This window comes from Schistocerca americana, chromosome 5, assembly GCF_021461395.2.
Source record: "Schistocerca americana isolate TAMUIC-IGC-003095 chromosome 5, iqSchAmer2.1, whole genome shotgun sequence".
NCBI lineage: Eukaryota > Metazoa > Arthropoda > Insecta > Orthoptera > Acrididae > Schistocerca > Schistocerca americana.
Window position 1 is genome coordinate 642329282 of NC_060123.1, and position 124882 is coordinate 642454163.

At 39.4% G+C, this 124882-nt stretch overlaps 2 protein-coding genes and 1 non-coding gene across 4 annotated transcripts; 2 read left to right on the forward strand and 1 right to left on the reverse strand.

Moving 5' to 3' along the window:
• Positions 1 to 10285: 10285 nt before the first annotated feature.
• LOC124615792 lies at positions 10286 to 40235 on the reverse strand. Of its 2 annotated transcripts, XM_047143914.1 has the most exons (4): positions 39868 to 40235; positions 15775 to 15926; positions 12211 to 12471; positions 10286 to 10849 (listed from the first exon to the last, which is right to left on the reverse strand). In XM_047143914.1, exons 1-4 carry the CDS (start codon positions 40182 to 40184, stop codon positions 10668 to 10670), a joined length of 912 nt encoding a protein of 303 aa, XP_046999870.1. In that variant the 5' UTR covers positions 40185 to 40235; the 3' UTR covers positions 10286 to 10667. The 2 variants fall into 2 exon arrangements, with proteins under 2 accessions (XP_046999870.1, XP_046999871.1); XM_047143915.1 differs by lacking the exon at positions 15775 to 15926 and having other exon boundaries at positions 10289 to 10849; positions 39872 to 40235.
• Trnat-ugu lies at positions 36086 to 36160 on the forward strand. Its single transcript has one exon. It is a non-coding gene; the product is annotated as a tRNA-Thr (tRNA).
• A 224-nt stretch (positions 40236 to 40459) lies between the features above and the next one.
• Positions 40460 to 113446, forward strand: LOC124615692 (DNA methyltransferase 1-associated protein 1). The gene is made up of 9 exons (XM_047143725.1): positions 40460 to 40602; positions 53566 to 53792; positions 56575 to 56738; positions 89002 to 89220; positions 89319 to 89426; positions 96140 to 96331; positions 96412 to 96553; positions 103925 to 104079; positions 113095 to 113446. Exons 2-9 carry the CDS (start codon positions 53588 to 53590, stop codon positions 113239 to 113241), a joined length of 1332 nt encoding a protein of 443 aa, XP_046999681.1. The 5' UTR covers positions 40460 to 40602; positions 53566 to 53587; the 3' UTR covers positions 113242 to 113446.
• Positions 113447 to 124882: the final 11436 nt, after the last annotated feature.

Here is a 124882-nt window from a genome sequence, read left to right on the forward strand (position 1 = left end):
CATACTTTTCAACAATTGTTAACATTTGATGAACCCCTGAAAAACACAAGACTGGGTAAGTTCTACCAGATTAATTTATTGAATTAACCAGTTGTCATCTGGCAAGGCCATCATCAGACTTTAACTGACTATTGCCGTCAAAGAGGATTCAATACATTTAAACAACATTGGAAAATATGTTACTCACCTAGAGTGAGGCACAAACACACAAAAATATCATCTTTGACAGTGGAGTGGTAATGCAATTAAAATGTTTAAAGTTGAATAGCAAATAAAAGTAAAGGGAGCAAACTAGAAAAAAAATATTAACACTAAACTCAAAAAACACTGGTATGTAATGATTTAATTTAAAATTAACAATATTATGAAAATGATAGTTGTTACTCAGTAATATAGTGGAGATTCTGAGTTGTAGATAGGCACAACAAAAAGACTGTCAAACAAAGCTCTCAGCAAGACAGACCCATATGTTCACTGTTTTTGGCAGTCCGTTTATTCTACACTCCTGGAAATTGAAATAAGAACACCGTGAATTCATTGTCCCAGGAAGGGGAAACTTTATTGACACATTCCTGGGGTCAGATACATCACATGATCACACTGACAGAACCACAGGCACATAGACACAGGCAACAGAGCATGCACAATGTCGGCACTAGTACAGTGTATATCCACCTTTCGCAGCAATGCAGGCTGCTATTCTCCCATGGAGACGATCGTAGAGATGCTGGATGTAGTCCTGTGGAACGGCTTGCCATGCCATTTCCACCTGGCACCTCAGTTGGACCAGCGTTCGTGCTGGACGTGCAGACCGCGTGAGACGACGCTTCATCCAGTCCCAAACATGCTCAATGGGGGACAGATCCGGAGATCTTGCTGGCCAGGGTAGTTGACTTACACCTTCTAGAGCACGTTGGGTGGCACGGGATACATGCGGACATGCATTGTCCTGTTGGAACAGCAAGTTCCCTTGCCGGTCTAGGAATGGTAGAACGATGGGTTCGATGACGGTTTGGATGTACCGTGCACTATTCAGTGTCCCCTCGACGATCACCAGTGGTGTACGGCCAGTGTAGGAGATCGCTCCCCACACCATGATGCCGGGTGTTGGCCCTGTGTGCCTCGGTTGTATGCAGTCCTGATTGTGGCGCTCACCTGCACGGCGCCAAACACGCGTATGACCATCATTGGCACCAAGGCAGAAGCGACTCTCATCGCTGAAGACGACACGTCTCCATTCGTCCCTCCATTCACACTTGTCGCGACACCACTGGAGGCGGGCTGCACGATGTTGGGGCGTGAGCGGAAGACGGCCTAACGGTGTGCGGGACCGTAGCCCAGCTTCATGGAAACGGTTGCGAATGGTCCTCGCCGATACCCCAGGAGCAACAGTGTCCCTAATTTGCTGGGAAGTGGCGGTGCGGTCCCCTACGGCACTGCGTAGGATCCTACGGTCTTGGCGTGCATCCGTGCGTCGCTGCGGTCCAGTCCCAGGTCGACGGGCACGTGCACCTTCCGCCGACCACTGGCGACAACATCGATGTACTGTGGAGACCTCACGCCCCACATGTTGAGCAATTCGGCGGTACGTCCACCCGGCCTCCCGCATGCCCACTATACGCCCTCGCTCAAAGTCCGTCAACTGCACATACGGTTCACATCCACGCTGTCGCGGCATGCTACCAGTGTTAAAGACTGCGATGGAGCTCCCTATGCCACGGCAAACTGGCTGACACTGACGGCGGCGGTGCACAAATGCTGCGCAGCTAGCGCCATTCGACGGCCAACACCGCGGTTCCTGGTGTGTCCGCTGTGCCGTGCGTGTGATCATTGCTTGTACAGCCCTCTCGCAGTGTCCGGAGCAAGTATAGTGGGTCTGACACACCGGTGTCAATGTGTTCTTTTTTCCATTTCCAGGAGTGTATATTTGTGCCTCACTCTAGATGAGTAACATCTTTTCCGATGTCGTTTAAAAACATTGTAACTTCACTGATGATGATAGTTAAGGTTTGATGGTGGCCTTGTGAGTCAACAACTTGTTAATTCAATAAATTAATCTTGTAGAACATAAACAATATTATGATTTTCATTTCTACCAAGAAAAGATGGAAGAATCAGCTAGCTGCCATTTTATTTTCTGCCCACTAAATGGCACAGAAGCTCTTTTGTACACAACAGCAATTAGATAAATAGCTGTTGGCATGCTACAATAATAATTTTTCTGCATACATTCAAAGCAATGGAGGTATGCAGCCCTATCACCTCCTAGATAAAAGGATTCAAGTAAGCTGCAAACTTCCCTAAAAGACATATCTTTCTCATCACACTGTGTTAGAAAAAAAAGTAATACATCTGAACAGATGTAAGTGTGAAACCACATCAAATACTCCTCACAGCTCTTTGCTGGTTCATATCACTTCACAAACACAGCAAAACAACAAATCGTGGAAGCGTGGTCAGGCTGCAGGAGAGGCATGCAAACCGTTCTACACCACCAACAACAACAAACGTCTGCACAGCTCAGCTCACACTGACTGGCTGTTGCATTTACCTGAGTGAGGGGAGGGAGGGAGGACACTGCAAAACTGATGGCAGGCAGTTCCACAGCACCAAGAAGAGGATGAACAGTGAGCCTAACAATGTATCAAGCTAAGCAGAAAGCAAGCACATGTCTCTGCCCACAAGCAAGTTGGGTACCATGTTTTCTCCAGAGTTTTTAGGCAAAATGCAACAATTCACCGAGCTTTACCAGTTTTTTCAAAATGCTGGACACTGTTACTTTCTCTTTAAATTGCTGTTAATATATTAATATGATTAACATTTACTACATGTTGTTTTACAAACAAAGCTTCCACACTGCAGACAACAAGATGGAATACTTGTCACACAGATACATGTACTGGTGAATATATGATTGGCTGTACCTGTAGTCTTGAGCACAGTGGAAACACGACATACCTCCACTACTACTTGTTAGCCTGGAACTGAAATAGATATGAATTTACTTACAGCATTAAAAGTAATTTCAATACGTTATCCACATTTCTTATATTGGAATGCATGACCCTAAGTGTACCCATATGTAAAATAAGTGTTGACATTTTTTCAAGGCAAACTCTATGAACAGGTTACTGAAATTCAAAATGTCATAACGACTATGGTCAGTAATTAAAAGGTAAATAGTCCTCTGAAAAATAGCGATTTGAGGCTATAAGAATTGAAATTGTCACTTTCTTTAAACAGTTTCCTCAATATCGCACCACGCAGTGCACAGAAGAAAATGCCATCTGCGATGAAGCGGAGACAGGAAACATTGCACTGCCATGGCACCAACAGGTGGACAACTGCATCGGTGGGGACTGCTCCGTTAGACACCACGTGTCATGAAGCTGTAAGTGTGTTTTTAAATGCTGAGGCAGTCAAGACATGGTTTCTATTATGTAAGCATGGGCCAGTGACATGTTCCTTAAATCACACCAAAAAGCACATTCTAATGCAAATGGGAGAAGTCAAAAGTGATTAGGCACACCACAAAGTAAAAATCAGTAGACCATACTGCCCATGCAGAGAAATAGTTCTCATGTCACTGAGTGCCAACAGAGATAAACAGTTTATATTTTTTGCATTATACACCACTCTCCTTCATGGGATATATCAAACATGATGAATGGATGAATGATTAAAAGATTCTAACAGTCACACAACCAGTTATAAGAACAGTGTGGCACAGTGATTGCTCTGTGCACTTGGTTGGGCTGTAAGGAGGATGCCACCATGTTGGTTGGTTCGCCAGTAAATCGGTACTTGTGTAAGGCCCATTGGTTTGGTGGGATGTTGGACTCCCCCTTCCAAAGAAACCATTCTGACATTCATCTTAAGCAATTTAGGGAAATAATGGAAAACACAAATCTCGGTGACTGCACGTGGATTGCAACCATCATCTTCCTTAACGTAAATACAATGTGCTAAACACTGTTCTGCTACAAACAGTGCAGGGCCACTTGTGAAAGCAGTCAGGTCATTTATCAACTCTGCTGTAACTTCTGCACAGTCTTTTATGCAGACATGACCACCCACAGCCAGCCACCTGAATTAATGGGCACCATAAAATTGTTGACCAAACAGTGACAAGAGCAAGCCACTGAGCTTAATATTCTCACATTCTCAAGTACAGTGGCTGCTTCACAGTCTATGCCTTACAGATTGGCTGTGTCCCACCACATTCAGCTCTCTAAATTGCATAAATGAGAACTGTTACTACAGCGTGTCATTCAACCATCCAGTCCTCCTTGCCTCAGTCTCCATTAGCCCCTGTCTCACACTCATCTCCACCTAATCCCTTATTCCATTTCTCATGCCCCTCAACAACTTCACTCTAGCATAATCCATATATCTGTTAGTTTATACCACACTGTTCTGTTCTCTTATTCTTTCAGCCTTGTTATCTTTTGTCCTCATTCCCCTTCCCAAAGCTAATTCCCACTTCCTCTGCCTGAGTCCGGGAGAGCTTGCCAGTGTTACATTTATTTCTAATTCCCTTTCCGCTTCTCATTCCACAGCAATCACCCTTCTTACCCTTCAAACTTGCGTTTTAGTTTTAAGGACGGACATTGTCCGAAAGTTTAGAGATGATTTCAGTCTTGTTTATGGATGTATCAACTACTTACTGCTCAACTATACACTGACCAGTTACCTTTATTCTTTGCATTGTTTGTATACCACCCAGCACTCTCCAGAATTATATACAGAGATAAACATGTGGTATAAAGACACGTTTATGAAATCATATAAGGGAATTCTCTCGAGGTAGAATATTTATGATTTACTTAAAATATTGCAATGACAATGGGATGTTTTGATGCAAGTGAGTATGGGTGTGAAGATCCTCCTAATCTGGCTAGTACTACTAGTGCATGACAGAAGATTCTAAATATGCAGTCTCATAACAATGCATCATCACTTGCTAAGTTAACTAATTTGTTTACGAGATTTGATCCTGTCTGATTACCAAGCATTGTGCTCATTATTAAGCTAATGTGGTATATAAATTCATTACTGAAAATATTCTGTGATTTTTAAGTCTTTTGACTCTCAACTTGTGATTACTCTCTACAAAATAACTTCCAGATTTAGTACAAACAACTTCCATACTGTGATCATACAAAACTAGCTTGTAATGCTTGTTGTTGTTGTTGTGGTCTTCAGTCCAGAGACTGGTTTGATGCAGCTCTCCATACTCTATCCTGTGCAAGCTTCTTCATGTTCGAGTACCTACTGCAACCTACATCCTTCTGAATCTGTTTAGTGTGTTCATTTCTTGCTGTCCCTCTGCGATTTTTACCCTCCACGCTGCCCTCCAATACTAAATTGGTGATCCCTTGATGCGTCAGAATATGATCTACCAACCGATCCCTGCTTCTAGTCAAGTTGTGCCACAAATGTCTCTTCTCTCCAATTCTATTCAATACCTCCTCATTAGTTATATGATCTACCCATCTAATCTTCAGCATTCTTCTGTAGCACCACATTTTGAAAGCTTCTATTCTCTTCTTGTCCAAACTATTTATTGACCATGTTTCACTCCCATACATGGCTACACTCCATACAAAGTGCTTATTAACAATAAAATAATACTGTAAATTCTGTCATAGCCCATAAGCTTGAATTCTGTCATAGTCCATAAACATGCGGCACAACTGAAATGTAGCCACAATGCCATATAAAAGATGGTGAAAACTTAGGGTATTGGATGATCTGTGTGAAATAGATACTTTGGTCATTGACAGTGAAAATGAGGGACACAAAGAGGGATCTGAAGCACTCAAAGCCATTAAAAACAGGTTTTTTCCCAATGCGGTGGAAGATTCAATGCAGTCATTTCTTTAAAAAGAACATCAGTGGCCAAATAAAAATCCTTGAGGTACAATTCAGGGCATAAATCAGCAGCAATTTAAAATTAATATTAGGTTGGTGCATAAGTAGGTAGCATTCTTGTCTCGAAGGTCCATATTCCGGTTGCCGTGTGTTTATTTATCAACTATCATTTTTTATTTATGGTTCACTGTTTGTATCTGAGTTTACATATTGTCATTTGGAGATACTGAGTGAAGCTGTGGATGTTAGAAAACGGAGTGCAAAGCGGAGAAATTAGAACATTTCAACATATTCTTCCGTGTGAGTTCAATAGAGGGGTGATAGCAGTGTATGCAGCCAGAAATATTCACGGCATTTATGAGAATAAATAGTTTTCTCATTTTAAGGAGAATCGTTTTGACATTAATGACACTCTATGTTCAGGAAGACCTTCGGTTGTTGATGAAGATCATTTAAACACATTAATCCACAATAATTCATGTCAAAGTACTCAAGAAATGGCAAATGTGATGAACTGTGATCATTCCACTGTGCAACATTTCTACGCAGTGGGAAAGTTTCAAAAATCAGTGTATAGGTTACCACAAGCTCTAACTTAAAATTATAAAAATCACAGGGTGGCCATATGTGCATCTCTGCTTGCTTGTCATCAACTGGCTTATGAACAATACCAACAATTCCTATCTTGTATAGTTACTGGTGACAAGAAATGGTGTCTTCATACTAACATAATGACAAGAAAGGAATGGTCGACCCCAAACAAAGCAGTAACTCCCATGCAAAGACCTGCGTGCATCCACAAAATATAATGTTATGCATCTGGTGGAACAGCAACGGTATGGTGTACCACGAATTGCTTCCCTAAGATGTAGCCATCACTGCTGACATTTATTGTTGATAACTGAGACGTCTTGCAGACAGAATTTAAGAAGAACGAGCAGGAAGACTGTGTGAACTACTGCAACTCTATGATAATGCCCACATGCTTTCTACTAGACTAACAAAAAACACTATACAAGAGTTGGGTTGGGAAGTCATTCTGCACTGAACTTATTCACATGATCTTGCACCTTCAAGTTTCCACCTTTTCTGCTCTCTATAAAACAACTTTCAAGGAACTTCCTTTCCAGATGAAAATACGGAATTGAAAAGTTACTCCAGCATTGGCAGACAGTTGTAAACAGTGAAGAAGAATATATTATTGATGACTGAAATCTCTATTCTATGTATCTGTTATGTTTATTTAACTTACGGAAAAACATTAGAAACTTATGCAGCAACCTAATATATGAGCAGGAACTGTAGGTGACTGAACTATCCGGTAGGTGCATACATTCTCCCAGCTGAGCTTACACGTGCTGTTTACAGTTTGCTACAGTATCTGTCACTGTAATAAGAGGAAGATGTGGTTTATGCATGATGACCTCTGAATACATTTCAGTAGCACTGTTTGAGATGCACTGAATGACATCTACCATGTCAGATAGAAAGTAGGGGAGGACAGTTGCATGGTCCTGTCTGTTCCCCTGATCTCAACCTTTTGAATTATTAACTATGAGGCATGAGACAACTTTTTCATGCACAGATATTCCTGTGATTTTTACAAGCCACTGTAGAACTGCAAGTAACATGCAAATAAGTGAATTTCCAGACCTGCTGCAAATCTAATTACTTGACAGTAGAGTTGAAATGGGAAAGTAGAAATGGAGAATTTTATACTGTGTACTCAGGTAATATTTTTAACACATTACACGATAAAGTATTTTCCTGACACACACGTATGATTCTTCATTCCCAGCCAAACTCTGGTTTGATCATATACATGTGTCAAAGTTTCCAATGATGAATTCATATAGCCTATTTAAGTTCACACACATGCATTTGATATGTGTTTAAAGCAAGAGTTTCAGCCTATACTGATATTAATTGCCATGAAGAAAAATAACCCTAATCCTACTCCTAATGATCCAGCTCCCCAAGACACTATCCAAATTGAACCCTGCCTGGAACAGTTCCGTCCTCCGTCACAGTGGGACCCACCTCCTCTTCCTCAAAATCACCCTCTCCAAACCTTCCAGGAATTTCTCACTTCCAGCCTTGCCTCTCAATCTTTCTTGAAAAACCTTAATTCTACTCCCAACGTCACCACAGCTGAAGCCCAGGCTATCCTTGTAACCATTGATGCCACTTCCTTATACACAAATATCCCGCATGTCCAGGGCCTCGCTGCGATGGAGCACTTCCTTTCGCGCCGATCACCTACTACCATACCTAAAACCTCTTTCCTCATTACCTTAGCCAGCTTTATCCTAACTCACAACTTCTTCACTTTTGAAGGCTAGGCATACCAACAATTAAAGGGAACAGCCAAGAGTACCAGGATGGCCTCCTCGTACGCCAACCTATTTATGGGTCACTTAGAGGAAGCCTTCTTGGTTACCCAGGCCTGCCAACCCAAAATTTGGTACAGATTTATTGATGACATCTTCATGATCTGGACTCACAGTGAAGAAGAATTCCAGAATTTCCTCTCCAACCTCAACTCCTTTGGTTTCATCAGATTCACCTGGTCCTACTCTAAATCCCATGCCACTTTCCTTGACGTTGACCTCCATCTGTCCAATGGCCAGCTTCACACATCCGTCCGCATCAAACCCACAAACAAGCAACAGTACCTCCATTATGACAGCTGCCACCCATTCCATACCAAACGGTCCCTTCCCTACAGCTTAGGTCTTTGTGGCAAACGAATCTGCTCCAGTCCTGAATCCCTGAACCATTACACCAATAACCTGAAAACACCTTTCGCATCCTGCAACTACCCTCCCAACCTGGTACAGAAGCAAATAACCAGAGCCACTTCCTCATCCCCTCAAACCCAGAACCTCCCACAGAAGAACCCCAAAAGTGCCCCACTTGTGACAGGATACTTTCCGGAACTGGATCAGACTCTGAATGTGGCTCTCCAGCAGGGATACGACTTCCTCAAATCCTGCACTGAAATGAGATCCATCCTTCATGAAATCCTCCCCACTCCACCAAGAGTGTCTTTCCGCCGTCCACCTAACCTTCGTAACCTCTTGGTTCATCCCTATGAAATCCCCAAACCACCTTCCCTACCCTCTGGCTCCTACCCTTGTAACCGCCCCCGATATAAAACCTGTCCCATGCACCCTCCCACCACCATCTACTCCAGTCCTGTAACCCAGAAGGTGTACCCGATCAAAGGCAGAGCTACGTGTGAAAGCACCCACGTGATTTACCAACTGACCTGCCTACACTGTGAAATGTGGAATGACCAGCAACAAACTGTCCATTTGCATGAACGGACACAGGCAGACAGTGTTTGTTGGTAATGAGGATCACCCTGTGGCTCAACATGCTTTGGTGCACGGCCAGCACATCTTGGCACAGTGTTACACCATCCAAGTTATCTGGATACTTCCCACTGACACCAACCTATCAGAACTCCGAAGATGGGAACTTGCCCTTCAATATATCCTCTCTTCCCGTTACCCACCAGGCCTCAACCTCCGCTAATTTCAAGTTGCCGCTGCTCATACCTTACCTGTCATTTAACAACATATTTGCCTCTGTACTTCCGCCTCGACTGACATCTCTGCCCATACTCTTTGCCCTTACATATGTCTGCTTGTGTCTGTATATGTGCGGATGGATATGTGTGTGTGCGAGGGTGTACCTGTCCTTTTTTCCCCCTAAGGTAAGTCTTTCTGCTCCATTGGAATGACTCCTTACCCTCTCCCTTAAAACCCACATCCTTTCGTCCTTCCCTCTTTCCTGATGAAGCAACCGTGGGTTGCGAAAGCTTGAATTTTGTGTGTTTGTTTGTGTTTCTATCAACATACCAACGCTTTCGTTTGGCAAGTTACATCATCTACACATAAAATTCAAGCTTTCGCAACCCACGGTTGTTTCATCAGGAAAGAGGGAAGGAGAGGGAAAGACGAAAGGATGTGGGTTTTAAGGGAGGGGGTAAGGTGTCATTCCAATCCCGGGAGCAGAAAGACTTACCTTAGGGGGAAAAGGGAAAGGTATACACTCGCACACACACACACACACACATATCTATCCGCACATATACAGACACAAGCAGACATTATATATATATTGAGGTGGCAGTGTGCAATGGAAACGTGGAAACGGAGAACATTATATTACATACTCTGATAATATTTTCAAGTCCTTAAAATATAATAATGAGTTTTTCTGTTACATGCTTATAATTTTATAATTGTTCAGTATGTGAAAGGCTGTTTGGGTCATAGACAGGTGTCAAATTTTACAATAATCAGTCCACACAATGAAGATTATTCACTTGCATTTGAGAATAAAGCAGAAGTTTTAGTGAATGCTGAAATTAATTATGACACACTCTGATTGTTATAAAAATATATTTATATAATATATACTTAAAAGCAAACAATCCTAATTCATTAACATACAATAAATTAAACACAAGTATTTCAGTTTGAATGTACAATTCTTGATAAAATATGATTTCCTGATTCAGTTAAGTTCCTTGGTTTCACTTTTCAGAAACAATTTGATGGTTGCTCAGCTTCTTCTGGAACTAAAGTGATTGTGTCTTGACTTCAATTGGTTACTGTTTCTGGCAGTGATTATATCAGAGATCACTGCTCACAGCACCTATAGACAATTCACGCAGTCAAAATATTATGTAACAGACTATTTGACAATGCTGCTGGAACCTAGGACACAGTGTTTACACAATGAACTACAATTCAAGGCACAAAACATCTTTCTGCTTTATGTTAACCTTTGGTTTCTGAAGGCTTTATGTCTCCTAAAAATACAGAATGCTGCAAGAGTAATTCCACCACTGGATCATCTTTCTTGTTACTAAGTCTGTCATATTCAGCTCCAACAGACCATAATGATTCCAGGTCATAAGTCAGTCTTGCAGTTTTGGAAAAAATGTGCAATGCAATATTACCTGAAATAAAGGAACTGCTTCAGATTAATGATGATTATATATAAACATTACTGGAACAACACAGGCATCCTGGCCCAATAACTGTATCCACAACCACAAATCAATCAATAAAGTACATAAATTTTTATTATTAACTGTATGCTTCCCATTTCTGTTTGTCAAACAGTCTCAACAGGAAGGAAATTGTCAAATAAAAACATAGCCCAGAACAATCATTACACAAAGCAAGAAAATTTCAAAGAGCTAGGGATCTTACCACATTTTTACTTTGTTTGAATGTCTGCCCTACTCTAGTAATTTTTGTTTTTGAGATGCTATTCCACCAAAAATACTGTCATTATTGCCACTTATTGCCATTATCTTGTTACACAGACACGTTTCCTGTCAGCATCATTACTTTTATCTGTGATGTTGTTGTATCCTGGGGCTGATACCCCACACAGTACAGCCCAGGCTGCCTACTCGGCTGATGTCAATAGCATAATAACATGTTTACAGTTAGGCTTGTGGAAGTTTCCACTCAGCCAGATTGCACCATAGGCAGTGCCAAAGTCAGCAAGCTATTTCCTTATGCCAGTCACACACGCAAAAAGAGAGTGTGCAAGTAGTCTTTCACTTGGCCAATATTTAGGAGGCCACACATCCAAACCAGCAATGTACCAGTTCCAGTGGAATTGTACTCCAGTGAAGTGAAATGATTAGCAGCTACGTCTGCATTCTACAAGTGTTTATCCACGAGTTGCTTAGCCATGGTCATCAAGTAATCTTTGAGTGAGTTTCCAGATTTCTACTCTAATTTACAAATATTTACAGACTACACTGTGTCCAAAAAGCTTGTCTCAATTGGACTCTGATTCAGGATTGCATAGCTCATCCAGTTTGGATTTTGCTTCTAAGTGAGCTTTAAAGGACTTGTGTAATTTATCCAGAGTCTCTTCATATGACTCAGACTACATATACTGCATCTTGAATAAATGTAGTGACTTATTAACACTGTCATTTGTAGTTCTGTAGATATGTTGGAGAAACTGGCATTTATTTAGAGTGCACTACAGCACTCTTTCAGTGCCATTCCAGCCAGTGTACTCAACTAAATTAGCTTACAAAATTGCTACTTAACACTGATTTGTACATTTTATAAATACACTGTTAAAAATTTGATTCAGTTTTTAGCAAATACCAACTCCCAAGATACTGTAGGATTCAGAATTTAACTAAAGATACAAACAACTTGCGCAAAGATAATTATGTGAATCTCTCATTCCTTATGCTGTATCAATGTTGTCTCAACGTTTCCAAAATTATCTATCAAAACTGCACAAAAATAAGATACACAACTAAGATACAAAACTGTACTGTACCTAGATCCATGGCAATCCAATCCTTTGAGTCTTTACCTTCTATCTCTGGTATTCTATCATGTGGGTGTCGTTTCTTTTTGAAAACTCTTCTTACAAATTCTGCCGTTGCATACATATGCCTTGGTGATTTTCCAGTGACTATTACCATGTAATTCACATACTTAATTTCAGGAGGTACCGACACAACAAAAATATCTAACATATTCTCTCTCCTGAGGATACTCACAAGTTCCTCTATTTCAAAAACACCAGTCACTCCTCCTGCAAATGAGACAGTGATACTATAAGAATTTTTAATATTGGTTATAGAATTTATATCATTTTCTACTATTGAAAAGTAATGAAAGAAGTGTTTGGAACAGGTAAAAATATGTATACTGATTTCAAGCAACACACACAACAGTAAAACGAGCATAAAATAATTAAAACATTGACCTGAAAATAAGTTTTAAATAGGTATTTAGTGCGTCAATTAGCTTATTTTATATAATAAAATGTGCTAAAATCAAGGGTGTGTTTTAGTGACAATCAATCAATGAATACGTGTAAAATGAAAATGGAAAAATGACATGAATTTAGTGTTTCATTATAAGATTTGAAAACTTTCACATGAGATTCATGCCATTATAGTAAAGAAAGTTAAGACAGACTGTAATTTCACACAAGCAGCTTAACAGCTCATGCATCCAAGCTGCTGATAAGAATACCATACAGAAGAATGGAAAATTAAATTGAGGACATGCTGTATGACAATGAGTTTGGCTTCAGGAAAAGTAAAGGCACCAGAGAGGCAGTCTGATGTTGTGATTGATAATGGAAGCAAAACTAGAAAAAGCATTCCACAATGTAAAATGGCGTACAATGTTTAAAATTCTGGGAAAAATAGGAGTAAGCTGTAGGGAATAAGGCTGGAAAGACCAAGAACGAAATGTTCGGGTTAAAAAGGGTGTAAGACAGGGATGCAATCTTTCATCCCTACTGTTCAATCTGTACAGAGAAGAAGCAGTGAAGGAAACAAAAGAATGGTTCAACTCCATATAGTGAAGAAAACATGTGAAGAGTAAAGGAACTTCATGCAAGGGAGCAACACCTGATAATTTGAATCTGAGTTCGCAGTATGTACAAAATTTAAGTACTGTACAATGAGAGAGAACAAAACAACAAACAACACAAAGAGATAAAAGAGTTATTTCATACAAAATAGGTATTAGAGGTACATATTAAGTTGTCTGTCTGCTCAAAACAAGCAGGAGAATAAGATTAAGGTTTAAAATCTTGATGATGAGGTCATTAGAGATGGAGTACATTCATAAATGGGGTAAGGTTGGGGAATGAAGTTGGCTGAGTCCTTTTCAAGCTTAAAGAAAACATGGAAGACCTATATCTGGCTCGATGGACTAGTATTTGAACTGTTGCCACTCCAAATATGAATCCCCTGTATTACCACTGTGCCACTTGCTTGGTAAGATGCAGATGATGGTAAACACAAAAATTAAGAGGAAGCTGCTTAAAGCATGACACCATCATACAAACTTATGATAGTTACATGGTGGAAAGGAAAGAGCCTTCCAGGAAACAGCTTTAATTTAAAATGTAAACAAATCCAAAAAATACTTGAAACATCTTAAACATGAAAGCTCAGCATAATAGCAAACTTTGGAGATAAAATGTCAAAAAGTGAACTATTTTAACAACTTCAATCTAAATGTAAAACATCCAACACGTCAGCAGTTCCCAACCTTTTAGATGTGTGGACCATACGCTTGTGGCAATGGTTCAAATTAGTCCAGCCAGCTGGCTATAGGTTTTCCATGGTTTCTGTACCCACAAGAGAATCAATACCTGTATTAAAACTGGTTAATTTTAGCCTCAAATCATATCTACAGTCATTCTATTTCTGTACTTATTTTAAAAAAAAGTAAAACTGAAAAGGCTCATTCACATAGATAGTTTCTCGAAAAGCCCACCAAGTGTCTCAGTAAATAGTAATTTAACAATATCTCCAGAGAGACTGAGTGAAATGGCATAATAACTAACGCCCTCAATTCACATGCAAGAGATACGCGTTCAGTTCCCAGGTCAGCTATCCACATATCGGTTTTCTGCAGTCACCCATGTCACTCTGTGCAAATGCCAGGATGGTTGTTCAAAAGGGCCATGGTCACTTCCCTCCCCTCTGGTAGTAAGAAATTTAAGCAATGCTAATCTCTCATAATCTTAGCTGTGGACAGGATGTAAAACACCAATTGCCCTTCCTTCTTCTTGTGTCAGGATATTAAATGAACAAAATTCAAGCGAGTCATTCTTGTGAACACTTGTGTCCAAGAAAACACCAACTTGAAAATTATGATCAGATTGGTTTGTTTGGGGGAAGAGACCAAACAGCAAGGTCATCGGTCTCATCGGATTAGGGAAGGACACCGGAGGAAGTCGGCCGTGCCCTTTCAGAGGAACCATCCCAGCATTTGCCTGGAGCGATTTAGAGAAATCACGGAAAACCTAAATCAGGATGGTTGGACACGGGATTGAACTGTCGTCCTCCCGAATGCGAGTCCAGTGTGCTAAGGACTGCGCCACATTGCTCGGTCTATGATCAGATTGTGGCACATTATGTGTTTACTCCATGAGCAGCCAGCCAAAGCTGTGTATCGTACATGCGAGGAATGACTGCTTAAATGCTTCTGTAACTGTTGTAATTAGTCTAATTTTATCCCCATGGGCCACACAGGGATGACATCTAGGGGGGCAAAAATATCTCTAGATTCTTCACTTAAGACTGGTCCCGAAATTTTGTGAGTATGCTCTGGTGGGATAACTGGCGCCTTTCTTCAAGTGTCTGACAGTTTTGATTTTTCAGGATGTTCTTGACACACTCATGTGGATCAAACAAACATGTCACCATTTGTACTGCCCATCTTTGAACACATTCAGTATCCCCTGTTAGATCTCTCTGGTTTAAGTACCATACAACTGCGCAATATTTTAGGATGGGTTGCACAGTGTTTTGTGAACAAACTCATTGCAGTTCCCCCATATCCTACCAATCAACTGAAGACTACCACCTACTTTTCCTATGATTTAGCCTATACAATCATTCCATTTCATATCAGCACAAATTGTAATACCCAAGTATTTGTATAAGTTGACATTCCAACTATGACTTATTGATACTGCAGTCATGGACACGATTCTTTTGTGTTTTGTGAAGTTCATAATTTCACATTTCTGAACATCTAAAATAAGTTGACATTCTGTCTGAATATTAGTGCAGCTTTTTACAAATAACACTTCATTATATATAAATGCACTATCTGCAAAAAGTCTGCCAGGTTATTAATATGCAGTGGGAACAGTAAGGGTAGCAAAATGCTTCCTGAGAACATGCCTGAAGTTACTTCCATGTCTGTCAATGACTCTCCATCCATAACATGTTGCATCCTACCTACCAAGAAACCCTCAATCCAGTAATTTGACACTTCATACAAACATTCTTTTGATAATAAGAGTAAGTGTAGTGCAGAGTCGAATGCTTTTTGAAAGGGATGAAATACTGCATCTAGCTACCTGGTTGCCTTGATCCATGGCTTCTAGGAGGTTGAAAAGCACAAGTTTGTTTCTCAAGACCGGTGTTACCAGAGTACTTGCCAGTTGGCATGGAGATATCATTCTGTTCAAGGTGCATCATTATGTTTGAGCTCAGAATCTGTTCTAAAATCCTACAACAGATAGATGGCAGGGATACTGAATGGTAGTTTGTGGATCACTTACACTACCCTTCTCATATCAGTGTCATGCACGTTGCTAAAATTGGGAGATGGGGATATACTAGACATGACCTATACTGGAATAGGAAAGGGCAACAACAGTTGGCTGAGCTTCTTGCAGACAATGTACAGAGGGGGGGTGGGGTAGGGGGTGGGGGGCACCATCACACACAGCAAGATCCCTGTAGTTACTGGTGTCAGACATGCACCTTTATACAGTTAGAATCAGGATACAGGCACGCTGCTTTAAAAGAAATGAAAGTAATAGAAGAGCCTCACAAAATGCTTAAGAATGCACAACAAAGTAAGGTTAGCTTATTTCATCAAAATATTACAGGTCTGAGTAATAAGGGAGGAGAGCTTCTTGTCTATTTGGAAAACTTACAGAGCTCTGAAAAGATAGACATCCTGTGCCTGTCTGAGCACTACATAACCACAGAGGTAGATAAGTTACATATAAAAGAATACACTATAGCAGCTTACTCATGTGGAACTAATATGGGAAAAGAAGTTCTTAAGTACATTAAGACAGAAGACAAGTTCAAAAACAATAAGACAAGTAGATTTTGTAGTGATCAGCACAAAGAAGTATGCTTCTAAATTAATATTGAAAAATAGTTCACTTTTAATTTTAACTGTATATAGACGACAGCAGGGAAATTTTGGACTGTTTATGAGGACATCTTCAACTTTTGTAGTCCTGTCTTCCTCAGTTGCACGTAATATTACGGTATATTGATAATTTTTACTTATGGGCCGTCTGACAGCAACTGAATAAAACACAATTTTAGTGCCATACACGTTTCACTTTTATTTTCTGCAAGGCATCATCAGTGGCAGGTTGCGTGGACAATTTCTTACATATTACGCTCCTGTTGCATTTTTGGTGTTGTTCTTCTTCTTATGAATGCCAATTTACGGTTTTTTTTCCCACACTCCACAGCACTATGAACTGAATGCTTGTTTCAATGCAATGTTTATGAGGAACCTGGATTCCTTACTGTGCTATCTGTCAGATGGTAGCAAGTAGTTGTTAATATTCTGTGGCGACTTCAATGTACACCTTCTATGGGATTCTGATAGTAGAAATGACCTGGAAACCTTATTTGAATTCTACAATTTGATCACAATAATTATTTTCCAACGCAGGTGGATAAAGACAGTAGGATTCTAATTGATAATGCGTTCTTTGGTGAAGCTCACAGCAAGAAAATAACTGTTTACCCAATAACAAATGCTCTCTCTGTTCATGATGCACAGTTAGTTAGGATAAATAACATCGTGCCCTACAGTTTGGATACTCCTCAGTGGAAATCAGTACGAATAATTAATGGCTCCAGGACAAATGTTTTTAAGAATAATTTACAGGAGATGACTTGGGATGAAATTTATAATGAATTAAATGCTAACATAAAACGTAATCTATTCCATAATAAATTCATATTATTATTTGAAAATAACTTTCCTTCATAAGTAAATCAGGAAGGTCACTAAACAGCCGTGTAAAATCCATGGACTATTAGAAGGATTAAAGAATCCTGTGAAAGGAAAAAGGAAATGTATCTTTTGGCAGGAACAAATAGGGATCCTGCAGTAGTTACACACTACAAAAACTGCTCAAAATTAGTAAGGAAAGTTATTAAAAATCAACGAGTATGCACATAATTTCAGAAATCAGTAATTTCAACAACAGACTTAAGATATTACAGAATGTAGTGAAACATGAGACAGGACAGCCAGCCACAGAAGAAGACAACGTCACTATTCAACTGAATGGAAGTGCTATAAATGATGAGTCATGGGTAGCAAATATATTTAATAATCACTTCTTAAATACTGTAGAAAGCATAGGGACAAACATTTCAAGAGAAAAAACACAACAGTATGTTGAAAAAGTGACTACCATAAAATTCAGTCATGTGAATGTATCACGAACATCATCTGAAATTAAGAAAATTATACATTCTCCCAAAAATAAAATCTCATCTGGTTTTGATAGTGTTTCCAATACAGTACTAAAGATTTGTTCCTGCAAAATAAGCTTAGTCTCATTTGAAATATGTAATGCCTCACTAACTCAAGGCATTTTTCTAGAGAGACAGAAATATGACATTGTTAAACCCTTCTTAAAGAAAGTTGATAAGTGACATATCAATAACTACCAACCTGTTTCACTGCTGACATCATCTTCTAAAATTTTTGAGGTGCTGAAATATTTCAGAATAATATCTCACCTTAGTAACAATAAGATCCATAGCAAATCACAGTCTGGGTTTCAGAAGTGTTGCTCTACTGAGAATGTCTTTTACATGTTCACTCACCAGATTTTACAGACATCAAATAATAAAATAGCACCAGTTGGTGTTTTCTGCAACCTACCTAAGACATTTGACTGTATCAATAACAGTATTCTCCTAGATAAATTGAAGTTTTATTGGGACTGATGGAATGGTCAACCAATGGATAATGTCATATCGAATCAAAAGAACGCTGAAAGTTGTACTTAGTAATTCAATCAATACATTCAGGGACATAACTCTGACTGGGATGAAGTCACATATGGGATTCCTCAAGGCTCAATCTTAGGTCCACTACTGTTCCTGATATATGAAAATGATCCTCTGTCTAATATACAACAAGCAGAATTAGCTCTTTTTGAAGATGAGACTAATATTGTAATCACTCCAAGCATACATGCACAAACAGAAGAAATGGTAAACAAAGTTCTTAAAAGTATCATTGACTGGTTTTCTGTGAATAGTCTCACCCTCAATTTTAAAAAGACACAACATACCCAGTTCTGCACATCTAGGGGTACTATACCAATGGTAAGTGTAATACACAGTGAGGAAATAATAAATAGGGTGGAAGCTTCAGAATTCTTAGGTATCCATATTGATGAGAGCTGAAATCGGAAAAAGCAAATTTTGTAACTCCTAAAATAATTTAGTTCAGCCTTGTTTGCACTTAGAATCATCGCAAATCCTGGGGAGAGACAAATCAGTAAGTTGACATATTTTGCATATTTTCATTCATTAATGTCATATGGAGTAATGTTCTGGTTTAACTGATCTTTAAGAAAGAAAGTATTCATTGTGCAAAAAAATGCTGTAAGAATAATATGTGGTGATCACCGACAATCCTCTGGTAGACATCTGTTTGAAGAGTTGGGCATTCTGACTACTGCTCCACAGTATATCTATTCCCTCATGAAGTTTGTTGTAAATAATCCACTACAGTTCAAAAGGAACAAGGATGTATATACTTACAATACCAGAAGGAAAAATGACATTTATTACTCCACATAACGTAGTATTTAGCACAAAATTTATGCACAATGCTGCAACAAAAATTTTTAATCACTTACCCAGTGATATAAAATGTCTGACAGACAGCAAAGTACAACTTCAAAACAAACAGAGAAAGTTCCTCATTGAGAACTTCTTCTATTCTACAAAAGAATTTCTGTTACTGTAAAGTGTAAAAGGTGGTGGGTAGGAATTACTAATTCACATCTGTATATCTTCTTCTTAATATACTTTTATATTTAAAAAGCTTAGAAATGTTCAGAATGTAACCACATGTACAAATTAATTTGCACTGTGAATGTAAAATGTTTTGTTCCACATCATTACGATCTGGTGCGCAAAATGATCCATGGAACATGTAACTAACTTGTAGATGAGTGTGTCCTGTGTTTCCTTCCAACTACTGAGTACAGTCTGTGGTCTATTACAATTACAAGAGGGGCTAACTCACTTACGGAAAGTGATATGGATTCCATCAGGCCCTTGGGGCTTGTCTAATTTTACCTATTTCAGCTGTTTCTCAATCCCACTGGTGCTAATATCTGCGTCCCTCATCACTGCATCAGCGCAACAATTAACCAGGAGCTGCACTCCTGTAACTTCCTTTGTAAAGAAACAGTTGAAAATGAAGCTCAATATATAGGGTTTTGCTTTGCTACCATTAACTTCAGTTCATGTGTCATCCGTAAGTATCTGAACACTAAGTTTAGTGCCTGTAGCCAGTACACATAAATGGAATTTCTTTAGGTTTTGTGAGATATTTTCAACAAGATTCTACTACGGCAGTCATTTAATGGTTCATACTCTGCCCCTCTGACAATAAAATGTGTTTAAGTCAGCACCTCTCCATCTATACTGTATACAAAAAGGCGACAGCTCTTGTCTCAGCAGCGCCACAGGAGAGAACATCATTCATTTGTGAATTATTTGCATGAGTTTCAAGAGAGGCAACTTATTTTCATTTACCTGGGTGTTTAGTAGTTTAATTTGTAAATTTCTTGCATGTTTGTGTGCTTAGCAGGTGCAGTCTAGCATTTTAATTACTATGAGTGTACAGTCCTGCCATCTCCAGTAAGGGTAGGGACTGGAATTTCTGTGTTCAGATACACGCTGAGTTGGTGAGCCTTCACACACAGCTCCAGGTGGTGCCGGATTCGGTCACACAACTTGAGTCTGTTGCCAACAGGCACCACTGTGGGGAGCTGGATGTGGAGATCCAGGGAATGTCCAGCATGTTCCATGTCCCCCCCCCCCCCCCATTAACCACTACTGTGGTAACCCCGGTTACTGCCTGCAACTGAAGTTTCCTCACCCATGGTCGAGTGGGAACCCGTTCTGAGGTGTGACAGGCAGCAAGACTTTCTGGCAGGCTGATTGAATGGCCTCCACAGTGTGTCTGATAGACAGATTTCAGGGGCCAGCTGTGGCTGATAAAGATCCTGAGCCAGATGCAGTCTTATATCCTGTTTCATAAGAAGTCTCTTGACTTGAAAGCCATGCGGCTTTTCGCGGATGATGCTGTAGTGTACAGAGAAGTTGCTGCATTAGAAAATTGTAGCGAAATACGGGAAGATCTGCAGCGGATAGGCACTTAGTGCAGGGAGTGGCAACTGACCCTTAACATAGACAAATGTAATGTATTGCGAATACATAGAAAGAAGGATCCTTTATTGTATGATTATATGATAGCGGAACAAACACTGGTAGCAGTTACTTCTGTAAAATATCTGGGAGTATGCGTACGGAACGATTTGAAGTGGAATGATCATATAAAACTAATTGTTGGTAAGGCGGGTACCAGGTTGAGATTCATTGGGAGAGTGCTTAGAAAATGTAGTCCATCAACAAAGGAGGTGGCTTACAAAACACTCGTTCGACCTATACTTGAGTATTGCTCATCAGTGTGGGATCCGTACCAGGTCGGGTTGACGGAGGAGATAGAGAAGATCCAAAGAAGAGCGGCGCGTTTCGTCACTGGGTTATTTGGTAACCGTGATAGCGTTACGGAGATGTTTGATAAACTCAAGTGGCAGACTCTGCAAGAGAGGCGCTCTGCATCGCGGTGTAGCTTGCTCGCCAGGTTTCGAGAGGGTGCGTTTCTGGATGAGGTATCGAATATATTGCTTCCCCCTACTTATACTTCCCGAGGAGATCACGAATGTAAAATTAGAGAGATTAGAGCGCGCACGGAGGCTTTCAGACAGTCGTTCTTCCCGCGAACCATACGCGACTGGAACAGGAAAGGGAGGTAATGACAGTGGCACGTAAAGTGCCCTCCGCCACACACCGTTGGGTGGCTTGCGGAGTATCAATGTAGATGTAGATGTAGACCTGCAAGATCTGTGCATTCACAGAGGGTGGGATGACTGGTAATTGGGAGCTCCAATGTTAGGCACATAATGGAACATCTTAGGGATATGGCTCCCAAGGAGTGGAAGAAATCTGCTGTGCACTCTGTGTGCATACAGGGGAAAGTTATCCTAGATGTGTCATGAAGAGCACAGGGTGCAGCCAACTGCAGGTAGTGGCTGATTTTGGTACTAGTGGCGTGTATTGCTTTGGATCAGAAGAGATTCTCTCTGGTTTTGTGTGTGTAACTGAAGATATAAAAACTACCAGTCTCGCTTGCAAAAGGCAGAGCTCCCCACCTGTAGCATCGTTGACAGGACCAATTGCAGACTTTTGATATAGAGAGTAGAGCCACGTGGAGGGGCTGAATCAGAGGCTCACACAGTCCTGTGACCACAAAGGCTGCAGATTCCTTGACTTGCACCTCTGGTTGTAGGGACATTGGGTTTTGCTTAATAGGTCAAGGGTCCATTACACACAGGAGGCAGCTACATGGGTAGCAGGGGTAGTTTTTGGAATGTACTGGGTGATTCTTTACATTTGAGGGTGTCAGGAAAGAACAAAAAGGGCTTCAGTCTAGGTCACTCACAGATGAGGGCAGACCTAATAACCATAGGTATTATGGTAGTAAACCGTTGTAGCTGTGTTGGGAAAGAATCAGAGCTCCAAGCCCTAATAGAAACCACTGAAGCTCAAACCATTACAGATACTGAAAGCTGGTGAAAGCCTGAGATAAGTTCAGCCAAAATTTAAAAAAAAGGGCCTAATGGTGTTTAATAATGATAAATTAAATACAAATGGTGGTGGTGTGTTTTTGGCTGTTTGAAATAGTTTATCTCGTAGCGAAATTGAAGTAGATAGTTCCTGTGAGTTAGTATGGGAAGAAATTAATATTAATATTAATAATGACAATAATAATTAATAATTGCTTTCTTTTACTTACATAGATGATTTAGAAGACAATCTGAGCAACTCTCTTAGATTACAGATGATACTGTTTCTTCATCTACTCTACTAATCATTTAAATCTTTCAACTTGTTATACTTGCTTTTAGTACTTTACTAATCATTATTGCTGCAGCTTCTTCATGGCAACTGATACTAGATTCAACATGTATATCCTCAAATGGATTAAGTCCATTTGTTGCCTTTACATCTAACACATCTCCACCATGAGTGGATTTTTGAACTATGTGTTCTCTGTAGTTTCCAGACAAAGTATTAATTATTTTTTCACATGATATCTTGTTACACCTACTACTTACAAAATTGGAACTCTCCCAATCAGTTGTTGGGTAATTAAAGTCTCTGGAGTCCACTTTCAGAGCTTTTGAAGACAGATCTCTCGGCAACAGGGCAGATTGACAACAATTTCATAAAGCTTGTTTCTTTATTAAATTCAATGCCGACATTCAACTACAGTTTAAAAAACAACAGTGATATTCACAAACAAAATGAAAAATGATACTCATCATCCATTCATTAGCTTAAGCATGGTACAGAAAGAAGTGGAGTATGTAGCAATTACACAACAATACAAACCCAAAATATTGGATGTCATGGTGATGAAACTTAAGCAAAATGAAGACAAACAACAAACAAAAAAGGTGTATTAGTTTGCTACAGCACAAGTAACTTCAAAATAGACTGTGATCACAAAACAGAACATGCAGGAATGTTTCTTGCTTTTAATGGTCTCTATGAGCTCCATGAGAAATGAGTGTCATTCTTCTTAGAAAGTTGATCACGCTGCAAATAGATTCTTTACCATATCCTATTGGATTCAGATAAGAAGATAGAGCTGGTCACTCCATCATTCTTCATCACATAAGAGTTTAACAACTCACCAGTGAGAAGCTCATTAGAGAAAGATCCATCATAGTATGTAACATAAATTCTACACAACAAAGTTCACTATTTTGGCTGTCTTCTCTTGCTCTTACAATATTAACTGCTGTATTACTCACATAAATGCAACTGTCTGCCATATACAGAAGATACAAGCATACTACTGTGTTAATTTAGTGCATCATTACTGTTGCAACAACATACGTAACTTTCACATCAATCTCTTTGCTTCCTCAACTAACTGTAATTTTTACATTTTTTTGTTTCAGTTCATGGAAAACAGTGTCTCTGCCTGAAAATTATTTCCGATTCTTAGGTCCTACTACAGTTTAGGCCTTTTTGGTGAAAAGCTTACTTGTTTGACAGTCTTTCTGCTGTGCCTATATGGGACTTAGCATCTCTGCTGTGTGGTGACTAGTAATCTATTTTTTTTTCATAATACTGTTATTATTCCATCCTGGATTTTTGACTGTTAGAATTAAATTCAATGTATCATAAACACAGGATAAATTAAAACAAGTATAGCTTTGCAAATGTCCAGTGTTATACATAGAAGGACTTCGCAGACGTACAGGTTGTAGAAACCTTGTAAGTAATTAATGTCTCTGAATTCTCATTTACATATCCACTGACTAAGAAAATACTAACTATCTAACACAAAATAATACAAAGTGGCATTGTATGTTGCAAGATATGAGACACGATTTAGTTGCGTCAAAAAGTATTAGCCTATTTAGTTGGTCCCGTTTATCTTTCCTTTGTGAGCTGAAAATATATGTTGAGTATGGAACAATATGATTACTCTATCAACATGTGGTGTTTGTTTTGTTTATGATAGCAAGAGAGGCAGACACAAGAAACCAGGTACCAGCACTCTCAAACAGCACTAGAATGCTCAAATTAATGCTGATTTGATGAACATATTGCCATTAACTATATCTTTAGACAAACATGGTAAGACACAGCACATATATTTAGAACATAACCAAGGATACTTGTATGAATATTGATCATCTGAACAATATTTCACCCCACCCACTGACTCTATGTCAGTTGCTATGAACTTTGACCTTTCAGAGAGGAAATAACAAATCCAGGTACACAGCTGAGTTGATACTCCACAGGCATGCAGTTTAATTAGAAGTTGCTTGTGGGGAATGGTATCAAAAGCCTTATGGAAATCTAGAAATTTGGAATCAATTTGAGATCCGCTGTTGATAGCAGTCGTTACTTCATGAGAATAAAGAGCTAGTTGTGTTGCACAAGCAAGATATTTCCTGGATCCATGCTCATCGTTATCTCTGAGGCAATTCATAATGTTTGAACATAGCATATGTTCCAAAATTCTACAGCAAACTGACATCAGTGATTTTTGTCTGCAGTTCATCAGATTACGCCTCTTCCCTTTCTTGGGTGTTGGAATGACCTGTGCAACTTTCCAGTCTTTAGACATTGATCTTTTTTGTTTTCTCAAATGAGCAGCTATATATGGTTGCTAGTAGGGAGATATTGTATCAGCATCCTCTGAGAGGAATGTAATTGGTATACAGTGTGGAGTGGAAGTGACCTGAGTTGCTTCGCTACACCAGGGATACCTACTTCTAAGTCACTCATGTTAACAGCAGTTCTTGATTTGAATTTTGGAATACTTACTTCACCTTCTTTGGGGAAGGAATTTCGAAAAACCTTATTTAGTAACTCTACCTTAGTGGCATTGTCACTGGAGACATTAACATCACTACTGTGCAGTGAAGGTATTGATTGTGCCTTGCAGTTTGTGTACTTTACATATGACCAGAATTGCTATGGATTTTCTTTCGGGTTTTGGGACAGAATTGTTTTGAGACAACTATCAAAAGCATCTTGCATTGAAATCCATACTAAATTTTGAGCTTCTGTAAAACTTCATCAATCTTGGGAGTTTTGCGTTATATTAATTTTGGCATGCTTTTTTTGTTGCATCTGCAACAGTGTCCTGACCTATTTTGTGTAATATGGGGGGGATTAGTCCTGTCTCTTAGTAATTTATATATAGTATAAATTATCTGTCATGGTACTCCTCAATTGCTCAGGATTATTTGCTGCTTGCTAAGAGGTCAAGTAAGTTTTGCAACCGTTTACAATTTGAGTGGGTTTCTAAACTAATTAAATAATTTTTGTAGGAAGCATTTAATACAATTTCGAATGTTGTTTTATGCCTACTATCAGCTCTGAACATGTAGCTTCCCGAGCATTTTGAGGGTAGATTGATATTGTGGTGTGCGTACTGTAAGACCTTCGGTACACACACCATCAGATTATTTGACTTGTCGCTCTAACGAAGTAGGCGAGTGTCAGCAATATGTCTCATGGTCTTATCGTGGCATGCTTATCTTCTGTCGTTAGGTCAGACAATAGAAATGCCACTTGCACACTTAGAGTAGCAGATTGATGGTGACGAACTTTAAACAGAACTTGATTAATTTTCACACACATTTATTAAAATAATAACATGCATAAACATTACGTAACTTGATTCTGGATGCTATTTACAATTGACAATCTGAAGTTCCTTTGGTCTTGGTATGTTAATCTTATTCTCACATATCTCTGATACTTGACAAAGTGTCTATACATTTATCTTCATGGCTATGTACAGGAGTATGATAATCTTCTTAGGCGCAGACTGAAACTTGACTATAGACTGGTACAGACTAATGCAGACTGGTGCAGACAAATGCAGATTCACTAATCGGAGGTCTGTACACTCGTTATAATACCTCGCGCATTCAGGTATCACTGCGCGAGTGTGATCCGCGAGGAGAAAAGGTTCTACGTTAGCGGCAATCTCATTGGCTGCGTTACATATTAATATGCGGATCGGCGGAAGCAGAATTTGGTCCGTCTCTAAGGCAGCGCCATCTTGTAGTGCGGAGGTGGACGAGCGCTGCGCCTGTGCTGTTGTGCTTAGCGGGGCGCGCTCTAGCGGGAAAGTTGTGTACGCGCTGACTACGCGGAACACAACAGATATCACCATTAACTATAATTCTATGAGTGGGGTACATTTCTGAGATGATACTCAAGTTTTCTTTGAACATTTCAACAACTATATCATCTGGGTTAGGAACCAACTGTTGCCTGTTGCCCCAACTAGAAGTACTTGATCCTCTTCATTCTAAATCCGACTCAGTGACTGAAAGTAATTTATTACTTGGTCAAGACTAGCACTCAATTTCACAATAACTGTGATGTAGACGCCTGGTCCTAATGTTTCTTGCTGTAATTAAGGCTACTGTTGTTTTATAGTAATTCAATTACGCAACGAAGCACACACGTATGTCATGAATGAAACAATTTGTCGCATAGAAACTCTGTACTGAACTGGGACTCAAACCTGGAGCTCTCTCTCTCTTTTTTTTCTTTTCATTTTTTTTGTGAGAACTGGCCTTACTGACTGAAATATCAAGGTACAACACATCTTCACTCAAAATTTCGTATCTGCCAGAACCTCCATCGCACTTTCTAAAACTTCACAGAAGCTCTCCTGCATACCTTGCTGGACTATAGTTGTAGTCAGAAACAATGATAGTCGAGTTTAAGCTTGTTCTGTTTACCTACATCACACATTCTCTAATAGCCAATGAGTGTTCAGTAGTGTTCTGAGACCTCTACTGTAAATGTCGTAGCCAATGTGAGCATTAAACGTGATCGTAGAGGGTTGAACGTGAATTTCTACTCCATTTGTTGCAAGTTGTCATCGCCGATGGCAGTGGTAAGTGACAAAATCTACATAAGCAAGCGAGAGACATAATTTGCAGTATACACACTTTCTTCAAAAGTGCAAAACATGTGTATGTGTGTACCACAACTCGTGCTTGGAACCAGCAACACAGCAATACTCGTCTGTGCCTTTATCTAATCAAAGCATAATCATTCATGACTCAGACTATAGCACAACTGAAAGAAAATATACTGCAGAGAAAAGGCATGGCCACAGCACACAGTTCATCATGAAGTGAAAGATTCATGACGGAATACCATCAATATTATAATGTCATAGCACATGACAAGGCATTGTGTCTGATCAATACAGATTTCCTCTTTTATCATTCAAACTTCCTGTCATTTCAACACAGAAAACTAAACAGTTGCTGGAAGCCAGCAGGGTATAACATTGGTTACCCCAAAAGTGGTTTTACCAATAACAGGAGAAAGCTGTGCTGGGAGTGTGTATAGGATATGTTTTACCACACAAGTAGTCACAGGATATGATGCATAAGGCATGAAAATGGGTTGAGGAGGGGATAAGATTTGCCAACAATGTTGCAAAGTTTCAAAAGATAACAAAAAGCTGATCTGAGTGGCTTGGAGAAATAGTAGCTCTGGCGCACCTAATTTCAGGAAATCATAGTCTCAATGGAGACTTTGAATGACAAATTCAAGGTGCACTATTTGCTTGTAATAAGTGGCCTGGCAGACATCCACTGTTTTTATAATGAAAATATGTAGTATCATATTAGAAGGGAGAAAGTGTCCTCACATAACCCACTCACGAAGTTGTTGGAAAATGTTCTGCTCTAAGCACTATCATAGTAATAATTGTTTGGGTTTGAAGCTTTAGCATTAATGGAAATTCAGGTATTCCTATAATGCATCCAACTGTTCTTCTTAAATGCCCAAACATGTTTCATATCCTTGTTCCATCACCAATGGGTATCTTTATACAGTTCTGTTTTAGGTAATAATTATTCTAATGAAATAAGGCCTGAAAACAGTGTCTGAAGAGATTATTACCTTATTTTCTAGAATGTTGGTTTATTGGGGAACATCTCTACTATTTGCCAGTAACTTGCCATCTGCAGCTAAATGATTTTACTGTGAATTTGGTTGGTCATGTAACAGATCACTTTATCAATATGTGCAATTTTGCTGTACAAAAATATTTCACTGTAAGTAGCAGCATTACTTACAGCAAAATATAATTATGAAATATTTTTGTACAACCAGCTTAAGTTTACAGATGAATTAATGTGTTACATCACCAACCAAATCACAATAACATCATTCAGTTGCAAATGGCAAGCTATCCATATCCAATAAAGTAAAGAGGGTCCCTCAAAAACAACATCCTAGAACAGAAGGTAATAATTTTGTCAGACAAACCGTTTTTAGGTCTACTTTCTTACAAATAATTATTACCTAAAACAAGTGTGCATTTTCCAAATTGTATAAATACTGTCCGAGAATGGCACAAAGGTGTTGTGTGTTTGGACATTTAAAAAAACAGTTGTTTGCACAATAGGTGGTCCTAAATTCCATAATAGTATCAAAAGTCTTTCTTAAAATTGAGGATGACTCCTACAATGTGTTGTTTGTGGAGGATGACTCCTGATATTGGCAGGGTGGTGTTATCAAATGTCGAGTAGTGTCTCCTAAACCCACACTGGGAGCAGCTAAATAGCTTCCTGGACTCTAGGAGCAACAGAAGAACACAACTGGCAAGTCAGTTCGGGCTTTGTCATGTGAGATGTCAAGGAAATGTTACAACAGCTGCCAAGGAGAGTACTGTCCTCCTCCAGTTGTAGGAGGTGTAATAGAACTACCACCCTCCACATGTTGAGTAGTGGCCATCAGTCAAAACTGCATTAAATAAAACATAGGAAGCTATTTTTTGTTGCAGTCTGAGATTCTGCAGCATACTCTAGTGAATCTTGTTTAGTCCAAATGAAATAGTGTGCTGACAGAGCTGGTTCCACGTCACACATTGTGACAAATCAGTTGTACAACTCTGTACATTCAAGGTAAAATTCAGGCTGTTCCTTATCACAGTTTCACGACACTAGCAAAACATGTAGGACTCTGGTTGAGCTGTTAATTTTGTAGAAATTTTTCACTATTTCTTGGGCTACAACCTCTGTTGCAGAGGCAAGGGAGGTATTTTTCACTACATTAATGAGTGGATATAATTGTTCTCTTCCAGAAGTCTTTGTGTACTCCCATACTTTGGTTGATGATACACAACAGTTTATTCAGAAAAACAGCTTATGCCGTGACCCATTCTTGCTCTTCCCAATGTTGATAGGTACAGTGATTTGTTACCTTTCCGACAAAACTCACAATAACCTATGTACTCCGACACCTATTAGTCGACATTACCGGTAATATGGAGTGTGGCGACCCTTTGAGTTTATGATTCCTTGAACTCTGCTGGAGACACTTTCAATAAGGTGTCTAAATGTCTATGGAAGAATGGAAACCCATTCTTCCTCAAAAGTCAAAACCAGAGAAGATAGTGTTGATGAACGCTGTGTTCTGGAGCGAATTCGACATTCTAACTAGCCCCAAAGGAGTTTCCTAGGGTGCAGGTCAGAACTCTGGGCAAGCCAGTCCACTTCAGCAATGTTATTGTCCACACTGCTTTACGGCAGGGGCACTGTCATGCTAGTACAAACAATCATTCTCTCCGAATCGTTCCTGTACTGTATGCAGCACACAACTCACTTAGCAGTTTTTGAAGTGCAATAAGGGAACCACAATCTAACCATGACAAACACCTCCATACCGTAACAACAGCCCCTCCGTACTTCACTGTAGGCACTACACATGATAGCAGGTAACATTCTCCAGGCATTTGCCAAGGCCAAACCCTTCCATCAGATTGATGCAGGGCATAACATCATTCATTACTCCAAATCGCTCATTTCCATCCGTCCACAGTCCAGTTGCATCATCCTTTACATCATCTCAAGCACTGGTTACGACTGACTACAGGCATGTGTGGCTTATGAGGAGCTGCTTGACCACTGTGCCCCATTCTTTAATTCCATATGCACAGTTATTGTGTTGGTCGGACTGCTGATAGCAGTTTGGAACTCACGAGTAATTCCCTACACTGATTTCATGTGAGAATTTAGATCCACCCTCTGCAATGCACAGTGGTCGCTGTCCTTCTGTAAATGAGGTCCACCTGGTCTCAGTTTAGATGTCTTCATTACTTTGTGTTTGCAGTTCATAATTACATCACCAACAGTCGACTAGTGGAGCTTGAAAAGATTTGAAATGACCCTGATGAATCTGATAGTCAAGTGACACCCAATGACAAGACCACATTTGAAGTCACAGAGTGCTCCTGACTAGCCTCTACTGCTGTTACTGCTTCTCTACTAATAACACAATACTCCCCACATCCTTTTATGATGGTGGATCCACCTCACATGACATATAGTGGTTAATTTCACATTACATAGGGTTTCTGGATACTTCAGATAGTGTGTGTGTGTGTGTGTGTGTGTGTGTGTGTGTGTGTGTGTAGCTCTTTCTGACTCAACCAGTGCTACATTTTCTGTACACAAAATGATTCTGAACCTCCACAGTGAAATCTGCCGATCCCTCAATGCAGTCGGATAATCATGGCTCTGTCTAGGAACAGTCTGTCTCCTACAACAATCAGCAAATTTTTGATGTGGATGGATCAATAGCTTTTTGGATGACCTCTTCAATCATGTGGTCCACCCACTCCTGGCAGCTATTGTAAAATTTTATCACGATCAGTAGGCAGTATAAAATCCAGGTCACCATGCTAAGTATTCATTTTACACGTCTTCTTTCAGATAATGTTGTCCCAGTCAACTTGATTAAAATACGATGTGTTCAGTGAACACATTGACAGTTTCACATAATCAAACCTCTGCAAAAGCGGAGAGATCTATGGCAGAGAACAACCACACAGAAGTGGTAAATGGCCTCATTTTACATGTGTTTAGAAGACACAGTTCTTCTGGGAGAAAGCAAATCCTCAATATCTCTTCCCCAAGAACAAATGTCTTAGGAAATCAATAACACACAAAGTATGTTAACATCTCCAATTAATAATAATAATAATAATAATAATAAAAGGTGGGAAGAGCTGTTGAATGGCGCCTGTGAGATTTGACTACTGATATGTTTGTGATCATGTAAATCGAAATTGCACACTGTTGTTGCTCAAGCAATGTGCACCAATACATTTATTGCTTGTAGTTGAGTGACTCCACACTTCATCCTTTCACCACTGAGGGTCATCATTCCTATGGAGTTTGTAATCTCTACAGACAGGCTGCATTTCAGATGTATCTCTTTCCCCTTTTCTCTTTGGCGTGGAGGTGACACTGTATGAGAGGGGATGGAGCAGAAAGGGTAGATGGTTCTGTTACTAATATGTCCATAAACTATTCCAGTAGTTGGTACATCGGTCGGATTTGCAGATGCATCATAAAATCAGCTGACATGACATTTTGGCATTCCAACTGGCTGCCAATTGCAAACACCACTAAGACATCAGAATCATCACCCCTAAACAGGGCAAAAAATACCTATAGTATGTGGGCCAAAAACTTTAGTAAAGTGTACAAGCACAGGCACACTATGACTTATTACGCTGGGAAAGCCTACACTTCTCCACAAGTTATTGGTGTATTCTGTTCTTATGGTTTGGTATCCATTTCCTTGTCTTTTATGTACAGGACACTTAGCCAGTCTGGGTTACTGGAAGTAATCAATTAATATTTTATTGACCATCTAAATTTACTTTCACATTTGGAGCTTCGACAAAGCTACCAATATTTGTTCCTGTGGTGTCACCGCCAGACACCACACTTGCTAGGTGGTAGCCTTTAAATCGGCCGCGGTCCGTTAGTATACGTCGGACCCGCGTGTCGCCACTGTCAGTGATTGCAGACCGAGCGCCACCACACGGCAGGTCTAGAGAGACTTCCTAGCACTCGCCCCAGTTGTATAGCTGACTTTGCTAGCGATGGTTCACTGACAAATTACGCTCTCATTTGCCGAGACAATAGTTAGCATAGCCTTCAGCTACGTCATTTGCTACGACCTAGCAAGGCGCCATTATCAATTGCTATTTATCTTGTGATGCATGTACCGTCAGACCGATGTTCACCAATTATGGATTAAAGTTAAGTATTCCAGAAATCACGTACTATTTTTGCTACTATAAGACCTTGACCTGTTCCAGACCTCACGCCAGCCTGCGTGAGCTAAATGCGTGCCTTTCGGCTACCCGTCACTGTGGATTGGCTGTCTTGCCAGTCCACAACAGTTCCAACAGTGGCATATTACCAAGCCACCCTGTCTTTCAGGACACAAGCAGCAAGGGTTGCTGACAGGACACACTTCCCAGTATTCTGCTGAATAAACTGGTGCCACATGCCATCCAGATGACCAACAGGGACATGTGACAAAGGAGTCACATTGTGGTTGCTGACCTCATCCTGGGGAGTAGCAGACCACAAAGACGCTCTCTTGTGATCCAGCTTTCAGACCGAGCAAATGGTTTCCCACTGAACACATCTGTCTCTGCACTCCATGACTGGCCACCAGTGAAACTTGACATGAACAATCTTCTCTGTCCTCCCTATTCCTGTATTTTACCTTCACCCAACAGGCAGACACCTCACTGTTCAGCCTGGACAAGCCCTTATGTGACCTATAATTTCAAAATATAATAAAAATTCAGTTTCTCTCTCTCTTTCATTTCGAACCTCCCATCCAATACCCTCCCTCTCCCATCTCTGGCCAGACTACCACTTCTTGTGCCTGCATATTTCTTCATTTTTGGGTGCAGCATACTCCTTCTTTTGCAAGAGAGACCCAACATTTAGCTGCGAAAATATTATCTAAATTCATACCTTTTTTGGCCATTACTGATTAATGGACTTCTTTGGTTGCCAGAATCGGGTGTGAATCAACTATCAAGTTCTTATTTGTGGATTTGCATCTGTAGGTGATATTCCAGCATTCTTTGTTCCTGCTCTTATTTGAAGCATTGGTCTTTTCATTTGGTTTATAGGAGTACAGATACAAAAAAAATGTGCTATAGCTGGTTGCCTTAAAAACCTTCCGGATTCAGCATACAATATGTGTCTTATTAGTAACATTTTTGTTTCCTTCTTCATTAAACTTTGGAAATTCCTGACCCCAGATTGGACATGTACCTGTGCTGTTAACACAGTATGGGAATCTCTGGTTCACAGGCTGGGGAGGGAGGGAGGGGGAGGGGGAGGGGGAGGGGGAGGGGGAGGGGGAGGGGGAGGGGGAGAGGGAGAGGGAGAGAGAGAGAGAGAGAGAGAGAGAGAGAGAGAGAATGAATTCTGCAGGGCACAATTTTGATACTATAGCATCGCAACAAGCAGGGTCAATGCTTCTTGCAAATGAAGCCAGTGTTGTAACTAATGATTTTAGATTGACAGCACCATGAATAACGTTTCTGAAAGAATTATTGGGCAGGTCTTGACTATATTGAGTGCAACAAAATAAATTGCATAATAAGCACATGAACAGGAATTAGTGGAGAGAGTACAATTTTCTTAGAAAATGTAAGAAACATGTTATGAATTTCTCAAGCAGCTAAGTTCAACAACTTTAATAAGACCTTTTCATTAATTTTAAGCCACTGTACCATTTGATAATGTGTAAAATACCAGCATGCAAACACACACACAAATCAATTGTGTACATGGTAAGTCATTAAGTTTTAATTATACTTTGAAAGACTAATATTACATAATTATTTGTTGTTTGCAGGTAAATGTCTGTAGTTCTGAGACACATGAAAAGCCCTGTGCCACAGTACCATAGCACCCCAGTACAGGAGCAAAAAAATTATTGACATCCAACAGTCATAGAATCTTAGATCATGTTCTGAGCCCAAACATAATGAGGTATCTCAAGCAGGAAAATGTCCTTCATGCTATCCAGTATGGACTTCGAAAATATCATTTATTCAAAACACAACTTATGTTTTTCTCAGAAGACATCCTGAGTGCCATGGGTCAAAGCAGTCAGATAGATGCAGCAGTTTTGACTACTGATAAGCATTTGACTCAGTATCTCATCAATGCTTTTTAACAAAACTATGATCATATGGAAGTATACTGTAAATATGATCTTATGGACTACCAAACAAAATTTGTGATGATTTCTTGGTAGGGAGATGAAGCATATTATCTCAGTTGGAACGAAGTAACTTCAAGATTGTTTCAGAAAAGTGTATGGGTACTCTTTCTGTTCACAGTGTAGCTTATATTATAGGTCCAGCAGCCAATATTAATAGTAGCCTTAGTCTTCTCGCAGACAATGCAGCTATCTGTAATTAAGTACTTCTTGAAAATATCTACAGAAATACTGTCTGATCTCGGTAAGATTTCAAAGTCGTGCTGACATTGGAAGTTTGCTTTTGTTGTTCAGATATGTAAAATTGTGCACTTCACAAAAAAAGGCAGTATTGTATGACTATGATGGCCATGATTCACAAGTGGAATAAGTCACATCACACAATTTGTGGGGATGTGAAATAGAATGATCACATACAGTCAGTCGTAGGTGAAGTAGGTGACAGACTTCGGCTCATCGGCAGGATTCTGGTAAAATACAATCATTCCATGAATGACACTGCTTGCAAAGCACTTGTGCACTAGTGCAACCCATTCTACAATATTTATGAAGTATGAAATTACAATGAAATCCAAACCATTAGCTGCTTACAGGCATTGATAAATATGAATGGGGAAGTTTTTAAGTTTTTTTGTATGTCAGCGCACTTGCTTAATAAATGTTTTTGTAACACGGTATTAGCATAATGTCTGTGCATGAAAATGTGTGCCCCGACTGGGACTTGAACTGGGGATCTCCTGCTTACATGGCAGATGCTCTATCTGATTGAGCCACTGAGGATACAGAAGATAGTGCGACTGCATGGACTTATCTCTGGTATGCTCCCCATGAGACCCACATTTCCAACTTACTGTCCACACACTACATTTGTAGTGCCCCTGCCCACTATACTCATTACTTGCGGAAGTCAATCTACCAATTCTTGTAAGAGTTTGAGCAAATGTGAGTGCACCCGCACTGAAGAAGATCTTTGGCTGGTAAGCTTTATTTATATATGAAGATGGTATTTGTTCTTTTGGACATATCCAAACAGACACCATCTTCATACATAAATAAGGCTTACTGACCAATGATCTTCTACAGTGCAGATGCACTTACATTTGCTCAAACTCTTACGGGAATCAGTAGACTGACTTCCGCAAGTAATGAGTATAGTGGGCAGGGGCACTACAAATGTAGTGTGTGGACAGTAAATTGGAAATTTGGGTCTCACGGGGAGTATACCACAGATAAGTCCATGCGGTCGCACTATCCTCTGTATCCTCAGTGGCTCAATCAGATTGAGCCTCTACCATGTAAGCAGGAGATCCCGGGTTCGAGTCCTAGTCAGGACACACATTTTCAAGTGTCCCTGTTGATATTTATCAATGTCTGTAAGCAGCTAATGGTTTGGATTTCATTATAATTTCATTCTTCTAGAGCTGCATTCTTTCGGACATGTATGAAAGAAAAGATAACATATTCATATATAAATAAGGTTTACTGGCCAATGATCTTCTACAGTGCAGATGCACTCACATTTGCTCAAACTCTTACGGGAGTCGGTAGATTGACTTCTGCGAGTAATGAGTATAGTGGGTAGGGGCACTACAAATGTAGTGTGTGGACTGCAAGTTGGAAGTGTGGCTCTCACAAGGAGCATACCAGAGGTAAGTCCCTGGAGTCCCACTATCTTCTGTGGCCTCGGTGGCTCAGTCAGATAGAGCATCTGCCATGTAAGCAGGAGATCCCGGGTTCGAGTCCCGGTCGGGGGCACACATTTTCAACTGTCCCCGTTGATATTTATAAATGCCTGTAAGCAGATCATGGTCTGGATTTCACTGTAATTTCATTCTTCGAGAGCTGCATTCTGTTGGACATGTCCGAAAGAACATATACCATCTCCATATATTTATGAAGTATGCCTCAGATTATGTGTAGCAGGAGATATTGAATGTACACACAGAAGAATGGCATGAATGGTAACAGGGATATCTGACTGAGTCTACTCAACCGTCAATGTATCCTGTCAAGTGCAACATCATGTTAAGTACTTGGCGATCACAATGTTTTTGGTTGTATGTTCTAGTTTTAATGTTGTTTGTGTTCAGTTATTGTGGATGGCAGCTTGCACTGGTTGTTCACTAGACCTATATAGGTCTAGAGCAGATGACGAGTTTACTGAAGATCTCAGTACTGTTGATCTGTTCTGCTTTTTTAACTCTACTTCAACATTTATACCTTCCAAACCACTGTGAAGTGCACAACAAGCAGTATGTCTCATTTTACTAGCCTCATATAACTTGCTATGTTATCCCTACCATTAAATCCCCAATCAAGTCACAAATTTCACTTGATACCCCATACGATTGTACTTTCAATAATAAGCATAGATGTGGTACTAAGTCACTTAAATTTTGGAAGCCAAGAAATACTGCATCTACCTGGATGTCTTGCTTCATATCTTTCAATATGTCATGACACATAGGTTTCACTTGATCATAGTTTTTGGAATCCACACAACTTCACATATGAGGTCACTCTGTTTGAGGTACCTCATTATGTTTGAGTTCAGAATATCTTCTACAACAAATAGATGTCAAGGGTATTGGGTGGCAGTTTTGTGGAACATTTCTGCTATCCTTCTGGTAGATGGGTGTGACTTTTGCTTTCTTCCAACTATTACAGATTTTTGTTCAAGGGATCTATGGTTGATTATAGTTAAAGGAAGGGTTGACTTGGCTGCAAATTAAGAATAGAATCTGATAGGGACATGACCATCAGACCCTGGACCTATGTTCTGTTTTGACAATTTCAACTGTTTCTCAAGACCATTGGTTTACCTGGATCAGTAATGCAAATACTGTGATGGTTACCTAATGAAGGCCATGACTGACCACCTGTCCTATCCTCACACACTACCTGTCCTATCCTCATAGCGCATGTTACTGTGCTGTGTGTTGTATATTTTGGCCTACTGATTTGCACTCTATTACCTTAACAAAGCCCATATCATTGTAAGACGATCCTTGGATGAATAAAAGATAAATAAATAAATAAATCTTTATAGAGTTGAGGTCTAGTTTTTGTCATTAGATCTAATATATTTCCAGCATGAGATTGTTCTAAGTAGTTTTCAGAGAAGGCATTACATACATAATGTTTCACAGGATGCCTCATCAAGTCCACAACTAACAAAATTGTAATCATCCCTGAGGTTTCCTCGATAGTTTTTTGAGGCAAGTCTGGTGGTCACCAGAAAGATCCAATTACAATTTTATGCTCACTCCTGATACTGAGCCTTGCCCAAACAATCTAAGCTGCAGCTTCAATTCCTATCTCAGTACACTTGAGTTTCTTGTCTACTATGACAAATACACCACCTTCATTTCCTATTGGCCTACCAAGCGAAGTGACGCAATGGTCGGCACAATGGACTCCACTACGGGGACGACAATTCAAACCCCGTCTAGCCATCCTGATTCTGGTTTTCCATGGTTTCCCCAAATTGCTCCAGGCAATTGCCAAGATAGTTCCTTTGAAAAGGGCATGGCTGGTTTTCTTCCTCATCCTTTTGTGATCTGTGCTTGTGTTCTGTCTCTAATGACTGCAGGATGACAAGGCATTAAACTCTAATCTTCCTTTGCATTAGCCTATCCTTTCTATATAATAGTTAAATCTACCCCAAAACTCTCACTGCTGCCAGCTGTGGGTTTTAACCAGCTTTCTGTATCTAGTATTATGTAGGCTTTTTAGGGCCGCTTGAATCTCTGGCACTCCACAGTGAATGCTTCATCAGTGAACCCCTAGAGGAGGGGTGCATTTCTTTGGATTTACACTAATTCTTCCAGGTCTTCTACAGCTATCACTATCTGGATTGGATGTTGATGTGCCTAATCCAAAAACAAAGATCCTTGTGTGGACCCCACACACAATCAGCTACCTGGTTTCCAGCTGATGGCAGCAGCTGTGTTGTTAGACTTATATGTAGCACAGACTGAGGTCTTTTTGTTCTAGGTTGGAAGGTGACAGAGCAGTTGTGAGTTGATGAAGCCGAGGAATGTGGTACATACAGTTCGGTACATAGTTATTTAACTATTCATTGTTCCAGCACATCATATCCGAATGGAACAAGAAGAAACTTTAACATGTGGTACAATGGGAAGCCCCTCTGACATGCACATGGATGTATTTTTAACATTACATTTACAAAATGAGGTCATCACAGCCAGAGCTTAATTTAGATTGGGGAAAAATGGGAAATGAAATCAGGCAAGGTCATTCTAAATAACTACCCAGATAGTCACTTTGAGATTTAGCCAAAGGATAAAACAAAAACTTGCATCTGGATGACTGGACAGGAATTTCAATCACCTTCCTTACAAATACAAAAAAAGAGGGAGATTAGATTCTAGTTTAACCTCCAACTGATGACTGTCCACAAGCTTGAGTAGGAGAGAAGCAAAGGGTGGGGTGGGATGGGGGGTTATGACTTGGATTGCACATGGATGTGGAGGGAAGTGATTTACAGAAATCAAATAAGACCTAAATCCAAATGTCTATGAGAGAAAATTTGCCATTATGAGACATTGTACTAGACACAGTAGAATGGTGCAGCAAGCTAAGAGTTGACAGGCGTACTACTAATAAATGAAAATACAAAAGTGGTTTTCTATTTGACCTACCAGGTACATTGCTATTCTACGGTTATAAATTTGCCAATTTTTTACTTTGGTAACGAATGAAATACTAGCAAATATGTACATATCCGTTACTAACCGACATCCTACAAAATCAAAAGCCTATCAGAGATCAAAAGTCGTCAGTCAATGGATAATCTAGGCTTTTCTTACGGCATCAGAACATAACTTCGAAGTCAGAAACTCTAAACTCAAACAAAAAAATCAAGAGACTGCGCCAGAATGAGGGCAGAAATATAACATTCTGGACAGTTTAAAATGAGTGGCATGGGCGGGCATTGAAAGGGTAGACAAAAATATTGTTTTATGAAATGAAGTGATATAATATCGTCATATGACATCGTAAGAGATAACTGAAAATGCGTCTACGTAAAGATACAAAATGTATCCAGAATGAGAATTTCACTCTGCAGCGGAGTGTGCGCTGATATGAAACTTCCTGGCAGATTAAAACTGTGTGCCCGACCGAGACTCGAACTCGGGACCTTTGCCTTTCGCGGGCAAGTGCTCTACCATCTGAGCTACCGAAGCACGACTCACGCCCGGTACTCACAGCTTTACTTCCGAGTTCGAGTCTCGGTCGGGCACACAGTTTTAATCTGCCAGGAAGTTTCATACAAAATGTAGTTCTCCTGATGTACAGTATTCGCCGTATATGGCATAAGTTGGTCAATTCAAATACATAGTGTAGTTTTCCTTCATGTATGGTTCTTAAACGATGTTCTAATTTTTTTACAGTTATTTTGTAAGTGCCTCTCAACAATAACTTAAAAAATAAATCACCTACGAGCAAGAGATAATCCATAGAATTCGTCGAAGTCTTCGTGTGTTTCAATATCTTGGGCAACGCCATCACTAATAAGTCTCTCTTCTTGAACATCTAGAATTATAGGCGAATCCTCATCCCTAAATATGCGGTATTTGCCCGCAAAAGCCCCCGAAATCTGAGTCTCTTCATTTTGTTTCTTTGAGTCTTCAACAGAATTATTCCGGTGTTCACAGAAATATCTGCAGATTTTATATGATGAAGGTGCGAAGTTAACTACAGGTTCAAGTGCAAATAAACGTCTAGTTTGAGAAACAAGTCGGCGCAGCATCATCTCATAACAACACTAAAAACATAAACAAACAATTCAACGCACCACAGTAAATCAAAGATCGTAGTAGTACGCAAACACACCGTAAACGTTACAACACTAAATGAGATCGCTACTTATTAGTATGAAGGAATAATTTATTAGAATTTGTCCATCTCTAAACTTCATAAAGTGCTAGGTTTGCTTGGAACTGTAGCTCTTCTGACGTTATAGTTATGCTAAAGATGTTACTGTTAAACTACATGTGCATAACGTGCCGAGTAAGTTGGCGTTAACAGTTGAACGAGTCAAGGTGTATGTTATTCAAACGTTGGTATTTGTGTAATGTTTACGATTGTGTATGGTTTATGTGGTTGTCAGAGGAATTGTACAGTAGAAATTATTACCCAGTCACAAATCAGATATTTTGATTTGAAATAAGGTAATGTTTTTTACTGCAGATAACGACCACTTGCTGTTCACATCTTAAATTTAAGAAATTACGCAAATTTTCGTCATTTTAAATTTTTCTTGTGTTTAATGTTTCGAAATTAGCCGGTCTAGACCCTATCACAGCGACGTTGTTTCATATTTCTCTTTAATTAATTTGCTAATAATTCACAATTCTTTGATGTAGTTAATCGAATTCATCCATGGTTACCCACTGTCCACTCTAAAACCACACTTCAGTTCACGAGTTCCTTTCAGAATTGGGGTTCCCTTTCTTTTGTCCTCTTTTAAACGGTACAGTGATATGTGCGAATGGTAAAATTCATTGCACGAGATATAAAAAGTGTATTTGAGGATTACTGAGGTCACAAAGAGCAATCTTATCACACTACCAAACCATCTAGAATATCAGTCTTTTTCTGAAAAGGACGTTTTCTTCCTGCTCGTAAGGTCACATTTACTATTGGTTCAAAATGTTTCCCTGTGTGACAAGGTATAAAGCATTATGTTCGGCATGCCAATAAGAAAGGAGTCATTTATTAACTGTGGGTCTCTTGCCCTGTTTTATATTTCACACAGACCCACATCATGAAATAAATCAGTGGGGTTCAAGATATGTGATTCAGCATTGTTAAAATGTCATTTTAAAGAATAAGGAGAGTTTAGCAAAAATTATATCAATAAACGAGAAAAGAGATCATGTCAGAAGTATAGGCTTGATAACTCAGAATGATTCAGGTAACTTAAGCCACAGACAGATATGTTTCACACTTTTGAAGGTGCATGCAAATAATAAAAATTAAGTTTCTACAGGGAATCGTATAACTCTTGGCATATGCCTTTCCGAGATTGCTGTCTGAAATACTCCTTTGTGATACAGACAAGGGGCAGATTGAGACAATAATTAAATCACTGAAGTCTAAGGACTCTCACAGATATGATGGAGTGCCTAGCAGAATATTAATGTACTGTGCTGCACACGTTAGCTCTGTATTTAATCATATTTGTAATTTTTCCTTTAGGAATGGTCAGTTTCTTGAACGGTTAAAGTACTCAGTAGTAAAAGTCACTTTATGAAAAGGGAGAAAGGGATAATGTAGACATTTTTGATGTATTTGTATGCTATCAGTGTTTGCTAAAGTTATTGAAAAGGCTGTGTATGTAAGGATAATTGAAAATACTGTATTCTCTTTTCTCTTTGAAGTACTGGGTGGGTTAAACAAAAGGTTTCGAACACTAGACATATTTTTTGATTTAACTAAGGCATTTGATTGTGTTGATCACAAAATATTGCTCCAGAAGTTGGACCTTTGCGGAATATGGGGAGTAGCTCACAATTGGTTCACCTCTTATGATAGCAAAAGACAGCAAAAGGTCATGAGGAGCCCTGCAGCCAGGCGACTAGCACAAATTTTGATGTTCTCGTAAAGATAAGTCATTTTAGGTTATAAAAACATATAGTTTAGTACTGATTGCATGGTAAATAGGTGTATTAGTGTGCCTTTTAAGTGTACCATTAAAGGTTTCATTTTTCTTTATGTAATGTAGCAGAAAACGTGAAAAGACCGTACAGTCGTATTTTCTGTTTACTTTTTGCTGCAGCAAATCAATAGAATTTTTTTCCCCCCCTCCAGCAATTTAACAGTAGTGTACCTCTTCCTTATTTAACTCACATTTCCGGAAAGTAGTGTAAAGATTAAGTTGTTGTTTCAGAAACTTTGCGCTGTTGTTTTTGTTTACGCACAGTCAAATTTGTGGAACTATATTTTCATGTTTATCTATAATTTAACTGACTTATTCTTAATAAAGTATTACATTTATCATGTGAGTGTAAAGTGCTTGACTTGCTGTAGAATTGTTAGGTTGGGGCTTTGGTGTGACGGGTGCTGTAGTTTTTTCCATGTGGGTGATTGTAGTGGTATGGGAACAGGGGAAGTAAATGAGACTCATCAGTGGTTTTGTAGAATATGTGGTAGAGATAGGAAGATACTAGAACAGGAGGGGAAAATTGCCGCCCTTCAGGCTGAGTTAGATAAGGCCAGGGGAGATCTTGACAGGTTAAGGAGGGAGAAGGGTAAAGAGAGGTGGGAAGTGGCAACAGGCAACAGGAGGAACAGGCCTAGAGCTTTGTCTGACAGCTTTGTGGTGAATGTGGAACATGGATTTGACCTGTTGCTTCAGTTAGAAACTGGTGAGCCTCAACCAGTTGCAGGTGTAGACAGGGCACAACAAACTTTCAACAGCAAATTAAAAAGTAAGAATGTAGGGAAATCAGTAAAGAGAAAGAAAGTGTTGTTGTTAAGTAGTTCTCATGGAAGAGGTGTTGGCCAACTTTTGCAGGATGAACTAGGATCAGAATACCAGGTCACCAATTTTTTTAAACCTAGTGCTGGTCTGGAGCAGGTGACAGAGAATTTAGGATCACTATGCAAAGATTTCACTAAGGAAGACACCGTGGTAATAGTGGATGGGGCAGGTAGACCTAATAGTATTGACTAAGATCCTGGGTACAGTATAGAGTGTGACCTGGCAAAGATTGCATCAGCATCAAAGCATACTAGTGTTGAGTTTGTATCTGTGCTTGAGCGCCATGACTGGCCTCGTTTGAACTCTTCTGTCAGGAGAGTTAATTTGGAGTTGGAATGGCTGCTTATGTCAGATGCAGGGTCACATATTGGTGTAGTTCCTGTTGATTCTCTCAGTAGGTGGGATTATACTAGGCATGGCCTTCACCTTATCAGGATAGGGAAGGGTAAACTGGCTGGGAAAATAGCAGGAAAGTTAAAGGGGGGAGGCACTGCCATGAGCGATAAAATACCATTGGTTATAGGGTTCAGAAAAGACCGTTTTTAAGGGTAGGGAGCACAGAAAGAAACTAAATTTTAAGAGAGGTTAGGACTGAGACAGACCTTCAGTTGCAGGTGTAGACAGGGCACAACAAACTTTCAACAGCAAATTAAAAAGTAAGAATGTAGGGAAATCAGTAAAGAGAAAGAAAGTGTTGTTGTTAAGTAGTTCTCATGGAAGAGGTGTTGGCCAACTTTTGCAGGATGAACTAGGATCAGAATACCAGGTCACCAATTTTTTTAAACCTAGTGCTGGTCTGGAGCAGGTGACAGAGAATTTAGGATCACTTTGCAAAGATTTCACTAAGGAAGACACCGTGGTAATAGTGGATGGGGCAGGTGGACCTAATAGTATTGACTAAGATCCTGGGTACAGTATAGAGTGTGACCTGGCAAAGATTGCATCAGCATCAAAGCATACTAGTGTTGAGTTTGTATCTGTGCTTGAGCGCCATGACTGGCCTCGTTTGAACTCTTCTGTCAGGAGAGTTAATTTGGAGTTGGAATGGCTGCTTATGTCAGATGCAGGGTCACATATTGGTGTAGTTCCTGTTGATTCTCTCAGTAGGTGGTATTATACTAGGCATGGCCTTCACCTTATCAGGATAGGGAAGGGTAAACTGGCTGGGAAAATAGCAGGAAAGTTAAAGGGGGGAGGCACTGCCATGAGCGATAAAATACCATTGGTTATAGGGTTCAGAAAAGACCGTTTTTAAGGGTAGGGAGCACAGAAAGAAACTAAATTTTAAGAGAGGTTAGGACTGAGACAGACCTTCAGTTTGAGAAAGAAACCAAAAAACATAATTCTATCTTATTACATCAGCATAAACAGGTATTGGTTAAGAATTTTCAACAGTCAGCAGATATTTTAACTTTACCCAATTTTAACTCAGTCAATGTGAAATCTCAGCTATCCTTATTGCATCAAAATATTCGAGGATTGAGAAATAAAATTAATGAATTAATTATCTACATAGATGAATTAGAGTCCTCAAACCCAGCTGACATAATCTGCCTCCCTGAACATCTTGTGACCACTGGTATAGAACTTTTAAGTGTTACAGGGTTTAGGTTAGCATCTCACTTTTGTAGAGGAGAAATGGAGGAAGGTTGAGTTGCCACGTTCATCAGGATCTGTCATAAATTTAAGAACATAGAGATTCTTAAATTTTGCCTAGAACAGCACATGGAAGCATGTGCAACAGAAACAGAATTTCATAAAAAATCCATCATAATATTAAGTGTATATCGAGCACCTGCAGGTAACTTTAATCTGTTCATAAACCACCTTCAAGCTGTACATGCCCATTTAACAACCAAAAACAAAGAAATAGTGGTTGCTGGTGATTTCAATGTAGATTTCCTTAAAGACTCTCCCAATAAGAACTTATTTGAGTTGGTAACACTATCATTCAACTTAATTCCCACTGTAAAGTTCCCCACTAGGGTAGCCAATTGTTCACAAACAGCCATTGATAATATCTTTATAGAAAAGTCCAATGAACAAAACTATATGACAAAACCAATTGTCAATGGCCTCTCAGACCAAGAAATGTAGTTCCTTCTGTTAAATGTTAATACTAAACAGGGTATAAAATCTGTTAAATCTTAGCTCAAAAGGGTAATCAATAAACCAAAAATTGATTATTTTAGGACACTCATCAGAGACATTCACTGGACTGATGTTCACAGTGCTCATGGCATGAATGAAAAATATAACACTTTTTCTAATAAAGTGCTTACCTTATTTGAACACTGTTTTCCCCCAAAACTAACCAAGGTTAGAGCAAAGTCTACAAAGAAGCCATGGATTACTCAAGGAGTAGGGGTATCTTGTAAAACAAAAAGAAAACTGTATCTGTCAATCCGAAACAGTTCTGATGTTGATGCTATAGCACATTACAAGAAATACTGCTAAATATTCAAGAGTGTAATACAGACATCAAAGCAAATATATTACAAAGAAAAGATAGTCATATCAGATAACAAAATACAGACGATATGAGAAATAGTGAAGGAGGAGACAGGTAGACCCAGACATGAAGAGGGACAAATAGCGTTAAGAGTAAGTGATACATTGGTGTGTATAGTGTTGCAGAACATTTTAACAAACATTTTATAACTGTTTCTGAAAAGATGGGGTTGTCAGGTTCTGTAGATGCTGCTATGGAGTACCTCAGACCAGACATTTCAAGTAACTTCCATAATATGAATTTGACCCTCATTACCCCAGCAGAAATAATGTCCATTATAAAATCTTTAAAATCAAAAACATCTAGTGGGTATGATGAAATATCAACAATGTTAATTAAAAATGTGATTCTGAATTAAGCTAACTGTGTAACCAGTCGTTTATCAGTGGAATATTTCCTGAATGGTTGAAATATGTTGAAGTTAAGCCACTGTTTAAGAAGGGAGGTAAAGAAATTGCATCAAATTTCCATCCAATTTCACTTTTGTCAGCATTCTCAAAAATTTTAGAAAAAGTAATGTACAATCGGCTTTACAACCATCTTATCTCAAAGTCGCAGTTTGGATTTCTAAAGGGTTCTGATATTGAGAAGGCTATCTACACTTACAGTGAAAATATGCTTAATTCATTAGACAAAAAATTGCAGGCAACTGGTATATTTTGTGATCTGTCAAAGGCATTTGACTGTGTAAATCACAATATCCTTTTAAGTAAATTAGAATATTGTGGTGTAACAGGAAATGCTGCAAAATGGTCCAAATCTTATCTCTGGCAGGAAACAAAGGTTGTTATTAGGAAAGAGACATGCATTAAGCTATCAGGCATCATCCAACTGGGATCTAATTACATGTGGGGTCCCACAAGGTTCCATTTTTGCGCCCTTACTTTTTGTTGTGTATATCAATGACCTTTCATCAGTAACATTACCAGATGCCAAGTTCGTTTTGTTTGCTGATGATACAAACATTGCAAAAAATAGCAAATCAAGTCTAGTCTTAGAAAAATCGGCTAATAAAATATTTGTGGACATTAACCACTGGTTCCTAGCCAATTCATTGTCACTAAACTTTGAAAAAACACACTACATGCAGTTCAGAACTTGTAAGGTGTGTGCCACGAGTATATGCCTAACATACGACGACAAGCAGATAGAAGAAGTGGACAGTGTTAAGTTCTTGGGATTACAGCTTGATAATAAATTCAACTGGGAAGAGCACACCACAGAACTGCTGAAGCGTCTTAACAAATCTCTATTTGCAATGCGAATTGTGTCAGACATTGGAGATATAAAAATGAAAATGCTGGCATACTATGCTTACTTTCATTCCATAATGTCATATGGGATAATATTTTTTGGTAATTCATCAAGCAGGGCTAAAGTTTTCCGGGCACAAAAATGTGCAGTACGAGTTATATGTGGTGTGAACTCAAGAACATCCTGGAGAAGCCTGTTTAGGATACTACCTACTGCTTACCAATATATTTATTCCTCAATGAAATTTGTCATTAAAAATATATCACTTTTTAAAACCAACAGCTCAATTCATGGAATCAATACTAGAAATAAGAATAATCTTCACAAGGATTTAAAGTGACTTACTCTTGTACAAAAAGGTGTGCATTATTCAGGAACACACATTTTGGAATTTCTCAGTAGAACCAACTGATTTGTGTGTGTGTATATATAAGTGTAATATAACTTCTGCACAATTTCAGTGCAATAATGTGTTCAATGTAAATAAGTATTGTAGTAGTTCTATTACATGTTTATTACCTTATAAATAAAAAAAAACTTTTTTTATTTTAAATTTAGTGCATTAGTGTCTGTAAAATGATTTTTGATATAGCGTTCATTTAAAAAAATGATGATCATTCCACTTGGGACCTGTGGAAGGTACATTCGTTTATTTGTTTCAGTTGTAAATATTTCTCATGTGTTATTGTTTTTCTGACATGTTCTACATCCTGGAGGACCTCCTCACTATGGAACAATTGGAATGAAAGTAAATCTAATCTAATCATTATTCACTGTGTTGAGAATGGCTGTGATGTGGGGTCTGAGTGGGATACGGTCAAGTGGGGGGTGCCCCAGGGATCAGTGTTGGGACCACTCCTGTTCCTTATTTATATAAATGATATGCCCTCTTGTATTATGGGTGACTAAAATATTTCTGTTTGCTGATGACACTAGCTTGGTAGTAAAGGATGTTGTGTGCAACATTGGCATGGTTTCAAATAGTGGAGTTCATGAAGTAAGTTCATGGCTTGCAGGAAATAAACTAATGCTAAATCACAGTAAGCCTCAGTTTTTACAATTTCTAACACACAATTCAACAAAACCAGACCTTTTACTTTCACAGAGTGGGCATATGATTAGTGAAACTGAACAGTTCAAATTTCTAGGTGTTCAGATAGATAGTAAACTGTCGTAGAAAACCCACGTTCAGGATCTTGTTCAAAGACTTAATGCTGCCATTTTTGCTATTTGAATGGTACCTGAAGTGATATGGAAATTAGTCTACTTTGCCTATTTTCATTCGCTTATGTTGTAGGGTATTATATTTTGGGGTAACTCTTCCCATTCTAAAAGGATATTTTTGGCTCAGAAACGGCAGTTCGGGCAGTAAGTGGTGTAAGTTCACGAATCTCTTGTTGACTCCTTTTCATGAGTCTGGGTATTTTGACATTGGCCTCTAATGTTTATATTCCTTACTGTCATTCCCAAGAATAAGCAGCTTTCACTCGGATAATACTTGGAGAAATCAAACCTGCATTTTGATTGGATTTCCTTAACTCTTGTGCAGAAAGGTGTACAATTTACTGCTGCATCCATTTTCAATAACCTACTACTAGAATTCAAAAATCTTAGCAATAATCTTTGCACTTTCAAAGCAGAACCGAAGAGTTTCCTCGTGGGTACTCCTGTTCTGTCAAGGAGTTCCTTGAAAAATTAAGCTGATTCTTGTTGCATTGTTGATTGTGTATACTTGAATTTATAGACTGACTTTTTTTGGGTTCATAAACATTTAATTTTTATCTGTTATTACTTTTATGTTGTAATTTCATGTGGTGACATGTTCCATGATCTTGGTTTTGCTCCTCAATTTGGTCCTATGGAACTTGACTTGTAAATAAATAAATGATTGATTTTAATAGCGTGGAAGTATTTTTGCTGCTTGGCATTTCCATGTCTATATCCATACTACTATATAAAGACAGAATGTTGTTTAGCATTATTACCAAAAACCTTGAGAACTTTGTGGCTGATTTACTTCAGATTTTTACATGATGCTCTAATAAACATCCAGGCAGGTCTAGGCTATACAATTTTTGATATATGTAGTATAGAAAGGGAAAGAGCTGTTTCCAAAAAACTTGAGAATTTCACGACCTATTTACTTCAAATTTTTGTGGTTAACTGTAATAAACATAGGCTGAATATTTTTAATATAAATCACATAGAAATATTAGTAAGTGGTGGAAACATTGTTGGCAACAGTCTTGAAAAGTTCTTGAATGATTTACTTCAAATTTTCCTACAATACTCTAGGCAATTTCAAGAGTAATTGAATGACAGTCAGTGAATATTTTTTTCCACTTTAAGCTTAAAAATATCCAGAATCACTGTTAAGGACAAATTTTGTTACTGTATTTTCTACATAAACAAAGAAATATAATTTTTTAGTGCAACAGTTTGTTTCATTCATAACTAGACATCACGCTATGAACAACTCGTCTGTTGCCTGTATAAATTCACAAATATTCTATTATAGAGAGAATAAATGGGAAACAAAATGGTGTAGAAGATAAATGCATTGAACAAATATTGTACTAATGAAATTTTTAAAAAATCCCTGATAATGCAATGATACTTTATAGTAACTGAATGACACTTTCACTTGAAAATTACTCATTTCATTTGCATTGTTGATTGGGTGGGAAAAATGGCACTTATTAGTCAGCTTTACTTTAGGTGCAGCCAGTTTCTCTACACACACACACACACACACACACACACACTGGCAAACATTTATCTTCCTTTGACGGAAATATTAGTATCTTTCCATTTGAATCATTTTTTCTATGAAATGAAATTCCATAACCATCTAAAACATAAATCAACTACCCACAAAAAGTTTTGACCCTTTTTTATGAGCACAGGCTGCCAGAGGAAAATCCTCTTGAAGCAAGGCATTGCGATTAATCATCCTGCGAATGTGCTTCGGTTGGCAGGTCATTCCACATCAAAACACGCAACAATTGAAGGATTTGTAATCCTCTCTCTCAGATTTTCACAAAACTTTGCAAATTTGCATATACTTATAACACAGGAACTTCTGCAAAATCGTTTTGGTCTCAGACTGCAACTGTATTTTACATCGAGTTCTAAATGTAGTGATATTCTGATAACAGGGCTCTGAAAGAATGTCAATGCAAAATGGTTCTATATACATAAATGCCCATAACTTAAGTGTTTATGAAGCTTTTGATTTGGAATTTTTTTAAGAAGTTAAGTACGACACGTAATTAACAGATATCCAGTTTTCAAGCAGTAAAGTTACAAAGAAATGTTTTTAAAAAATATTAATGTATGTCAATTTTCGATTTCAGAAAAATTGTGGGCATGTGTTTATATAACATTTCTTCAACCCGCCGGGAACCCTATTTTGGTCATAAATAATCCCACAGATTGTAAACTTTCTAGTAAAATAAAAATTTGAATGGGTCTTCTGCTAATTGACACACACGTGTGAAATCAAAATACATTTTACTGTGGTGGATAAGGGTCATAAGTAAGTTCATCCACTCACTGTCTCACTCCCCCAGATGCAGGGGTATCAAATTAGCATATTTAAGTGTAACTCGTTCTAGTCAGGCAAATTAACCTCAAGGGTGAAATTTTATTTCCTTTCATTTGACTAATTCAGTAATGTTTTAAAGACTATAATATATTATTTATGTGTTCAGCCAATCATCTGCTCACAGTGATTATAAAAGGTGTTCCTAGAGAGGCAGAAGCTCATTTGAAACCTTTATAGGCATGAAAACAATGCAACAATTGCCAAAATTTGTTGTTGAGAATAGCTGGCATGCTACAATTAGTCTACTTGGCCCCAGTTGCTCATTGTGTTTCTGTGAGACAGGCCATATCTGTTTGTGGTGTGGACCTATATTTTCACTTGTATAAAGTATGTTTTAAGTACATTAGTGCTCAGTGAATTGCAATGGAAAATGTGAATTCATGCACTGTTAGAAAATTATTAAAAACAACATGTCGGTTGACAACTTGCCCCTCAGTAGAAACGCCCAAAAAAAAAAAAAAAAAATAAAAATAAAAAAAAAATAATAATAATAATAATTTAGAAGAACTGAATGAAGACCAACGAGATTTGATATTGCTGTGATCCAGTATAAGCTTTCTACAAGACCAATAAAATGCTACTAGATGTGGATATCACAGATACTGTTACTTAACGTTTCGAAACTGGTCATCAAAGAGCTTGTTGCGATCCTTACAAAAACCACAAACAGTTGAAAAATCTTTGAGCTCAGTTTGCTTGTCTTTGTCTAAAGCATTAAGTATTAAAAGAATATATGTAAAACCAGGCCAAAAACTGTGCACAACATGTCATAAAACGTGTGAACAGAAAACTACCATCAGTGATATCATAGAAATGAAAGTGACACAGATGACCCGGAGGTGACATGTCATGAATCAGTACTAAGAAGCCAAAGTATTGAGGATGTGAATAACACTTTACATTATTTGGGGTGCTCTCCCCTAAAACTTCACTCCATTCCAATTCACAGCGAAGCTTCATATGACAAGAAGCAGTTAGAAAAAGTGAGGGATGTTTTGGGAAAAAAAGTGTTCAGGCATTATATTGCAGTATTGAAGATTCTGACTGTAGAGAAGAACAGTTTGATAATGAAATTGTAAAGAAAGCCAAAGATTATGATGTCATGATATTGTTAATGAAAGAAAAAGTGGCTAGCGTAAGAGTACCTGAAAAAATTCAAATTTAACTTTAGCTCCGCCCTCTTAGGCACAAGAAAACATAGTGTCAGAATTCAGTGTTAGTGAGTATGTGGTTCGACAAGCAAGGAAACTGAAAACAGAAATGGGTAACTTGTCAATTCCTAAACCAAAAAGGGAGAAGATATTGCTGATGAAGTGGTAAAAATTGTCACAATTTCTACCAAAATGATGAATAAACGCGAGTGTCACCAGGAGCAAAAGAAAAAGTTAGCATTCAGGAGAATGTATATATATAAAAAAAAAAATCCTTTGCAACTTAAGAGAACTGTACTCTTGTTTTAAATGGGAGAATCGAAACATTACCGAGCGAGGTGGCGCAGTGGTTAGACACTGGACTCGCATTCAGGAGGACGACGGTTCAATCCCGCGTCCGGCCATCCTGATTTAGGTTTTCCGCGATTTCCCTAAATCGCTCCAGGCAAATACCGGGATGGTTCCTTCAAAGGGCACAGCCGACTTCCTTCCCTAATCCGATGAGACGGATGACCTCGCTGTCTGGTCTCCTTCCCCAAACCAACCAACCAACCAATCCAAACATTAATATTGGTATTTTTAAATTTTATTCGCCAAGACCGAAGTTGTGTACTTTAGCTGGTGCTGGTAGCACTCATTCAGTGTGTGTGTGTGTGTGTGTGTGTGTGTGTGTGTGTGTTGTATCTACCAGAATATAAAACTGGTTTTAGATGTGGAACACATTGAAGAAACATACAAAGAACTTATATAATTTCTCGTGTGTGACTCTGAAAACGACGACTGCATGGTTAATCACTATGATAATTGTCCCAGTGATGACAGACTGTCAGAATTATTAAACAGAAATTAGCTTACAATGATGCTGATGATGAAATTGGGTTTAGCCAGTGGATAAATACAGACCATCAAGCAGAATTTGTAAAGCAGTCTGCAACTGTTGGTGAATACATAGACTTGTTGGTAACAAAATTACAGGCATTTAACCACACTTACTTATATATTTCAGTCACAGTCATTGAAAAAATTGAAAAAATCTAACCCCAGAAAAAGCAATTCGGTTAATAGACTTTGCTGAAAACTACAGTTTTGTTATTCAGAATGAAATTCAGAGTTGCCACCAGACAAGGAGCAGCTGTACAATCCATCCCATGTGTGTTTATGTGATTAATGAAGAAAGTAAATTGGTAATAGTGAACCACTGCTTTATAAGTTATGATAGGAAATATGATGGAGGATTTGTAAATGCTGTCCAGGAAGAAATGGTTAAGTGGCTGGCAGAGCATTACTCACAAGCGAAGAAAGTGCGTTGTTTCGCCGATGGATCGAAAAAGCTTTAAAAAATTGCGTGAGCACAAAAACGATTTTTCTATTGATGCTGAGCAGTCCTCTTTTGCTACTAGCCACAGTAAATCTTTGTACAATGGTTCGGGAGGAACTATAAAATGTATATCGAGAAGAGCTGGTCTTCAACTAGCGGATGATGCACAAATAACAACTGTATATAGTGTTTATGATTTCTGCAAAGCTAATATTGAGGAATGTTTTTTTCACATCTTAGAGAAAGTCAATGTAGATTTCCTACGCAAGAAGCTCGAGAAGAGATTTTTGACAACCCCCACAATAACTGGTGTCAGGAATTTTCACCATTACAAACCACTTCTGTGGAGAGCAGAAGAGTAACTTCTTCTGAAAAGCCTTCCTTGATTTTTTCATTCAATGAAAATGCCCGTCAGTTGACATGAATTGCAAAAACAGACATAATGTCTAATAGGATAGCAGCAATCAGTGAATTTTACAATGTTACTTATAATCCATCTTGATTGCAAAATTTTTATTCATATGACCGGTTTCGGTTCATCCAGAACCATCTTCAGATCTGTAACAATAATGATACTAATTTACTATTTCACGAATGCAAATCTTTTTCATCCTATCTAATCAACATCAGACGTACCAGAACGTACCTGATATTTTGGTTACAGGAGTACCCCGTCCCAATCCCGCAACTTCCACATGCTGCATCACATAAAATTGGTTGGCGGAATGCACGTCATTTATATTAATTGTATTTTATTATAAAGTGTGTTCATGTGTAATCTTTTTAAAATATTTTTTTTCTTTTAGGTGCAGTTAACTGTTTTCAGTGATGGCTGACGTCAGAGACATATTGGAGCTTGAAAGGCCTCCAACCCCTGAAATAACAAAAGAGGCTATTTTGGGACCTGAGAAGGTAAAGAGAAAGCCATTCACTCCAAAGGTCTCAAAACGGCCAGAAGGAATGCATCGTGAAGTATTCGCTCTACTTTATACTGACAATAAGGATGCTCCTCCAGTCTTCCCAACAGACATGGGTATGTCTTAACACTTTTCCTTACATGATATTTGTCATTTTGATCTCTCTTCATTATATGAAATTTTGAATGCTTTAACGTTGGGAATAAAAAGAGCGTTGGGAATAAATATAGCTAAAAAATGTGGTTATTGTACAACGGTATTGAAACTGGGAAGGAAGTAAAAAATGTCTCCCTGTGTATAGTGAAGTTTACATTATTTATCAGTATTATTATTTGTCATATAATGAGATGGATGGGGGAAGAACTGTTGGTCTTCCTCCACATCCTGTATGTGATCCCGGAACACAGTAATTTTACTGTCATGGTCATTACGTGAGATGTATTTGGCCCCTGAACATCATGTGACCACTGGTACACGTATGTTAATGGTGCATGAGGTAGGTTAGCATCTTACTTCTGAATAGTAGATATAGAGAGAGAACAAACTGCCACATTAGAATGACCAGAATTTCAAGGAATGGAATCTCCAAGTTGGAATATCAACAATATAAGGAAAAGATAAGTTGCTACTTACCATAAAAGTGACACATTAAGTTGCGGATAGACACAACAAAAAGACACTTTCACATTATCTTTGAGGCAAAGCCTTAGCCACAAAAGGGCGCGCGCACACACACACACACACACACACACACACACACACACACACACACACACACACACACACACACACACCTGTCTGAACTGCCAGAGGTGACCGTCATGTGTGCATAAGGTGTGCTTGCTTGTATGAATGAATGTGTGTGTGTGTGTTTCTTTTTTTGACAAAGGTTTTGACTGCAAGCTAATGTGTAAGTGGCTTTTCGTTGTGCCTGTCTGAAACTTAATGTGTCATGTTTACAGTAAGTAGCAATATATCTTTTCCTTATATTGCAAAATTTCAACCACATTGATGTCAATAAATTTTATTTAGAGCAACATCTAGAAGCGTATGTGACAGAAGAATAATTTAATAAGAAATCCTTTGTAAAGTTATCTGTGTATTGAGAATCTCTAGAAAACTTTAATGTTCTCATAAATCATCTTGAAGTTCTTTTGATTTATTTAGTATTTTAAATTAGAAAAACAAGGCAGGAACAGTGGCCACTGGTGAGTGTGATATAGCTTTTCTGATGACTCTCCCGGTAAACATTTATTAGAATCAGAAACATGGTCATTCAGTTGAGTTCTTACTTGGATAGCTAAATGTTTTAAAAAGACACTGGTAATATCTTTAGATACAGATCTAATAAACTTAACTTGCAGCAGGCAAAGTTCGTAATACTGCTAACAGACCCATATTAAAGTACAAGAAAATATCCTAGCTTTTGGGACTAATATTTCTTTTCTTGGGAAGGAAAGAGGGATAGGTTGTGGGAAGAACAGGAAGGAAAGGAAGTTGCTTTAAAACACAGAGTGGGAGGAACCCACTCGTAGTGAGGATGATGGAAGACAAAGGTATTGTACTTGTGTGTGTGTCTGTTGACAGTACTAAGAATTTTGCCTGCTGATGGTAAGTATAGGCCAGCATTTAAGTCTCATAATTATGAAGTTTCTCATGTGAGTTTTCCTTTGGATACAGATTTAATGAACTTGTAAAACTAGGCATGTTGTTCTTCTTGTTGACTCATAATACTGATCAAGATACGAAATTTATTGTCTGATTATGGGTGGGTAGTTAATAAACCAAAAATTAATAATGTAAAGGGACTGCTCATACATGTGAACTGGAGAGATTTCTATAGTGCTCATGATGTGAATGACAAAACAATTTTATTAATACAGATATCATCTTGTTGAACATCTGTTTTCACCTAGATGAGTGGAATAACAATATCAAATCTATAATGACCACAAGAGATTCACAGGATACTCCAGTACCCTAATAACGTACTTGAGTTACGTGTACTTAAGGTTTTTAATACTTTATTCTCTCTTTCGACTGTTCTTAACATGACACCGTAATCCTCTGGAGTGTAAGTACTTATTGAAGTATAGCAAACAGATGCAGTGTGACTGAAAACACCCACTAAACTACATTGTATCTTCCCAAAATTTACATTGCCATTCTCTTTTTTCGTTACTACAAATTTTGTGTCAAATTTCTGCTTCAAAAACTCTGAAAGATCCATCGTTGTACAATTAAAGCAGAAATGTCACATAAAATTAGTGTATATTACAGTCAAAATAACAGTAATCGTCAATTGAAATGTTGCTTTAGTGCTGCAGTGCTCTCTATGCGAGGGCTTGTTGGAGGCAATATGCCTTTCCAGCATGTGTACGTGCATATACCAGTGGTCACATGATGTTCGGGGGGGGGGGGGGGGGGGGGCAAATACATCTCACGTAATGACTATGACAGTAAAATTAGTGTATTCCAGATTCACAGACAGGATGTGGAGGTAAACTAACAGTTCTTCCCACACTCATTTAATAATACAATAGGAGGACAAATAATAATACTGGTAAATGATGTAAACTTTGCCATATACAGGGAGACATTTTTTACTTCCTTTACAATTTCAGTACTGTTGTACAATAACCACATGGCAAGCTCAGCCAATTACTGTCTTTCAGTTAAATGTAGAATTCGCATCAAGTGCACTTTGTATTTTGCATTCACAAAATATTGCCAGATATAGAAATCATAATTCTCCAAAAATCCCCAGGATTGCACAGACCTCAGACTCTGGACCTCTGGCTTCCTAGCACAACACTTGAGCAACATGCTATCAAATTTTATCCAAACATTTTTGTAGCCTTACTACTGCTAAAGAAAGCTGTCTGATATCTGTTTTAGGACAGGGCTACAAACAAATGAAAGCTAAACTTGGAATGCGGAAAGTACGTCCATGGAAGTGGATGCCTTTCACAAACCCTGCACGCACTGACGGAGCAGTGTTTCATCACTGGCGTCGAACTGTTGATGAAGGAAAGGATTACCCATTTGCCAAGTTTAATAAGGTAAGTGTTTGTGTTTTGTTTCAGTCATTGTACTATGTGATAATATTGAAGCTGCTAATAGTTGTCACTAATCCCTATAAAGTGTTATAGTATTCCTGTAAGAACTCACTATAGCATCATTTTTCTACAGTATTATCACATAGAATCCAGAATCACATTATAGTTTATAGAGCATGGTCGCCAACAAGAACCAATAGTTCAATTTGAAAGCACGTTTACTGGACACATATGAAGCACTTGCAGAGCTGAACCAACTGCCTAAGCATAGTGTGCTCCTTCTTATACACATAAGTAATGTTCTAGCAAATTACAAAATTTCACAAATAAGCAAGTCTCACAAATCAGAAGCATCAACTGATAAGTATTCACTGGAGGCAAGTATTGTACGGGTGGCCTGCACGTCACCAGCCAGAGACTATGGTTGCTTCACCAAAGTGGATATGCACAGCACGTGGCATTTCTCCCCTTCCGCACAAACAGCAGCATGCTAATTCAGACTGAAATGCAGATTCCAGGTTCTGGATCTAACCAGTCATCCTTAGTATGGCAGCGCTGATGGATATTTGCATTCTCATTGAATTGTTATGTCCTTGTGGTCACTGCAAAGAGTAAATACAGTTGCTTCCATTGTGGCATCATGATTGTTGGACAGATTTATGTTTCTTGTATGGGAAGCCCCTGCTGTTGAAATGCTCCTCAGCACTATGATGGGGCTTAATGCAGAGGACATAGACAGTGTCTCTGCACTTTTATCGCCACACTGTTGGATCGCCATCTGTGACTTAAGGGGTTAGGATCCAATACAGGTCAAAGCTGCACTGTAATTTTTATTATTATTATTCTTGCTTTTGCAGTTCTGGTGATGAGTGTTTTATTATAATCATCATGAGCATAATTGGGTTGAAATGGAAACAAAGTTATTTCAACCTCGCAGCAGCAAATCAGGAAAAATGGTGAGGAGCTTGTAAAGCCCTGTTGTGCCTTGTTTTATATGAATAGTCATGACAGACAGTATTGTCTCTCTACCTTTCTGTTTGACATCGATGTAATTTGATGTAATATCTGCCAGCATACTATTAAAATGTCTTGTCATGTCATTTGTCATTAGGTGGTAGGCTTTTCTCATTCTGTGGACCACATTGCATAGCAAAACCGATTCGACACGAGTCTCGATTGAAACACTTTTTTACAATCAGAGATCATTCGCATGGTGCTTCATGCTTCAAGATTATGTCTTCTCCAATGTACCTGGTGATTCCTGGAGCTTCAGCAGTGGGCACAGCTCTGGTGATAGTGTAGTGGGTGGGGTAGTCAGTGTATGCTATCATGCATTTATTCTCATTTGTTGACTTGAGAAACCTCTCCAAGGGGTCAAATTCTGATCATGTGAAATGAAGGAATTGGTGCCAGGCACAAGTTTTCATCTTTGGCATGCTCTACGGTGGCTTACAAAATGTCTGACAATTTGGTAGACCACTAGCTAATGACATCTGATTCTCATTCTGTCAAGGGTCTTCATAAATTCCAGGTGACCTGATGTTGGAGCATCATGAAAATACTCTAGAACGAATAGATGGAAATGGGCTGGGAGCACAAGCAACCATTTTTGTCCTGTTGGATCGTAATTCCTTTTATGAAATATTCCATCTACATCTATCTGATTACCCTGCAATTCACAATTAAGTGCTTAGCAGACGGTTCACTCACCCACCTTCAAGCTATTTCTCTACTGTTCCACCCATGAGTTGCGCATAGAAAAAATGAGCACTTAAATCTTTCTGTGTGACCTCTGATGTCTCTTATTTTATTATGATTATCGTGTCTCCCTATGAAGGTGGGTACCAACAGAATATTGGTGATTGAACTTTCACGAAACTCTCTCCCCTATTTCGCAATAAAACAAAATGAGCTGCTGCTCTTTGAAGTTTTTTTATGTTCTCCGTCAGTCGCATCTGATGGGGCTCCCACACCACACAGCAATAGTCCAGAAGAGGATGGTCATATGTGGTGTAAGCAGTCTCGTTAGTAGATCTGTGGCACTCCCTAAGTGTTCTGCCAATAAATTACAGTCTTTGGTTTGCTTTCCCCATGATATTACCTTTGTATTCATACCAATTTATGTTATGCGTAATTGTAATCTCTAAATGTTTAGATGAATTTATAGCCTTTAGATTTGTGTGACTTATCATTTACCAGAAATGTGGTACTTATGTGAATGACTTCATACTTTTCAGTATTTTGAATTAATTATCACCTTTTGCACCATACAGGTGTGTTGTCTAAATAATTTTACAATTGGTTTAGATCATATGATGACTTTACAAGACAATTAATGACAGAATCATCTGCAAATAGTCTGAGAGGGCTGCTCAGACTGTCCCCAATGTCATTTATGTAGATAACACTTTCTTGGAGAATGCCATCTATGGCTTCTGTGTTACTCGAGACTTTCCGTCAGTTACTTCAAGCTGTGACCTTTCTGACAGTAACTCACAAATCTAGTCACACAGTTGAGGCGGTACTCCATAGGCATGCTATGTGATTAGAAGTCGCTTGTGAGGAATGGTGTCGAAAGTATCCTGGAAATTAAAAAAATTGCGATCAATTTGACATCCCCTATTGATAGCACTCATTACTTTATGAGATAGCACTCATTACTTTATGAGATAGCACTCATTACTTTATGAGAATAAAGAACTAGTTTTGTTTCACAAGAAAAATTTTTGGGGTGGGGATCTTTGCAGACTGTTTGTTAGTAAATCATTTTCTTTGAGGTAATTCATGACGTTAGAACACAGTATATCGATCGTAGCCAGTGAAAGCCACGTAACTGCATTTTGTTAAATTTTACAGGAGAAGTAAAAATGGTGTCTTAAAGAATAATATGAAGTGATACAGAAAGTTGCTACATGTGTAGTTATATAGTAGAATCATAGCTATTGACAGATTAGAGAAATCCATGCACTTTCAAATCTCCCTTTGGTCACATAGTTATTGGTTGCTGTAATTATGAGGTTTTCACAGACAGATTGAGTTATGAGGGTTTCAGTGCCTAACATCGATATGTTTCAAAATCCTACTGCAGATTGACTTTAGTGATATGGGTCTGTAATTCAGCATATTACTCCTATTTACTTTCTTGGGTATTGGTGTGACTTTGTCTAAATTGTCCTTTGCCTGCTGGTTCAAGGGTCAGAATCGACCGGAGTTATTCCTGCCTGTCATAAGAGGTGACTAAAAGGAGTCTCCTACTTTCCAGCCTGAAGTATTATGGTTGCCTATTAGGGTTTGACCTCCACATTTTCCAAATTTTTCAGAAGTGTGGGCCATGTGGGGAAGGTCACTTTATGTGATGCATCATGTATCCATTGTGCGCCTAATATTCTCATGCCTCTGTAACTCCACTCGTAATCCAGCCGTTGGGCAAGGACACCTTACAGGGTGCGTAATCTACATACCTTGTGCATTGCCATCTTCTGCACCCATGATAATAATGAATCTTTTCACACCCAATGTCCAGTGCAGTAGCCAGTCCGTTGTCAAGGGGCCATCATGTACCCTCTTACTTGTAGCCCCCTGACAACACAGGAATCACACTGCTGCTGTCTAAGCAGCAAACTCCCCACATATGCCAAGCAGTAGATGCCCAGCTTCATGGGGCATCAGCACTCCTGACAACAGTCATCGTGCCAGGTGGCCGTTGTTGAAGCTGGATGGCACCTGTGGGGAGTCCCTGGTCAGAGTGGGTGGCCTCAGAACAGATGACCCGCAGTGAGGCGGACCAAGTCATCTTTTGCTGATGGCTGAATAGCCCCAGCAGTCTCTAAGAAAGGAATGTTATACTTCAGTGTTGAGAAGTATGATCCTAAATTGTTCTCTTCCCTGGCTACACCGTGGGGGAAACATAGGGCTATAGAAGAAACAAAAGGTTTCGAACACTTGGCATATTTTTTCATTTAACTAAGGCATTTGAGTGTGTTGATCACAAAATATTGCTCGAGAAGTTGGACCATTATGGAATATGGAGAATAGCTCACAATTGGTTCACCTCTTACTTTAGCAATGGACAGCAAAATGTCATTATTCACGATGTTGAGAATGGCTGTGATGTGGGGTCTGAGTGGTATTACGGGTAACTCTAAAATATTTCTATTTGGTAGTGAAGGGTGTTGTGTGAAACATTGGCTCGGTTTCAAATAGTGCAGTTCTTGACCTAGTTCATGACTTGTAGAAAATAAACTAACACTAAATCACAGTAAGCCTCAGTTCAATTCAACAAAACCTGAAGTTTTAATTTCACAGAATGGGCATATGATTAATGAAACTGAACAGTTCAAATTTCTAGGTGTTCAGATAGATAGTAAGATGTTGTGGAAAGCCTACATTCAGGATCTTGTTCAAAGACTTAATACTGCCATTTTTACTATTCGAACAGTATCTTAAGTGAGTTATCATTCGACACAAAAATTAGTCTACTTTGCATATTTTCATTCTCTTATGTCATATGGTATTATATTTTGGGGTAATTCTTCCCATTCTAAAAGGTATTTTTGAGTCAGAAACAGGTGGTTCAAGCAAGAAGAGGTGTAAGTTCACGAACCTCTTGTCGACCCTGTGCATGAGCCTGGGTATTTTGACATTGACCACTCAGTATATATACTCCTCACTGTCATTTCTTGTTCCCAAGAATAAGCAGCTTTCACTCAGTTAATACTCGGCAGAAATCAAACCTGCATTTTGATCGGACTTCCTTAACTCTTGTGTCGGGAAGGTGTGCTCCATCCATTTTCAATGAGCTACCACTACAATTCAAAAATCTTAGCAATAATCTACGCACTTTCAAATCGAAACTGAAGAGTTTCCTCATGGATCACTCCTATTTTGTCGAGGAGCTCCTTGAAAAATTAAGCTGATTCTTGTTGCATTGTTGATTGCGTTCTCGTTTCAGCGACTCCCTATAAAAGGCTAAATGTGGTCCAGAGGATTATTTTTCATTGAGACCTCCCATTTGCAGTCCGACAACAAACTACACACCAATGTAGTACAACAGGGTGTTCACTTCATCCGACGCATTTATAGGGGACCAGAACATAATAGGGTTCCTTCCGGTGCCTTCATCTTGACTTTTGAGGATAATTCGTTACTCCCCCTCTGTGGTGCTCTGAGTGCTGAAAGTATGGGCACATGTCTTCCTGGTGCAGTTCCTTCACCACATTTAGAGACTGAGAATGCCCATTGCATCCAAATACTCCATGTGCCCCCCTCCCACCCGTGTCAACTGTAGAGAACACCACTATGCCTGCTCATTGGACTGTATGGTTCTTCAAAAGGAGAGGAAAATGATGGAATACAAGAGCCCAGACAGGCTGACTTACCAAGAGGCTAAAAAGAAATGTGACTAGTTGGACCCCATTCGGTTGACCTCCTCCTGTGCTGCAGCTACAAAGACATTGACCTTGCCAGTGACGATAGTCCCTTTGTCTCTGCCTCCAACAACTGGCCCTCAGTGTTGTTCCCATAGCACCTACTTTGAGAGCTATGTCCCCCCAAACACTGAGGACATCATCAGTCCCCCCCAGCCAGAGAAGCAACAGCCTCCTCCACCCCCTCTCACATGGAAAGGGTCCCCAAGGTCTCACCCCATGCAAAAGTGGACACTAGCCAGTGGCTGAAGAAGCCACAAGCTGCTGGTGAAAGGGCTTCACACTCTTCATCTGCACCTGACGCTACTTCAGAGAAGCCCTCCCAGCAAGCCCCTAAAGAGAAGTGAGATCTGGTAAGAAACAAGAAACTCCAGTGACCCCCATACCACCACTTGCTGCCAGTTCCGCATCTGAGGATGAGGCGGAGATTCTAGCATCCCCCGAGGACCTAGATCTCGCTGATGCTTCAGCAGCAATGGTAATAAATACAAGCACTCAACTGGTGGCTGCAGATGACCCTGAGGCATAAACTGCCTCCTCGGTCCCTTCATGCCTTCCCAGATTACAGAGAGCATCATCCTCCTGTGGAATGGCGGTAGTTTATTCCCTCGTCTGGCTGCGCTATAACAACTCTTAAGCATTACACCTGCTTTCTGCATTGCTCTTCAGGAAAACCTAGTTTCCGGAAGCACTGACCCCCAACCTTTGTGGCTGTCGGGGGGGGGGGGGGGGGGGTATTACAAAAATCGCAATGACTGTGACAGTGTGTCAGGTGGAATGTGTACATATGTTCTTACCTTTGTCTACAGCAAACCTGTGCCGCTTCAAGTAACTTCAGAAGTCGTGGTTGTCAGGGTGAGGACAGCGAAGTAGATTACCATTTGCAACATCTACCTTCCTCCAGTTGGTGAAGTATCATACAATGTATTGGCTGCACCAATTTCTTAAATTCCTCCACCTTTCCTACTTTTGGGTGATTTCAATGCCCACAGCCTTCTTGGGGTGAAACCAAGGCTACTGGCAGTGGCAAAGATGTTGAGAATATAGACACCCCACTCATTTCAATATGGCACGTGCTCGGCCATTGATCTCTTAGTTTGCAGTTCTGGTCTTCTACCATCTATACACTGAAGAGTTCATGATGACTTGTGTGATAGTGACCACTTTCCACTCTTCCTGTACGTCCTCCAGCACCACTCACCTGGATGCTTGCCCAGATGGGCTCTTATCAGTGCTGACTTGGGTGCTTTCATGTCTACTACCACCGTTTGATCTCCATCACATGGCATTATCAATGTGGTGATCCGGAATATTACTACAACCATTGTTCCTGCAGAATCATCAGCATTCCCTTGTTCCTCAGGTTGCTCACGGCAGAAGACAGTACCTTGTTGGTTGCTGGAAATTGCTGTGGCCATTAGAGATCATAGGCGGGCCCTACAACATCATAAGTGGCACCCTTCAATGTATGGCTCTATACCCAGGTCCATCAACTAATCAGAAGACAGAAGCAGGAGTGTTGGGAATGGTACATCTCCACCATTGGAACACGAATCTCTCCTGTCCAAGTTTGGATTGAGACCAGGTGCCTTTATGGATATTAGACCCCTGCAGGTATACCTGTGATTTCCATGAATGGAGCTATCAATACTGACCCAGATGCAATCACAGATCGTTTTGCTGAGCATTATGCATGAACCTCTACTTCTGAGAATTATCAGAACAAAAGCACTTATCTTTTGCTGCACACCAAATTGAGCCATATCATGCTCTGTTCAGTTAGTGGGAATTTCTCAGTGCCCTTGCACATTGTTATCCCAACACAACCGCGGTCCAGACAGCATCCATCCCCAAATGATTAAACATCTATCAGCAGATTACCATGCCACATCCTTGCCATCTTCAGCTGCATCTTGAGTGATGGCGAATTCCTGTCACAATGGCAAGAAAGCATTATCGTTCCAGTGCTAAAACCTGGTAAGACCCTGATAGATATGGATAGCCTCACCAACTTTCTGTGCAAGCTGCTTGAATGTATGGTGAACCGGCAGTCCTTGAGCCTTGAGGCCGTCTGGCTCCATCCCAGGGCAGTTTTCGCCAAGGTCACTCCACCACTGTCAACTTGGTATACCTGGAGTCTTTCATCGGAACAGTCTTTTCCTGCCGTCATCACATTACTGTCATCTTTTTTGACCTGACAAAAGCCTGTACACACACCTGTGCACTGACATTGTGCTGGTGGAAAGTGGTCGAGGGTGCAGTGCGGATTGTGTCGGATGAGGTGGGTAGAGGGAGAGAGAGGTAGGGGGCAGCAAGAGGATTGAGGGTGTGTTCAGAGGGAATTAGCATGTTTGCTGCCTAGGAATGGGGGAGTGCAAGGTGGGGGGGGGGGAGGGGTGGCATTTACACAGGCTAGGCATGTGATGCATAGATACCGGAATTAGTGTGGGTGTGGCACACAAAGGAGACGTGGATTGGGAGGGTGTGAAATGACAGAAGAATGGGAAATAGAGTGGAAAATGTCTGGACAGTGGGTTAAGAGAGACAGTCTAAGAGGACTGCGGGAGTGAAGGATGTGTTGCAGGGATAACTCCCATCTGTGTATGCCAGAAAGGTTGGTGGTGGAGAGAAGAATCCAGAACAGAAGGGGTGGGTTGTGAAGCTGCCACTGCAATGGAGCATGTTGTGGTCAGCTTTGTTCTTGGTCATAGTTTGACAGGGGTCATCCATTCTGGTGAACAGCTTGTTGTTTGTCATACTGGAAATAAAATGATGACTGGAAATAAAATGAGTGTATGGTGCCATTGGCCGTGAGGCCCCATACGGGGCAGGTCTGGCCGCCTTGGTGCAGGTCTTATTACATTCGACGCCACATTGGGCGACCTGCACACCTAATTGGGGATGAAATGATGATGAAGACAACACAACACCCAGTCCCTGAGCAGAGAAAATCCCCGACCCAGCCGGGAATCAAACCCGGACCCCTTAGGACGGGACTCCGTCACACTGACCTTTCAGCTATCGGGGCAGACGTACTGACAACAAAGCTGTGCAGTAATTGGAGCAGAATTGGTATACAGCATGGCTGTTTTCACATGTGGCTCTGCCTCTTGTGGGGTAGGGTAATGTGAGAGTACAAGATTTCCCAGATGTATTTTGATCATAGTTTTTTGAAATTAAATCATTTCATTGATTGAGGGGAAATATCACGCCAATTTTGAATGTAAATGAGCAATTGTTATTAGCAGAAGGTCTGTTTATTTGTTCATCTATTATTTTTCTTGAGGTATTCTGCATGAGTTTAGAGGCCATCTCAGGAACATTAAAATGGTGACTGTTGTCATGACATATGGACTGATCGGTGGCGGCAAAGAATATTCTGCACAAAGCATGACGTGGAATACCAATGACCAGAATATTAATAATGTAAATGCTGATGTATATACTCTTGCTTTTTGCTTTCTAAGCTTAGAGTTGGTTCATAGGAAATGTACATAACTGATTAAGTTCAGATCACACTTGTAATAGAAGACATAATAAAAGCTTTCATACAAATCAGAGTTATTGAGTTCTGGTTTTGGGTATGAATAGAGTTCTTCAACAGCCATAAGACAAGTTTAACAACGAGTCAGGTGTCCACAGACTGCTCAAAGCTGAAGATCAGTAACTGTGTAGTTTAAAAACTAACTGAATACCCGTATGTGGCAACCCTGGTGAAAAATGAACTGGAAGACGATTAAGCAATACCGGTACATCAAACTGAATAAGTAGATTCAAGATCAATGAGGAAAATTTTGGTATGAAAGAAACAGTGCTCTTACAACAAACCATTATTAACCAGACAAGACTGTTGTAGTGGAGTTATATATTCTGCTTTCAGTAGTAACGCTGTTAAAGCAGTAACTGACAGTACTGATGTTACTATTCAGTGTCCAAGATAAATGATTGTACGATGCTGAAATACTAAGAAGCGGTACAGCCAAAAGCACAAAAAGTTAAATGCAACAGATTTTAATAATATGTGCTTTTAAGCTGACAGATTCATATATTGCAATTTCTGTTCAGAGTAAATCTGCTTATAGCAACATGATTTGACTTCAGTTGTTAAGCAGTTCTCTTGTGGAATTATGAGAATACTTCATACAGTCTGGGTCCGTTTACGAAAAGTGAAGGCGGAATTTGAACCACAGTGCGTAATACCTGTTCGGAGTGGTTATTTCATCCAAGTAATCCTGTGAACACTGAAGAATTTCAGCTACAGCTACCGAGATATGGACAGCTGAAGCACTAATGATGAGTGGCTGTGCATGTCATCCAAGGCATAGAAGGTCGGCAGCTGTCTGTGAGGTGTTGCAGTTTGACGAACCAGTGCCAGGCAGCATGCAGTACCAGCAGCAACAACCAGTGCCAAACAGCAAACACTGTTGTGGCCATACGTGATGAGGCACAAAATGCCATAATTTGGTGGACTTGGATTGTTTTTTCCTTCTTTGTAAAGCCTAGTGGTGTGAACATATGAATACGGTGATTAAAGTGAAGTATTTATTACGACGATGACTTGTGAATATAGTTGGTTTTTATCACGTCATTGTGTCACTTATACATTCTGTTGTTACAACAAGTGCTGTTACATTCAGTAAATTCCAACCAGGTAATTACAACAAATATACATACACCCATTCCACTTTTACATCAACTTAAGTTGGATATAGTTCACTACAGATACTTTATTACAATATATAGGTATAAATTTGTTTTAGTTTGACCATGCCATCAGTCATGCAATAGCTGGCTCACTTAAATAGAACAGTTATGCATATGGATGACAAGTTTACCCAAGTGAAAACAGACTGCTGCAAATTGACACCAAACTCATGAATTTAGAAACATGGAAATGAATTTACTACCCAACGTAATGGCAGAATAGATATATTGGAAACAAGATTGAACATGGACTTCGATCATATTTCTGAAATAGACAGGCAGTTGGAGATAGTGGAAACTAAACAAGACAGTACTGTAGAGCATGTACATTTTATCAAGGCAGAAATGCCAAATTAGTGTGAAGAATTGAGATGTTAGAGAAAGAACTGATGGATACCAAAACAGTGTTATATACTTATACTCACAAGAATATTGATGTTCTATCAGTAATATTTAATGAATTGGAACTGAGATTATAAAAACTTGAATTAACTAAGGATGTGCATTGTACAGCAGTACGTGCTAAAACTACAGAACTAGGAGACAACAAATATACACCTACAATGTTTACATGTGCATTGTCAGGAACACCAACAGTTCATAGCAATGATAGTTTTAGTACAGACATAAATGCAATGATATCAAATAACGCTTTGAGGTTAGTAGAGACAAAGAAAAATTAGGAAAAGAAGTAGAAGCCCAGTTATTAAAGAATGTGATAATACCTAATAACTATGATGACTACTGTAACACTGAGCAAAGGATTAAATAAGTGATTTCTTAAGTTTTCACCTTAAGGCAATATTCGCCCAGTTTTATATTTGAGGGCATGTTATCCAATTCCTGGTCAGATACTAATAAGATACAATTTGTAATAATCCACTTGACAGACCTGCACAGTGGGGTATGTTACAGGTAGAAGAATTCACATCGTTGATTTCGAGACAGCATTTAAGTCTAAGTATTGGAGTGAGGGGGCCTAAAAGAAACTGAGATTAGAACTTTCAGGATCAAAACCTTACAATAATGGTTCATTGAACAGATATAGAGATTTTTAGAGATTTTATGGAGTGGCATTTCAACAAAACGAAATATCTATATGATCTTATGAGAGAGAAACATTTATTGAAGGTTGTCACTAGCTGATTACCATGGTGAGTAAGGGACAGATTGTTAGCAAAGGATTGGGGAAAAGTGAACAACTTACTGGAATATTTAGAACACGTAGATACAGTGGAGAGGCAAGCTGAAAGATGGGACACAGGCAGCACAACCAATTATAATAACCAATACAGTAGTGTGAACAGAGGATTCTCACCTCACTAAAGAGGATGCTACAAATTGAGGAAACAGGGTATGCAATGGACATGATTATAATCATTCTGGAAATAGATACAGAAATGCAACAGCAAAAATTATCACAAAAACGCATTTAATGGTGCTACTACCATGAAGAGGGAAAACTAATACACTTCCAAGAAGAGGCTTGGTCCTCTGAAGCAATACCAAGGGAGCCACAACAAATCGTTTCAAGCTTAATGAAGTATGATTATGATCACAGTTTAACGTATGTTTTATTATATGAAGATGACACACAAATAAAAGAATATATGAAAACAAAATTAACATCAATTGTAAGTAATGTAACTGTGAAAGTTATTTTAGATTCTGGTGGCGACATATGAGTGGTAGGTTCATTTGTTGGATGCTTTCCCTCAGTTACCAGTCATAAGAATAAAGATAACAGACACGACAGGCAAACCAGTATATGCAGGATTGTTCATTGTGTGAATCATAGTATACTCCTAGATAAATTGAAGTTTTATGGGATTGATGGTATAGCCAACCAATGGATCATGTCATATCTAACCAAAAGAATGCAGAAAGTTGTACTTCACAGTAATTCAACCAACAAAATCCAGGGACATAATTCTGACTGGGGAGAAATTATATATGGGCTTCCCCAAGGCTCAATCTTAGGTCCACTACTGTTTCTCATATACGTAAATGATGTACTGCGTAATGTACAACAAGCAGAATTAGTTCTTTTGCAGATGACACCAGTATCGTAATCACTCCTGGTATACGTTCAGAAATGGGAGATATGGTGAACAAAGTTCTCAAAAGTATCATTGACTGGTTTTCTGTGAATGGCCTCATCCTGAATTTCACAAAGACAAAAAGAAGAGAAATTTGTTAACATCGAGTATAGATTTAAGTGTCAGGAAGTCGTTTCTGAAAGTATTTGTATGGAGTGTAGCCATGTATGGAAGTGAAACATGGACAATAACTAGTTTGGACAAGAAGAGAGTAGAAGCTTTCGAAGTGTGGTGCTACAGAAGAATGCTGAAGATAAGGTGGGTAGATCATGTAACTAATGAGGAGGTATTGAATAGGATTGGGGAGAAGAGAAGTTTGTGGCACAACTTGACTAGAAGAAGGGATCAGTTGGTAGGACATGTTCTGAGGCATCAAGGGATCACCAATTTAGTATTGGAGGGCAGCGTGGAGGGTAAAAATCGTAGAGGGAGACCGAGAGATGAATACACTAAACAGATTCAGAAGGATGTAGGGAAGCTTGCACAGGATAGAGTAGCATGGAGAGCTGCATCAAACCAGTCTCAGGACTGAAGACCACAACAACAACACATCATATTCAGTTCTGCACCTCTAGGGGTACTGCACCAGTGATAAATGTAACACATGGTGATGAAATAATACATTGTGTAGAAACTTCAAAATTCTTGTGTGTCCATATTGATGAGAATTTAAATTGGAAAAAAACACATTTTGGAACTTGCTCGAATGAAAAACAGCCCACAGTTGCACTAAATTATGTTTATTTTAAACCTTGACCATGGTTTCTCCTATAATAATATAGCCTTCTTTAAAAGTCATACGCACTAATAAATGAAAAATGTCTTCGCCCAGCGTCTGCGTCAAGACCAGCCGCTGGGCTAAGACAATTTTTATTTATTAGTGTGTGTGACTTCTGAAGAAGGCTATATTATTATAGCATAAACCATGGTCAAGGTTTAAAATAATCATAATTTAGCACAACTGTGGGCTGTTTTTCATTCGAGACAATTTCTTAACGGTTGCTGTTGTCACTGCCACGATGAAAATAATGACATTTTGGAACTCCTAAAAAAACTTAGTTCAGCCAGTAAATAGCAAATTTTGGGGAGAGAGAAATCAGTAAGTTGACATATTTTACTTTGTTTTCATTCGGTAATGTCATATGGAATAATGTTCTGGGGTAACTCATCTTTAAGAAAGACGGTCTTCATTGTCCAAAAACGTGCTGTAAGAATAATATGTGTTGCTCACCTGTGATCATCTTGTAGACATCTGCTTAAGGAGTTGGGCATTCTGACTACTGCTTCACAGTTTATTTATTCCCTCATGAAGTTTGTTGTAAATAACCCACTACAGTTCACTGCTTCACAGTTTATTTATTCCCTCATGAAGTTTGTTGTAAATAACCCACTACAGTTCAGAAGGAACAATGAGGTACATAATTACAATACTAGAAGAAAAAAAGATTCCAGAATGAAATTTTCTGCAGAGGCGTGTGCGCTGATATGAAACTTCCTGGCAGATTAAAATGGTGTGCCGGACCGAGACTCGAACTCGGGACCTTTGCCTTTCGCGGGCAAGTGGTGCACTTACCTGCGAAAGGCAAAGGTCCCGAGTTCGAGTCTCGGTCCGGCACACCGTTTTAATCTGCCAGGAAATTTCATACCAGAAAAAATGATGTTTATTACTCAACATTATGGTTGTCTTTAGCACAGAAAGGGGGGAAACAATGCTACAACAAAAATTTTTGACCACTTCCTCAGTGATATAATATGTCTGACAGAGAGCAAGGTAAAATGTGAAAATAAATTGAAAAAGTTTCTCCTTGACAACCCCTCCTATGCCGTTGAAGAATTTCTATGTTTATAATGTGTAAAAGGTGGTGGGTAGGAATCGCTAACACTATCTGTATATCTTGTTTTCATTTTGTGGGAGAAATTATAATAATAATAATAATAATAATAATAATAATAATAATAATTATTATTATTATTATTATTATTATTATTATTATTATATGGTCATGTTTAGAGTACAAAGAGATGTACAAATTAATTTGCAATATCAATGTAAAATGAGTCTTTCCACATCATGACAATTTATCGTGCAAAATGATCCATGGGACATGAAAGTAACTAACTAACTTAAGTTTACATTAAACAAATACACATTTCAACAAGCTGTGCTTGTTGTGAAAGGTTTAAATGTACCTATGATTTTGAGTATAGATTGAATGTCAGACAATAATGTATTGTTAAACTTCCAAAATGAGACAGCAACATTCATATATGGACATGAAGAGGATTTAGCTGCCATTCATTTTGAGCAAAGCAACACATCCAGATTAGGACTCACTTTAATGACAGGAAGTACACTATAACAGGATGACAGGCACCAGTTAGTTGTAGATGTGAACAAGTGAATGAAGCAGATATAGTTGATAACATTAACAGATCAAAGAACCTGTATATTCATGAAAAGAAGGATATGATTTCTTTATTACATGACATATAAATGTATTTTCAACATGCCCAGGCATTATTAAAGACTTTATTTTTGGGTTGAGGATTAAACCACACAATCCATTTTATGGCACTCCCCTTCTCCATACCAGTATTGAGGAAGCCATTAGTACAAAAATAAATTGAAAAAATGTTACAATGGAACATTACATAAATGTCCAATAGTTGTTACAATAATCCATTAGTATTTGTTAAAAAATCAGATGGCAATTATTACAATAATCCATTAGTAGTTGTTAAAAAATCAGGCTATTTGTATGGAGTGTAGCCACGTATGGAAGTGAAACGTGGACGATAAATAGCTTAGACAAGAAGAGACTAGAAGCTTTCGAAATGTGGTGCTACAGAAGAATGCTGAAGATTAGATGGGTAGATCACATAACTAATGAGGAGGTGTTGAATAGGATTGGGCAGAAGAGAAGTTTGTGGCACAACTTGACTAGAAGAAGGGATCGGTTGGTAGGACATGTTTTGAGGCATCAAGGGATCACCAATTTAGTATTGGAGGGCAGCGTGGAGGGTAAAAATCATAGAGGGAGACCAAGAGATGAATACACCAAGCAGGTTCAGAAGGATGTAGGTTGCAGTAGGTACTGGGAGATGAAGAAGCTTGCACAGGATAGAGTAGCATGGAGAGCTGCATCAAACCAGTCTCAGGACTGAAGACCACAACAACAACAACAAAAAATCAGATGGTATTTTGCTAATAGTGGTGCGTGCATGAACTGTAAATAGAACAATAGTACCAGAGAGGGATAGGCCACCTGTAATAGAGGAACTGTTAGCCAAGTATGAAGAAGTGAAATGTATCTGTACACTGGACCTGACAGAACTGTTAGCCAAGTATGAAGAAGTGAAGTGTATCTGCACAGTGGACCTGATGGGAGGTTACTGCCAGATTGCCTTACGCAGTGATCCACGGAAGTATACGGCACTCCTGTTTGAAAGAAGGTTGTATCAGTTCCAAGTGCTACCATTCAGCCTAACAATTCAGTTTCTGTTTTCGTAAGAGCTTTGGATAAAGCAAGATGCAGTGAGTTATGAAATAAAGTGTTGCTATATGACAACAATATAGTAGTAATATCCACAACATGGGGAGAACACTTGCAAACACTGGATGAATTTTTCACGAGATTAAGTTCCCTGTGTGTCACCGTGAAATTGTCAAAATCTCAATCTGGGAGAAGCAGTGTTAAGTAATTGAGACATATTGTAAATAATAAGGACATTAAGCCTGAGTCACACAAATTGGGTGCAATGAGACTGTGTCCAGAAAAAACTAACAAAAAACCAGCTACAATAATTTTTTGGGATGTTGAGTTTCTACAGAAAATTCCTTGCCGATTCAGAGCTTAATGCATCAAGTCTGATGAAGTTATTAAAACAGAACACAATATGGAGATGGGATATAAACTGCCATGAAGAATTTTCAAAAATAAAATAAGCATTGGCAGCAAGCCAACTACTGGTTTACTTGAATTTCACTCTTCATTTTCATATGGCAGTGGAAATATCGGATTATGGGCTGGGCTGTCACATATTCCAGGAATATGTGACTGATCACACATTAGAGAAAAAAACCAATAGCTTTTGCTAGTAGAATGCTCACTCAACATGAACATAATTACAGCATTACAGAAAAGGAAACATTATCAGTAGTGTGGACATTCAAGAAATTTAAATACCTACAAGCGGGAAATGCAATACGTACAGCAATACATAAAGACTATAGCATGTTGATATTTCTATTAAAGAGCAAACTACAACACAGTAGGCTAATATGCTGTGCTCTCTTTCTACAGAAATTTCATTTAACTATTCAATATATAAATGGGATAGATAACATAATACCCGACGCACTGTCTTGACTACCTGTAGGTCTCCAGTCAAACCAAAATGTAAAAAAAGGGCAAAATTGCTGTTTATTTTCTGAAAGTAAATGCATACAAGACAAAAAAATTTTTGCAAAAACTTAGAAAGTGAACAAGAAGAAAATAGTCACTTACATTTACAAATTAATGCCTTGCACTAAAGTCACACTGATGCTTCTGACAATTGGAAATTGTACAAAGAAATATTGTTTCATAGTAAAAGCAACACACAGATACGGTTACTATGCATCCCACAAAATAGCATTAATTTAATGACTTGGTATGTATGTATAGGATATGCTCATTTCAGACCAAAAAAGTGAATCATGCACATGAACAAATTTTACTACTTTACGAATAGGAATCATCTAATTAGAAAAATTCTGTGATCCTGTGAGATGTGTTAGGAAGTTAAAGTACAAACTATTAGTGTGCACACTACATCATACCACATCATTACATTCAATTTGTGGGATTTATCAGCCGTGGGCTTCTATGGTCCTCTGCCTAGGGGCAGCAGAGAAATGATGTATGTATTTGTGGTATTTGAATGCTGGGACAATCTAGTAAAATTATACTTGTTAAGAAAGGCTGCATCTCATAATGTTGTAATGATATTAATAAAACATTTTTAAAATGTGGGTAAGTCAAAAAATTTGCTTTTGGATAATGGAACTCAGTTTCCAACCAAACAGTTTAAAGAATTTGTGGCATGGGAAGGCATGAACCATATCTTAATTTCTAAATTTCACTCTCAAAGTAATGCAGCAAAATGGGTCATGTGTGAATTACGTGGTTAGACTTTCAAAATGGACCGACATGGTGATGGAATTTTTGAAAATGTTAAATGAGGTGCAATATTCAGTTACAAATATTGCCCCAATGGAATAATAGGAAAGCGGATAGAAGGAGACTAACCCGTGAAGTGAATTAAATGTTTTGAAAGGAGGCCCTGGAAAAGAGGTGGTATGTTGTTGATGCTTAAGATATTAAAGGTGTCATTATGGATCTTTCATGTTATATTGTTTTCGGAAGTGAACTAATTAAGATTATTTTAAAGTTTGGTGTAAAAAGCTTAGTGTGCTCGAAAAGTAATGGTCCGCAGCTCATGGTCTCGCGGTCGCGTTCTCGCTTCCCGAGCACGGGGTCCCAGGTTCGATTCCCAGCGGGGTCAGGGATTTTCACCTGCCTCTAGATGACTGGGTGTTTGTGTTGTCCTCATGATCTCATCATCATTCATGCAAGTGGCAAGATTTGGACTGAGAAAAAGGTGGGAATTTGTACGGACGCTGATGACCGCACAGTTGAGCACCCCACAATCCAGACATCATCATCATCATCATCATCACCATTGTCACCGAAAAGTAATGATTGAGTGTAAGTGGAAATGCACTTGCAGACAGCTACTATTGGAAGAGAGGCTGTCCTTGGTGTTGAAAATGATTGAACCTAGCATGAAGAATACTAAAGGTGTGAGTAGTAAGGTTAAATGTAAATGTTGATAGTAAAGGACCTGGTAACATGGAATACCAGAGCTGTCGTAAGAACTGTGTGCAATGAAAATGGATAAAACCTTAACCTTTCCATGGTCTCTTATCTATGGAGGTTGTGAAGTGGCCATGTAATCTAGAATATTAGGCTAAACCTACTGATGAGTCATCAGGAAAGATAAATTTTTGTGTCACTTTCAAGTCTGTAAAATTTTGTAATTTATGAATAGTTGTCTCACTTCTTCTCGAACGCTGGGAAATGGTTAGTATCTTTTCTACGGGAAGCTAATTTTAATTTGAATACGCTTTGCAAGGGAATGGTATGAGTGAAACTTTCAGTACCAAATTAGGTAACATGTCTTCCAATATATTGTGGAACTACTACTGTACAGTGGACAAAAAGGACTACTTGTTTCTAATCGTTGCATTGATGATTTACCTGATTCATTTGGTGATGCCACTTATGGTTATACATGATTTTGTATATACTGCATTACAGACTTTTGATTAGTCTAAAAAGGAAGAGGAAAGACAATGGCCAGAGTGAAATTTATAGCGTATAACATGATTAATTAAAAGTTACTTTCACATTGGATTACTGTAGGTGGAAACTGGTAAGTAGTCAGACGCTTGTTCATTTGTAAGGGGGCGGCAGGTGTTAGGGTACGAGATTATATGAGATTTACCAGACGTTTTGTGGCCAAAGTGTTCGAAATTAAATAATTTTGTTGATTGCAGAGGATATGTAAAGGAACAAATATTTTTAACAAAAGATCTGTTCATCTAGAAAAATTGTACAGAGGTTAAAAATTTAATTATTTTGTGGGAAGATTCAGGAAGGAGAAGGTCTTCCAGAAGATAATAATGTAATTGCTGATGTATATACTCTTGTTTTTCTTGCTTTGTAAGCTTGGAGTTGTTTCATAGGAGATGTACCTAACTGATGTTCAGGTTGTGATAAAAGTCACAATAAAAGCCTTCATACAAATCAGAATTGTTGTTGTTCTGGTTTTGGATACAAGTTGAATTCTTTGACTGACATAAGTAGAGTTTAACGAGTCGGTGGTTCACAGACTTCTTGGAGTTTAAGACCGGTGACAAGGTAATAAAAAAACTAGCTGAACCCTCACAATAACCCTATGACAGGATCGGGATAGGAAGTGCTGAGTGGGTGGATTGGGCAGGTCTTGCACCTGGTCTTCCACAGGTATATGTTTCCTATGGCAAGCAATTGGGAGTGGGAGAAGCCGAGGGATGGACCATGATATCATTTAGGTTGGAGGGATAGAAAAAGTCTTGGATAAAGTTCCCTCCTCCGTCTTTTGTGTGGGCCTGTCAATAACTCAGTGCTTCTTCTATTCGGTGAGTGGCCACCTTTACTCCTAAATTATATACCTTCTACCACAACTTACCTGCTATATATCTGTATATGTGTTTGACAAGGGAGTAGGGCTCTGGGTAGTCTGTCACCATATTGAATCTCAGCAACTTGACACCTTTGCATCTAAGAAGGAAGTTTTTCATACATCTCCTTCTCTGTACTGAAATGAATCTGCCAGTTTATACTCTTTCTTTGTTGTAATAGATGTCAGGCATCAGCATCATAAAACTCACTAGCTGCTCTTCATTTGTAGTACAAGGGTTTGATTTTTTAAAGTTTCCATCTACAAGATGGCAGCCACAGATTGTGGCATCACATATCAATACCACCTCACGGCATGTCAATTTGATACTAGAGCGGCAAGTTTCTATCTGACATCAATAGCGGTTGTGCGGGATCTGGTGGACCCAGTGGTGTGCATCTGCTGAGCCAACCTCCAGCAGCTCTCTCCTATAACCATCCTCTGCCACCACAATATAGGACAACCAGCAGCAGCCATTCGACCTACTTGCACTTGGAACCACTATGCAACAACACCTTTGTTTGTGTTTATCCTTGGTGACACTGAGATAGCTGGACGGTGATTCTTGCTGTAATATTTATGTTGAGTCTTTGGATGCCTAGAGAAATAAAAGTTAAGTAAATCTCCTGTTTCTTCTGACAAAAGTTGCTATATTACACTGTAGCCCAGCTCTCTTACTGTTGTGTACGAAGTTGTACACAACAGGAACTACTATACCCTCAATCCTAAATGCCATAGTAATATTAGGCTTATACTAACATGCAAGACTGTGCTTGCTTGGATCACTTAATTCTTCTCTTGAGTATTTGTGGGACCAGCTGTTTGACTGTACCAAAAGTAAAGTAAATTTGTATGGCATTATTAGGTGGGAGTCCCTTAATTGGACGCCATTTCAGTTACTTGTGTGCCCTTAACCGACCCCTGTAATGTTACTAGAGAAAGGGGACCTAACAGTTTAATGAGGAATCTGAACACCATGTCATTCCTGGCATATCTTCACATCAATGAGAACCAATTAACCATGATATACAGGGTCTTCAAAAATCAACAGTAATTTTAGTAAACCTGTATCATTGTATTCACAAAATACACAATTTGACAATCATTTGCTACAGGGTAAAATTTAATTATTTAATAAGAATAAATATGTCAATAATAAAAATGTTAATAATTTGTAACAGATCCTCCATTTTACATTATGTACCAATTCAGTATTAGCTCTAATTAGCTCAAGAAAAGGTTAACAGAAACTGCTGTCAGACAGCTAATCTTGAAGTTATAGTTCTCAGTTGGCATCTTCAGCTTAATGAACACTGAAAACTTTGAAACCTTGGAATTGAGTAGTTTAAATACTAGTATGAAAACTTAAGAAATAGTGTTGGTGTATTCTGAAAACTCTTGTGTAAAATAGTCACAGAACCTTCACACTCTTATTTAACCAGCAGCACAGCTTTTCCAGCTAGTGTACATTGTTCATATTCAGTTGGTGCACTCTGTGATGACCATTATTGTCCAGATGATTGTTTGCTTTCCATGAAATAGAGTTTGTTATCGGTATTCTACTTGCCGCATCGCTTTCTGTCTGTCAATTTATTGCCATTACAACAAAACAAAATGCTAAAGTTCATGGAAGCAGTTGCCTCCAAATTATTCATATAGGTAGCAAAAGCCTCGCTTCAATTTGTGGATGTCCAAAATAACAGTTTTACACAGCACTCAATATGCACTATACCAGTTGCACAAAATTTTTGCAAATTCTAAGTCTGATCACTCAGAACCAACATCCAAAACACAGAGACAAAAGACACATTTGTCACCTCAGCTCACAACCACAGATGGACTTACTGACTGACTACTCTGTATCCAAATCTTCAATGACTTCACTGTTACTTGAGTGATGGCCTGTGTCAACTTTATAGTAGCATCATTCTTTCAAGCACATCAGTCAGTGCTAAGCATTCACAGCATACAATATTATACTCTCATACAGTGGGCTGAAGGAGAGCAACCTAATTTGTAAAATCAAATGTGAAACATCTTACCAAAATCAGATAGTCAGTTTCATCTGATTGCTTTTCCTTCGGAGAGGCTCATCTGATCAGTGAAATTAAGCAAACTGTACCAATCTCACTCAAAAACTAAAGTTACTCAGTTTTCCTAAAACACTATGAGTGTGATCAGACACTCCACGGAAAATAAGAAAATTTTATGCAATGATTGAGAATTTACTTTACAATTATGCTTTCTGACATAGTTTCATACTGTATTAATATGAATTTGGTGTTACAATATCTCATGTAAACTCCAGTAACTTCTGTCATTTAATTTATAATGCAGTAAGTTTGCATAGCAATAAAACACAAAATTTACAATGCCTAAAATAATTAGTTGCTTCACTTGGGAGTTGAGAGTGATGATGTTTCCTTATAACATAACACCTGTGGACACTCATGAGTAAGTCTCTTATTTATAGAGTGCCCATGAAATTTAATATTTTCCCTTTATAATTCAAAGTCTACCAACTAGAGTGATATGAAATTTGCATTCTTGATCTCCATTGTTGATATACAACACAAAATCTGTAGGTTTTGTAACATCTCTTTTTTATGTAAAAACTGAAGTCGCTTGCATCTGTCTCTATATCCATTATAATCTCAGGAACTGCTGTAGGGACTTCTATCCAGTGTTGTCTAATAGATACACAGATTCACGAGGAAGGTATGTATGTCATTTATAAATGCTTTGTACGATTATGATGAATTAAAGTTAAGTTCTGGAAACAATGCCATTGCCACCTGATGAACAGTCGCAATAACTAGAGAGAGCAGCAGTGCCTCCAGAACACAACAAGTGTGATCTATTTCATATCTGGTGTGGTGGTCTAGTGATAGAACATGTGGCTGAAAACTGGAAGGGTGTGGGATTGAATCCTGGTTGAATCACTTTTCTCCAGTTTGCTTTGTAACTTAGAATTCACCTGCCAGTGATGTGGAGATACACATTTCAAAATATGATAATCTCTGACTGTCAATTTCTGCTTCCCTCAGATTATTAATAACAATTTGCATTCTTAATGCATTGCAAATTCTTCAAACAATGGGCAGTGAGTTACTCAACTGTAAAATATAGTAATACATATGACCAATAATGAAAAGATAATGACATCATCATTGGGTTGTGTTGTGAAACCTACAGTTTGAAATAATCAAATATTTTTAAATGTTTTTAAGCACTATCTTCCCTGCTATAGTTTGACAACATCTGCATAACGAAGGAACATGTGGCTCCAAAATATTTGTTCTGAAAAACTACATCAGAAACTTTGCTTTGATTACATACGTACAGCCCTCAAAGCCTTGGTATTCGTTTGCTGAGGACAGACTTGACGACCCTGTGGTTCCTGAACTGGGGACTGGTACACGCCTCCAGTCCTCTGTTACCATAGGCCGTGGGCATGTTTCAGCAACCATGTATGGCCCGGCAGTGGAGCATTGTGTGTCAAGGATCTTGGCTTGACGGCCCAGATTGTGAGGATGGTAAAAACCTATATTAAAAAAATCCCTCAATCTCAAGGTGGTGCTGTGCGCACTGATTAGATGCATGGCTGTCGACATGGAACAGTGTTAATGAACAACCTCTGTGGAAACTGCCTGCCACACCTCTGTTGTATGAGGCCTACCTAGGCACATGGTGCTCCGTCTAGGTGGACTTTTATCTCCATAGTTGCTCGTGGGACCAGGGTTGATCCTTCGAACCTTTGTCTGCCACCTCTGCACCACATTGAACTACAGTAAAGATGTTGTGACACGCAGAGACTTTGTGGACATCCCCAAAGAAGAGCTGGAAGTTTAATGGGCCCAAAAGGCATTGTAGATGTGCAGAATAAGGCGGGTTTTCTTTGCTTAACCATGCAGCACTATGTTCCCAACATACCACTCTTGACGTAAGGGAAAAGCCACTTGTGGCAAATGTGGTAAGGCTGCCCATGAAGGAGCCAGATGTTCATGTTCTCCAAAGTGTGTGAATTGCTCTGGCTCTCCCCATGTCTGGAGTAGGGACTACTGTGTCTTGCTTGAAGAACAGAAGGAAATTAAAACACAAAGATGGATATCCTATGGCAAGGCCAAGAATAGTTATAAGATCATGCAGCCCCCGACATTCTGTATCTCCTTTGCTTCAGTTGTTAAACAGCCAGTACAGAAACCCAATGTTGCTACACAAACAGAGGTAGCTTGTGTTAGCACTAGTACCTGTGTTTGTCAGTGTACTTGTGCTGCTGCAGTTACTTCACAGCCTACACTTCCTTCCAAAACATCAGAAAAATCTGTGGTCACTAATGTTGCAGAGCTTCCTGCTCCCCCAAGGGCTCAGTCTGGTCCACTATCCGGAACTGCTGCTACCACTACTGTGATTGTAGCTCTGGAACCTATCCAAGGCAAAAAAATCAAAAGCCAAGCCCACCACTGATGGAGTCATGAAATAAACAGTCCAATAATGTCGATGTCATCCTGTCGAATGTCTCTGCTGAAAGGTACAGCTAATGAACCATGATGTGGTCAATCATCTCGCCCCCACCAATTATGGGATCCCCACCCTGGTGGGAACACAGGCCGAAAGTACATCATCTGTGATAGATGGCTCATACATTACAGTGGAAAATTAATGGGCTCAGGACACATGTAGAGGAACTGAAACTGCTAACACAGAATACCCCCTGTGCCTGTGTTTACAAGAAACACGTTTAAAAAGCCACTGACACCCCTGTGCTACAGGGTTGTAGCCTTCACTGAAAAGATGATGTGACTGGGAACAGAACCAAGGAAGGGGTTGCTGTGTTTGTCGATAATACACATCACTCCTCTGCTCTCCCTCTGGCTACTGACGTGCAAGGAGTTGCTGTTGAAATTCATGTGTGTCAGAAGGTCACTGTTTGCTCACTGTGTCTACCTCTGCAAGATGCAGTAGCCTCTAAGGCTCTTCTAGATCTTGTGGAACAACTCCCGTGACCATTTTTCATCATGTCTTGTGTAACTCAACCTCTACTTGCCCTTAGGGTCAGGTTTTGAAGGGCCTCATGATACCTCATGAACTGTGCTTTGTCAGCATGGGTACGCTCATCATTCCTGTACTGCTACTGGGTCATTCTCAGGCATCAACCTTTCTTTCTGCTCTCCAGCCCTCACAGATTCTCTTCAATGACCTACAATCTAGTGACCATTTCCCACTCCACATTCACCTGAGGAGAAGCCACCAGCAAAGCTAACTGGACACTGTTCAGTCAGCTGGCTGTGTTTAAAGACTGTAATAGCATCCAGGAATGGGTAGACCACATCATACGAGTGATCCATCATGCCACCGATCTATCAATTCCAAGGTCTTCAGTTGGTAACCTGTACCTTGGTGGACAGGCGAATGCCGTTCAGCAATTTGGGGCAACCGTGTGGCTCTCCAATGCCTTAAATGCCACCCGACAACCACTTGGCCTTTCAGGTCACAAAAGCCATTGCTCTAAATAATTAAGGAGAGCAAGAAAAGGATATGGCAAGTGTTCATGGACTTTATCAATCGTTCCACTTGTTCTACAACAGTATGGGAAGCCATCTGGAGGATTTGCGGTAAACACAATCTTTTACTGATGGCAGCAGTGCTGAAGCAAGGGTGTCTCCAAACAACAGCTAGAGGTATCTCTCAGATGGTGGCAGAGCTTTTTTGCAAAAACTACTACCAATGCCAGCCAAGATCTGGCACTTTGCTGCTACCACGCGTCTGTAGAGAGCCGCAAGTTGGGCTTCAGATCCCACAATTCTGAATCTTACAAGTGTGGTTTGAAAAGTTCTTAGAACAGAATAGGAAAAAAGTATTACATCACAGAAACTTTTTTCATTTTGCAATGTAGTCTCCTTGTAGATTAATGCACTTGACCCAACAGTGTTCCAGTGCCTTGATCCCATCTCAAAAATGAGTTTGTCAATTTCAGCTATCAATTATTCGTTTGAAGTGAATCTTTGTCCAGCAAGAAAAATTTTCAGTTTTGGGTAGAGATGGAAGTCTGACGGAGCCATATCAGGTGAATAAGGCAGCTGTGGCAACAATTCCTACCTCAGTTCATGTAATTTTGTCATGGCGACGGCACATTTTTGCGGGCGTGCATTGTCTTGGTGAAAGATGACATTCTTCCTTGCTAAACCTGGCCTTTTTTCGCGTATCTTTTGTTGCAATTTGTCCAGGAGGTTAGTGTAGTATTCTCCAGTAACTGTTTGCCAAATGGGGAGTTAATCTACAGACAGAATCCCCTTCGCGTCCCAGAACACTGATGCCATGACCTTTCTCACCAAAGGAAATGTCTTTGCTTTCTTTGGTGGCAGTGAATCAAAATGTTTCCACTGCTTTGAGTGTTGTTTTGTCTCTGGGGCATAGTGGTGCATCCAAGTTTCATACACGATATACACTTGAAGATTGCAGCACTTCTTTCTCCTATATCATGAGACTGGGTGTATGGAGTGACTTCAGCCAAGTTCGACTGGGTATATAAGGCTGCTAGTTCCCGGCAGATGTCTAAATTTGATCGCTTTGTGCCACAACAGCTAATGCCACAGGAAGTAACTGCACGACGTTCCGTGGTTAATTTCACGGAGAAGATTTTAGACGATGCGACGCTGTCAGTTTTGGGCAAAGGTCTTAATTTTCCACCTACACCAAGTGCAGTACCTCTTATAAGTTTCGTAAGTGGTGTTGAACAAGCTGTATATCACCTTCCTATGGACGTTGCTGAAGAAATAAGATGGGAAACTGATTGGGTTCTTCTGAAAGCTCCTCCCCATGCAGTAATATAACCGCTGAAGTAAGGGCTGCACTACAGAACCTTTGAGAAGATCCAGAAATAGTGGTGCTTAAGGCTGGTAAAGGTAATTCTACCGTTTTGTTATCTCGTGGGTTGTATTTGGAGAAGATGTGTAGTCTACTTAGTGATACTATGTATCGGAGAATTGATCAAGACCCAACAGCACGTGTGCAACGGAAGACGTGTGCACTTTTGCACTCTTCCTTGCTAGCTCCAGAGACCATCAAGCAGTTAAGACCACATGGCAGCGTACCACCGAGACTGTATGGTCTTCCTAAAGTGCATAAAGAAGGTCTGCCTTAATGGCCTATAGTGAGTAATATTGATGCACCCACATATGATTTAGCCAAACATCTAGCTTCTTTGCTGAGACCATTTGTTGGCAAATGTTCACATCATATACGGAACTCTGCTGATTTTATCAACAGACTGGCGGCTCTCCACTTAAGTGGTTCAGATCTTCTAGTGAGTTTTGATGTAGTTTCCCTTTTCACAAAAGTACCTCTTGCGGATTCTTTGATTCTAATTGATCAACAGTTTGAATCGGACATTACTGCTTTGTTTCGACATGCTCTTTCCTCAACTTATTTTATGTTTAACCAGGAATATTTTGAACAGTCTGACGGTGTCGCCATGAGCAGCCCTCTGTCTCCTCTGGTGGCTAACCGTTTTATGGAGGAACTAGATAAAGATGGCTACCTTCCATTCCTGGATGTTTTGGTTAAACGGAAGAGTGACAGCACAGTGGGACGTTCTGTCTATCGTAAACCCACTCACACTGATTTGTATTTGCATTCTTCAAGTTGCCATCACCCATCCCAGACCATGAGTGTACTTAAAACCCTTGTGCACAGGACACATACGGTGTTGTATACATAGATTTTGCCTAAGGAACTTGCACATTTGAGGACAGTGTTCAGAGACAATGGGTACTTGACCCGCCAAATTAACAGGGCCTTCTCAACTAGAGCCAGGAACTGGGAAATGGATAAAGAGGAGAATGCACCAGCCAAGTCCCTAGCTTTTCTTCCCTTCGTTGGAAATATCTCCTTCAAGATAGTGAGGATTCTTAATAATTTTCATGTGAAAGTGGTTTTTTGCCCACCTTCTAAGATTTTGGATTTGCTGGGATCGGTGAAGGATGATTTGTTTCTGCAGAAGGCGGGAATTTACAAAATACCGTGTCTATGTGGTATGGCCTATATAGGAAAGACAATGCGTACAGTGGAAGAGCGTTGTACAGAACATCAGTGTTGCACTCGCCTACTGCAACGAAGTAAGTCTGCAGTTGCGGAACGTTGTATTTCTAACGGTCATTCAATGGAGTACGACGAAACTTCGATTTTGGCCACTGCACCAACTTTTTGGGACTCCATTATCAAAGAATCTGTTGAAATACGCATTGCGGGAAATCTAATGAACCTTGACAGTGGTTACCAATTGAATAACGCATGGAATCCCATCATCTCCGAAATTTTCTCGAGACAAAGACGCCAGAAGACTTCAATAGCTGCGGCCAGTGATGGTACCGATGGCAGCTGAGTACTGCAGTTCCACCAGCGAGGGCGCTGTCTCTGGGCGGTGTGGCCCATCTGTCCCCGCAACTGCAACGCATGTGCGGCAGTACTATCAGTGCACTATATAAGCTGGAGCGGAGAACTTCTTCGTCAGTCCTCGTTCGGCTCACCTGCAGATGGCTGGCAGTTGTCCAGCCGAAATATCGTGCAATGAAGTTTACGATGACCGGCTGGAAGCCCGAAATCTTTTTGAACAATGTGGGATTTGTCTGATACCTGACAGTTGTCGTAGATGTGTATGAAAGCAATGGTGTACCAAAGTACATCTCAGGCATGCAGTCCTATGGGTTCAGTCATGTTTTGGGCTGGTATCATTTACTGATGTCAGACACCTCTCTTTCCTATGAAAGATCATTTGAGGGCTGTGTATTAGCTAGACAGAATCCTCCACCCTGCTGTCCATCAAAACATGATGATAATACTTGAGCATACTGTGCACACCTCATGAACATCATCCTTCAGAAAGCAGGATTCAGCTAAATGGAATGAGCTGTGAAATTTCTGAAGTGAACCCGATTGAATGTGCTTGGGACTCATTTAAACTTTCTGTGCAACATACCAGGTACCCTCATAACACACTGAATGATCCTAGGGGGACCACTGACCACTGTTGAAGAGTGGGACAGTATGCCAAGTGAGATTCGAGCATAATTCAGTGTGGGAGTTGAAGAAACGTGGTGTTGAATGTTACCCACAAGCAAAGTTTGATTTCACAGATGCCCTTTCAGACAGGCTGCCTTTATTTTTGTTGTTTTGTTTTAATTTACTGTAAAGCTGTTTCATAACCCAAATTCTTTCATTCTCTACTCCCTTTCAATCAAATCCCAGACACCTTCTCAGGCAATCAGGTTGAGCAGTTTACATAATCTTTCAAATAAATAAAAGATTATCATTTGTTCTACAATGATTGAGTACACAAGCTTGATTTATAATCTCCAAGTGTTCTGTACTATAAAGTTAAGCTACTTTGGTCTCACACGTGTACAGTTTGTTCAGATTTTGTTTTCAAGTTTCTCTATCTAAGCATCTTGATAGGGAAACAAATTTGGTTTTGTTGTTTCAATCAAAACAAATTTGTTAATGCTCTAGAAAACATGTTTGAGATTGGATTATGTGTATTGGTGTTGCAAGTGAAAAATTTGAATTTGTAAAATTTTATCAGCACTCTGTATTAATTTGCTTTAATAATTTCATTGAAAATAATAGTGCTACTATGAGTATGTTGGGTTTTTTGTTGATTAAATTTGTACCCTGTATTTCTTGTTGCTCATAAAATTTCAAGAACTTTCAATAGTCTTGGCCTGATTCGCTTGCCAAATATATTTTCAATTTTCTATGTGAAAACAGTTTTGTTGTATTCCTATTAATACTATTTCATTTGAGCAACATGACTTAAGTTGAGAGAGAAGTGATCCTTATTTCTGGACTCTTATCATGTCAGTATCCATAGAATGGGCTCTGTTTTTGGTCTGAATATTACATCCACCCCCACCAAAAAAAAAAATCCCTTGAAAGTACTCAAAGTATTAACCCCACCAGCGATATAACCTAGGCCTTGTGCACCTTACACTGACCTGTGTAACAGAAAGAGAACAAATTTCATGAAAAACAGTTGTAGTTGCTTCCAGCAAGGCAGCTTTGTCATGAATGTACGCAATAGTGTGTTCTAGTTTTATTGGATACAATAAATGCTGGCATTCAACTGTCCCCCCACAGAAGAAACCAACAGAGTCAACAAATAGCTGCTAATCAATACAGTAAGGACCCGTCCCCACCCAACCCCAACCTGCCACAATAAAATCCAATCCACATATCTCCATACATGCAATAGTAAGGAATGGCCAAATACGAAACACATGAGTGTATTGGTGTGCACTCATTCATAACTTAGCCCACTAAACGTAAGACAAAGAGATCTCTTCCAGTAACATTAGAAGTTACATTCAGAGCAGCAGACGCACACTGTGGAGGAAAGCGTGCTTTCTGAAGTTGTCATTGATAGTGTTACGCTGTGCTCCAATGTTTATTCTTCTAGAGGTTTTACCTGGGATGTAAGGTGAGCAGCTCTCCCATATTTCCCAGGATCTCCTGTATAATAGCAATATTTTCATAATCCTGCCAGCTTCATTACTGACCACCAGTTTCTCCCACGTATTTTGTCAATAATCACTGTTACAAGTATTAATCCCATGAACTACTATTGGTAGTTCAAGTTCCATGGCCGGCCACTGTGGCCGAGCGGTTCCAGGCGCTTCAGTCTGGAACCACGTGACCGGGGTCATGGATGTGTGTGATGTCCTTAGGTTAGTTAAGCTTAAGTAGTTCTAAGTTCTAGGGGACTGATGACCTCAGGTGTTAAGTCCCATAGTGCTCAGAGCCATTTAAACCATTTTCAAGTTCCCTGAATGACTCATCTCGAAAAGTTTTGTGTGACTATCAGTATGGTTATTGACATGTGAGAGAGCACTGTCCTGCTTTGCATGCTCTCCTGTTTTCATGTGTTAAGGTCTGTATGAAATACTTGCTAATTTTCTTTTCAAAATTACAATGTTAAAGTTCCTACATTAAGCACATATCGTTAAACCATCATAATGGTAGAAACAAACTCACCCCACAGAACTTTATTATTCATATCATTCATTTTGTTGGCCTGATTGCAATGAGCTAGTTAGTTTCATCAGAAATAATGGCCATCAAAAGTTACTGCAGTTATAAAATTTTGTACATTTAGTCATAGGGAAAATCTTATGAGTTAACAGGTAAATTCAGAAAGAAAGACCACTTCCAAATTAAAGAGGCTATTTTTTGCCTTAGTTTAAAAGATATTGTTAGTTAGAGATTTCACCTAGTCATAACTTCCAGTGTTAGTTATAGCCAAAGTAAAGCAAACTGTTCACTCCATCTGTATTGTGTAATTTTAGTTTTGAAGAAATAAGAACTATTATGCTCTGCGTATGTCCAAAATAACTACCTGTTTGTAAACATTAGAGACTGTAAGTGACTTGGTCATCACTGGTAGGATCTTAAAGACATGATAAAAGACTGGTAAACTTCTGAACTTAAAAAGAAGTGTCTGGCTATAAGTCCTACTACAGCACTTTCGGGTGATTGTCCAGCAAAATTGCTCAGCTATCGAGTCTTATTTGGTAACAGGTAGGACTGGTTTACATGACAGACATGATCTGTTTTTGGCTGCTACAGAAAGAAGACGGTTTGGCCCAAGGGAATCCGAGGAGTGGAGAAACAATGACATAGTGTAGGCATCTAGAAGGTACATGTTAGAAAATATAAAATAAGAAACATGTTTTAAACACTTGAGTGTTATAGTCATTTCTTAATGTATATCACAAGTGAGTGTAATTACATGCTTCTGCACTTTAAAAGCTTTCTCTCGGTTTACTGAGATACTCCAGAATATGATACCATATGACATGTAGAGTCAAAATAAACAAAATATGGTAGGTTTTTTTTTAATGTTATATCTCCATTGTCACCCATTCCAAGATAATTTGACATAGTTGTGTAGTGGAAGTTTATTATGACTAACACTAAATCTCCCTTAAACCTCACTTCAAATCTTGTTCAGTTGTTGGTCATCAACCCAAAAACCATGATCAAATGTTGGTTGCCTTACTGCTACATATCATCTGCCATTTAGCTGTACCTGTTTGCAACTTGAAGCTTCAAGGCAGGGATAAGAAGAATGCCTATTGCAAGCAGTCCTTTCACCTGGTAGGCCATCCAAACACGCCTTCAAGCATGACTCAAACTTTCAATGTCACTTACGATTTGTGTGTAACACCAGTGACAGTGGAAGTTTACGTTGGTCCTGGACATGTGCTCAGATAGTCCCACTTCTTAAGTTGATAGTTCCCAATAAACAGTAAATAAGTGTCCAAAATCTGGTCTGGGTCACATGTCAAGTTGTATTAGATGAATAAGATTGTGACAACTATGTTAGTGAACTAATTTAATTGATTAGAGTGGGTACCATAGACAGTACTTCTTGACATAAAAAATATGATGCCTATTGTGATTCACTCCTCGATCGTGGCCTCATGTGGTAGCTGTTTGGAAGAGCACAAGAGAGGAACTGTGAAATTGATGCTCTGAACTAGTTGTGAAATGTGCTTGGATGGTTCATTTGGTAAGAGTGATAATGACCAAGGCTAGAGTAAAGTCCCTAGTCCAGCACACACCTTTAATCTAGCACAATGCCTCATGATAGCCTTCACATCATCTCTGAGCTACAGCTTCATTCTACCTTATAACTTGACTATTGCTCTGTTGTTTTATACAAAAGTCATGCACTTTCTGATTTACTGTGAATTTCTTTAGTATTTCCTTTTCTAGAAAGTTCCTGTTCCAACGTACACGGATTCAGAGTACCTACACTATTTACATAATGAATCATGGAGCCGACAGGAAACTGACCACCTGTTTGATTTATGTAGGCGATTTGATTTAAGGTTTATTGTGATGAAAGACCGCTGGGATCGCACTCGCTTTGGTGATAGAAGTGTTGAAGATCTAAAAGAGCGCTACTACGAAGTCTGTGCAATTCTTACCAGGGTATGTTCATTGTTCATGATTCTTCATTTTGAAATTATAATGTGTTTCTTCTGTAGAGTTAACAGATTTATATGTTCTTACGTATACCACTCATTCAGGTGCGGGCCAGTTCAAGTGCAGAAGCAAAAGTTTACGTGTTTGATGCAGACCACGAACGGCGAAGGAAGGAACAGCTGCGGCGGCTTTTTGAAAGAACACCTGAACAGGTAAAATTATGTCTTAGAAGCATTATAAATAATCTGTATGCTCTGTAACAACATATTGACTTTCCAGTCACATTTACATATTATTAACTTCACAGTTGAAGTGAGGGTGTTAGGAAATTAAAGTTGAGTGCTTTGAGTGAGGCTCAGTGAGTTCACTCAGCAGCAGTATGAAGGCTCATTTCTCAGTTGTTTACCATTGTGAATGCTGCTTCCTAACAGATAATGCAGAAGTATGAGAAGCCATGGCACTTGTAACCATTTTTTATTTATTCTGTATTTTGTCATAATTTTCTTGCTTTTTTTATACACGGTGGGACATCTTTTAACAACTAGCTGGCTCTGCAAAAATCATTTTTGTCATTTTGGGGTGGTTTCTTAATGAAACATGTTTTGCTTGCTCATATTAGGTATCTTAACTGTATTCTGCAGTTGATAGAAATGTTTTTTTCAGTTTGTGAGCAAACACTGTAATGAATAGAGACAAATAGCCTCTATTGACATGAGACGTTAAGTGATGGATAGCCATACAAACAAGGCATTGGACAGTGTGTGAATACAGTCAGACCACAGAGGTGATAGAATGTGTGCTCTGAAAGAGAATGCATTGAGTGTGAAAGAAGCTATTTGCCTACTCTTTTCTCTCAACTACGTAGCAGCTAAAGTAGCAGGATTGAGGATCACAGTTATCAAAACGAGATTTGTTGACCGAAATCTGATAGGCACTCTTCTCAATTTCCCTGAATAGATAGCTCTATCGTTAGTAGGTATCAGGCAATAAACCACATATGCACAAATTGTGGAAAAGCTTCTCAACTCTGTCAGAGCAGCATGTACAAAATAAAATCAGCGTTATTTAATCATAGACAATGAAGTACCATAGTAAGACCAACCATATTGTATATTTCAGAATGATCTAAAAGAGGCAGAGTGGAAAATGATAACTGAAAGACTGAAATATACTAAAAAAAAAGTGGGACCTATTAAAAGGAAACAGTTACACAATTTGACACAGCAAGAATTGGTTCAGTTAAATAGAGCATTATAACAGAAATGAGAAAGAGGATACAGTATGTAGCATTTTATATGCTAGTTTTCGTTATATTGTATTCATCGCAGGTGCATATGGAATAACCAAAAAGACACTGGACACACATTTTGTACGCCAGAAGTTTAAATACTCATTGTGCCATCCAGATTTAATTTGTTCACTTTGTTATGTTTGATAGAGAGTCGTAGTAAGTACACTTTTTAACAATACATTTTATTATCCAGATTTAATTTTTTTATTATGTAAATCAGAGAGAGTAATTGCCAGGATCACTTGTTTGAAAAGGACAGTTGATTTACTCCCTCCTTTTATGTCCTTGCAAGGTGACAAGGATACAGGAAGTAAACAGCAATTCCCAGTAACATTTGCAAGAGTTTATTGCACAGTGGTTAACAATACATAACATCTGAAGGCTTTACCGGAACTGTTACAAACACAATGTACTGCTCTGATGTGTGCACAGCTGATGCCTGGTGATGCTCGGCAAGGCACAGCAGCTGCCTGGTGATTGGTGCTGCAGTGAGACTAACTGTGTGAGCGGCCTGATGAGGGCAATTGATGCTGTGGCAAGAGCGGTGTGCAGGCACCTAGTGAGACAAGCAGTGTCTATAGCCCAAAGAGCCATCAAGGCCGTGACAGGTACTGGCAGTCGCTGGTGAGGCAGTTCTCAATCAGCAGTGACAAACTGGGGCGCAGTGGGGCTGACAGCCCTGTGAAGGTAGTGGTGGCAGCTGGGAGGTAACTCTTAACCAACGGTATCACCTGAGACGTCAGGATACCAATGGAGTGCGCAGTCTTAGGAGCTAGTGAGCTGGCAACGATGTCATCAGCTCTTGGGGACTTACGGAAGTAACAACTAGACCAACAGTGGCCCATGATATGGATGAGCCAGTGAGACAGATGGTGAAAATCTGACTGATGGTCCAAAAGTGGTGAGCATAATTGCCCAGAGCTGGAGAATCTACTGCCTGGTAGTGGCCTCATTGTGAGTTATAAAGGCAGGCAGGTTGATATTTGCATAATTATGTGATTGATCCCGGTGGTGCTACAGACAGTGTGTACTGGATGAAAAAGTTGTTTCGCAATCGCAGTGCCACTATAGGCTGTGTGTGCGCAGTTTAGTGTGAAACTAGTGCTTCTAACACAAGGAAATACATGTGGCTCAGTTATGAGACAACCCACAGGATGTGAGGTAATGTTGGTGGTTGTAGTGGCCTGTTTAATGGCCAGCTACAATAGCCCACCTCCTTAGGAGGAGATGGCAGGGCCGAGATAGCAGAGCCATCTTGGCCAAAATGAAAGAGAAAGAAGGAGAGAAGAAGTCAGAGACGCGAACCTAGGCAAACGGGGCATTAGGAGCACCAAAATGGGTGATAAAGAAAGGATGTGCCAGAAGATTGTTAGTTCCTGCAGGAAGTGAAGGCTAGATTGATGGTGATGGCGACAGACATCTAGTAACGAGGGCTTGCAAAAAAATATGCAAAACAGTACATGCTATGATGAACAGAGGAGCATGTCAGGGGCAACACCAAGAACAAGCACCACTGAAAATAAGAATAGCATGACACCCATGCATCCAGAAAAGAAGCATGTGCTGGAAACACAATTTACTTCACAAGGTGGACGACAGGTGCTGGGTGTGGAAGCGTCGAAGAGACACAGAAGAATGCTAGAATGGACTGAACGGCGTCCTGTGACGCGGGAAACAGAGAGAGAGCATTGGCAGGCCATCGGCGGCCAATGGGAGACTAGCTCGGCGAACAGCGACCACCTGAAACACAGTAATGCCTGTGAGCCATGTAAGTATTTGAAGGGTCAGTAGCAGCCAGTGGGAGCAAGGAGCTTAGCCATCAGTGGCTGCTGGAGATGTGAAGGTACTGACAGGATGTCAGCACAGCAGCAAGGCGTACATCGAGACACTGGTGGCGTGGCCAGATGCCAATAGGCCAGTGGGACATCAGCTGGGACGCCAGTGGGCTCGGCCAAAAGCAGATGGACCATTGGGACATTGATCAGATGTCTGCAGCTGCCATGAGGTTGACTTGACAAACATGACTGCTGGATGTTCAAACAAATTTCGGGCTTGCAGCAGGTCGTCGTTCAGTACTTCGCACGATATTTCAACTGGGCACCTGCCAGTCATCTTCAGGTGCGCCTTCGAGGAGGACACAGCAGCAGCCACGTCCAGATGTAAGCCACCTGATGAAGATGCTGGGGTTGCTGGAACAAACTCTTCACCAGCTTATGTGTCTGTACAGTGCCGGTCGCACAGGACAGTGGCCACAGATGAGGCGATGTGTGTGGGATCACATTGCCTGCTTTTGACTGAAGGTGGACGAGCTGCCAGTGATGGTCTTGAGGACGATGAAACCTGTGGGATATAGGGAAGTGACAGCCGAAGGAAGCACGGCTGAACCAGTGGCAGCTGCCAGAGGGAGGACACAGTTTTCTGGATGAGAGGCTTCAGCGGTGGAGAGGAGCGTGGCTCAACATGTAACAGCTGCTGGTGACGTGACTGGGTCTCTGGAAACTCTGTCCATCAGCAGCCGAGCAAAAAAAGTCACTATCCACAGCAGCCACCAGCCACGTCTCTCAAATGTTGGGCATCGGCAACCAGGGAGCGTGGCAGCAGCTGGCAGGACGACAGGTGTTTGGTTTGCGAGGCAGGCAGATGCGCCGAGTGAGACAAGATGTGTTAATTCATTGAGACAAGATGTTTGATTATTAGTTGACAGCCATACCTGCAACTGATGTATTGTGGCAGAGCTGGAACACCTCATCACCAGCTTTTATCTCCTTACACAGTGGCAAGAACATAGGAAGTAACCAGGAGTTCCTAGTGAGATCTGGTAGAGTCTGTTGCACAATATTTAACATCTGGTATGATAATATTGTAGGTTCTTCCAGATCTGGTCTGGACCCAGTATAGCGCTATAACATTGAATTGAAATTGTGTGTTACAAAAATTCTCATCTTGTATAACATTCCCTGAAGTCTATGAGGTGTGTCAGAAGTGCTGCTCAGCATCCACTTTTGTTATAACAGCTGTGCTTTTTATCTATAACTTGGCAGTGAATAACCTCCTTCAACAATTACCTTCTTTTTTATACTCATTCTGAGAGAGATAATACAGAATATTTTCATTGTATCTCATTGGGATGTAATGTTACATACTTCGACTTTGTAATGTTACATGCTATTTTACATTTGCAGAAAAGACATTTGTCTGCATCACGTTATTTCCTTGTATATGCTGAATATTAATGTTGTTGTTGTGCCTGAGACAAGCTTGAGTTCTTTCACTATTATGATTATTATTACCCCCTGTCCTGCAGTGATTGCCAGGAGAGAAAAATGTCGGTGGTGTATGATCCATATGAGCTGCAACAGGGAGTGGTGGTAGACTGATGTTCATGTGCACCAAGATGGAAGACAGGGCAGGACAACATTTGATGGAAGTTGCATGACTCGTTCTGGAGGAAGAGGGTTTGCTGTTTCATGAAATATAAATCCAAAAGCATGGAAAGAGTATGTCCCAAAAGTATTATCCACTTTGGAGTCAGCTACAGCTAGAAAATTTACTGGATTAGCGACTCCTTCACCTTTAGAAAGTGCACACACAAACTTTCTGAAAGTTGCCAAGTTTCTCATTAACCCCAGACTTGCGACCAGTCAATGCGACAACTCCATCTGTTGCAATCAAGGAAAATTTTCACAACAACAATTATGCTTTCTAAGCAAGAAAATTTATTGTCAGCCACAGTTGTCGTGCATTGGGATCAGATCAAGGAGTTGCCCCCCCCCCCCCTCCCCCCAACATTGAAATCAGCGTCAACACCTCTCATGAAAATGGCAATCTGAGTAGCATCAATTGTAGCATTGCTTTTGTCCAAAGCTGAGGAGAAAATAACCCAATCTTTATCTGTATTTGAACAGCACTTCCATGTCGCTCACAGTTTCTTCAGTACATCTGCAAATGCTTCACATTGACAGAGGAAGTACTTTGAGAAGAATGATTTCAGCTGTACATAAAATTTTTGCAGTATTCACAAAATATTCTTTCAGAAATTATCCATTGCTGGAAGAAAGAGCTGCTTTTGCTCTTTTAAGAGCTATGAGACAGTTCCGTTTCATTTCTGTATCAAATTATTTTCTTCGTGTAAATTTGTTACAATAACATGCTTGCTTCTTTATTTCCCCCAGGCTGTGGCTAAGCCATGTCTCCGCAGTATCCTTTCTTTCAGGAGTGCTAGTTCTGCAAGTTTCGCAGGAGAACTTCAGTAAAGTTTAGAAGGTAGGAGACGAGATACTGGCAGAAGTAAAGCTGTGAGGACCGGGCGTGAGTTGTGCTTTGGTAGCTCAGATGTTAGAGCACTTGCCCGCGAAAGGCAAAGGTCCCGAGTTCGAGTCTCGGTCGGGCACACAGTTTTAATCTGCCAGGAAGTTTCATATCAGCGCACACTCCGCTGCAGAGTGAAAATCTCATTCTGGCAATATACCCATCCATCCTGACACAACCCCTGCTCCCAATCCCTTACCTCATGGCTCATACCCCTGCAAAAGACCTAGCTAGATGCAAGACCTGTCCCATACATCCTCCTACCACCACCTAATCCAGTCCAATCACTAACATCACCTATCCCATCAAAGGCAGGGCTACCTGTGAAACCAGTCACGTAATTTATAAGCTAAGCTGCAACCACTGTGTTGCATTCTATGTAGGCATGACAACCAACAGGCTGTCTGTCCACATGAACGGCCACCAATAAACTATGACCAAAAAACAAGTGGACCACCCTGTTGCTGAACATGCTGCCAAACATGATACCCCTCATCTCAGTGACTGCTTCACAGCCTGTGCCATATGGACCCTTCCCACCAACACCAGCTTTTCTGAATTGCGCAGGTGGGAACTTTCCTTGCAATACATCCTACGTTCCCATAACCCTCCTGGCCTCAGCCTTCGTTAGTCACTGTCCTTACCCATCCAGCCCCCTCCCTGTTTCCATTCCAGCACTACAAAGCCATCATTTCACCGCCACACCCAGTCTTTTAATTTCTTTTTATTTCTCTCCTCACCTTCTCTCCTGCCCTCCGTCTAAACTGCACACTCCACTGTCCGCCACTAACCACCATACTATCCCTCCCTCTCCCCGACCCAGCCTCCTCCTTACCCCAACCCAGTTGCCACTTCCATCATGCACTGGTGCTGCTGCTCGCAGTGTAATTTCAGCTCTCTGAGACTGCAGACGTGTGTGCAAGTTGCGTTTCCATGAGTGTGTGTGTGTGTGTGTGTGTGTGTGTGTGTGTGTGTGTGTGTGTGTGTGTCTACTGCTGACAAAGGCCTTAATAGCCGAAAGCTGTGATTGTGTGAATCTTTTTATTGTGCCTATCGCGACTTTGCATCTCCGCTATATGGTGAGTAGCATCCTGGATTTTCCATTGTTCAATTCGAAGTAGAGTTAAACCTGGCCTGTCTTTCCCTAGGTGGCAGGTCATTTATAAATAGGAGTAAATATATAAATAGTAAAATGTGGGAATTTGACATGAAAAATTTTGCTTATTAGATAGTACACTTTGTAAGATATTGTCTGTTGAGTGTTTTCATAGAAATTTAAAGATCATTAGTGTCATCACTGCACAGTCTGTTTTTGTACATGTGCAGATAGAGGAGGAACAAACTCTTTTGAATGAACTGCGGAAGATTGAAGCAAGAAAGAAGGAAAGAGAAAAGAAACAACAAGATCTTCAAAAATTAATAACAGCTGCTGACAGCCAGTCTGATGTCCGGCGAACAGAAAAGAAAATAACAAAAAAAAAGCTGACTCATCAAATAAGGCCGAGGCTAGATGCTAATGTAAGTGCACGATATAAGAGCGTACATACATATGTTGCAAAAATAGTGCTTTTGGAATTATTCTCTGATGTATGTTACAGATGGTGGAAACTGCAGGAATAAAATTCCCTGATTACAAGGGTAGTGGTGTGTCTCTGCGTTCCCAGCGTATGAAGCTACCAGCAAACATTGGCCAGAAGAAAACTAAAGCTATTGAGCAGCTGCTTCATGAACTTCACATTGGTATTGTAACATTAGATGTAGTACAAACAAGCATTTTGTTTACTGGCTGTTCCAGAAACTGTAATGTTAACCTGTTTATCATGATGTCACATAATGCATGCTAGTGAGGTGATGTCTCTTCTCATCATTGTGCAGGAATAGTAAAATTTAAATGTCTGAGAAAATTGTTTTAATACAATGTAGTATTTTCACAATACTTTTCTGCATAGAAATTAAAGTAATTCATTGCAAGGGATAGTACATTTTCCCGCTACATTTTGATTTATAATATTAATTTTATCAGAACAAATTCAATTGAGAAAACTAATAAATTATGAGACAGAATTGCTGGCCAGTACGTACCTTCAGAAGATGAAATACTTAGTTCAACCAATAAACACATGTAAAAGCAAAGTAATGATAGAGTCCTAGCTTTTGGAACTGTTAGACTGATTTCACTCCTTCCCGTGTTGTCAAAAATTTTTGAGAAAGCAACTTACAATAGAACTGAGAATAACCTTTTAACAACAGCCCTGTTCGGCTTCTGTAATGGGTTCTCTTGTGTGAATGTGATTTATGAACCCACAAAAGCAATTCTAGCAGATGTGTGGTCTTGCCAAGGCCTTTGACTGTGAAGGCCAGGGGTTCACTGTGTATCGCTTCACATTTTTAGACATTTGGGCCTACCCATACAGCTTATTCACTTGATGGATCCTGTTGAGGTGGTGGAAAGGGGGGGGGGGGGGAGTTACAGTATGAGGGGAATAATTTTCACCATCTTTCTCAGTGCTGACAACACACAGATTTTGCATCAAGCTGATCAACTTCTATGTGTGATAGAAAAGTGTCACACACACAAGTAAAAAGGTTTCGTGGAAGCATTTTTTACAGTCATTCATGTTCTTATATGTTATGTATTTGTAGCAAATAATATGAAATCAAATGAAATAAAGCCAAATGTAAGAGAGCAATGACTAGTGACAGGAAAATCATTTTATTTTATCACCATATTTGGTGCTATTTTTTTCTATTTCAGTTTTTTTTCTCCAAATTCAGTGCCATTTTGTAACTAATTTACCACCACCCCTCCCCACTCTCAGTGTTATTTTTTTCCCCAATTTCCAAGTTAATTTCCTTGTTATTTTTTTCAAGTTTCAGTGCAGTTTTTTTTCCCTGCCAACTTTGGTGCATTTCTGTAAATTAAGTTTTATTTTTGCCAAATTTGCTGTTATTTTGCCAAGGTCACTGTTGGGTTTTTTGCCAATTTCTGTATTATATTTTTCCCATTTTGGTGTTTATTTTTTCCTATTTCAGGGCTTTTTTGGCCAATGTTTTGAAACATTGAATATTTTTTGCCATATTCAGTGTGACTTTTTTGCCAAATTCTAATTTCACTGTTATTTTTCTACCAAATTTGTTCTTTTTTGACAAACTCAGTGTTATATTTTTTCTTTTTGTGTTTTTTTTCTGTTTGGTGATATTTTTTGGCACATTCGGTGTAATTTTTTGACGTATTCAGTGTTTTTGTACTAATAACACTGTTATTTTTGGCCCCTTTCCAAGATGTTTTCAAAGTCACATTATAGCTTTTTAAAATTACACATGAATTTCAACCTTGAGGTGAAAGAAGGCGAAATAGAATTTCACCATTCAGTAACCATCAGTTAAGAATATTGGTAAATTGTCCTCAAATTTACTACACTTTTTATAAGGGAAAACGACAAATTTCATAATATTTCATAAAAATTGCCAATTTCGTCATATTTCTCTAAAATAGACAATTTTGTGTTATCATTTTCATGAAAATTTGATGTCCCTAGGAATGACATTTACAGTATTTACTGATAAAAGTATTTATTAAACTTTCACATCACAAGTAAAATAAACCAGTTGTGCAAGAGACACGTAAACTGAATATGAAGTGCAAAAAATTAGAGTGCAAAAAGCAAAAAAATTCAGACTCAAATCAAATTTTTATGGTAAATTAGACTTCGAAATCAGCAAGTCAGTTTTCGTATTTGGATTCTGATCAAAGAACTTTCCGTGTTTCAGTAGGAAACATGTTCCTGTTTATCTGGCTCGATTGAACTCAATGTAGCTCCCAAGTCTTCTTCATTACTAAGTCTGTTTCTCTATTTATTTTTATAGTACAACTCAGAAAACCCAGTTTCACACATGTAAGTAGTAAGAAACGGCACCAATAATCAGACTGCTTATTTCAAAAGAGGGTAATCTGTTTTTATTCACTGCCAAAAAAAGGGGAGTTTTCATTTGAAAGCATCTGCTAGTGAACTGTTGTTAGCCATTTCAATTAAAGATTCTTTTATTATTACTTCTTCGCTACTTTTTCTGTTGATGGATTTCTTACCCAGTCACATTTTGTGTAATTTACAGGAAAGTAGTTCTCAAAACTTTTTTGAATGATCTCTAAATGTGTGATAATGTCCCAAACTAAATCTTTCATGGGAGCTAGTTCATTGTCTTCCAAAACTGATGTAAAAGTAGAGAATGTGAAAAAGGTATTGTTCAGTACTTGTAATCTAAAAGGAATCACCTCTCTTTTAAAAGACAGTATTTTGTTATTGCTAAAAAAGCTGTTGTGCCTTGTCCGTGTAGGCCCATATCCAAAATGCGAAGCCTGTCAAAGATACCACCTAAATAGGCCAATCTTGATAACCACTGATCATCAGTGAAAAAATTTTTTCATGTTATTGTTTTTGTCACTAAGAAACATAGAAAACATCAGCCATCAGTTCAAATATTTGGTTGTAATCTTGCCACGAGAAGCCATTTTACTTCAGAATGAAGAAGAAAACTTTTAAATTTACGTACCATATATTCATACAATAGTGTGAATAGCCGTGAGTTTAGAGCCCTTACCTTGATTCAGTTTACAAACTTAAGAGCATCTGTCAAAACAGTATGAAGTTTTAGGCTTTTTTTAGAAGCCAATTCTTTTCGATATGTTATAAAGTGTGTGCTTCGACAGTTGGATGTAACATTCTTCACTTTTGCTGCCAGCCCTGTTAAGTGACCATATATTGCCTTGGCCCTATCTGTACAAATACCAACACATTTTTGCCCAGCAGTACCTACTTTTAACAAATAAAGTCCAACCTTACTGAAAATATTTTCTGCTGTAGCATTTGACTTGAGCAGTTCGTGAACTTAAAATCTTTTCTCTTATTATTATCTTCATGTTAGCAAAAGCATGCAAAAACAAGTAACTGTGCCATATTTGTGACATTTGTACTCTTGTCTAGTTGAAGAATGAAGTAAGTACACTCTTGGAGTCGTAATAATAATGTCTTCGATATTGGAACACATCTTCAATTCTCATTTTTACCACATTGTCAGCCAATGAAACTTTTCGTATTTCTTTGGCCACTTCTCCCAAAATTGCTTGGACAATGTCTTTTGCCCCTGGCAGTAATGGGGCCCCTCACAAATTCAATATTTATTGTGAATAATATTGTTGCACAATATTTATGCCCGAGCGCATCAGTTAGAACTCTGCCTTTGTAGTGAACATGTCAATACTCAATGATATGGAACTTGCATGTATTGCGACTGCAGTTGCTACATGCTGCAAAAATAGAAGCAAGAGGAAACAGCAGTGGACAAAAAGTGGTTTGGAAGGCATTCTACACACAGCCATCTAATGTACTAATAGAACTTACAGCAGAGATGGATCACTGCGGGAATTTTTTAAGAATGAAAAAGGAACCTCTCACTGAATTGGTGAACTTTCCTACACCGCATGTACACATGTACATGTCGGATTTCACTTACCACTATGCTGGAAGCTTCCTACAAACATGAAAAGAGTAAGATACATTGCTTTGGAGGATAGGTAGGCATTGCTGTTATGTTTTTGTGCAGTAAATAATTTAAGTTTCTGAAACGAACAAATGAGCAGTTGCAGTGTTATTGCCCTGCTCTTAAACACTTTTGGCGAATATTTCTACAGCTAATTATTGAATACGTATCTTGAATGTGTAATCAAACAATTCCTGTGAATGCATCTTGACAATTAATTCCTTTCATCTGTCTTTCCTCTGTCATATACATATAGCATTGCTATTTCAGTTGTTAACATGTCCGCAGATCACAAAGTCTCGACAGGAACAACTAGGTATTGCCCAATACTACCCTGTAATATATTGTGCTAGTATCAGTATTTTTAAAACTCTGAAGTCTCCTTCAGTATAGTGCACAAACTGCCAATACCTGTTTCAGAATGTCAGTATTATTTGCAATAAATATTGAGCAAAATTCAAATGGTTCAAATCCCTATGAGCACTATGCGACTTAACTTCTGAGGTCATCAGTCGCCTAGAACTTAGAAGTAATTAAACCTAACTAACCTAAGGACAGCACACACATCCATGCCCGAGGCAGGATTCGAACCTGCGACCGTAGCGGTCGCTCGGCTCCAGACTGTAGTGTCTTGAATCGCACGGCCACCCGGCCTGCCAAGAACAAGTGTTTATAACAATCACAGCAGAGAGATTCAATAACAAAGGGAAACTCTTCTCAATAAAAAATAATACAACTTCTCAGACACACAGTGAATACACATACTGGGGCGGGAAGACTATGCTACTGATTGATAAGTCCTAATGACGGAGGGTTGAGTGTGACCTTAGAAGTTAAGTCCCATAGTGCTCAGACCATTTGAACCATTTGAACTTGTTCTTGTTTACCTGTGCCTTATTATTTCTTAGCAAGCATCGCCCTGTGGGAGATATAGCAGCATTGGTTTAGGTTTTTTAAACTAGTTCCTTGGAGAAAGAAGCAGCTTCCTGGCTTAAAAATCACTTCATGGTTAACTTAAAACACTGTCATGTATAAGTTTCATAATCAAGTTAAACTTCTGATCACAATTATAATAGTAAAAAATTAGCTCGTAATACACACAGTCAAATCCCAGACACATGCTTTCTTCATACCACACTGCCACTTACTGTAATGCCCAACAGTGTGACAATAACAATGGTAAATTGTTCACTGTGTAATGACTACTGCAGTGTCATACATTTGTACACTGCATAAGTTAGCAGCAGTTAAAGAAGCAGCACAAAAACTTCCAAATAACTATCAACAAGACCGTCAAAACAAGATGAATTATTCCCAGCAAAGGCAGCGACGACTAATGAAGGGGAGGGTGGGGAGGCAACAGTTCGAAACAAAAATTTTGCGAGAAATTCATTTTGTTTAACATTACACATATACTAATTTTATCAGTCAATTTTCTCACTATCATTTTAAGTTTAAAAATAAGGTAATGTAAATTAATAATTTTACTTATTTCAATATGTGTTTTGTTTACTTGTATGCATACTACCTGCAATATCCTTGCATACCACCAGTGGCGCAAGTACCACTGTCTGGGAACTCATAGTGTAGATGATAGAATTCTAATAGGGAAATGCAAATAGTATAGCATTAAAGGTCTTTCCCTTGTATGAATGGAGTCATAAACTATCAATAGAAAAGCAAGGGTCACGTCAGATATAATAGGAATACGATTGAATTCAAGTTGGTGAAACATTAAATATGGTGTGTTGCAAGGTTCAGTGCTTGGCCTGCTCCTGTTCTTGATCTACGTAAATAATTTATAAAAGACAATGGAGGACTCATCAAAAACTGGAATGTTCACTGATGACACAAGTATATTGATCAAAGATCCATACAAATTCATATCAGACACAGCCAGGAGGATAATGGAACAATCTTACAACTGGTTCACAGCCAACATTTTAATCCTTAATATTGCAAAACTCTTATTATGCTATTCCAAACAAATAAATGTGACTTACAGGTACTAGAAGTAGAGAACAAGGGGCTTACACTGAGTCCCAGTATGTGAAGTTCTTGGGCATCAAGATGAGTGTTAAACTAAGGTGGTGCCAGCATGTGGTCAAGTTAACCAAAAAGTTCAGTTCTAGCAGCTTTGCACTCAAAAGTCTTCTCTCACAGTGTTGTTAGTATATTTTGCACGTTTTTACTCAATTCTGTCCTATGCAGCAATCTTCAGGGGCATTGCAGTGAAGGTGGATAAAGAATATTTATTCTGCAGAAGCATAAAGTAAGAATATTGTGTGAAGTTGATAACTAAACACCTTGCAGCAGACTTACATTTACATGCCAGTACACATACTCCAAAACAGTGTTTGTGGTTAATATGAAAAAGATTACTGTCACTATACTAGAAGTAGAAATAATTTCCATATAGACTGCATCCCCCTCTAGGGTTAAAAATGGAGTTTTATGTTCCAGTGCAGAAGTCTGTAACACATTGCCAGTGGGCATATGGTAGAAAATTGAAAATCCCCAAGTACTTAAAACACAAAGTAAAATAATACCTCATTAGCCATTACTTCTACAATCTGTCTGAATTCTTGGATTCGGGAATTTAAATTCTGCCTAACCCTAATATTTCTATCAGACAGATTCTAATATTGCCAGTATGGACAAAGCTGATAGTGGTCTGTGCAAAGTTAAAATGCTTTGTGTGAAGTATTAGGTCAGCGTTCGTCAAACTTGCTGCTTATGTACTGATCTTATTATTCATCCAGAACCTACATAAATTAGTAATTTATGAGCCCTCAATGGACCAGCCATAGTAAGGGTGTGGTAAGTTAGTTGTCAGCCCCCAAGAACTGATTGTTTAAAAGTTGACACTATTCAAAACACTTTGTGTTGAATGTTTTTTGTTTTGCAAGGGTGCCGCATGCCAGTCAAGATTTTTGTAATTTTTTTACATTTATGATGCATGAAGTTCAAAACTCAAAAATACCTCCTCCAAAGCCATTCAATGCAATTGTCAAAAATTCTCGAGAAAATAGACTTTTTAAGTTTTCCAGTCACATTTAATATACTAAAATAAGATGAATGTACAAATGTGAGCAGTGTGACTCTGTGGTAGAGTGTTTGCTCACTGTGTGGGGGGCTTGTGTTCAATTCCAGGTGGAATCAAATTTTTTATTTTTTTCCATTCGGTTGAAACACTAATGTCATTTAAATATAAAATTCATTAATGATATGCTAATTAAACTTCAGACTATTTGGGCATAGCTTCTGCAATCTTATACAGTGCTCCAAAGCACAACTTTTTCATTTACTAAGTGTGCACACTATTACAAATGGAGACATCTTTCTGCATTTGTGTTGTTTATGTGTAGCCTTATATTTGGTAAGACAGTACTATGTATTAAGTATCGCATATGATGTATCCTGCCTTTCCCAGCACACACATTTTCCCATTTTTTTTATTCTACCTCCACAAAAGACACACATTTCTAAATGTTTGAAATTCTCTGCTTACTTTTCAGTTTGCACTTGTATATTCTATTCTTGTCACATGTATTACTATGTTATATGTTGCAGAATTAAACCCCATGCCAACAGAAGACATTTGCCAACATTTTAATGAATTGCGTAGTGATATGGTTCTTCTGTATGAATTAAAAATGGCACTAGCAACATGTGAATTTGAACTGCAAACACTTCGTCATCAGTATGAAGCCCTCAATCCAGGAAAGGTTAGTACTCCACAAATGATTCATCATCATTATTGTTATTATTATTATTATTTCAGAGTTTGTGTTTGTCAAAACCATTAAATTATGTCTTTTTTGAAAATGACAATGGCCAGAAGAAAATAAGAGAAATACTTTCTTCAAAAGAAGTGACAACAAGATGGCAAAGCCTTTTCCTTTATTTCAGCAAAAGGTTCTTCACATAATACTGTATAGTGCAGTTTGTTTCAATAGCTATAAATTTTCAACAGAAATAGCTTTGATTTTATTTATATCAAGAGGAGAATTTACTTGAGAAGACTCAAGAGTCCTACTTTTGGGGTAGACATCATAGAATTCACTAGCTGAAAACTCCCCACTCATCAATAGCCTCCTAAATAAATAAAAAACTTAGATTCAAAATGAAAGATTTAAAGCCAGGAACCAAGGGAACCTTCATATAGCATCATAGACAAAAGGACTGAAGAAAATGGGGTTAGTCACAATTGTAGCACCAGTTTCACTTTCACAGTCATTTATTTTACAAAACAAAATACCTATACAGGCCTTCAACATAATCTCCATTGGCGCTTGTGACAGCTTCCCAGTATTTTGGCTACTTCGGTATTCTGGGTAGTGCACCTTCATTGTTGAGCTGTCTGGTTACTTGGGAATCTTCAACAGTTGTACCAGAATGTTTTCCATAGACTTGTTGCTTCAATTTGGGAATCAAATCAAAGTCTGGTGGTCTCTATCAGAACTGTATGGTGGATGGGGAAATATTTCCGATCCATATATTTTGAGCATTTCTCTCACTGGTAGGGCAATATACAGTCTCGCATTATCATGTAAAATGAGAACACCAGCTGCAAACATGTAAGGCCTTCTTTGACAACTTTTTAGGCATGAAACATTTTCCAGTATGCGCATGTTACATCCCCTGTGGTGTTTCTTTTGTAGCTACGACTCCATTCATATCATACCAAAAGATCGTTATCAGTTTCACCTTTGGAATTTTTTTGGGCATGGAGAGTCAGAACATTGCCATTGCGATGACTGAGACTTCAGTTCTGGCGCAAAATTTTGTATCCACGTTTTATCGAGTGCAACAATCCTTTTCAGAAACTGTTCTCCTTCCATTCAATAAGGCTGCAACTTTTTCTTTCTTCAACTTTTCAAGTATGAGTCTGTAAACTGAAGTGACAGACATTCTGGCATTGTATGCAATTACCTCATGTTTCTCATCAACCCTCTCTCAAAGTGTCATTAACAATAGCATGAGAGGTGTAGTCTGTTGCATTGATGGTCATCTGCTTTTGGGTTGTCCTCAGTGTTTACCCGATCTTCTTGGAAATGAGCAGACCACTAAGGCCATGTCCTACATGAGCGACAGAAGCGAGCAACAGGTTCAGGCTACAAAACACAACCGCAGGTGTAGTTACGGAAGTGTCCTACGTGAGCAACACCTGTGTCGCTGCCTGTCTCCTGCTGCAACTGGCGACGTTTGAATTCAAACACGTTTGAAGCTTGTTGCTGCAGCACGCGTGACATAGAGCGACAGCCATGTGTCATCTCTGCACAGCAGTGGAGCGGACACGACAGCTATGAATTACTTAACATCCAATTTTAAGAAAACTATTTGGTGTAAAAATTCGATTCTTCAGCAACCTACAGCTTGATATCTTTAAACGATAAATGTCTGAATTTATTTTTGTTATTCGTCATCGTTACTGTGCTGCACGAAATTGAGTACACGACTGCACAAAATTTTTAAGAATTTGCAGAGGTAAAATCACATTGTGTAGACTTTCTGTATAGTATTTAAGGCCATACATTATTGCATATGAAATGTAACCAATGTATGTAAATTGTATTTAAAGTTGAGACCGGAATGATCTCTCTCTTCATTCTTGAGATATTGGTTGTTATATCCGCGGACGGGTCGCTCGTGCCATGTCTGAACCTTTCCTTCAGGAATCAAGTGGTCGTAAAAATCATTGTATCTCATAAAAAGTTCAAGATATCGAAACGACGAATTTTGGAAATGACAGCACGCAGATATGACTATTTTATCACATGATTAACATTCGATACGTTTTTGTAAATGTGTGAGCAGAGCAAAAACAAGACTCCCTATAACTTACACCATGAGATTTTGTCCAAATTTTCATAGCCAAACAAAGGGAGAGAATGAGGTAAACGGGGTATCAACGTGACCATCATGAGGTCTAGTTTGGCATGAAAATATTTTAACTGCTTGAAAGTAATCTGAGTAATCAAAGAACACTTAATTAATAAGCTGAGGAAAAATTGAAATATTACACAAAAAGCTGCTGCTTGTGTCTGTCTGTGTGTGTGCGCGCGTGTGTGTGTGTGTGTGTGCGCGTGTGTGTGTGTGCGCGCGCGAGTGTATACCTGTCCTTTTTTCCCCCTAAGGTAAGTCTTTCCGCTCCCGGTATTGGAATGACCCCTTACCCTCTCCCTTAAAACCCACATCCTTTCGTCTTTCCCTCTCCTTCCCTCTTTCCTGACAAAGCAACCGTTGGTTGCGAAAGCTTGAAATTTTGTGTGTGTGTGTTTTTTTTTTTTTTTTTTTTTTTTTATTGCGTGTATCTACCATCGCTTTCCCGTTTGGTAAGTCATGGAATCTTTGTTTTTAATATATATATATATATATATATATATATATATATATATATATATATATATATATAATAATTTTTCCCACGTGGAATGTTTCCTTCCATTATATATATATATATATATATATATATATATATATATATATATATATATATATCTGCTTGTGTCTGTATGTGTGGATGGATATGTGCGTGTGTGCGAGTGTATACCTGTCCTTTTTTCCCCCTAAGGTAAGTCTTTCCGCTCCCGGGATTGGAATGACTCCTTACCCTCTCCCTTAAAACCCACATCCTTTCGTCTTTCCCTCTCCTTCCCTCTTTCCTGATGAGGCAACAGTTTGTTGCGAAAGCTTGAATTTTGTGTGTGTGTTTGTGTTTGTTTGTGTGTCTATCGACCTGCCAGCGCTTTTGTTCGGTAAGTCACCTCATCTTTGTTTTTATATATATATAATTTTTCCCACGTGGAATGTTTCCTTCCATTATATATATATATATATATATATATATATATATATATGCAGTCTCCCATCCTTTATCAAAGACACCAATCACTTTCTTGAACGCCTGGAATCCTTACCCAATCTGTTACCCCGGAAACCATCCTTGTAACCATTGATGCCACTTCCCTATACACAAATATCTCGCACATCCAGGGCCTCACTGCGATGGAGCACTTCCTTTCATGCCGATCACCTGCCACCCTGCCTAAAACCTCTTTCCTCATTACCTTAGCCAGCTTCATCCTAACTCACAACTTCTTCACTTTTGAAGGTCAGACATACCAACAATTAAAGGGAACAGCCATGGGTACCACGATGGCCCCCTCATACGCCAACCTATTTATGGGTCGCTTAGAGGAACCCTTCTTGGTTACCCAGGCCTGCCAACCCAAAGTTTGGTACAGATTTATTGACATCATCTTCATGATCTGGACTCACAGTGAAGAAGAGCTCCAGAATTTCCTCTCCAACCTCAACTGGTCCTACTCCAAATCCCATGCCACTTTCCTTGACGTTGACCTCCATCTGCCCAATGGCCAGCTTCACACATCCGTCCACATCAAACCCACCAACAAGCAACAGTACCTCCATTATGACAGCTGCCACCCATTCCATATCAAATGGTCCCTTCCCTACAGCTTAGGTCTTCGTGGCAAACGAATCTGCTCCAATCCCAAATCCCTAAACCATTACACCAACAACCTGCAAACAGCTTTCGCATCCCGAAACTACCCTCCCGACCAGGTACAGAAGCAGGTAACCAGAGCCACTTCCAGATCTCCTCAAACCCAGAACCTCCCACAGAAGAACCCCAGAAGTGCCCCACTTGTGACAGGATACTTAACAATAGCATGAGAGGTGTAGTCTGTTGCATTGATGGTCATCTGCTTTTGGGTTGTCCTCAGTGTTTACCCGATCTTCTTGGAAATGAGCAGACCACTAAGGCCATGTCCTACATGAGCGACAGAAGCGAGCAACAGGTTCAGGCTACAAAACACAACCGCAGGTGTAGTTACGGAAGTGTCCTACGTGAGCAACACCTGTGTCGCTGCCTGTCTCCTGCTGCAACTGGCGACGTTTGAATTCAAACACGTTTGAAGCTTGTTGCTGCAGCACGCGTGACATAGAGCGACAGCCATGTGTCATCTCTGCACAGCAGTGGAGCGGACACGACAGCTATGAATTACTTAACATCCAATTTTAAGAAAACTATTTGGTGTAAAAATTCGATTCTTCAGCAACCTACAGCTTGATATCTTTAAACGATAAATGTCTGAATTTATTTTTGTTATTCGTCATCGTTACTGTGCTGCACGAAATTGAGTACACGACTGCACAAAATTTTTAAGAATTTGCAGAGGTAAAATCACATTGTGTAGACTTTCTGTATAGTATTTAAGGCCATACATTATTGCATATGAAATGTAACCAATGTATGTAAATTGTATTTAAAGTTGAGACCGGAATGATCTCTCTCTTCATTCTTGAGATATTGGTTGTTATATCCGCGGACGGGTCGCTCGTGCCATGTCTGAACCTTTCCTTCAGGAATCAAGTGGTCGTAAAAATCATTGTATCTCATAAAAAGTTCAAGATATCGAAACGACGAATTTTGGAAATGACAGCACGCAGATATGACTATTTTATCACATGATTAACATTCGATACGTTTTTGTAAATGTGTGAGCAGAGCAAAAACAAGACTCCCTATAACTTACACCATGAGATTTTGTCCAAATTTTCATAGCCAAACAAAGGGAGAGAATGAGGTAAACGGGGTATCAACGTGACCATCATGAGGTCTAGTTTGGCATGAAAATATTTTAACTGCTTGAAAGTAATCTGAGTAATCAAAGAACACTTAATTAATAAGCTGAGGAAAAATTGAAATATTACACAAAAAGCTGCTGCTTGTGTCTGTCTGTGTGTGTGCGCGCGTGTGTGTGTGTGTGTGTGCGCGTGTGTGTGTGTGCGCGCGCGAGTGTATACCTGTCCTTTTTTCCCCCTAAGGTAAGTCTTTCCGCTCCCGGTATTGGAATGACCCCTTACCCTCTCCCTTAAAACCCACATCCTTTCGTCTTTCCCTCTCCTTCCCTCTTTCCTGACAAAGCAACCGTTGGTTGCGAAAGCTTGAAATTTTGTGTGTGTGTGTTTTTTTTTTTTTTTTTTTTTTTTTATTGCGTGTATCTACCATCGCTTTCCCGTTTGGTAAGTCATGGAATCTTTGTTTTTAATATATATATATATATATATATATATATATATATATATATATATATATATAATAATTTTTCCCACGTGGAATGTTTCCTTCCATTATATATATATATATATATATATATATATATATATATATATATATATATATATCTGCTTGTGTCTGTATGTGTGGATGGATATGTGCGTGTGTGCGAGTGTATACCTGTCCTTTTTTCCCCCTAAGGTAAGTCTTTCCGCTCCCGGGATTGGAATGACTCCTTACCCTCTCCCTTAAAACCCACATCCTTTCGTCTTTCCCTCTCCTTCCCTCTTTCCTGATGAGGCAACAGTTTGTTGCGAAAGCTTGAATTTTGTGTGTGTGTTTGTGTTTGTTTGTGTGTCTATCGACCTGCCAGCGCTTTTGTTCGGTAAGTCACCTCATCTTTGTTTATATTTATATATATATATATATATATATATATATATATATATATATATAATGCAGTCTCCCATCCTTTATCAAAGACACCAATCACTTTCTTGAACGCCTGGAATCCTTACCCAATCTGTTACCCCGGAAACCATCCTTGTAACCATTGATGCCACTTCCCTATACACAAATATCTCGCACATCCAGGGCCTCACTGCGATGGAGCACTTCCTTTCATGCCGATCACCTGCCACCCTGCCTAAAACCTCTTTCCTCATTACCTTAGCCAGCTTCATCCTAACTCACAACTTCTTCACTTTTGAAGGTCAGACATACCAACAATTAAAGGGAACAGCCATGGGTACCACGATGGCCCCCTCATACGCCAACCTATTTATGGGTCGCTTAGAGGAACCCTTCTTGGTTACCCAGGCCTGCCAACCCAAAGTTTGGTACAGATTTATTGACATCATCTTCATGATCTGGACTCACAGTGAAGAAGAGCTCCAGAATTTCCTCTCCAACCTCAACTGGTCCTACTCCAAATCCCATGCCACTTTCCTTGACGTTGACCTCCATCTGCCCAATGGCCAGCTTCACACATCCGTCCACATCAAACCCACCAACAAGCAACAGTACCTCCATTATGACAGCTGCCACCCATTCCATATCAAATGGTCCCTTCCCTACAGCTTAGGTCTTCGTGGCAAACGAATCTGCTCCAATCCCAAATCCCTAAACCATTACACCAACAACCTGAAAACAGCTTTCGCATCCCGAAACTACCCTCCCGACCAGGTACAGAAGCAGGTAACCAGAGCCACTTCCAGATCTCCTCAAACCCAGAACCTCCCACAGAAGAACCCCAGAAGTGCCCCACTTGTGACAGGATACTTTCCGGGACTGGATTAGACTCTGAATGTGGCTCTCCAGCAGGGATACGACTTCCTCAAATCCTGCCCTGAAATGAGATCCATCCTTCATTAAATCTTCCCCACTCCACCAAGAGTTTCTTTCCGCCGTCCACCTAACCTTCGTAACCTTTTGGTTCATCCCTATGAAATACCCAAACCACCTTCCCTACCCTCTGGCTCCTACCCTTGTAACCGCCCCTGGTATAAAACCTGTCCCATGCACCCTTCCACCACCACCTACTCCAGTCCTGTAACCCGGAAAGTGTACACGATCAAAGGCAGAGCCACGTGTGAAAGCACCCACGTGATTTACCAACTGACCTGCCTACACTGTGAAGCCTTCTATGTGGGAACGACCAGCAACAAACTGTCCATTTGCATGAACGGACACAGGCAGACAGTGTTTGGTGGTAATGAGGATCACTCTGTGGCTAAACATGCCTTGGTGCACGGCAGCACATCTTGGCACAGTGTTACACCGTCCAGGTTATGTGGATACTTCCCACTGACACCAACCTATCAGAACTCCGGAGATGGGAACTTGCCCTTCAATATATCCTCTCTTTCTGTTACCCACCTGGCCTCAACCTCCGCTAATTTCAAGTCGCCGTCCCTCGTACATCACTTGTCACTCAACAACATCTTTGCCTCTGTACTTCCGCCTCAACTGACATCTCTGCCCAAACTCTTTGCCTTTACATATGTCTGCTTGTGTCTTTATATATCTGTGTGTGTGTGCGCGCGCGCGCATACCTGTCCGTTTTTCCCCCCTAAGGTAACTCTTTGCGCTCCCGGGATTGGAATGACTCCTTACCCTCTCCCTTAAAACCAACATCCTTTCGTCTTTCCCTCTTTTCTGATGAAGCAACCGTGGGTTGTGAAAGCTTGATATTTGTGTGTGTGTGTTTGTTTATTTTTTATTGTGTCTATCTACCGGCACTTTCCCGTTTGGTAAGTCACAGCATTTTTTTAATATATATATTGATGAGAGTATAATGCTCCTCTTCTCAAGTACATTCGAAGAATTTGTCTGGTGATCTTCGTATTTGATATTTATGAAATTCTCCATGGAGACTCCTCCCTTTGTAAGTTTCATGCACAGCATTCCTTTTCGCTTTATTTTCTTAATTAATCCTAATTCTGTAGCCTTACTCTCCAGCTACAGTATTCTACAGGTTAGGGATGCTGTTTTATTGAAATAGCTGGTTGGCTCTGAGCAGCCATCTTGTAGCGCGACATGGTTGCTCGCACGCAGGACACCCAATTTTTCGCCCGATGCTGCTGTTTGTCACTGGAGTGTCGCGTATCCAGAAGTCGCTTGCTTCTGTCGCTCACGTAGGACACAGCCTAAGATAACCTATGATCCACTCCACTATTCCCACACACCTTTCTCAAAGCATTGTAAATTTCCAGTGGGTTCTTTCCATGCGGGGATTCGATTTTGATGTAATGCAGGTCACAATGGGTAATCCAAGATGAGTCTGTTTCAGCTTCCATTTTAAGACTGAATCACTCATGACACAGCCATGCGAACCAGCAAACACATATACAACCATCACGTCTGAAGTCTCGCTCACAACTGGCATGAATTTCAACTTGATCACACCATCAGAACGCCTGTGCATGCACTGTGTACAGGACTTTTGAAATGACCCGTGTACCCATTGCAAGTTAATCAGGAAAGCCTCCCAGAAACACAGGTCAATACACAACAAGACAGAATGACTGAGAAAATAATAAAATGCCAGAAACAGATGGAATTTTAAAGTGACAGAAAAGGATGTCGATATCTCACTGATTTACAGTATGTGAGGCAAAAATTAGTGCCATTTGAGGTATGGAAGGAAGAGGCAAATGGCGATGCAGCAGCTGCAGCCAAGGAAAGAAAGGCAGTTGGACAGTCCACAGAATATGAAGAAAAGATAAAATAAATTTTAAAACATTTGAACTATGGTAAAAGATGTGAGAAAGGGAAAAAGAGAATGTACTTGAGGGAAACAAAAAGACTAAGTTGAGGTCTGGTGGATGGCTGTTGCTTTACGTTCTTTCTCCCCCCTAATCTTCTTAACTGTTAACTCTGCCATTTCTAACACTGTAGAATTGTCACTTGAAGAAAGTCAATGTGATATTATGACAAAAAGGCAGTGTCCGGTGGAGGCTGGAAGCACAAATTCTAATTGCGAATTATTTTCTTGTGAATTTTTCTTGGCATTTGGATTATCGGATGAAATATTATATGAAGTTCTTGTCCCATAAAAGGAAAAAAAATTAGAACTGCTACACTTATTCATTAATCTGTTTCCATCTGGTACCCATATAGTTGTTTCTAAGTGAAAGTGATTTATATGTTTCAGACTCTCCCTGTACCAAGTGCAATATCTTTAGACTCTGAAGAATCTCGTACACAGAGTGCTGAAGGTGATGCTCCAGCTGTGAAACAGAAGGCAATTTCAGAAGTTATTGATGTAGTAGGTTCACCTGGTACACCAAGTGCACCTTGATTCCATAGCATGTACTTTATATCTTGTATATTTTCTGTAGATTACATTTTTTCTCAAAATGTTTAATTTTGTACTTTTATGATTTATATTTAATTCAAACAGTAATAGAGTATCAAAGTATTCATTGATCTGCATTTACATAAAAAGTAGAAAATGTCCGATTATGTAACTTAAACTTCTTTTGTATAAAAACTGGAAAATTAGTAACATGACTTTCTCTTCAGTATTATAAATAAACTGCTCGAAAGTTCTGCAACATCCTTCATGACTTTTTGTTGCAGACCCCTTTCTCAATACTTTTTAGACCACAGCAAATTTATAGGTATAGCCACTTACGTACTGGACATAAAAGAATGCCTGAATTCTCATTGGAGTGTAGTAGAGTGAACCACTGTTCAGTCTGCCACATGTCTCTAAGGGTAATTTCATGCTTTGACAGTGTGCTGTCACTTTACAACAGGGGAAGTTGCCCTCAAATTGGCACACACCAGGAATGTAAATTTGTCACACGTTAAGAGTCTGGAGAAAAATAACCAAACTTAAGAAACTTTGAACTGTTCTGCCCTCTCTTCACCTGATGCGAAAATCAATGCACTGTTATTGTAAGAACTAGTCTGTAGAATGTAGCTACCAAGTTAAGCCTAATGCCCCTGCTTTTCAATAGTTTACAGACCATACACACTGAACATCCAGCAAATTGACCTATCAATATAAAACAGTCCAGGTAATAGTAGCATCACCTGGCGAGGAATAACTGCTAGTCAGACGCATGTACAGTGCATTTTGTATCAGTTGGAGTGCTATCCATGTGTAGAATGGGGAATGGGCACGATCTGAGTTTTCAAGGGCAGATTGTGATGGCTCAGCACAAGCAGTTTGGAAACTGCACAGTCTGTCAGGTGTTCGATGAATGCTGTGGTGAGTCTTCAACAAGTGACAAAACCAAGGTCAAACCCCCACATCAGACATCGTGAGGTTGGGTTGCCCCCTCATTACTGCGTCGGATGTCATAGGCTGGGCAGACAGATAAAACAGGACAGGCAGTGAACTATGGTGGAAATAAAATCAGATTTATGCTGGCCAGAGTACAAGTGTGTCTACATTCACAGTGCACTAAACACTCCCAGTGATGGGCCTCTGCAGTCGGCGACCGATGCATGTACCAGTGTTAACACCACAATATCGGTTACTACAGTGGAAATGGGCACATGACCGTCGGCACTTGATGTTGGCACAGTGGCAGAGCATTGCATGGTCTGATTGTGCCAATGGGAGGGTGTGAATCCGTCTTCCAGGGGAACAGCTCCTTGACACCAGTACTGTGGGATGGAGACAAGCTGGCAGTGGCTCCATTATGCTCTGGAGAATATTCATGTGGGTATCTGTGTGTCCAGTGGAGTTTGTGCAAGCCACCATGACAGCCAAAGAGTACCATACGCTGATTGCAGACCATGTACAGCCTTAATGACAATCATGTTTCCCGACTGCATTGGCATATTTCAACAATATTATACGCCATACCACGAGGCCAGGAGTGCGACGGAGTAGTTACAGGAACACAGTGCTGAGCTCCAACACGGACGAGCTGCCGTCTGCCCCCCCCCCCCTTCCAACTCTCCAGATCTGAACTGAACATGGTGTCTGAGCTCATCACACCCCTTCCAGGAACTGACAGAAATTAGATGACTTGTGCATGCAGATGTGGCGCCAACTCCATCCAGCAACCTACCAAGACTTCATTGCTTCCTTGCCATGACGCATCACCAAAATGCTGTTTATTAGGTACACGTAGGTGGTCATAATGTTTTGGCTGATCATTGTATATCTATTCTAAGTTAATATGGGAATAAGTATTTACAAGAAATAACGGGACCAAACATATTTTGATTGTATTCAGTTTCTAACCTTTTATTCTCCATCAAACAGAATTGCATTTTCTCTCCCATAATTTTTACTTTGTTCTAAACTTTGAATTCAAAATCAAATATTCTGTGGTCAGTAAGAAATATAAGATCATAGTTTATTCAGCTCTTAATGAAAGCAACATTTTTATATGTATTACACTTATTATTTACTTAGCTTGATATCTTCTCATACATTTTTAAACTTTACACCATGTACATCCAGAGTTGCATTCCAAACGTACAATAATTCCAGCCCCAAAGCAAGGAGGTGTGCAATTGCTTCTTGGGCTTGCGTAATAAGGTGGACTGGAATTGGAGACTTGCGTTTTCAGTGAAGGAATAGTGAGCAACACGATATATTGAAACAGAGAAGGAAAATGTGGGGGAAAAAAACTAGATTTGGATGGGAAACAGGACATGATGTATCCTCCACCACACACCATGTTGGGGCTCAGTGAGTATAGATGTAGAAGAAAACAATTTATCTTTTAATAGGTACTAAAAATATTGCCACAAATTCTGTAATCTAAAACAGCTTAAGATATTCCAGTCTCTTCATTTACATATTACGAAATTTTGTGAACATATTGGAACACTGCACTACAGCAATCATGTTGTTGTTGTTGTTGTTGTTGTGGTCTTCAGTCCTGAGTCAGGTTTGATGCAGCTCTCCATGCTAACATCCTTCTGAATCTGCTTAGTGGATTCATCTCTTTGTCTCCCTCTACGATTTTTACCCTCCACGCTGCCCTCCAGTACTAAATTGGTGATCACTTGATGCCTCTGAACATGTCCTACCAACTGATGCCTTCTTCTAGTCAAGTTGTGCCACAAACTTCTCTTCTCCCCAATCCTATTCAATACCTCCTCATTAGTTATGTGATCTACCCATCTAATCTTCAGCATTCTTCTGTAGCACCACATTTCGAAAGCTTCTATTCTCTTCTTGTCCAAACTATTTATCGTCCATGTTTCACTTCCATACATGGCTACACTCCATACAAATACTTTTCGAAACGACTTCCTGACACTTAAATCTGTATTCGATGTTAACAAATTTCTCTTCTTCAGAAACGCTTTCCTTGCCATTGCCAGTCTACATTTTATATCCCCTCTACTCCGACCATCATCAGTTATTTTGCTCCCCAAATAGCAAAACTCCTTTACCGCTTTAAGTGTCTCATTTCCTAATCTAATTTCCTCAGCATCACCCGACTTAACTTGACTACATTCCATTATCCTCATTTTGCTTTTGTTGATGTTGTTCTTATATCCTCCCTTCAAGACACTATCCATTCCGTTCAACTGCTCTTCCAAGTCCTTTGCTGTCTCTGACAGAATTACAATGTCATCGGCGAACCTCAAAGTTTTTATTTCTTCTCCATGGATTTTAATACCTACTCTGAATTTTTCTTTTGTTTCCTTTACTACTTGCTCAATGTACAGATTGAATAACATCAGGGAGAGGCTGCAACCCTGTCTCACTCCCTTCTCAACCACTGCTTCCCTTTCATATCCCTCGATTCTTATAACTGCCATCTGGTTTCTGTACAAATTGTAAATAGCCTTTCGCTCCCTGTATTTTACCCCTGCCACCTTCAGAATTTGAAAGAGAGTATACCAGTCAACATTGTCAAAAGCTTTCTCTAAGTCTACAAATGCTAGAAACGTAGGTTAGCCTTTTCTTAATCTAGCTTCTAAGATAAGCCGGAGGGTCAGTATTGCCTCATGTGTTCCAACATTTCTACGGAATCCAAACTGATCTTCCCCGAGGTCGGCTTCTACCAGTTTTTCCATTCGTCTGTAAAGAATTCGCGTTAGTATTTTGCAACTGTGACTTATTAAACTGATAGTTCGGTAATTTTCAAATCTGTCAACACCTGCTTTCTTTGGGATTGGCATTATTATATTCTTCTTGAAGTCTGAGGGTATTTCGCCTGTCTCATACATATTGCTCACCAGATGGTAGAGTTTTGTCAGGACGCTCTCCCAAGGCTGTCGGTAGTTCTAATGGAATGCTGTCTACTCCTGGGGCCTTGTTTCAACTCAGGTCTTTCAGTGCTCTGTCAAACTCTTCACACAGTATCAAATCTCCCATTTCATCTTCATCCACATTCTCTTCCATTTCCATAATATTGCCCTCAAGTACATCGCCCTTGTATAGACTCTCTATATACTCCTCCTACATTTCTGCTTTCCCTTCTTTGCTTAGAACTGGGTTTCCATTTGAGCTCTTGATATTCATGCAAGTGGGTCTCTTTTCTCCAAAGGTCTCTTTAATTTTCCTGTAGGCAGTATCTATCTTACCCCTAGTGAGATAAGCCTCTATATCCTTACATTTGTCCTCTAGCCATTCCTGCTTAACCATTTTGCACTTCCTGTCGATCTCATTTTTGAGACGTTTGTATTCCTTTTTGCCTGCTTCATTTACTGCATTTTTATATTTTCTCCTTTGATCAATTAAATTCAATATTTCTTCTGTTACTCAAGGATTTCTACTAGCCCTCGTCTTTTTACCTACTTGATCCTCTGCTACCTTCACTATTTCGTCTCTCAAAGCTACCTATTCTTGTCAATTGTTCCCTTATGCTCTCCCTGAAACTCTGTACAACCTCTGGTTTAGTCAGTTTATCCAGGTCCCATCTCCTTAAATTCCCATCTTTTTGCAGTTTCTTCAGTTTTAATCTACAGTTCATAACCAATAGATTGTGGTCAGAATCCACATCTGCCCCTGGAAATGTCTTACAATTTAAAACCTGGTTCCTAAATCTCTGTCTTACCATTATATAATCTATCTGAAACCTGTCAGTATCTCCGGACTTCTTCCATGTATACAACCTTCTTTTACGATCCTTGAACCAAGTTATGCTCTGTGCAAAATTCTACCAGGCGGCTTCCTCTTTCATTTCTTACCCCCAATCCATATTCACCTACTATGTTTCCTTCTCTTCCTTATCCAACTATCGAATTCCAGTCACCCATGACTATTAAATTTTCGTCTCCCTTCACTATCTGAATAATTTCTTTATCTCATCTTACATTTCTTCAATCTCTTCATCATCTATGGAACTAGTTTGCATATAAACTTGTACTACTGTGGGAGGTGTGGGCTTCGTGTCTGTCTTGGCCACAATAATGCGTTCACTATGCTGTTTGTAGTAGCTTACCTGCACTCCTATTTTTTTTTATTCATTATTAAACCTACTCCTGCATTACCCCTACTTGATTTTGTATTTATAACCCTGTATTCACCTGACCAAAAGTCTTGTTCCTCCTGCCACCGAACTTTGCTAATTCCCACTATATCTAACTTTAACCTATCCATTTCCCTTTTTAAATTTTCTAACCTACCTGCCTGATTAAGGGATCGGGCATTCCATGCTCCGATCTGTAGAATGCCAGTTTTCTATCTCCTGATAACGACTTGGTCTTGAGTAGTCCCCACCCGGAGATCCGAATGGGGGACTATTTTACCTCCGGAATATTTGACCCAAGAGAACGCCATCATCATTAAACCATACAGTAAAGCTGCATGCCGTCAGGAAAAATTACGGCTGTAGTTTCCCCTTGCTTTCAGCCGTTCGCAGTACCAGAAATCCGTTTTGGTTAGTGTTACAAGGCCAGATCAGTCAATCATCAAGACTGTTGCCCCTGCAACTACTGAAAAGGCCGCTGCCCCTCTTCAGGAAGCACATGTTTGTCTGGCCTCTCAACAGATGCCCCTCCGTTGTTGTTGTGCCTATGGTACGGCTATCTGTATCGCTGAGGCATGCAAGCCTCCCCACCAACAGCAAGGTCTATGGTTCATGGGGGTGGGGTGGGGTGAGGTGGGGGTGGGAGACCATGTTGCTATTGACATTATCATACTCAATGAATGTATTTTTAATTTAATTACTGCTGGACAAGTATCAGCACACATGCCCATCAACAGTTGCATCAGCATTACAAAAAACAAAATATCTAAGAATCAAAGTAGGGAATGTTAGATCCCTGAATCGTGTATGTAAGTTAGAGAATTAAAAAATGGAAATAGATAGGTCGAAGTTAGATAGCATGAATTATTGAAATGCAGTAGCATGAAGAATAGGACCTCTGATCGGCTGAATACATGTAATAATGAATTAAAAAGAATGAACATTAACAGCATAGTGAGCACATTATCTAACCAATATAAATACAGAGCAAACAACTACGGAAGTATGCTTTTAAAGCCTACTATCCCCGCAGATGATGGGATTTTAAAGAAATTATTCACAAGTTGAGTGAGACAAAAATTGAAAGATGATGAGGCTGCATTCAACTGTAGGAAAAAGAAAAGAAGAGAAGAAGGAGTAACAGAACATGGACTAGCTGAGAGAAAGGAAGAGGAAGCTGCTTGGTAGCATTTTGCGCAGAAAACAATTTTCTTATTGCTAACACTAACTAACAATCAGGGAAGAAGGTTGTCCAAGTGGAGAGACCTGAAGGGTTTCATTATTAGATCCCAAAAGCCACATTTTAAACTGGAAAACATTTCCAGATGGAGAGAGGGACCCAGGACATAATTTATTGATAATTTTATAATAGATTAAATTGAAATTTCTGAATTTGAAGAGATGGGATATGGATAAATTGACAGAATGAAAGGTTGCTGAAAGTGTCAAAATAACCATTAGGCGTCTATTACCTGAAACGGGGAAAGGAATACAATAGAAGGCTAATGAATAGCTGTGGGAGATTAAATAGTTAAGGCAGCAGAGGGTCAATTATTTTTTTAAAAAAATTAGGTGAAAGGAATTACAGACAGCTAAAATATGAGTGACACGGTGTACGAAAGTAAAGCAAGGATAGCTATAGGAAAAATGCAAAGCTGTAGAAGCATCCATGACTATGGGATTGATATGTGCACCCTACAGGAAAATTAAAGAAACATTTGGAGAAAAAAAAGGAACATCTGTATAGAAAGCTGGTACTAAACAAAGACGGTATGATTGATAGGTGGAAGGAATAAATGAGGTGTGATCAAAAAGTAACAAGAGTTTTTTTAATTTTGTGGACTTCGACATCCTATTTTCAGATCTTTTCTTTTTTTATCTTGGTAATACACATCTGATGATGTCTGCATATCCTTTGGGTCATGCCAATTATTCCTGATGTTTTGGGCATGAAAAGTGTAGCAGCAAAGTTTGTCCTGAAATTGTTGAATTTCAACCAAAACCAATGTTGCGTAGACATTGCGGAAGTTGACAAGGCTCCAGAACTTCTAAGGAAAGATATAATAGGTGTCGAAACCAATGTCCAGTCATCCCAATGGAAACTGCCTGAATAGCCAAGATCGAAAATATTGACAAGTTTGATCACATGTGGTGGGTCTCCTCACTGTTTCCTTCCGTTACAATGGGATAGTGCATAATGAGTCCATGCCTTATGGTTGCATGGTGAGTAAGGAATCCTAATGTATTTTACAGGCTATAAGACATTTTTTTCTTCAAAAAATTGCCTCAAAAATTCAGGTGTGTCTTAATATTCAATGTGCTAAAAACACTGGCTCCTCCTGCCCCACCATCACAAACCCAGAACACTACCTAGCATACAGTGTCATTGCAGTCTATGGTACCAGTGAACTGTAATTGAAAGTGATTTGTTTTCTTTGTAACAGTACAATATTCTTGTTAGTAGCTAGTTTCATGATGGAAAAAATAAGTATGATGAGGGCTGTAATTTGAAAGTAATAGCATATGTAGAAGAACATGGAAACAAGAGTAGCTGAACAGCATTTCTGCCCTCCATTAACAGAAAAAAATTACCATTTGTGATTGGTGGGCTAGTAAAGAACTGTAAAAATGAACACTAAATGTGCAAATAGAAAACTGAATGTAAACTGGCCAAAACTAGATGATAATGTATTGAAATGGTTTCAAGGACACTGTCAAAATGGCATTGGGACTAATACAAAAATGATTCAAATACACACTTGTAAGCTAGCGTTACAGAGGAACTTAACAGACTTTAATGGTGGAGTTGGTTGATGCTAGAGGTTTATGAATTGTTAAGGACTTAACATGCAGAACAAAACCAAAATACCTCAGAAAATGCCACAGGAGTACAAAGAGAAAATATTATCTTTCTATCACTTTATTATTCAACATTGACAGAAAAGCCGTGTGGAATTAAGCCAAATAGCAAACATGGATGAAACTCCTCTGACATTTGATGTGCTGAGTAACAGAACTGTTGCCAAGAAAGGTGCTAAAACTGTAACTATAAAAACAAGTGGACTTGAAAAAAAATGCACTACATTGTTGTCCTTTCATATTGTGCTGACAATACTAAACTTAATCCAATGATTCTTTTCAACCAGGTGGTGGTTTTCATATACATGGCAAGGGTTGGATGGACTAGACTGGTATGAAATTTTGGATTAACAGAGTGTGAGAGAGAAGGAAAGGCGCTTTATTGAAGAAGAGTTCTCTTCTTGTGCTAGATCAGTTGAGAAAGAGAGAGAGAGAGAGAGAGAGAGAGAGAGAGAGAGAGACGTACAGAGCTTGCTGTTATTCCAGGAGGACTGACTTCACAATCGCAACCTCTTAATGTCTCAATAAATAAACCATTTGAACTGTGTATGAGAGAGGAATGGAATAGATGGATAATATGATTGATGAAACCCAACATGTGTCAATGGATAAAAAGAGTCATGGTCTCAAGTAAGAGAAGACATTCCTGTTAAATCTTTCAAGAAGTGCAGCATAAATAATGCTCTTGGTGGCAGTGAAAATCATTTGTTATATGAAGAGGAGAACAATGATGGAAGAAGGAGAGAGAGAAAGCAACTGACGAGATTCAGGGATTTTAAAGGTCACTTCAGTTTTATAATATAAGTAACTTTTCTAGTCTGGCTTTGCAATCTCTCAAAAAAATTGGAAAAAATGTAATTTTTTAAAAATTGCTTCAGGGTTAAGGTGTCTTATAGTCCATAAAATGCAGTACCTGGAAGTTAAGTGCCATTTATATGAAGCAATCCAAAGTAAACGACCAGAACTGTGGCAAAACCACTTGTGGAAATTGCATCTTGATAATGCTCTCACTCATACCTCAAAGATAGTTCATGATTTGTTGGCAAAAAACGAAACTTATGTTGCCTTGGCCACTGTATTCGCTGGACATGGCCCCCTGTGACTTCTTTCTATTTGCGAGGTTGAAGAGAACTATGAAAGAACATCATTTTGAGATAAAACAGAATTGCTGAAGGAGCTAAACACCATAACAAAAAGTGAGTTCCAGAAGTGATTCCAAGATTGGAGAAACTGCTGACAAGTGTGTGATATCTGAAGGGGTTTACTTTACAGGGGACAAAGTTGATGCTGATGAATAAATAAAGGTTATTTATGAAAAACAAAAATTCCTGTTACTTTTTGATCACATCTTGTATAGGAGAGCTATATAAAAAAGCCTGAAAATATTATTGAAAGGGAAAAGGAAATGTTTGACAATGAAATGGGGGATGCAATACTGAGAAGACGATTTGACAGAGCATTGTAAAGTCTAAGTCAAAACCAGGCACCTGGAGTAAAAAAAAAATGTGACAAAACTATTCCACCTTATATCCAAGGTATACCTTAGTCCTCAAGTAAATGTAATAATTCCAATTCCAAGGAGGACAGTTTCTGACAGGTGTGAACATTACTGAACCGTTATGGTTGTATATTACAGACAAGATTATTTCCATTTTTTTATCAGTTTGGGTCCCAGAGAAATGAGGGAACATATGAGGTGATGCTGATCCAACAACTTATCTTAGAATATAGGTTGAAGAAAGGCACACCCTCTTTTACACGACTAGTAAATTTTGAGAGAGCTTTTAACAGTGTTAACTGGAATACTCTCTTTGAAGTTCTGAATTTAGCAGAGAGCTACAACTTGTACAGACACCAGACTGCAGTTAGTAGTGTTTACAGACATGAATGGGAAGTAGTGGTGGAGAAGGGAGTTACACAGGATTGCAGTTGACACCCCATGTTATGGCTGTGCATTGACCAAGCAATAAAGGGAACTTGAGTTCAAGAAGACAAAATTTTTAAAAGGTTCGTTTCTATTAGAGACAGAAATGGACTTGAAAAATCAGTTATGCACAATGATAGTATCTTGAAAAGAGAATATCAGCAAAAGTAATGGAATTAAATTGGGTAATGCCAAGAGAATGAGACATTAAAAGGTGACGACCTGTTTTACTGTTTGAGCAGAAATAACATGCTGGCCAAAGTAGAGAGAGTGTAAAATGCAGATTTATTATAGCACGAAAAATGTTTCTGAAAAAGACACATTTTAACACCCAGTATAAATTTAAGTTTTAGGAAGTTGCTTCTGAAAGTACAGTACGAAGTGTAACGTGTGGAAGAGAAATGTGTATGATGAACAATTAAGAAGTTAATAGGAGCTTTTGAATCTTAGTGCTACAGAAGAAAGCTGAAGGGTGTAGTGTGCATTTAATGAGGTGGTATGATTTAGGAGAAAATATTTTTAGGGTACCGCTTGACTAAAAAAAAGGGACACAGTCAGAGGCATCTAAGTAAAAATCGTTGAGGGAGACCAAGGCTTGACTCGAGTAAACATATTCAAAAGGATTTATTGTAGTTAGAAAGAGGAAGGGTCTTACACAGGAAAGACTAGAGTGGAGAGCTGCATCAAGCAAGTCTTCCGGCTAAAGACCACATCAACAACATATTTATTCTGCATCTCTGCCTTTCAAATCTATTTTACCTTAAAGGCCTAGGGACCACATTGGATATCACTGGGAAAAGATGGATACTGCTTTGTAAGGCTAGGTGATACTGCCAATTACCTGTGTAAGTAATGTTTTACCAGAAGCATTCAGATGCAAACCAAACCACATATTATGCAACCAAGTGAGGGGACATAATGCATCAGTCGTAGCCATAATCACCTTACACCACCTCCTCCCTCTCCAACAATTTATGAAACTGCAGCTTAACTGTTCTAATTATCCTTCTACTTTTTAAATATTGTAATTTATTTCGCTGGTGAACTGCCTTTTTAAAACACAAGTTTGATCACTTTTCTACATTTATATTACCAGATACTGCTAATGATACAGGTGTGTGTGTGTCATAAAAACAAATTGCTATGGGAAACATTTCAGGTTCAAGATAATGAAAAAACAGAAGCTACAGAATTTTGGAACTTCCATGTATAACACACTAGGGAATATTTTAAATAATGCACCACGATGGAAGCATCAGATCGAAATGAAATTTGTTAGACAATGATGCAGATGCAAGATTCCCTTGATCCCAAAATTGAGACATGTAAACAAATAGACAGTACAAATAGACAAATACAATGCAACATCAGTAACACATTGGACCACCTTTGGCTGCAATATGTGTTGCTACATGGTCTGGCATCGAGCTGATTAGACATTTGATGTTCTGAGGCAGATTGATCCAAAAATCTTGAACAGCCACCTCCAAATAATGTACAGAGTGACAACGGCATCTACCATTTCAGCTAGTCCCACAAATGCTGTATAAGGGACAAGTCCGCAGAGCAGGCCAGTCATGGAAAGGTTTGAACATGATGTACGAAGTCATGAGCAACTCACAGTGTATGAGGATGAGAATGTTGCAGGAAAAGTGCCCCTGGTAGACTATGTAGAAAAGGTCCAACATCAGGCTGAAGAATGTCAAGTCAGCATAACACCGACCCATTAAGGTTCCACATATCACAATTTTAGTCATACC

Coding starts and splice junctions, on each gene's coding strand:
- LOC124615692 (XM_047143725.1), top strand. CDS start 53,588: ATGGCTGACGTCAGAGACATATTGGAGCTTGAAAGGCCTCCAACCCCT. Junction 56,739..89,001: donor CATTTGCCAAGTTTAATAAG/GTAAGTGTTTGT, acceptor TTCCTTTTCTAG/AAAGTTCCTGTTCCAACGTA. Junction 96,554..103,924: donor GCTTCATGAACTTCACATTG/GTATTGTAACAT, acceptor TATATGTTGCAG/AATTAAACCCCATGCCAACA.
- LOC124615792 (XM_047143914.1), bottom strand. CDS start 40,184: ATGATGCTGCGCCGACTTGTTTCTCAAACTAGACGTTTATTTGCACTT. Junction 15,927..39,867: donor GGATTATCTCTTGCTCGTAG/GTGATTTATTTT, acceptor TATCTGTTGTAG/GATTTTAGAACAGATTCTGA. Junction 12,472..15,774: donor CCATGGATCAAGGCAACCAG/GTAGCTAGATGC, acceptor TCTCATTTGCAG/GAGGAGTGACTGGTGTTTTT.